Genomic DNA, 115,262 nt, shown 5'->3' on the forward strand with positions numbered 1-115,262 from the left:
ATAATGATTAGTCCAGACTGTGAGTGAGGAGGTGCCTAAGGTTGTCGGAGGATGACACCTAGTGGGTCACTCCAGAACCGCGACCCCCTCCTGTAACAGTAGAATTGCAGAAAAATTGCTTTAAAACTGAAACATTTTCTCTACATCCCATTGCAAAATGTGTAGAATTGCACACCAACTAAAATGTTTTGCTTGCAACAAAATGTCACTTAGGGCCCCCAAAAGGCTGGCTCCGACTGCATTTGTGGGTATGGATGTGTGTACACAGACCCGCGAGCCACTGCAGTCCCTCATGATGAGTTCAGATTTTTTGTGGCACCCACCCTCATCAAAGTTGCCCATCCCTGATCTAAATGGTAACAAGTGTTTAAATAAATGACTTGCTTGTACTGATGGTCCAGTGAGAAGCAGTGGTGTAAAGTACTTAAGTAGTTTACACCACTGTACTTAACTACTTAAGTAGTTTTTTGTGGTATCTGTTCTATATTTTACTATTTATATTTTTGACTGCTTTTACTTTTACTTCACTACATTCCCAAAGAAAATGATGTACTTTTTACTCCATACATTTTCCCTGACACCCAAAAGGAACCCAACAGGAAAATGGTCAAATTCATGCACTTATCAAGATAACATATCTGGTCATCCCTACTGCCTCTGATCTGGCGGATTCATTAAACACACATGCTTCGTTTGTAGATTATGTCTGAATGTTGGAATGTGCCCCTGGCTATCTGTAAATAAAACATTTAAATAAATTATGTCGCCTGGTTTGCTTAATATAAGCAATTTGAAATTATTTATACTTTTACTTTTACTTTTGATACTTAAGTATATTTTAGCAATTACATTTACTTTTGATACAAAAGTATATTTAAAGCCAAATACTTTTAGACTTTTACTCAAATAGTATTTTACTGGGTGACTTTCACATTTACTTGAGTCATTTTCTATTGAGGTACCTTTACTTTTACTCAAGTATGGATACTTTTTCCACCACTGGTGGGAAGAACCTGAAGAGAAAGTCATAGAGTATCTTAATGGAGGTTGTTATCCTCGATCAGCTGGCCCCACTCAGGCATATGAGTAAGCAAGTTGAGTGAGCATATGACCGAGCAAGTTGTGTTGTTCCCTGAGCTGACATTGTTTATACAGTATGGAAGGTCTGACGGATGAGGCAAGAAAGGCAAGAAGGACAGAAATCCCTTGATCTGACTTACTCCAGCAGCTTTCTCCAAGCTCATGTTTGGACCCCTGCCTGCTGGACTCAGGCGTCTATCTCAAGTGCCTGAGCGGAAACACTCTTCAGGCCTCCTGGAAGGGAGACAGAAACTTTAAGCTCTAGCGGTGAGGTAATTTACACAAGATCACTTCTTTTCTGTATCATTATCATACAGAACACATTACAAGGCAGGTTTCCATGGACCCAGGTTTATTCAACAAAAGCAATGTTGCAAAAACAATCATTGTGACATGTGTAATGGAAACGGCAGATATAGGAGAAATGTTCTAAAGAATTGTATCCATTAGATGGATGGTTTTTTCTTTTGTCTAACATTCTTTCAAATTATGATGGAAACTGTGTTTTACGAATAAATGATTACTGCCGAGTACTTTTGAAGGTAAGCGGGCATGTGATGTCAGGTGAGTTCTGTGGCTCTGGCCTCGCAATCTGCTTCGAGACACGGCAGAGGCCGGATCATTCCGGCGATTGTGATAGGGAGTTCGATGCTGAAGCATATATCTGTACCTGGGGCAAAGACTTTGTGTTTTCCTGGGGCAAAAGTTCAGGATATCACCAGGTTGCTTCCCGAGGCTGTGAGTCAGTCACCGGGGGCTGATACTGTCATGGTTCATGTGGGGTCAAATGACATTATGAAGGGCACCTCAGAACAGCTGAAGATGGATTTTAAAGAACTGATTGGGTCTCTACTTGACACCAGCAAACGCCCTATAATATCTGTCACTCTGCCCTCCCTAAATCGTGGCATTGAACGGTTCAGCAGACTTTTAGCCCTCCATAACTGGCTACGAGACTATTGCAGCTCTGTGGGTGTAACATTTATTGACAATTTTGATACATTCTGGAAACAAAACTCATATTACAGTGGGGGAAAAAAGTATTTAGTCAGCCACCAATTGTGCAGGTTCTCCCACTTAAAAAGATGAGAGAGGCCTGTAATTTTCATCATAGGTACACGTCAACTATGACAGACAAATTGAGAAGAAAAAAATCCAGAAAATCACATTGTAGGATTTTTAATGAATTTATTTGCAAATTATGGTGGAAAATAAGTATTTGGTCACCTACAAACAAGCAAGATTTCTGGCTCTCACAGACCTGTAACTTCTTCTTTAAGAGGCTCCTCTGTCCTCCACTCGTTACCTGTATTAATGGCACCTGTTTGAACTTGTTATCAGTATAAAAGACACCTGTCCACAACCTCAAACAGTCACACTCCAAACTCCACTATGGCCAAGACCAAAGAGCTGTCAAAGGACACCAGAAACTAAATTGTAGACCTGCACCAGGCTGGGAAGACTGAATCTGCAATAGGTAAGCAGCTTGGTTTGAAGAAATCAACTGTGGGAGCAATTATTAGGAAATGGAAGACATACAAGACCACTGATAATCTCCCTCGATCTGGGGCTCCATGCAAGATCTCACCCCGTGGGGTCAAAATGATCACAAGAACGGTGAGCAAAAATCCCAGAACCACACGGGGGGGACCTAGTGAATGACCTGCAGAGAGCTGGGACCAAAGTAACAAAGCCTACCATCAGTAACACACTACGCCGCCAGGGACTTAAATCCTGCAGTGCCAGACGTGTCCCCCTGCTTAAGCCAGTACATGTCCAGGCCCGTCTGAAGTTTGCTAGAGTGCATTTGGATGATCCAGAAGAGGATTGGGAGAATGTCATATGGTCAGATGAAACCAAAATAGAACTTTTTGGTAAAAACTCAACTCGTCGTGTTTGGAGGACAAAGAATGCTGAGTTGCATCCAAAGAACACCATACCTACTGTGAAGCATGGGGGTGGAAACATCATGCTTTGGGGCTGTTTTTCTGCAAAGGGACCAGGACGACTGATCCGTGTAAAGGAAAGAATGAATGGGGCCATGTATCGTGAGATTTTGAGTGAAAACCTCCTTCCATCAGCAAGGGCATTGAAGATGAAACGTGGCTGGGTCTTTCAGCATGACAATGATCCCAAACACACCGCCCGGGCAACGAAGGAGTGGCTTCGTAAGAAGCATTTCAAGGTCCTGGAGTGGCCTAGCCAGTCTCCAGATCTCAACCCCATAGAAAATCTTTGGAGGGAGTTGAAAGTCTGTGTTGCCCAGCGACAGCCCCAAAACATCACTGCTCTAGAGGAGATCTGCATGGAGGAATGGACCAAAATACCAGCAACAGTGTGTGAAAACCTTGTGAAGACTTACAGAAAACGTTTGACCTGTGTCATTGCCAACAAAGGGTATATAACAAAGTATTGAGAAACTTTTGTTATTGACCAAATACTTATTTTCCACCATAATTTGCTAATAAATTCATTAAAAATCCTACAATGTGATTTTCTGGATTTATTTTTCTCATTTTGTCTGTCATAGTTGACATGTACCTATGATGAAAATTACAGGCCTCTCTCATCTTTTTAAGTGGGAGAACATGCACAATTGGTGGCTGACTAAATACTTTTTTCCCCCACTGTATAAGGAGTATGGGATCCACCCAAATCATTTGGGTTGCTGGATCCTTTCACAGCATTATAAAGCTGCGTTAAGACAATTACTTATCAATGACCCAAGTCCAGCTAATTTAATCCCTACCATTGTGTCGCTGAGTTGTGATAATGCATCAGCAAATGTACATTATCCTAGGGGCGTTGGAAGACACAATGTAAATAACCTAATTTATGTCCCTCTTACTGCCCGGAATGCCTCTGCTGATCCTACAGCTATTGTATGCAGTAATCATATGCCTATGAACCAGAGTAATACAGTTAGCAGTGAGGTGGTGTGCCCTAGTAGGAGGTCCACTGTGTGCAGCTCACCCTGCACTAATAAAAATAACCAGAGTATGTCTACCTCTGCTAAGTTTCCCATTAAAGCATGAAAAATAATCAAGCATCCCAGAAAAATTGTAAAAATAGCCCACGTGTCACTAAACCGATGTGGATGTGGTGGAGGAGTCAAGCGCAGGAAACAGAGGTTAGTCCAACAAGACTTTAATAGTCTAAATCACACGAGTGGAAAACCCCGACCTCGAAAATACACGAAGTGGCGAGGGAAAATTACGCACACGCGTAAAACACTAAACAAGAAACAAAACGGAATACAAGCACGTAGCATCGACAAAGTGGCAACAAAATAACAACACACAAATACCCTAGAGCAAAACAAGGAACTTATAAGACACATAATCAACACCCAAACAGACACAGGTGTGACAGACAGACAAAAGCAATCAAATACAGAAACATAGAGCGGTGGCAGCTAGTACTCCGGGGACGGCGAACGCCGAAGCCTGCCCGAACCAGGAGGAGGAGCAGCCTCGGCCGAAACCGTGACACCACGTTAACATATGTAGCTTAAGAAACAAGGCTCATGAAATCAATAATTTGCTAGTAACAGATCACATTCATATTCTGACAATCTCTGAAACTCACTTAGATAATACCTTTGATGATACAGTGGTAGCAATACAAGGTTATAACATATCCCGAAAATACAGAAATGCCAACGGGGGCAGTGTTGCGGTCTATATTCAGAACCACATTCCTGTAAAGCTTAGAGAGGATCTCATGTTAAATACTGTTGAAGTAATATGGCTACAGGTTCACCTGCCTCACCTAAAGCCCATTCTGGTGGGAAGTTGCTATAGACCACCAAGTGCTAACAGTCAGTATCTGGATAACATGTGTGAAATGCTTGATAATATATGTGATATCAATAGAGAGGTATACTTTCTGGGTGATTTAAATATTGACTGGTTTTCATCAGGCTGCCCACTCAAGAGAAAGCTTCAACTGTAACTAGTGCCTGCAACCTGGTTCAGGTTATCAATCAACCTACCAGGGTAGTTACAAACAGTACAGGAATGAAATCATCAACATGTATTGATCATATCTTTACTAATGCTGCAGAAATTGGTTTGAAAGCAGTATCCAAATTCATTGGATGTAGTGATCACAATATAGTAGCCATATCTAGGAAAACCAAAGTTCCAAAGGCTGGGCCTAACATTGTGTATAAGAGGCCATACAATAAGTTTTGTAGTGATTCCTATGTTGTTAATGTGAAGAATGTTTGTTGGTCCGTGGTGTGTTATGACAAGCAACCAGACGCTGCACTTGACACACGTCTGAAATTGCTTATCCCAGTTACTAATAAGTATGCACCCATTAAGAAAATTACTGTAAAAACTGTTAAATCCCCGTGGGTTGATGAGGAATTGAAAACCGTTATGGTTGAGAGGGATGAGGCAAAAGAGATGACAAATAGGTCTGGCTGTACAACCGATTGGCAAACATACTGCAAATTGAGAAACCATGTGACTAAACTGAATAAAAAGAAGAAGAAACTACACCATGAAACAAAGATAAATGACATAAAGAATGATAGTAAAAAGCTTTGGAGCACCTTAAATGAAATTCTGGGCAAAAAGGCAAACTCCGCTCCATCATTCATTGAATCAGATGGCTCATTCATCACAAAACCCACTGATATTGCCAACTACTTTAATTATTTTATAATTGGCAAGATTAGCAAACTTAAGTATGACATGCCAGCAACAAACGCTGACACTACACATCCAAGTATATCTGACCAATGAAAGACGAGCATTGTAATTTTGAATTCAGTAAAGTAAGTGTGGAAGAGGTGAAAAAAGTATTATTGTCGGTCAACAATGACAAACCACCGAGGTCTGACAACATGGATGGAAAATTACTGAGGATAATAGCGGACGATATTGCCACATCTTCAATTTAAGCCTACTAGAAAGTGTGTGCCCTCAGGCCTGGAGGGAAGCAAAAGTTATTCCCCTACCTAAGAATAGTAAAGCCTCCTTAACAGGCTCAAATAGCCGACCAATCAGCCTGTTACCAACCCTTAGTAAACTTTAGAAAACATTTGTGTTTGACCAGATAAAATGCTATTTTACAGTAAACAAATTGACAACAGACTTTCAGCACGCTTATAGGGAAGGACATTCAACAAGCACAGCACTTACACAAATGACTGATGATTGGCTGAGAGAAATTTATGATAAAAAGATTGTGGGGGCTGTTTTGTTAGACTTCAGTGCAGCTTTTGACATGATCAATCATAGTCTGTTGCTGGAAAAACGTATGTGTTATGGCTTTACACCCCCTGCTATATTGTGGATAAAGAGTTACCTGTCTAACAGAACAAAGTGGGTGTTCTTTAATGGAAGCCTCTCCAACTAAATCCAGGTAGAATCAGGAATTACCCAGGGCAGCTGTCTAGGCCCTTTACTTCTTTCAGTCTTTACTAACGACATGCCACAGGCTTTGAGTAAAGCCAGTGTGTCTATGTATGCAGATGACTCAACACTATACACGTCAGCTACCACATTGACTGAAATGACAGCAACACTTAACAAAGAGCTGCAGTTAGTTTCAGAATGGGTGGCAAGGAATAAGTTAGTCCTAAATAGTTCAAAAACTAAAAGCATCGTATTTGGGACAAATCATTCACTAAACCCTAAACCTCAACTAAATCTTGTAATGAATAATGTGGAAATTGAGTAAGTTGAGGATACTAAATTGCTTGGAGTAACCCTGGATTGTAAACTGTCATGGTCATAACATATTGATACAACAGTAGCTAGGATGGGGAGAAGTCTGTCTATAATAAAGCGCTGATCTGCATTCTTAACGGCACTATCAACAAGGCAGGTCATACAGGCCCCAGTTTTGTCCCACCTGGACTACTGTTCAGTCGTGTGGTCAGGTGCCACAAAGAGGGACTTAGGAAAATTGCAATTGGCTCAGAACAGGGAAGCACAGCTGGCCCTTGGATGTACACAGAGAGCTAACATTAATATGTCAATCTCTCCTGGCTCAAAGTGGAGGAGAGATTGACTTCATCGCTACTTGTATTTGTGAGAGGTATTGACATGTTGAATGCACCGAGCTGTCTGTTTGACCAATTTGTAAGTCGCTCTGGATAAGAGCGTCTGCTAAATGATGTAAATGTAAAACTACTGGCACACAGCTCGGACACCCATGCATACCCCACAAGAAATGCCACCAGAGGTCTCTTCACAGTCCCCAAGTCAAGAACAGACTATGGGAGATGCACAGTACTACATAGAGCCATGACTACATGGAACTCTGTTCCACATCAAGTAACTCATGCCAGCAGTAAAATTAGATTTAAAAAACAGATAAAAATACACCTTATGGAACAGCGGGGACTGTGAAGTAACAAACATAGACACATGCATACAAACACACGATAACATACACACTATACACACATGTACACATGGATTTCGTGTTATAGATATGTGGTAGTAGAGTAGAGGCCTGATGGCACACACTTAATATGTTGTGAAATCTGTTATGAATGTATTGTAATGTTTTTAAAATGTATAACTGCCTCAATTTTGCTGGATCCCAGGAAGACCTAATGAATACAAATACAAATACGTAACTATAAGCTCCACTCCACCTTTAATTCTAATGCCTACTGCTTGCAAAATCAAAATGTTCAACTATAAAAATGATGTTTCTTTGCAGGACAAGGATTTCACGAATGCCTGAATTGCTTCGCCTTGCTTTTCTGGTTGGCTGGAAAGTTTCACTATCAAATTATTTCAGATCTACGGGAATGCAAGTTTCACAATGGCACGGCCCGTGGCACATGATAATTATTAGAATATGGCAAATATTAGTTAATTATTGCATTCTATCCATGCTGGATTTCGCGGACTACCTGAAACATGAAACAGATAGGTGGGAAGGAATACAGGCTGTCGCCAACTTTATTAATGCACAATTTGCCTAAATGGGTAATGGAAACACTTCAATCACTACATTTGTATTCGACACTGTAGGTTTTTGCAAATAATATGATTTATTTTAGGTGTGACATCATTATGTCCAACTGTTTTTATCGACAAAAGATGGTTAACTGGAAACGCACCCTAGCATGCAATTGTTTTTCTATGCCAACTTTCTAAATATCAACAAAATAATCACTGGACAAGTGAATGGAAACTATAGCTACAGTTTATTTCCTCAGCTTAAAATACACAAAACCACCATCAATGGTTTGAGGACCCTGATGAAGGCTGAGCATAGAATTCAATAGGGTGCACTTGACACAAAGCCTGTTTTTGCATGCACAGCACCGTTGAGGACTTTCACCATTTTAAAGTAGTCAACTGGGCGGGACATCCTGAAGGATCTCAGCAGGAGAAGTCAGACAATACATTGTACTCCTGAGTCCTGAGAAAACATTCCATAACTGCAGGTGGCAGTAAATCAACAACCTTGACTTTGTTGCCTGTTCAGACAACACACTTCAGGTGGTAGTATGCACCCTTCCTTTCAGTTTGTTTACCGACTGTCCATAGACTCGAAGTACAAGAACAAGAAATGGAGTACTTTAAAATTCAGATAGCTCTCAATGGCGCTGCCCATGCTGTCAAAGAAGCCATTATGTCAAAGATGCAAAGATGAGCCCTCTATCCAACTCTATGGGCCTGAGATGTCTGAGGGTGAAATGAGCAGAAACCCTGCAAGGGTTTGTCTGAGAGGCCATCATTGTTAAAAAGTGAGTGTAAGATGCCCATGTACAAAACCTGCTGTACATATACAGCCATCGCCCTGCTCCACTTTCACTAAGCAACTATAGATCAGGTGGGTGACCTGCTAAACCCAACACCACCCTGCTGAGAAACACACACAGATACAATTGAAACAAAGTGGGTGGTGGGGGAACCATTGGAAGATGAAACACTTTGTTTCAAAGCGGATAAAGATACTGATAGTCCCGCCTGTAAAACTTCAATAGACTTGTGGTCTGTCTTAAAATGGAAAATGTGATTGGATGACACTAATAAAACATAATATCTCTATAACACTCTGTGAGCTACTTTAGTGTCATTTGAGGCTTTTGACAGGAGTTGAGGACACAAAGACACTGCTCTCTGTAAGCCTGAAGTTGTAAAATTTTTCTAGTAATGATTCTGTGTCAAACTTGGTCTACACACCCTGAAAGCGTTGTAGCTTTGGCTCGTGCAACTGTGTTCTAATGGGTTGTAATAATATCTTCCCACTGGGCACAGACATCAATTCAACGTCTATTTCACGTTGGTTCAATGCAATTTCATTGAGATTATGTGGAAACTACGTTGATTCAACCGGTGTGTGCCCAGTGGATGATTATTTTCATCATGGTGGAATGATCTCTTCAGCCTGTCTGTTCTGCTAATGCAGTGAATTGTGATGCAGAACAAATCAAAACCTGCCACCACCCTCTAATTAGCAATCAGAGTTGGCAAAATAGTTGACTAGCGTTGTCTAATTTACACAAGACCGGGCTTTGGTTGTGCTCCCTCGTTAGCATGGCATGTTAACATGTTTGGTCCACAATTGCTAGGAAACACCAGTGCCTGTCCAAATCATTCCCCTCCATATGCATCTTCCCCTGTCATTTCAACCACAATAATTAGTTGCCTTTCTATAGTATCTCTATCACTCTATTATCTGACAGCCTATCAGATGGAGTCAGGGCTGTGATGGAACTCATGGTGTCAATGCTATGGCAACAGGCACTCAGGAGAGAAAGGTTCTAAGAGTCCCCTTCTGTTCGATCAAAGGCCTAATTGGCTGTCAGGGATTCCATTTGTCCCAGATCACATTGCATTGTAGAGCACTGACCTGTAACTGCAGAATGAATGGTCATTTGGGACATCTTCCTTTGATATGTTAAGGGTTAGTTACTGAATCAAGTTACTGAGTTATTTACTGTCTAACACTTAGACAGAAGTGGATTCATAAAAATACACAACATAACACCCACTGCAGAATGAGAGTCATGGATTATTGGAAGGGAACAAGTGATAGAATATGAAAACATAAAAGTAGGTAGGTAGTAGACTCTGTAGCTACTGTAAATGGTTGAAGTATTATCAAAATTCTTGTCCAAATGCGTTATCTTTGGGAACAACAGTAAAGGTTGGTTATAGAATGCAAATGAAGGTTATATTATGCATGACTGGCCCAAGCCAGATGAGATGGAAGATGTGTCTCGGTGGAAGTGTAGAAGACAACCTGAGATTTATTATTCACTCTCTATGTTTGTGTAAAGTAATGACTCATTGGTTCAGTAATATGATAAGCAAAGACAAGAGACAAGCTGAAATAAGACTATTTTGGCAACGACAGTTTATCTATTATCTATTGCCCAATCTATCCACCCATGTAGGTGAAAAAAAATAGTTTCATATATGCAAATTGAATGGGGAACTGGTGAAAATAGGATTTCTCAGTAAGTAAGAAAGTGATTATTCAGAAAGATCAACAAGAGTTAGATGACTCAGAATGTTATCAATGGGCAAGTCATCATTCTGACTGTAGTCTAGGCAAGCCAAAACCTCTGTAAGACCTGCATGTTTCAATGCATTCACCTCTACTTCCCATAGGTAATGCTGCAAGTTTGACAATGAACTACTGAACAGGAATATACTGTACGTAAAATTAACATTGAGATTCAACCAGATGGAGAACTATAAGACAGCTAGAGTTAATAATTATATTGTCCCCCTTCAGACCTGGTTATAATCTAGTGACCCACCCAGCTTTGCCAGCGTAGACCTGGGCCCTTGACCTAGATTGGGGACAGATTATGACATCTGGGGGCTTTGACGACCCTGAACCCACCAGGTCAGGTGTTCTTTGACGTGAGAGAGCTTTGGTTTTACGTAACCTTTCCAGGACCACGGTTAACAGCACATCCTAGCTATGGCTGACTCAGCTATTTGGGCACAGGGAGTGGGCTCCCCGGGCCATGTGGGAATAGCCTGTTACATACCACTTCCGCCCAGGGCTGTTGAGAGCATAGCGAAACGCCCTCGGAGCGAAAGCCATCTTCAAAGGAAACACAGTTCCCCAGTTTCTGAGGCCGTGGGGAGTTGGCTTTTCTCTTTCTCTCGTTACTTTTCTGTAAGAGATTGCATCTGTTGGGGTGAAGGTGACCTAAAGGTCACACACACACACACACACACACACACACACACACACAAACACACCCACACTTGTTCTACTATCCTTGTGGTGACCAAACAATTAACTCCCATTCAAAATCCTATTTTCCCTTACCCCTAACCCTTAACCTAACCCTAACCTTAACCCAGACCCCCACAGGCCCCTCCTGTACACCCTGTTCACCCATGACTGCGTGGCCACGCACGTCTCCAACTCAATCATCAAATTTGCCGACTACACAACAGTGGTAGGCCTGATTACCAAAAACAACGAGACAGCCTACAGGGAGGAGGTGAGAGCCATGGTAGAGTGGTGCCAGGAAAATAACCTCTCCCTCAACGTCAACAAAACAAAAGAGCTGATTGTGGAGAGCACGCCCCCATCCACATCGACGGAACCGCAGTGGAGAGGGTCAAAAGCTTCAAATTCCTCTGCGTGCAAATCAGTGACGTCCTGAAATGGTCCCTTCACACAGACAGCACCAGGAGGCTGAGGAAATTCGTCTTGGCCCCTAAAATCCTCATAAACTTCCTCAGATGCACCATTGAGAGCATCCTGTCGGGCTGTATCACCACTTGGTACAACAATTGCATCGTCCGCAACCGCAGGGCTCTCCAGAGGGTGGTGCGGTCAGCCCAACGCATCACCGGTTGCACATTGCCTGCCCTCCAGGACATCTACAGCACCCTGTTTCACACGAAGGCCAAAAAGATCAAGGACCTTAGCCACCCGAGCCGCGGCCTGTTTACCCCGCTACCATCTAGACGGCAGAGACAGTACATGTGCATCAAAGCTGGGACTGAGAGACTGATTAACAGCTTCTATCTCCAGGCCATCAGACTGTTAAACAGTTACCACTAGCCAGCCTCCGCCCAGTACCATGCCCTGAACTTAGTCACTGTTACTAGCCGGCGACCATCCGGTACTCTACCTTGCACCTTAGAGACTGTTGCCCTATGTACATAGTCATTGAACACGGTTCACTTTAATAATGTTACTTAGTGTTTTACCCACTTTATACACTACATGATCAAAAGTATGTGGACACCTGCTCCTCCAACATCTCATTCCAAAACCATGGTATTAATATAGAGTTGGTACCCCCCTTGCTGCTAGACCAGCCTTCACTCTTCTGGGAAGGCTTTCCAGTAGATGTTGGAACATTGCTGTGGGGACTTGCTTCCATTCAGCCACAAGAGCATTAGTGAGGTCGGGCACTGATGTTGGGCGATTAGGCCTGGCTCGCAGTCGGCGTTCCAATTAATCCCAAAGGTATTCGATGGGGTTGAGATCAGGGCTCTGTGCAGGCCAGTCAAGTTCTTCCACACCAATCTCGACAAACCACTTCTGTATGGACCTCGCTTTGTGCACGGGGGCATTGTCATGCTGAAACAGGAAAGGGCCTTCCCCAAACTGTTGCAAAAAAGTTGGAAGCACAGAATCATCTAGAATGTAATTGTATGCTCTAGCATTAAGATTTCCCTTCACTGGAACTAAGGGGGAAAGCCCAAACCATGAAAAACAGCCCCAGACCATTATTCCTCCTCCACCAAACTTTACATTAGGCACTATGCATTAGGGCAGATAGCGTTCTCCTGGCATCCGCCAAACCCAGATTCGTCCGTCGGACTTCCAGATGGTGAAGCGTGATTCATTACTCCAGAGAATGCGTTTCCATTGCTCCTGAGTCCAATGGCGGCGAGCTTTACACCACTCCAGCTGACGCTTGGCATTGCGGATGGTGATCTTAGGCTTGTGTGCGGCTGCTCGGCCATGGAAACCCATTTCATAAAGCTCCAGATGAACAGTTATTGTGCTGACATTGCTTCCAGAGGCAGTTTGGAACTCGGTAGTGAGTGTTGCAACCGAGGACAGACGATTTTCTATGACGTCAACTATTTACATTATGAGGGTATAGTTTTTTCTCTTTGTAATCCTTTCTCAGTGGAGGGGAAAAGACTGAAGAATCTTCAGGAATGAGCCTGTTGTGTTCTTTACAGTGGGGCTTGCTTAGCTGCCTGTGGTTGCTCTATGTGACACCACAGCAATAACATATTTGCCTCTAAAGCTTCAATAAACTAAAGAGCAACAGACAATTAAACAAACAGAAAAAGACATGGATAAACATGGGGTCAGATAGACGGTACGAAGTGAGAAACTAACTCTGTATAAGAAAAATGTATTAATATCCAATATCATCCCATTCTAACTAACTCCAGACATGCATATTGCCTTTCTAACATCCTACTGTAACTTCCTCCCTACCTCTCTCATCAATATATTATTCTCCCAGGCGTCTTTAGCTAACATGTTGAAAGGTCTGTTAGGTCTCCTGTGTGGCTCCTTTGGTGGACAGTTTATTAGCTTGATTGCCTTTGAAGATGTCAAATGAGTCCGAGCTAACGATCAAAGGAGCACATGGTCTGTCTGGTCCTACCATGCAGGGCCTCAATTGAAGATTTGATCATCGCAACATGCTCTGAAAGCAGTAAGAGGAATACATGATGAACCCATTCTACCCCAGAGCCAGTAATATGCCTGCTGTGCTGTATCTCAATAGACATGTCCTCAATGCTCAATATGACAGGCTTTTTCCAGTCATTAATGTAGAGAGGAAATCTAGAGGGCAGAAACTAAACCAAATGAGCTGAGCTCACTGTTGTACTGTTGTCTTAGGTCATCATGCTTCCCCACCAACCATCCATCAATTTCAACGTTCTAAGGAGAGGGAATACATGTTGTATTAGAACAGGGCTGACGTGAACCATATCTATTCATATGAATTAATTGCGCATTAAATTGACCAGCGTATTAAATGAGGTGTTTTGGATCAGAAATCTTAATTTCGTGCCACTTCATGGAGTCACTTACATCTAGGCTTCTGTTTTATACCTCATAAATGTAGAGGTTACATGGGTTTATCCCAAAACATACTCCATTAAATACCAAATTACAATAAAAATAAAAACTTTATTTGGAACCGTATTCTTAAAAACTAAACTGTACTACAGGTTGTTAGGTGCTGGACCACCGACTGCCAACCATGAAGCCACCATGGTAAACCAAGACCAGCCAAAACCATTAGGGGATACACGTTGTAATAATGATGATGCTATTGGCTATACAGTAACTATTTGACATAGCAATGAATACACAGTGCTTATCCTTTAAAACACTATCCAGGGAATACAGAGAAGCAGCCTTTGCCCAGCGATGAAAGACAGGGCTTTGTTTCCTGAGCTGACTCTGTCATCATTTGTCTGTGTGCCACAGTAGAGGAGGTGAAAGTATGGCTTATACACAGCTAAACTACTCATCCCATTAGTTTAGCTTGACTAACACTCTGTTTAGCTTGGGACTGGCTTTATGACAATTAGCCTGTTTCGGATCAGCCTGTCTGATTGCACAATAAATAAATAAAAAAACAAAAAAACAAATATCAATCACTTTCATGATCCCTGAGTGCCAAAGACACAAATATCAAGACATGTTTGACCATTTAGTTAAAGGGTTAGTTGCTCCTGTCAAGATAACTCTATGTATTGTCACAGTGGGGACTGAGACCTGGGAGAGTAACAGAGTGGAATATTTTGTGTTGGCTTTTCCCAGAGTGAATTGAGACTCATGCTTGGTGCCATGTCAGGACAGGTCTGTTGTGATAATGTGTGGTTTTCCCACTAATAGTGTGTGTGTCAGAGGAGGCTGCTGAGGGGATAACGGCTCATAATAATAGCCGTAACAGAGCAAATGGAATGGTATCAAACACCTGGAGACCATGTGTTTGATGTATTTGATACCATTCCACTGATTCCACTCCAGTCATTACCATGAGTCCGTCCTCCCCAAATAAGGTGCCACCAACCTCCTGTGGTGTGTGTGTGTGTGGTGGGGGTGGGGGTGGGTAATGATGTAAAACCAATTATTTGGAAATCCAACTGACACGTTTGACAGGAAATGGCCACTGTTTTTTATTTTCTCTGGTCCTTACCCTTTGGCATCACTGTGGGTAAATTCAGACGAGCCAACTCAAATATATTACCAAGAATCAGGAGAGACTACTTTATTATCAACATGAATGGGTGAACTGTTGTTTTGGGCAACCTACTCTGAGTTTTTCGCCAGGTAGTCTTTTTTGTCAATGGTTATTAATTGAGTCTGAGGATTTAGGCAGATTAAAATGAACAGAGCAATAAATAAATAAATATCTCCACTTTCACAGGCACAAGAGTTGACATTTGCCAAACTGTTTAAGTATTAGCCAAGCTCAATGTTGATAATTCACATCAATGTCTCATCGCAGTCCTGCAATACTAGACTGAATAAACACTGATGACGCCTTCATTTTGTCTTTATCATCAGGACCATCCCTACCCCTACATAATGGCATTGCTGCTACTATCACACAGAGAAAAACAGAAACTAAACGTGACCAGAGTTTACCCTATCCAAACCCTTTCATCTTCAACCAAGACAGCTTGGTCCACCAGCCCAACACTGTCTCTCAGGTCCCATATCAGGCCTCTTTAAGATAGCAGCAGTGATGACTGAGGCCACTACTCCTCAGTGGCTCCTGTATCTGCGTCACGGCCTGATTATCACTGCATTACCGGCAGGCTCTGCTTGATGGGTCATCTTAACCGGAATTTGCCAAAACAGATACGCACCAATATGGGGACTAGTGCATTCCATTGATGGACGCTGCCAGTTAGGCTATCACGGTTCTTGTATGTCGACACTTCTGCCGGTTAAGCTATCACGGTCGACACTTCTGTAACAACTGACAATGGGGAAATAGTGTGGGAAAATGTGTGTGTGTTCTGGACAGGCTGCAGCACAACTAGTGTAGGGGATGATTTTGGGATGACACTGCAGTGCCCTTGTCCTAGTTAAATTAATGATGTGAGCACCACCTCATTGATACAAAGTGAAATGTAGTGTTTTAACTTTTCACAAGTAATTGGTCTCACAGACAAGCTTCAGCGAAGACCAACAGTTCAAAAACAAATTTAGAAAAAGTTTCCTCACCGTTTTAAAGTAGAAGACTAAACAGGAACAGAGCACTACTGCACAAAGAAATGAGAAGTGTCGTCCTGTAACGTTTGTCATCCTCCCCGGAGTGCTACATCCTCAGCAATAGAGTGGTGGAGATGAGTGTGAGGTTATAGCCGATAACAAAAGGGCATCACACTCCCCTCACCGTCTCCCTCAGTCTGGAGAGAATCCAGAGGAGCTCAGATAGGGTATGCACATTATCCTCATATGACCCTACTGTATACATTACAATGGTCATACCATAGTGCATATGAAGGGTTAACTAGGATTGACAGATGCCAAATATGAAAGAAACATAGATGCATGGATCTTAAAGTACTTGACGTATGTAACAAACTGGGCCACTCAGTTTCAAAAAAGATTATTTAATAAATAGAGCCATTACAACACATACAAATAAAATTAAAAGACACTGCTCTGTGAAACTAACGTAGTTAAGACAATCAGCCTTATGACTGCTAGGTGTCATGTTATTTGTTGTGTTAATCATGTTGACTTCCAATAACAACCTCTCAATAATAAAGGAGATATGATAAGACTGTACGAACTTGTTGTAAATGCATTATAAACCCTCGTTCAGGTGTTTACCCGATCGTAATATCATTTTCATGGATAAAGCATAAATATCCTCAAAAAACAACATTCCTCAAATACAAAAACACAGTAAAGTTAGTTTAGTGCCCAATCAAGGCAAAACACAAACCATTGTCTTTCACAATATGTTTGAAATTATATGACCAACCTCTAGCGGATGTTTTGATCCCATGAACAAAGAGAGGGTGAAACTGAGTCATTAAAGCATTTGACTGAGATAGTGGAGGAGACATTGGCCCCACATGACTGAAGTAAACATTACACACACACTGACAAGAGTGGTGAATTTCACACACTCCTTGGGGGGGGGCAACCACTGACTTTACCCCAGACCCCTCGCTCTATCCATTACTATGGTGGAGATCGGTTTCCCATTTCTCCCTATCCAGGTTCTGCTGTGCTTTGTGGATCGTACAGTCCATGTCCTGATGCTTCTTCTCATTTCTCATCCTCCTCGTCCGCTGTGCTACTGTACAAACAGGATACTGAAAGCCATCATGACACAGCAACAAGCCACCCAGGGACTCTTACGTTCACCTGAAAAGAAGAGAGAGCAAGAGAGAGAAAAAAGGTTATAGGACTGTTCGGTCACAATTATCTCTTATATAGCAAATCGATATATTAGCAATCAGCTAAACGTTTTAGAAAAGAGGCTGTACATAGCTTACCTATTCTGGCACACTTCCAGAATATTCCCAAAATTCTGAAAGGAACAACATATTTTATTCTACAGCTTAATAAAAATAGTTATAACTTAATAATTAAACATGGTGGCCAAACCCTACGCAACCCCTCCTCACCCCTTCCCCTAAGCCATATCAAAAAGAAGGACAGAAATACTTGAGTCTGAAGATAGTTCCCAAGTCCCATCACATCCCTGCTACTGTAGGGGGCGTATAGTGGCTGGGACTCCGTTTTTAAGAATAGGCCAGGGGTTGAGGATGAGCTGCTGAGCCAGGAGGTGGCAACCAGGCAGGCCTCTTTCACAGCTCCACTGTGTGTGATAACACAGGAGAGACACTGGACAGGAGCATCAACTCCACAGAGGAGACACAGACAGGCAAGCCAGTTCACATCCGTGCCCATGTAGGGGCTCTCATCGTGGCGGTAGAAGAGGCGGCAATGGCGTCTCCTTTCTGAAGAAGCTCCATGATATTCCCTCTACTCACAGCTGGACCAGACACCTACATTGCCTTCGGAAAGTATTCATACCACTTGACTTATTCCACATTTTGTTGTGTTACAGCCTGAATTCAAAATGGATTCAAACATTTTTTCCCCGTCACCCATCTACACACAATACCCTATAATGACAAAGTGAAAACATGTTTGTAGAAATGTTTGCACATTTATTGAAAATGAAACACAGAAATATCTAAATTTACATTAGTATTCACACCCCGAGTCAATACTTTGTAGAAGCACCTTTGGCAGCAATTACAGCTGTGAGTTTTTTTTGATTAAGTCTCAGAGTTTTCCACACCTGGATTGTGCAACATTTGCCCATTATTATTTTCAAAATTCTTCAAGCTCTGTCAAATTGGTTGCTGATCATTGCTAGACAACCATTTTCTTGCCATAGACCTTTAAGTAGATTTAAGTCAAAACTGTAACTCGGCCACTCAGGAACATTCACTGTCTTCTTGCTAAGCAACTCCAGTGTAGATTTGGCCTTATGTTTTAGGTTATTGTCCTGCTGAAAGGTGAATTCATTATTTTTTATCCTGAAAAACTCTCCAGTCTTTAACAATTACAAGCATACCCATTATATGATGCAGCCACCACTATGCTTGAAAATATGGAGAGTAGTACTCAGTAATGTTTTGTATGAAAAATGTATGCATGCATGTAAGTCGCTCTGGATAAGAGCGTCTGCTAAATGACTAAAATGTAAATGTGTTGGATTTGCCCCAAACATACAGTGGGGAAAAAAAGTATTTAGTCAGCCACCAATTGTGCAAGTTCTCCCACTTAAAAAGATGAGAGAGGCCTGTAATTTTCATCATAGGTACACGTCAACTATGACAGACAAATTGAGAAAAACATTCCAGAAAATCACATTGTAGGATTTTTAATGAATTTATTTGGAAAATGTATGGTGGAAAATAAGTATTTGGTCACCTACAAACAAGCAAGATTTCTGGCTCTCACAGACCTGTAACTTCTTCTTTAAGAGGCTCCTCTGTCCTCCACTCGTTACCTGTATTAATGGCACCTGTTTGAACTTGTTATCAGTATAAAAGACACCTGTCCACAACCTCAAACAGTCACACTCCAAACTCCACTATGGCCAAGACCAAAGAGCTGTCAAAGGACACCAGAAACTAAATTGTAGACCTGCACCAGGCTGGGAAGACTGAATCTGCAATAGGTAAGCAGCTTGGTTTGAAGAAATCAACTGTGGGAGCAATTATTAGGAAATGGAAGACATACAAGACCACTGATAATCTCCCTCGATCTGGGGCTCCACGCAAGATCTCACCCCGTGGGGTCAAAATGATCACAAGAACGGTGAGCAAAAATCCCAGAACCACACGGGGGACCTAGTGAATGACCTGCAGAGAGCTGGGACCAAAGTAACAAAGCCTACCATCAGTAACACACTACGCCGCCAGGGACTCAAATCCTGCAGTGCGAAACGTGTCCCCCTGCTTAAGCCAGTACATGTCCAGGCCCGTCTGAAGTTTGCTAGAGTGCATTTGGATGATCCAGAAGAGGATTGGGAGAATGTCATATGGTCAGATGAAACCAAAATAGAACTTTTTGGTAAAAACTAAACTCGTCGTGTTTGGAGGACAAAGAATGCTGAGTTGCATCCAAAGAACACCATACCTACTGTGAAGCATGGGGGTGGAAACATCATGCTTTGGGGCTGTTTTTCTGCAAAGGGACCAGGACGACTGATCCGTGTAAAGGAAAGAATGAATGGGGCCATGTATCGTGAGATTTTGAATGAAAACCTCCTTCCATCAGCAAGGGCATTGAAGATGAAATGTGGCTGGGTCTTTCAGCATGACAATGATCCCAAACACACCGCCCGGGCAACGAAGGAGTGGCTTCGTAAGAAGCATTTCAAGGTCCTGGAGTGGCCTAGCCAGTCTCCAGATCTCAACCCCATAGAAAATCTTTGGAGGGAGTTGAAAGTCCGGGTTGCCCAGCGACAGCCCCAAAACATCACTGCTCTAGAGGAGATCTGCATGGAGGAATGGGCCAAAATACCAGCAACAGTGTGTGAAAACCTTGTGAAGACTTACAGAAAACGTTTGACCTGTGTCATTGCCAACACAGGGTATATAACAAAGTATTGAGAAACTTTTGTTGTTGACCAAATACTTATTTTCCACCATAATTTGCAAATAAATTCATTAGAAATCCTACAATGTGATTTTCTGGATTTTTTTTCTCTCATTTTGTCTGTCATAGTTGACGTGTACCTATGATGAAAATTACAGGCCTCTCTCATCTTTTTAAGTGGGAGAACTTGCACAATTGGTGGCTGACTAAATATTTTTTTCCCCCACTGTAACACTTTTTATTCAGGACAAAAAGTGAATTGCTTTGCCACATTTTTTGCAGTATTACTTTTGTGCCTTATTACAAACAGGATGCATGTTTTGGAATATTTTTATTCTGCACAGGTTTCCTTATTTTCACTTTGTCAATTAGGCTAGTATTGTGACTACAATGTTGTTGATCCATAAGTAACTACAATGTAGTTGATCCATCCTCAGTTCTCCTGTCACAGCCATTAAACTCTACTGTTTTAAAAAGTCATCATTGACCTCATGGTGAAATCCCTGAGCGGTTTCCTAACTCTCCGGCAACTGAGTTAGGAAGGACGCCTGTATCTTTGTAGTGACTGGGTGTATTGATACACCATGCAAAGTGTAATTAATAACTTCACCATGCTCAAAGGGATATTCCATGTCTGATTTTTTATTTTTACCATCTACCAATAGGTACCCTTCTTTGCGAGGCATTGGAAAAGTTCCCTGGTCTTTGTGGTTGAATCTGTGGTTGAAATTCACTGATTGAGGGACTTCACAGGTAATTGTATGTGTGGGGTACAGAGATTTGGTAGTCATTCAAAAATCACGTTAAACACTATTATTGCACACAGTGAATCCATGCAACTTATGTGACTTGTTAAGCACATTTTTTCTCCTGAACTTATTTAGGCTTGTCATGACAAAAGGGGTTGAATACTTGACTCAAGACATTTCAGCTTTTCAGTTAATTAAAAAACATAATTTCACTTTGTGTGTAGGCCAGTGACAAAATATCTCAATTTAATCAATTTTAAATTCAGGCTGTACAACTAAATGTAGAAAATATCAAGGAGTGTGGATTCTTTCTGAAGGCACTGTAATTCCACAACTGGCATTTTTAAGACTGCCTTTTCATTCACGGATTGAATATTTAGGTTTGTGTGTGGTCGGACAGATTATGCTCCTGTGGTGTGTGCGCGCATGTGATAGTCGGCCAACAGCACCTCTCCATCCCAATCCCTCACTGACCAGAGAAGGCATTCCATTCTAAACTCTTGCCTTATATGGCAAACTGAATGTTTTCCAGTGACTGTTTTCTTTTGCCACTGTAAGAGTGTAGTACAGCAAACAAGTGTTCTTTTAGGTTATCACCAACAATACATCATTTTTAAGGAGATGTAAAGGATATTGGTCAATGTAGCTGTGATGGTAGCCTCAGATATTCAACCAATTGTAACACGCATTGAACCCATGATGAAAGATTTGCTGTGGCACACCACGACCAAAAACACTCCAGTCAACAAACTGCCCATAAAGGGGAAGCTGAACAGTCTCATATTTTGGTTAAAATAAATGAAATTGAGCAATATACCACCATTTTTTAACTAATAAATGTCTTGTTTTAGAAACATTACAAAGCATGGTCATCTGCTTTTAGTTTGTTATTTTATGTATGCATGACAAAAATATATTTTGGCTGGTGACAAATCTGAGTGGCTGCTAGATTTATCATCTACCTGCCACAGAGGCTAGTGGACCAAAAAGTTAATTTCAGGCCCTGGTAGCATCTAACAATTAGATGTAACTATTTATTGGGCACTGCACTGTAAATAATGCCTTTTTAATCAGAAGTTTCTACCGATTACGGACCTTCTGACGTGGAAAACGTGTCGCTAAACAGTACATTCTCAGGTCGGGAATTAAGTTGCACGGTTTGCTAGTGATATGCTCATAGACCTTGTTCATCGATGTCTATAACATGGGCTATCTGGCAAACACCCAGAGTTGCCCTTACATTTCTGAACTGAACTCAAATGGTACCTACCCGGACTTGTTCTTGTCTAGCAGGCTGGGGGCTAGAGCTCTGATGTATGCACATGTACAGATAAGCAGAAGAATCACAGTCAGAAGACTCTGGAAGTTGAAAATGGCAGACTGCAAGAGGAGAGAGTGACAAATGAAAGAAATGCATCAGGCCATTTTCACAAAGAAAAAAGCTATTTTAATGAAAAATATGAACATAAACAAATTCTTAACATCCCAAAAAATGGACATACAATATTTGAAGGAGATATTTAAATAACGTTTTATTTGGTATAGAGGCTCTAAACCTAGCCAAGCCTCTAACATTAGCTAGTTGCTTCTTTTGCTGAGGACAGTCTCCAATTTTTTCAGCAGTTGGGCATCCTCCTACGGGCAACATAACATGCAAACCTCACCGGCCACGTGGCGTGTGTTGCATACATTTTTTTAACTAATATATATATTTATTATTTTACACATACAGTGAGGGAAAAAAGTATTTGATCCCCTGTTGATTTTGTACGTTTGCCCACTGACAAAGACATGATCAGTCTATAATTTTAAATGGTAGGTTTATTTGAACAGTGAGAGACAGAATAACAAAAAAATCCAGAAAAATGAATGTCATAAATGTTATAAATTGATTTGCATTTTAATGAGGGAAATAAGTATTTGACCCCTCTGCAAAACATGACTTAGTACTTGGTGGCAAAACCCTTGTTGGCAATCACAGAGGTCAGACGTTTCTTGTAGTTGGCCACCAGGTTTGCACACATCTCAGGAGGGATTTTGTCCCACTCCTCTTTGCAGATCTTCTCCAAGTCATTAAGGTTTCGAGGCTGACGTGTTTGACGGTGGGGATGGTGTTCTTGGGGTCATAGGCAGCATTCCTCCTCCTCCAAACACGTTGAGTTGATGCCAAAGAGCTCCATTTTGGTCTCATCTGACCACAACACTTTCACCCAGTTCTCCTCTGAATCATTCAGATGTTCATTGGCAAACTTCAGACGGGCCTGTATATGTGCTTTCTTGGGCAGGGGGACCTTGCGGGCGCTGCAGGATTTCAGTCCTTCACGACGTAGTGTGTTACCAATTGTTTTCTTGGTGACTATGGTCCCAGCTGCCTTGAGATCATTGACAAGATCCTCCCGTGTAGTTATGGGCTGATTCCTCACCGTTCTCATGATCATTGCAACTCCACGAGGTGAGATCTTGCATGGAGCCCCAGGCCGAGGGAGATTGACAGTTCTTTTGTGTTTCTTCCATTTGCGAATCATCGCACCAACTGTTGTCACCTTCTCACCAAGCTGCTTGGCGATGGTCTTGTAGCCCATTCCAGCCTTGTGTAGGTCTACAATCTTGTCCCTGACATCCTTGGAGAGCTCTTTGGTCTTGGCCATGGTGGAGAGTTTGGAATCTGATTGATTGATTGCTTCTGTGGACAGGTGTCATTTATACAGGTAACAAACTTAGATTAGGAGCACTCCCTTTAACAGTGTGCTCCTAATCTCAGCTCGTTACCTGTATAAAAAGACACCTGGGAGCCAGAAATCTTTCTGATTGAGAGGGGGTCAAATACTTATTTCCCTCATTAAAATGCAAATCAATTTATATATAACATTTTTGACATGCATTTTTCTGGATTTTTTTGTTGTTATTCTGTCTCTCACTGTTCAAATAAATCTACCATTAAAATTATAGACTGATCATTTCTTTGTCAGTGGGCAAACGTACAAAATCAGCAGGGGATCAAATACTTTTTTCCCCTCACTGTACATGTTATTCAATCATTTCCCCCACACCACTCTTGCGCGTGAACAAGCGTCTGCATAGCCATCGCTAGAATAGAACTTGGTTCTATTTGAGACAATCCACAAGTCCCCTCCTTATTGGATATCAGGAAGATACAAACCCAGGTGGATGCTTGAAAGACAAACAAGAGATGAATTACAGGAAAGACTGGTCATGGCTCACATCAACAGCATAATCCCAGAAACCCTAGACCCACTCCAATTTGCATACCGCCCCAACAGATCCACAGATGATGCAATCTCTATCGCACTCCACACTGCCCTTTCCCACCTGGACAAGAGGAACACCTACGTGAGAATGCTATTCATTGACTACAGCTCAGCATTCAACACCATAGTGCCCTCTAAGCTCATCACTAAGCTAAGGATCCTGGGACTAAACACCTCCCTCTGCAACTGGATCCTGGACTTCCTGACGGGCCGCCCCCAGGTGGTAAGGGTAGGTAACAACACATCTGCCACACTGATCCTCAACACGGGGGCCCCTCAGGGGTGCGTGCTCAGTCCCCTCCTGTACTCTCTGTTCACCCATGACTGCATGGCCAGGCACGACTCCAACACCATCATTAAGTTTGCCGACGACACAACAGTGGTAGGCCTGATCACCGACAACGATGAGACAGCCTATAGGGAGGAGGTCAGAGATCTGGCCGTGTGGTGCCAGGACAACAACCTCTCCCTCAACGTGACCAAGACAAAGGAGATGATTGTGGACTACAGGAAAAAAAAGAGGACTGAGCACGCCCCCATTCTCATCGACGGGGCTGTAGTGGAACAGGTTGAGAGCTTCAAGTTCCTTGGTGTCCACATCACCAACGAACTATCATGGTCCAAACACACCAAGACAGTCGTGAAGAGGGCACGACAAAGCCTATTCCCCCTCAGGAGACTAAAAAGATTTGGCATGGGTCCTCAGATCCTCAAAAATTCTACAGCTGCACCATCGAGAGCATCCTGACTGGTTGCATCACCGCCTGGTATGGCAACTGCTTGGCCTCTGACCGCAAGGCACTACAGAGGGTAGTGCGTACGGCCCAGTACATCACTGGGGCAAAGCTCCCTGCCATCCAGGACCTCTATACCAGGCGGTGTCAGAGGAAGGCCCCTCAAAATTGTCAAAGACTCCAGCCACCCTAGTCATAGACTGTTCTCTCTGCTACCGCACGGCAAGCGGTACCGGAGTGCCAAGTCTAGGTCCAAAAGACTTCTCAACAGCTTCTACCCCCAAGCCATAAGACTCCTGAACAGCTAATCATGGCTACCCGGACTATTTGCACTGCCCCCCACCCCATCCTTTTTACGCTGCTGCTACTCTGTTAAGTATTTATGCATAGTCACTTTAACTCTACCCACATGTACATATTACCTCAACTACCTCAACTAGCCGGTGCCCCCCGCACATTGACTATGCAACGGTACCCCCCTGTATATATAGCCTCCCTACTGTCACTTTATTTTACTGTATATATAGCCTCCCTACTGTCACTTTATTTTACTTCTGCTCTTTTTTTCCTCAACACTTTTTTGTTGTTGTTTTATTCTTACTTTTTTGTTTAAAATAAATGCACTGTTGGTTAAGGGCTGTAAGTAAGCATTTCACTGTAATGTCTGCACCTGTTGTATTCGGCGCATGTGACCAATAAAATTTGATTTGATTTGATTTGAAAAAAATATTTAGATTTTGAGAGTTTATGAGTCACATGCACAGGGTTGCAGATGTTATAGCAGGGTACAATGACATGTTTATGCTCAGAGCTCCAACAGTGCAGGTCAAAGGGAAGTGAATGAAACAATAAAAATAAGCCTAATAATATAATACATCTGTGTATTAAGCGTCGGAGTAGAGAAACACACGATTTGTATGACTCCAGGTCAAAATTCTACAAAGAACCAGCTAAAATGAGGTCCATATGCATGTCAGGTAAAATAACAAAATGTTAATCTCCCAGGAAAAACTGTCTAGCAACAGCTAGCTAGCTAAATGTCAAATAATGTTTAATGTGTGTTTCGACCGGCCCTGAAATTAATATACAGTGGGGAGAACAAGTATTTGATACACTGCCGATTTTGCAGGTTTTTCTACTTACAAAGCATGTAGAGGTCTGTACTTTTTATCATAGGTACACTTCAACTGTGAGAGACGGAATCTAAAACAAAAATCCAGAAAATCACATTGTATGATTTTTAAGTAATTAATTTGCATTTTATTGCATGACATAAGTATTTGATCACCTACCAACCAGTAAGAATTCCGGCTCTCACAGACCTGTTAGTTTTTCTATAAGAAGCCCTACTGTTCTCCACTCATTACCTGTATTAACTGCACCTGTGAACTCGTTACCTGTATAAAAGACACCTGTCCACACACTCAATCAAACAGACTCCAACCTCTCCACAATGGCCAAGACCAGAGAGCTGTGTAAGGACATCAGGGATAAAATTGTAGACCTGCACAAGGCTGGGATGGGCTACAGGACAATAGGCAAGCAGCTTGGTGAGAAGGCAACAACTGTTGGCGCAATTATTAGAAAATGGAAGAAGTTCAAGATGATGGTCAATCACCCTCGGTCTGGAGCTCCATGCAAGATCTCACCTCGTGGGGCATCAATGATCATGAGGAAGGTGAGGGATCAGCCCAGAACTACACAGCAGGACCTGGTCAATGACCTGAAGAGAGCTGGGACCACAGTCTCAAAGAAAACCATTAGTAACACACTACGCCGTCATTGATTAAAATCCTGCAGCGCACGCAAGGTCCCCCTGCTCAAGCCAGCGCATGTCCAGGCCCGTCTGAAGTTTGCCAATGACCATCTGGATGATCCAGAGGAGGAATGGGAGAAGGTCATGTGGTCTGATGAGACAAAAATATAGCTTTTTGGTCTAAACTCCACTCGCTGTGTTTGGAGGAAGAAGAAGGATGAGTACAACCCCAAGAACACCATCCCAACCGTGAAGCATGGAGGTGGAAACATCATTCTTTGGTGATGCTTTTCTGCAAAGGGGACAGGACGACTGCACCGTATTGAGGGGAGGATGGATGGGGACATGTATCGCGAGATCTTGGCCAACAACCTCCTTCCCTCAGTAAGAGCATTGAAGGGTCGTGGCTGGGTCTTCCAGTATGACAATGACCCAAAACACACAGCCATGGCAACTAAGGAGTGGCTCCGTAAGAAGCATCTCAAGGTCCTGGAGTGGCCTAGCCAGTCTCCAGACCTGAACCCAATAGAAAATCTTTGGAGGGAGCTGAAAGTCCGTATTGCCCAGCGACAGCCCCGAAACCTGAAGGATCTGGAGAAGGTCTGTATGGAGGAGTGGGCCAAAATCCCTGCTTCACCTGGTCAAGACCTACAGGAAACGTATGATCTCTGTAATTGCAAACAAAGGTTTTTGTACCAAATATTAAGTTCTGCTTTTCTGATGTATCAAATACTTATGTCATGCAATAAAATGCAAATTAATTACTTAAAAATCATACAATGTGATTTTCTGGATTTTTGTTTTAGATTCCGTCTCTCACAGTTGAAGTGTACCTATGATAAAAATGACAGACCTCTACATGCTTTGTAAGTAGGAAAACCTGCAAAATCGGCAGTGTATCAAATACTTGTTCTCCCCACTGTAATTGATTCACAGTTGATTTGGGTATTTTAACCTGCACGTCATGATCGTGTCTGGTGGGGATAGACAAAATCAACATGAGCGTGGCCGTTGTAGTCAGCATGTCAAGCCTCGTTCACATTACCCATAAGCACTCAGTCACGTTGCGCCGGATGTCATGCATTTCAATGGGGACATCCACAACGGAGTGAAAATGCAATGCCCCCTTGCGGTTTAAGGCTCTTTTGCGAGACTGACGCTGCATACTTTGAAATTTTTCAAACTTTGCATCCTCTTCAATCCAGCCAGAGTCCGTTGAAGAACAGGAAGTTACCAAACCACAGAAGATGAAAATGTGGTTTTCGGTGGAGGCTTTATAGGACACCTAGCAACTTGTAAACAATTACCCATTCCTATAAATGAGTACTATTTTAATAGTAATGTTAAACAATACACATTGGCTCTTAAGACAATTATCCTATATGAATGTTGCCTCCCGTTTAAGTTTAATGTGATGGTAATGACGTTTGTTTTTGATGATAATTATTAGGTGGAGGTCGCTAGCTACAAAGGTATCTTCAACCTAGACTACCTTTTAGCTAGCTAGCTGCTCTACAGTGCAAGCTAGCTTGACTTGCTATATTTAAACAATAAGGCCCAAGGGGGTGTGGTATATGACAAATATACCATGGCTAAGGGCTGTTCTTATGCAACACGGAGTGCCTAGATACAGCTGTGGTATATTGGCCATATACCACAAACCCCTGAGGTGCCTTATTGCGATTATAAACTGGTTATCAATGTAATTAGAACAGTGAAAAGTATTGTTTTGTCAAATGTTCAGCCAATCAGCATTCAGGGCTCGAACCACCCGGTTTATAAATAAAGTTATAGAAACAAGTTGAGGAAAAAGTAACTCACCAAAACATGTTATATTATCACCTGAAACAAAATATGTATCCTGTCTTGAATGAAAAGGTCACATTTTGCTATCTCCCAAAATAAATGCAATCTGAGGAGACAGGCCCTCCTCCATATTGCGTTACAAACACTACACCACCAGGATAGACTCCGTGAAGATGATGTAAGGCGTAATGAAATACGTCACGATGTAAACGGGGAATAATGCCACGTTCACATGCTAGTCAGAACAAGGACACTCGGAAATGTCCGACTTGCAAATTCGTTGCAAGCGGCACGTGGATAAATACAACCGGTTAGAAAGTCGGAAATATCCGAGTTCTGACTAACACGTGAATGCGGCATTAACTAAAGGCAGGCTACATTGGTGGCCCGGAGCCAATAGGCTAATGCCTCGTTCAAAACAACTGGGAACTCGGAAATCTCTGACTTCAGTTTGTTTAAGACAAGTGGGAACTCCGGAAAAAAACGAGTTCCGAATGGGGAAAATCTTTTGAATGGTCATTCAACTCGGAATTACACAAATCAGAAACTCGGGACTCTTTCTAGAGTTCCCACTTTCCAACCTGAAGATCACTGACGTCATGATTTGACTACTTATTTTTCCGAGTTCACAGTTGTCTTCAAAGCACCAGACGTGGCACAATTTCGTAGAGTTTGCGAACTGTTACACTGACTAACGTTATCTACCATGTGGATATCCAATCGAGATCCAAATGCAACATCTAACATATAGGCTATTAAATGAAAAAACTAGCTCAGTACGAAAGCAGAAACTGAGACAACACAGGTCGAGATGTTTTATAATTGATTGCCCTTCTTGTTGGCAAAGCTAGCTACGCATACTGTCTGCAGAAACACTAGCCAGCTACTCATGTCACATAAAGGTAATTGGATGAATTCGATACTATATACAAAAACCTATATCAACCATTGTCACGAATTGATACTGAAAAGTTTAACAAAATCCACTCTTACCATTGTTGTAGCTAATTTCTCAAAGCCACATCACACTTCCTCTTCGTCCTTAGAAATGTACGTAGCTACTAGTGCGTCATTACGTGCTCCTCCCCTCCCTGATTGGCTTACAATTTACTGGCAATTTTTGTGGGTTTGGTTGCTTGGTTATCAATCAAACTTCAAATATCTTTGTTTTCAACACATGCGTTGATTCCTTGAAGCCCTCATGAAAAGATGCACAGTATTTTAAGTCTGTGTACACAAGCTAGCGCAAACTATTAGCTAGGTACTTTAGTTGGTTTCTTTAGTATCGAAAATAAATGCAGTCAGTGCATCATTTATTTCAGTGGTGTACAGTTTAAACGCTAGAGACAGTGGTGACAAGACCTAACTTACTTCTGAAACGCGGAAGTCAAGGTATTACTCTGAGGTGAACTCATTCATAAGAGGCAAGTTTCATGTAAGATTTGTTTCTTATGCGTTATGTAGGCTACATGCGATGTATATTGGAAAATGTTTTTATTCATAATGAATGCGTGCAAAGTTGATTGAGAAATTGCTTGCTTACTTCCTGATGAAGGCGTGGTGGTCAATATAAAATTAGCTACGACATCATACATTTGAATGGAGGAAGAAAAGTGAAAGATACTAGCTAGTTACCAAGAGTTCGATAACACAGTCATAGGTTATATTATGTATAGTAGAGCTCTCAGCGTCCAGTGACAGCTTACAAGCATGTAGGCAGGGGTTCCCAACCTGGGGGTGGGAACCCCTGATGTATGGAGAAGATGAACAATTTGACATTACTAAAATTACTAACGTTACATTGAAGGTTACTGGCAATGATGAACTCTCTTTTTCTCTGACGTTAGACTGAAATGTTTGTGGTCATATCCTCACGTCTCAAGTTTTCACAACATGCCCCCTCCCTCCAACCATACGTAGAAGACATCTTGACATGATTGCATTTTAACCATGTTTTATGATCTCCCCAACGCCTGCATCTTAGACACTCCTAATGTACCATTAATGCAAGAAATGTTTGTAATTGGAAACCACACATTAATCAAATGTGTTTTACAGTAAAATGCAGATGGGAATTTGGTCATGATTTCTTGGAATGGAGACTTGTTAGCTCCAGATGTGTTTAGTTTAATCATATTAGACAGGATTTGGAATGTTTGTTGTAATTCAATCTCGTTTGAATAACACAGTGAACACTAGCATTCTTATTAGCCTTCTTCACCTAGTTGCTATTGATATTTCAAAGACATGTCCTTGATGAAATAATGTAATGTCCTGGTCATGAGTCGACAAGAAAGCAATAATCAAAGTTCCCAGGGGGTTATTCACTAGAAACCAAACGGAACCAAACTGATGCAAACAGAACCAAATGGGTTGGGACCTACTTGAATTTGTCCAATAGAAGCTCTCGTTTTCATTGCAAAATGTTTTCTTTTGCAAAATGTTTCGCTATGGTCCAAAAGTTTTGCTACGGTGTGCGACTAATGAATACTCCCCTGATGTTCCGCTGACTAGGACATTACACAATTAGGCAGGTAGATAAAGTTTTGCAGAGTTGGTACAAATTGTCGTTTCCACAGTGTCGTTTTGACTGTGGTGCCTCATGGTTTATGCATTTAGGTCTACACAATTAAATATTTAAATTTTCCATGTATTAGATATGCAAAAAAGGAAGCTACAAAGTAATATCCATAGTTAATGAGCAAATCTACAACATCGTGCAAGCCATGGACAGGTGGGCCTATATACCATGTAGACACTTCACCAGCCAATGTAATGACCATTTACATGGGTTTCAGCGCCACTTGATATGCCCCGAAGCAGCACTTTTAACGAAAATATTGAGACCCATTCTGTTCAAACTCCCCTGGGCTGATCATGAAGGACAGGAGATGAGAAATGTAGGATTTTCAAAGTTATTGGGACATTAATCTGGCGGGGGAGGGGGTGCGACTTCATGAAATAGGCCTAGTAGCAAAACAAAGTCCTAATATTTCACAGTGCTGTGGTCATGCCTCCAAAGTGCTTTCTCTGATGTTTCCGCCCATAGGCAAATCATCAGTTTTGCAAGTGCAGAGCATGTTGGGAATGTGAGTTAAATCAAATGAAATCAAATGTTATTTGTCACATGCGCCGAATACAACACCTTACAGTGAAATGCTTACTTACAAGCCCTTAACCAACAATGCATTTTTAAGAAAAATAAGTGTTAAGTAAAAAATAAACAAAAAAATTATTATAGAGCAGCAGCAAAATAATCCTGCAGCGCCCGCAAGGTCCCCCTACTCAAGAAAGCACATTTTTTACATTTTAGTCATTTAGCAGACACTCTTATCCAGAGCGACTTACAGTTAGTGCATACATTATTATTTTTTTCATACCCCCTGTGGGAATCGAACCCACAACCCTGGCGTTGCAAACGCCATGCTCTATCAACTGAGCTACATCCCTGCCGGCCATTCCCTCCCCTACCCTGGACGACGCTGGGCCAATTGCTCGCCGCCCCATGGGTCTCCCGGTCGCGGCTGGTGACGACAGAGCACATATACAGGCCCATCTGAAGTTTGCCAATGAACATCTGAATGATTCAGAGGAGAACTGGGTGAAAGTGTTGTGGTCAGATGAGACCAAAATCGAGCTCTTTGGCATCAACTCAACTCACCGTGTTTGGAGGAGGAGGAATGCTGCCTATGACCCCAAGAACACCATCCCCACCGTCAAACATGGAGGTGGAAACATTATGCTTTGGGGGTATTTTTCTGCTAAGGGGACAGGACAACTTCACCGCATCAAAGGGACGATGGACGGGGCCATGTACCATCAAATCTTGGGTGAGAACCTCCTTCCCTCAGCCAGGGCATTGAAAATTGGTCCTGGATGGGTATTCCAGCATGACAATGACCCAAAACACACGGCCAAGGCAACAAAGGAGTGGCTCAAGAAGAAGCACATTAAGGTCCTGGAGTGGCCTAGCCAGTCTCCAGACCTTAATTCCATAGAAAATCTGTGGAGGGAGCTGAAGGTTTGAGTTGCCAAACGTCAGCCTCGAAACCTTAATGACTTGGAGAAGATCTGCAAAGAGGAGTGGAACAAAATCCCTCCTGAGATGTGTGCAAACCTGGTGGCCAACTACAAGAAACGTCTGACCTCTGTGATTGCCAACAAGGGTTTTGCCACCAAGTCATGTTTTGCAGAGGGGTCAAATACTTATTTCCCTCATTAAAATGCAAATCAATTTATAACATTTTTGACATGCGTTTTTCTGGATTTTGTTGTTGTTATTCTGTCTCTCACTGTTCAAATAAACCTACCATTAAAATTATAGACTGATCATGTCTTTGTCAGTGGGCAAACGTACAAAATCTGCAGGGGATCAAATACTTTTTTCCCTCACTGTAGCTGTTCAGGAGTCTTATGGCTTGGGGGTAGAAGCTGTTCAGAAGCCTTTTGGACCTAGACTTGGTGCTCCAGTACCGCTTGCCGTGCAGTAGCAGAGAGAACAGTCTATGACTAGGGTGGCTGGAGTATTTAACCATTTTTAGGGCCTTCCTCTGACACCACCTGGTATAGAGGTCCTGGATGGCAGGAAGCTTGGCCCCAGTGATGTACTGGGCCATATGCACTACCCTCTGTAGTGCCTTGCGGTCTGAGGCCAAGCAGTTGCCATACCAGGCAGTGATGCAACCAGTCAGGAAGTTCTCGATGGTGCAGCTGTATAGCTTTTTGAGGATCTCAGGACCCATGCCAAATCTTTTCAGTCTCCTGAGGGGGAATAGACTTTGTCGTGCCCTCTTCACAACTGTGTTGGTGTGTTTGGAACATGATAGTTTGTTGGTGATGTGGACACCAAGGAACTTGAAGCTCCCACCCTTAAAGGGGAAGCTGAACATTTTGTCTCATATTTTGGTTAAAATAAATGAAATTGAGCAATATACCACATTATGTGGACACCAACGAACTTGAAGCTCTCAACCTGCTCCACTACAGCCCCATTTTTTGAGAATGGGGGCGTGCTCGGTCCTCTTTTTCCTGTAGTCCACAATCATCTGCTTTGTCTTGATCACGTTGAGGGAGAGGTTGTTATCCTGGCACCACATGGTCAGGTCTCTGACATCCTCCCTATATGCTGTCTCATCGTTGTCGGTGATCAGGCATACCACTGTTGTGTCGTCGGCAAACTTAATGATGGTGTTGGAGTCGTGCCTGGCCATGCAGTCATGGGTGAACAGGGAGTACAGGAGGGGAATGAGCACGCACCCCTGAGGGGCCCCCGTGTTGAGGATCAGCTTGTTACCTAACCTTACCACCTGGGGGCGGCCCATCAGGAAGTCCAGGATCCAGTAGCAGAGGGAGGTGTTTAGTCCCAGGGTCCTTAGCATAGTGATGAGCTTTGAGGGCACTATGGTGTTGAATGTTGAGCTGTAGTCAATGAAAATTAGCTTAATGGTCTTAATTCAAGGTTAGGGTTAGGCATAAGGTTAGCAGTGTAGTTAGGTTTAAAATACAAATTTAAGAAGCGAAATTGAAGTAATAGGCAGGGTTTTCTTTGTGGCTGTGGTAACTATTGACGACCCCTACAGTATGGTACTGCACCATTGAGACTTCAACCATTGAGACCCTGTCAAACGTGCTTCAGAAGAGAAAGGTCAGAAAATGACATTGGAAAAGAGGGGAGGAGAGAACAAAGAATTACAGAGTTAGTGAGAGGAGAATAGAGGAGTGAGGTGCTAGAGGTGAAAGGGAGGGAGTTTGTGTCATGATTGAGGGATGCAGGGATGATTGTGTGTAAGGGATATGAGTATGAGATGGCCAGAATTCCAGCATTGGCTTTGAAGCTCTGTGGGCATTGCTCCATTCCTGAGAGACAGCACAGTGTTTATTTAATTGGAGTGTCCTTCTGTCATTACTGCAGGGTCATCGTCTCTTCAGACAGATGTTACAGTAACTAATGAGAAGCTGGGCTTTCTTTATGAGGTTAAAGTTGACCCCACCCCCCTTCCCACCTCTCCCTTTACCCCTCCATCCTGCCTAACCAAACCCTCCTCAGAGCACAAAGGGTCAACTTTAATCTGCTGAGATGGGCGGGTGTGTGTGTGTGTGAGGACAGGTCTCAGCTGTACCACTGATTTTGAATCACCTTGACCTGCTCCTTGGGCTTCTTTGAAAAAATAATAGAAATGTGTGGACACGTCATAACTTATGGCTCCCTCTCCGAAGGGGCCCATTTTCATTTCTTCAAACGTGTCTGAATGGCCAACTGCCAATTAAGCTGTTATTTTCCCTCAGTCTACACACACTTTGCCCTATACTTTGGCAGGCAATACGTCCAACTCACCTCTCACTTCACGTGGAAGCTGTAATCATGCTTTTTGGCATGGACATTCGTAATCAAGTAAACGTTTCCCTGGCTTTGTTTTCAAAACTTTTCTAATTCATCAATGGTTTCTGCAATGGGAGATTTGAAGAAATGTTGCAGGTAGTGGAATCTGAGATTGGCTTGTAATCCTCAGATCATCATTTTTGTGATTGAGGATAAATCCTTGTCTGGCAAAACCTGCGGTGATTCAGCCTAGGCCTAACCTATATGTTTTGATACACAACATTCTAATTGAGTTAGCTGTTAAACAACCAGGATGTTGTTCTCTTTTCTTTTGTTCTGCACTTTGCTGGTGGTCAGAGAGCCAACATCCCAATGTCAGACCCCATGGATATCCCCTGTGGTTTTAATGTTACACATACACCTACAAATACACACACACACATACACATACACACATTCAACCCCCTAAGAGGCCCTTTGTTGAAACACTGTATGGCACTGCCCAATCCCTGAGTGAATTTGCATGGGGGCTTGTATTCACAGTAAACCATGAGCAATAAAACAATGCCCAGCATTGATGCAAACCACTGTTAATAATCCAAATTCATAACAGCAAAAGTTGGTATATCAAGAGTGTTTTATGGATACTATACTCTACCTTGATTAAGCTTGTCCTTGTCTAAAATCTGTCCCTTGGGTCTCCATCTCTGAAGGTCTGGCGCTAGAGGAGGGACTGTATTTGGGAGGCATGAGTGGTACGGTCCGTCAGATCAGTGTGGTGTTAGACCCGAGCACCCCCTATTTCCTGCGGGTTGACTGGGCTGAAGACCTGGGAGCTGGGTACACTCTCGCCCTCAGTGACGGCAGCTCATCCTGGATCGGAGAAGGTAAGGGCTGGATGCGGGGCGCACACACACACACACACACACACAGAGACAGACAGAGACGCACACACACACACGACAGAGGCCCGAATCCTTCACCATCCTCTAGACTGTGTTGTCACCAGGTGTGTTTGGGCTTCTCTTCATAAGGCTTCTTAAGTAGGCACCTGGCCCAACTATGTACCTCGACTCATAGCACTGTGACTGTAGGTCTGTTAGCCAGAAGGACAGTAGTGGCCTTGTTTCATCATCCGTATTCACTCATATGGTGCAGCTTACAGGTGTATTACATTGATGAAGCCTTACAAGGCCTGTCTTTGTGTGTGTGTGTGTGTGTGTGTGTGTGTCTGTGTTTGTGTGTGTGTGTGTTGAGGGGTGTCCAAATGAATGCCACTCTGTGTCTTTTAACTGAGAAGGTAGTTAGTGCACCATTTGTTTTGTGTCATCTAGGAATTGCAACAAATCACTGTTATGTTTGCTTTCATGTACACATGGAACATAGCTACTCTCTTCTCTGGCTGTCCATCTGGGAGATGACAGGCAGTAACGGGATCGTGACAGATATGCACGTGCATGTGTGTGTATGTGTTTGAACCTGTGTTAATTGGGACCCTGGACCCTTGGAGAGCAGCTTTGCACAGCCGCGAGCTTCCCAGTGACACAAGCCTACCAGACGAGCTAAACCACTTCTATGCTTGCTTCGAGGCAAGCAACACTGAAGCATGCATGAGAGCACCAGCTGTTCCGGATGACTATGTGATCACGCTCTCCGTAGCCGATGTGAGTAAGACTTTTAAGCAGGTCAACATTCACAAGGCCGCAGGGCCAGACGGATTACCAGGACGTGTACTCCGAGCATGTGCTGACCAACTGGCAAGTGTCTTCACTGACATTTTCAACATGTCCCTGACTGAGTCTGTAATACCAACATGTTTCAAGCAGACCACCATAGTCCCCGTGCCCAAGGACACTAAGATAACCTGCCTAAATGACTACCGACCCGTAGCACTGACGTCTGTAGCCATGAAGTGCTTTGAAAGGCTGGTCATGGCTCACATCAACACCATTATCCCAGAAACCCTAGACCCACTCCAATTTGCATACCGCTCCAACAGATCCACAGATGATGCAATCTTTATTGCACTCCACACTGCCCTTTCCCACCTGGACAAGAGGAACACCTACGTGAGAATGCTATTCATTGACTACAGCTCAGCATTCAACACCATAGTGCCCTCAAAGCTCATCACTAAGCTAAGGATCCTGGGACTAAACACCTCCCTCTGCAACTGGATCCTGGACTTCCTGACGGGCCACCCCCAGGTGGTAAGGGTAGGTAACAACACATCTGCCACACTGATCCTCAACACGGGGGCCCCTCAGGGGTGCGTGCTCAGTCCCCTCCTGTACTCCCTGTTCACCCATGACTGCATGGCCAGGCACGACTCCAACACCATCATTAAGTTTGCAGACGACACAACAGTGGTAGGCCTGATCACCGACAACGATGAGACAGCCTATAGGGAGGAGGTATAACAACCTCTCCCTCAACGTGACCAAGACAAAGGAGATGATTGTGGACTACAGGAAAAAAAAGAGGACTGAGCACGCCCCCATTCTCATCGACGGGGCTGTAGTGGAACAGGTTGAGAGCTTCAAGTTCCTTGGTGTCCACATCACCAACGAACTATCATGGTCCAAACACACCAAGACAGTCGTGAAGAGGGCACGACAAAGCCTATTCCCCCTCAGGAGACTGAAAAGATTCGGCATGGGTCCTCAGATCCTCAAAAAATTCTACAGCTGCACCATCGAGAGCATCCTGACTGGTTACATCACCGCCTGGTATGGCAACTGCTTGGCCTCCGACTGCAAGGCACTACAGAGGGTAGTGCGTACGGCCCAGTACATCACTGGGGCCAAGCTTCCTGCCATCCAGGACCTCTATACCAGGCGGTGTCAGAGGAAGGCCCTCAAAATTGTCAAAGACTCCAGCCACCCTAGTCATAGACTGTTCTCTCTGCTACCACACGGCAAGCGGTACCGGAGTGCCAAGTCTAGGTCCAAAAGACTTCTCAACAGCTTCTACCCCCAAGCCATAAGACTCCTGAACAGCTAATCATGGCTACCCGGACTATTTGCACTGCCCCCCCACCGCATCTTTTTACGCTGCTGCTACTCTGTTAATTATTTATGCATAGTCACTTTAACTCTACCCACATGTACATATTACTTCAACTACCTCTACTAGCCGGTGCCCCCGCACATTGACTCTGCACCGGTACCCCCCTGTATATATAGCCTCCCTACTGTTATTTTATTTAACTTCTGCTCTTTTTTTCTCAACACTTTTTTGTTGTTTTATTTTACATTTTTATTAAAAATAAATGCACTGTTGGTTAAGGGCTGTAAGTAAGCATTTCACTGTAATGTCTGCACCTGTTGTATTCGGCGCATGTGGCCAATAAAATTTTATTTTATTTGATTCTTCTTGGCTTCCTTGCATGCTTTCCTTAAAGCTGGAATTCTTAATTGGTGAGACTCCACGTCTGTTTGGGATATTACAACAACAAAGAACTTACTGCAAAATGAACACAGTTTTTTCCCCCTCTGACATCATTGCATGCGCGATAGGACAGCAGTGCACAGATGTTTTTTGTTTTTTTTCATGCTGCCGAATGCTCCTCTACTTTGTTTTCATCAACAAAACAAAAACAATAGCAAAGGCGCTGGGGCGAACAGTGGCTCTGTTTTCTCTAATGCAGATTTTCCCATAATCTTTAAGGCTCCTTTACTCATGCATTTACGGTATGCATTGCCACATAATTTATGTTCATGTCCTTCCAGTGAGACTTCGGTATAGTCACATCAGACATTTTATACAACTCCATTCCTGTTTCCTGGCATTAATTGATCAATCAATATCATTGACTGGCCAGTCCACACACCTACATGTAGGTAGCCAAGTAGAAATCAGTCTCTGATTGAAAAGTGAGGAGAAACCTCAATGCCAGAAGAAACCTTGGAGACTAGAGTTGTCTCCTTGTTTTAACCGCTGCTTTGTACTCTTACAGTACCAGAGGAGGAGGTGACGAGGGAAGCCAAGGAGTTGGGAGTGAAAAGGGAGAAATATGTGGAAGATCTTCATCAGGCACTGACCGGAGGAGGAGAAAGTGGAAAAGGAAGTGGAGGAGTGGCAGAAAAGGAGGAGTACCTGTTCCACCTCTCCCCTGACCACGGTTGTCTGTCGTATGAGAAGAAGACCCAGATAGGCGTTTTGGTAAGTGTCAGCCAGGGCTGCTGGAGCATGACACCACACATGCCTCCTTCCCTTTCAGATGTAGATACAGGCTACATCCCAATATCTATGCTAGCATACTACGTAGAATACTAGCCCAATCCACTGCTTGTTTTTACTTATACAGATGTAGGATATTAATTTGGTCACCCTGTTGCAGGAGAACTTTCCTGCAATGCAGGAAATGTAAAACGTATAGTTAATTTCAGGTTTAAAAATACTTCTGAAGTTAGTAATTTCCACTTTGAAATTTCAGACTTGATTTTACCTTATGAAAAATGTATCCACCCCTACAAAAATGTCAATTTATTATAATCCACATAATAATTCAAATTTCCTGTTGCTGCAGAATTATTTTCTTGCTGTAGCAAACTGGTTCAAATTAAGATCCTACATCTGTACTACTCCTGGACCAATGGAGAGTTTCCATTGAACATTCTCTTTAGTCAAGGATTTGAAAGTAGGCTTAAGCTGGGCCTGTCAACATGCCCCCAAATGTTATAAACTGATGCTATGCCTAATGGCTCTCATTGCAAGATCTTCTAGTCTTCTGGTTTCCCATAGGTTTTTCTTATATGTGGCTCAATTTGTTTGACCACACACTTCATTTCCCATGATGCCCCAAGGACGCAGGTCTCTAGCCACACACAAGAAATAGACAGGAAGTCACTAAGAGGCTTTACAAGGGGCTGTTTAAAGATAAGATGTATTGTTTCTCCACAATCCAGGATAAAGAAGGTTATGTTCCCTTGAGGGCCACTTGAGGAGAAACCAAGATAACAATCTGGCAATTTATTACCCGTCTTATCAGAACAGAATGGTTTAGTCCCTGTGCAGTAAATCATGCATTGAAATCAATGGGTGATTTGTGAGAACATTCTTAGTCTTTGCACAGATCTCAAGGTAGGATTTAGTCCATAATGTCCTGTGAGTGGGTGTTTAAAGCCCTGGGGGCCAGGTCACTGGGCGTCCTGGGACCCCTGTTCAGGTAGAGAGAGGGAGGGCTTGGGGCTAAGATGCCCTGTTAGCAGGGGCCCTAAATAACCTGTTTATGAACTAGGGCCGGCTCCATCTAAGACAATGTGAGACAAAAGGTCAGTTACACAGGACTAATACGAACAGTGTGTGTGTGTGTGTGGGATACCTTTATTTAGGATTCCTGGGGTCTGTTAGCATTAAACTTTTAACAACCTAGCTGGTTTAATAGCTGCTTTTTTTTCTTTGCTCTTTTTTTCTCACTCTTTCTTTTTTTAACGTGTCACACACACACACACACACACACACACACACACACACACACAAGTTGAAAAGTGTAACATATCTTCTTTGCAAGATAATTTTAGGGTACAAAAGTGACTAAGATGAGGCAGGTTTCCTTCGGGAGCACAAGAAAAGAGAAGAAAGAGTCCAAACCAGGTGTTGAACTTAACCTGACGTTAATATCTGATGCACTTGACCCTAGAAGTTGTAATGATACACTATATATAATAATAAAAGGTTTTGCCGTTATACTGCTCTTAAGCAGGTGTTTTAAATGACTTACTCTGACATCAAACTCCTAACGGCGCACTTTACTGCCTCGCCGTTGCTGGTGGAAAAGATCAAGCTTTTAAATCCTGGTCCTCTGTAGCTCAGCTGGTAGAGCACGGCGCTTGTAACGCCAAGGTAGTGGGTTCGATCCCCGGGACCACCCATACACAAAAATGTATGCACGCACGACTGTAAGTCGCTTTGGATAAAAGCGTCTGCTAAATGGCTTATTATTATTATTATTATTATTTTTTTAATCGACTTGAAGATTGTGTATTGGCAATGTAGGCTAATGCTTATCTTTTTTTATACTGTTGTTATCATATATCATGCTACAGTATGTTCTTGATATTAACAGTCCATTGCTTGAGTTAAGTCACTGTTGTAAATATAAAGTCACGTTCTTTCCTTACTGTCTGTGTTGGTCGTGCTGAGAGAGAGAGAGCGAGAGGCGTGGTCCCTCTGTCAGGTGGTTAACAGTCTACACCTGTGGCTTCAGAGGTAGCATTGTGGCACCAGGTGATACTCCTCATTTTGGGTTGAATGTCCACAGCAGCTTGCCCAATCATTATGTCAACACAGCGTCCCTTCACACTAGTGATTTATGATATAGCCATGTAAAGTCTGAGTGTGTGCAAAATAAACCACCTGGGTCCTATTGCTATCACATTCACTATTTTCGTAAACTCTGATCTAGGATCAGGAAAGCTGATCACACAATCTATTAATCGATGCATCTCATGGGGAATACTATAGGTTTAACAGATCCAGTTTCAGCTGAATAGGGGACTATATCTCTAAAATGTGTAACATTATAAATATTAAGTCAACAACTGTACTCAGTAGTGTGGTCTAGTTGACAATGAGAACAGTGACAGATAGCCGTAAAGAGTGGTGTGTGGAGTGATGAATCACACTTCACCATCTGGCAGTCAAATCTGTGTTTGGTGGATGCCAGGAGAACGTTACCTGCCGGAATGCATAGTGCCAACTGTAAAGTTTGGTGGAGGATGAATAATGGTCTGGGGCTGTTTTTCATGGTTCGGGCTAGGCCCCTTAGTTCCAGTGAAGGGAAATCTTAACACTACAGTATACAATAACATTCTAAAATGTAAAATGTAGACGATTCTGTGCTTCCAACTTTGGCAACAGTTTGGGGAAGGCCCTTTCCAGTTTCACCATGACAATGCCCCCGTGTACAAAGCGAGGTCCATACAGAAATGGTTTGTCGAGATCATTGTGGAAGAACTTGACTGGCCTGCACAGAGCCCTGACCTCAACCCCATCGGGATGAATTAGAATGCCGACTGCGAGCCAGGCCTTATCGCCAAACATTAGTGCCCAACCTCACTAATGCTCTTGTCGTTGAATGGAAGCAAGTCCCCACAGCAATGTTCCAACATCTAGTGGAAAGCCTTCCCAGAAGAGTGGAGGCTGTTATAGCAGCAAAGGGGGGACCAACTCCATATTAATGCCCATGATTTTGGAATGAGATGTTCGATGAGCAGGTGTCCACATACTTTTGGTCACATAGTGTATGTCCGTATGAGTGCAGATTATACAGAGAAACTACATGCTGCGTTTAATTTTAGATGTCAATAGATTATCACATAGGGTAGAAGGAATGATAAAGGGAGAGGGTACATATTACCTCGACTAACCTGTGCCCCCGCACATTGACTCTTGATCGGTACGCACTGTATATAGCCTCGCTACTGTTATTTTACTGCTGCTCTTTAATTATTTGTTATTTTTCTAATTTTTTTATTTTTACTTATCTACTTTTTACTGAACACTTATTTTTCTTAAAACTGCATTGTTGGTTAAGGGCTTGTAAGTAAGCATTTCACTGTAAGGTCTACACCTGTTGTATTCGGCGCATGTGACAAATAAAATTTCATTTGATTCTTGTAACACTCAGTCAGCTGGGACTTCTGTGACGATGACGCTAACTTTGTGGGTTTTTACATAGCTCCCATGGCCTCATTTCAACAGACACCAAATCATTGTTTTGTACAGTAGCATACTGTATAGCCTAGTTAAACATGGACCTGGTCTGGGATTCCTTTCCTGCTTTATTAACACCTTCAGGACAGTACCAGTTCTGGGGTAGTTTCCTGAAAGTACTAATGCCTTTTTCTGAAGCACATCGATTTAGTGATTTAAGTATTTTGTTCAATTTCCTACTCTCCTTCTTAACCATTGTCACCCAATGATTGGATTGATTTGTTGGGCTTCAGTAAAGGAGTCCTGTGTACTACGGTATGTTGGACTATCCTCTTGTGGAGCCTCCCTACGGTATGAATCACTCTTTCCCCTTCTACACAATGCACTAGCCACTGTCTACTATTTCCCCATTCGCAAAAACTGGGGAAATGGCACCCCCATGTTCAGTATATGGCACACACTCCACACTACGTTCCCCATGACAGGCCTGCCTGAGTTGTCACCGTTCCACACAGACCACAGGCTGATATGTAGCTGATGTTGTTGGCTAGCCTAGTGGAGGGGGGAACACCCTGGCTGTCACTGCTCCTCTTCTTCCCAGAGGACAGGGCAGGTCCAGGATCATCCCATCCCAGGGAATTCACAGCGGACTCCTATGGAGGCTCTCCAATGTTTGGAGGTTTTGCGTGTTGAGTCACTTCTCTCATACCCATGACTTGTGGCAAGGGCATTCTTGCAGCCTCTCAGTAGCATGCACTGCTCGGAGCCATATATTTAGATCAATACCTACAGAGTATGGTCCTGGCACTGCCCATGACATATGTTCAGGTTCTGTTGTTTGGATCTTCAGTTGATTCATTGCTGCTCCTCGGTGAAAGTAATACTTGAGTGAATAGAGATGTGCTAGTTTGATGTTGATGTGTAGAAGTTGGATACTGTCAGGATATTGTCAGCAACATCACCCGTCAGGGGTTCTAGAGAACTATCAGGCTGGGGGATAACTCCTTTAGCATGTCAGACAAAAGTTTTGAGAATGACACAAGTATTGGTCTTCACAAAGTTTGCAGCTTCAGTGTTTTTAGATATTTTTGTCAGATGTTACTATGGTATACTGAAGTATAATTACAAGCATTCCATAACTGTCAAAGGCTTTTATTGACAATTACATTCCGTTTATGCAAAGAGTCATTATTTGCAGTGTTGACGCTTCTTTTTCAAGACTTCTGCAATCCGCCCTGGCATGCTGTCAATTAACTTCTGGGCCATATCCTGACTGATGGCAGCCCATTCTTGCATAATCAATGCTTGGAGTTTGTCAGAATTTGTGGGTTTTTGTTTGTCCACCCGCCTCTTGAGGATTGACCACAAGTTCTCAATGGGATTAAGTTCTGGGGAGTTTCCTGGCCATGGACCCAAAATATCAATGTTTTGTTCCCCAAGCCACTTAGTTATCACTTTTGCCTTATGGCAAGGTGCTCCATCATGCTGGAAAAAACATTGGTTGTCACCAAACTGTTCTTGGATGGTTGGGAGAAGTTGCTCTCAGAGGATGTGTTGGTACCATTCTTTATTCATGGCTGTGTTCTTAGGCAAAATTGTGAGTGAGCCTACTCCCTTGGCCGAGAAGCAACTCCACACATGAATGGTGTCAGGATGATTTACTATTGGCATGACACATGACTGATGGTAGTGCTCACCTTGCCTTCTCCGGACAAGCTTTTTTCCAGATGCCCCAAACAATCGGAAAGGGGATTCATCAGAGAAAATGACTTTACCCCAGTCCTCAGCAGTCCAATCCCTGTACCTTTTGCAGAATATCAGTCTGTCCCTGATGTTTTTCCTGGAGAGAAGTGGCTTCCTCGCTGCCCTTCTTAACACCAGGCCATCCTCCAAAAGTGTTCGCCTCAATGTGCGTGCAGATGCACTCACACCTGCCTGTTGCCATTCCTGAGCAAGCTCTGCACTGGTGGTGCCACGATCCCGCAGCTGAATCAACTTTAGGAGACGGTCCTGGTGCTTGCTGGACTTTCTTGGGCGCCCTGAAGCCTTCTTCACAACATTTGAACCTCTCTCCTTGAAGTTCTTGATGATTTGATGAATTATTTGATAAATGGTTGATTTAGGTGCAATCTTACAAGCAGCAATAACCTAGACCTGCACAAGGCTGGGATGGGCTACAGGACAATAGGCAAGCAGCTTGGTGAGAAGGCAACAACTGTTGGCGCAATTATTAGAAAATGGAAGAAGTTCAAGATGACGGTCAATCACCCTCGGTCTGGGGCTCCATGCAAGATCTCACCTCGTGGGGCATCAATGATCATGAGGAAGGTGAGGGATCAGCCCAGAACTACACGGCAGGACCTGGTCAATGACCTGAAGAGAGCTGGGACCACAGTCTCAAAGAAAACCATTAGTAACACACTACGCCGTCATGTATTAAAATCCTGCAGTGCACGCAAGGTCCCCCTGCTCAAGCCAGCGCATATCCAGGCCCGTCTGAAGTTTGCCAATGACCATCTGGATGATCCAGAGGAGGAATGCGAGAAGGTCATGTGGTCTGATGAGACAAAAATATAGCTTTTTGGTCTAAACTCCACTCGCCGTGTTTGGAGGAAGAAGAAGGATGAGTACAACCCCAAGAACACCATCCCAACCGTGAAGAATCGAGGTGGAAACATCATTCTTTGGGGATGCTTTTCTGCAAAGGGGACAGGACGACTGCACCGTATTGAGGGGAGGATGGATGGGGCCATGTATCGCGAGATCTTGGCCAACAACCTCGTTCCCTCAGTAAGAGCATTGAAGATGGGTCGTGGCTGGGTCTTCCAGCATGACAATGACCCAAAACACACAGCCAGGGCAACTAAGGAGTGGCTCCGTAAGAAGCATCTCAAGGTCCTGGAGTGGCCTAGCCAGTCTCCAGACCTGAACCCAATAGAAAATCTTTGGAGGGAGCTGAAAGTCCGTATTTGCCAGCGACAGCCCCGAAACCTGAAGGATCTGGGGAAGGTCTGTATGGAGGAGTGGGCCAAAATCCCTGCTGCAGTGTGTGCAAACCTGGTCAAGACCTACAGGAAACGTATGATCTCTGTAATTGCAAACAAAGGTTTCTGTACCAAATATTAAGTTCTGCTTTTCTGATGTATCAAATACTTATGTCATGCAATAAAATGCAAATTAATTACTTAATCATACAATGTGATTTTCTGGACTTTTGTTTTAGATTCCGTCTCTCACAGTTGAAGTGTACCTATGATAAAAATTACAGACCTCTACATGCTTTGTAAGTAGGAAAACCTGCAAAATCGGCAGTGTATCAAATACTTGTTCTCCCCACTGTATCTCTGTTACATACATACATACTGTCTGTCTGTCCTCTGTCTCTGTCTCTGTCTCTGTCTCTGTCTACTGGTCTTTCAGTCTGTCTACCTGTCAGTCTGTCTACCGGTCTGTCTGTCTGTCTTTCTACCTGTCTGTCAGTCTGTCTACGAGCTGAGATTAGGAACACACTCTTAAAGGGAGTGCTCCTAATCTCAGCTTGTTACCTGTATAAAAGACACCTGTCCACAGAAGCAATCAATCAATCAGATTCCAAACTCTCCACCATGGCCTTGACCAAAGAGCTCTGCAAGGATGTCAGGGACAAGATTGTAGACCTACACAAGGCTGGAATGGGCTACAAGACCATCGCCAAGCACCTTGGTGAGAAGGTGACAACAGTTGGTGCGATTATTCGCAAATGGAAGAAACACAAAATAACTGTCAATCTCCCTCGGCCTGGGGCTCCATGCAAGATCTCACCTCGTGGAGTTGCAATGATCATGAGAACGGTGAGGAATCAGCCCATAACTACACGGGAGGATCTTGTCAATGATCTCAAGGCAGCTGGGACCATAGTCACCAAGAAAACAATTGGTAACACACTACGCCGTGAAGGACTGAAATCCTGCAGCGCCCACAAGGTCCCCCTGCTCAAGAAAGCACATATACAGGCCCGTCTGAAGTTTGCCAATTAACATCTGAATGATTCAGAGGAGAACTGGGTGAAAGTGTTGTGGTCAGATGAGACCAAAATCGAGCTCTTTGGCATCAACTCAACTCGCCGTGTTTGGAGGAGGAGAAATGCTGCCTATGACCCCAAGAACACCATCCCCACCGTCAAACATGGAGGTGGAAACATTATGCTTTGGGGATGTTTTTCTGCTAATGGGACAGGACAATTTCACCGCATCAAAGGGATGATGGACGGGGCCATGTACCGTCAAATCTTGGGTGAGAACCTCCTTCCCTCAGCCAGGTCATTGAAAATGGGTCGTGGATGGGTATTCCAGCATGACAATGACCCAAAACACACGGCCAAGGCAACAAAGGAGTGGCTCAAGAAGAAGCACATTAAGGTCCTAGAGTGGCCTAGCCAGTCTCCAGACCTTAATCCCATAGAAAATCTGTGGAGGGAGCTGAAGGTTCGAGTTGCCAAACGTCAGCCTCGAAACCTTAATGACTTGGAGAAGATCTGCAAAGAGGAGTGGAACAAAATCCCTCCTGAGATGTGTGCAAACCTGGTGGCCAACTACAAGAAACATCTGACGTCTGTGATTGCCAACAAGGGTTTTGCCACCAAGTACTAAGTCATGTTTTGCAGAGGGGTCAAATACTTATTTCCCTCATTAAAATGCAAATCAATTTATAACATTTTTGACATGCGTTTTTCTGGATTTTGTTGTTGTTATTCTGTCTCTGTGTTCAAATAAACCTACCATTAAAATTATAGACTGATCATTTCTTTGTCAGTGTGCAAACGTACAAAATCAGCAGGGGATCAAATACTTTTTTCCCTCACTCAAAATGTGAGAGAGAGACTTCCTTTCGGGATCTCAGATAATCGTTCTTGATGGGGAAAGCATTATTTATTTTTTGCGTAGTATGATGCTTCCTATAGGATTGATATGGGCTAGGAAAGTTCCCTGTCCTTTTCTCTGTGTTACATTAGCTCACATTAAAGATTGTACTTATCCATATTACGACAATACATGGCCTTTCTCACTGTGTTGCCAGTATCTATGCTACTGTACTACTGTAGGGTGTCTAAAGGTCCATATCCTGTCTAACCTATTCTATACCAATGATACCACTGTCTCATCTAGCTGTCTCTACTGGGCATGGAGCTGCTCCAACTCCTGCTACTGTGGGAGAAAAGAGGAAGAACAGTGAAATAAACTAAAGGGATTGAAATGAAAATGAATTGTCCCCACCCAGCCCAAAACCAAACATAGATAAAGAAGCAGTGAATACCACAGTCACGTCATTGTTGGCAAACAGTCATATAGTGGTGCCCATGTCTAGGGTGCCGTGGCTTTGTTAGGCAGAATGCATTGATAGATACGCTGCGCGACTTGACTGTTGAGCTTGCCAACCGAAATGGACAAGCTCTGATACAGGTAACACTGCAGGGACATTGTCTAGATGTCTGCTTTACTTAAAGAACTGAAGATAATGTCTTATTACGAACATGTTCAGTGTTGGGCAGAACAAGTACTGGTGAATAACGGAATAATTTCACTCCTATGCCAGACCCCTCTTTCGGATACAATAGTGTCCTCACCAAAAAATGATGGCGTCCTGTTTTGTGTTTCCATTTTCCATTTTTGTGTAGTGGTGCGATGACAGTAATTTGTGTTTGGATAAACCGCTAAACCAACAAAAGCAGACTGAGACAGGGGCCAGAGTGACTGAAAAATAGGACAATTAATACAAATCAAATTGTGTATTTGGTTGCAAGTGAAACAAATTACAAAGAAATAGATACGGCCAGTTCTGTCTGACAATAGGAAGAAAACTGAAAATTAAGATTCCACCTGCTCTGTCTGGGTGTCCATCGCTAATCTCTTTATCGGTGTGCACAACTTGCACTTAGGTATTTGTTAGAGAACTGCATTAAGTTTGACACAGTCTTGCTGGAGTCTTTCTGGTACAATCAGAAATGTGACCACCCATTAGTGTCATCATGTTCCCATGGCTAGATCTATTCCTAAGAGAAACATGTATTCTGTGGCTGCTGGCATATTACACTCATAACAGGAGAGACTTGCATGTCCTCCCCCTGTTTAACACACACACACACACACTAAACTGTTTAGGAAGGCTCAAATGATCAGTCTTTATCAGGACACTGCCGCCTCTAACTTCCCTCTCATTATCTTCGCCACAGCCTCACAGGGCAATCTTTCTGCTAGATGCCCACGCTTCCCATAATAAAGACCCCCTCCCACCCCAAAACACACATATAGTGCGATACGATAACACGCACACACACATGTATGCACACACACACACACACACACAAACACAAACAAACAAACAAACACACACATCCTTGTTTTCCAGAGATGCATTCCATTTTGAGCTAGGAAAGGGGGATATGTCTGTGATTTAATGGTTGTGTGGGCTCCAACAATAGTCCTGTCTGTTGTAATAATGTGTACTGTCTACTAAGTCCTGTCTATTGTAATAATGTTTACTGTCTACTAAGTCCTGTCTATTGTAATAATGTTTACTGTCTACTAAGTCCTGTCTGTTGTAGTAATAATAATAATAATAATAATATGCCATTTAGCAGATGCTTTTATCCAAAGCGACTTACAGTCATGTGTGCATAAATTTTTACATATGGGTGGTCCCGGGGATCGAACCCACTACCCTGGCGTTACAAGCGCCATGCTCTACCAATTGAGCTACTGTCTTCTAAATCCTGTCTGTTGTAATAATATATACTGTCTACTAAATCCTGTCTGTTGTAATAATATATACTGTCTACTAAGTCCTGTCTGTTGTAATAATATATACTGTCTACTAAATCCTGTCTGTTGTAATGTGTACTCTATATTAAGCAATCAGTGGGGTCTACCTTGCAGACTCTGCACCACAGGGTCATTTTCCTTCAAGTTAGTTATAGCACAGTATGGATTAATTGATGAAATCGCTTAACTTTTTGAAAACCAAAGGATGTGTAGATTATCAAATAGACTTTGCCTTTAACATTTTAAAGTTAAAAGAGAATGGGATAGGAGTGAGCTCATTGTGTCCCTGCTCCCAGTGTAACCAGGGTGACTTCAGGACATTCACTTGGGAGTTGGATGCTCCCATAAGGAATGCCTTGTTCCCCTCTATGCGATTCCATTTTCACTGGGGTCATGTCCCTTTTCCTTTGTACTCCAGTCCTACATTCCACCTCCCCTCCCTGCTGCTGACCTTATGGTCTGGCCACTGACTGTCTTGACTAGGCAACACACACACACACACACACACACACACACACACACACACGACACACAGGATTCCCCTCTTACACTGATTAGCACTAGTTTATTGCTCTGATTGGAGCAGAGTGGTGTGGGTGTGTACTGTGGGCACCCACACCCAAAGATCTAGATACCGTATAGAAAAAGTAGGTATCCCAACTCCTATCTTCCCCCCTCTACTTCACCAGGCTCCCTGCTCCTTTCCTTAGGCTATCCCCCACCCCCCCATCTGTGCCTCCCATACTGTGATTCCTCACTATGTTATTGATGTGAGGGGGGTTGACAGGAGAAGCTGGTAAAGAAAAGCCAGGGCCAAGTTTTTCTGAAGTTATCTACCTGGATTTCGCCTATCGGATAGGGTGCATAGAAATAGAATGAATAGAAAATAAAAATACTTTTTCACTTGAATGGGGACTCCCGGTCTATTCATTCTATTTATATGCATTTAATCCTCTCCGATAAAACTGGGCCCTGGCGTATTGTCCTAAACGGTGCTCCGCAAGCCTCCGCTGGCATTTATCTCTGTCGGATGTATAAGACAGGGTAATAATGGAAGTGTGTCTGTGTGATGGGCAAATGGGCACTGTATCGTGGATGGGTGTGCATACAGTATGTTGGCAGTTATGCCTGTATTGAGAGAGCACATGGAACATGTTTTCTTTAAGGAGTTTTTTCATAAAGAGTGGGGGGGATATTCTGAGGGTCGAAGATGTGTTAGTAAATGTGGAGATAGCTGGTTGGGGTAATAAGGCTGGGGTCATAACTGTGTGTGTCTACAAATCGAGGAATGTACGGTATGTATAAGTAATCTGTATGTGAATGGATTATGCATATCAAGGTCATGTATCTAATTTAATAGGACTTTTTACAAACATTTACAAATGTGTGTGTGTGTGTGTGTGTGTGTGTGTGTGTGTGTGTGTGTGTGTGTGGTATCCATTAGCTTACTTCTCAAATCCATGGCTTCTGTTCTCCTTTCCCTATTGCTTACACAGTGTAACTGTAACTCTCAACATGAATCTCAAAGTACATTTGGGGATGTCATGTACTTGGACTGTCCAAGATTCGTTGAAAACATACCTGGTGTAAAGTGTTTCCTTACAACAATTCCTCACAGAGATGCATCTCAATTGTCTGAAGGACCTTCCTCCCCTTGACCTTCCTTCCCTTGTCTCCTTGCTTCCTTTCCGTTATGTTCACTTACAGAAGTAACCAGACAGGTGAATGCAAATCTCCCTATTGAATAGCAAGTATCTATGTGCTATGAAGTGTGTTCATCAGCACTCGCAATATGCAAATGCACAATTCATAAGTTAACACATTCCACATGAAAAGAGCAAGATGGATGCGTTTGCTCTGTCTGAAAGGTTGCCTTGAGTTTTTTTCCCAATAGCCCAGCTCTCTGTGAAAGGGTAGCCTATATCGGTCACACAGGATGGCAGTTCTGGTCCTGCCCAGTTATCTGCCCACATCCTGGCAAGGCCTGGCACAGGGCACAGACTTTGACCTTTTAGCTTTATCACTGCGTCTCAGAAGGGGAAAGAAAGAGTAGCAAGCCTTCATCCTGTCTGTCTTTCCACAGAGACTTCCACAGAAAGTATTTTGCTGTTCGTGTCACTGATATAGACAAACATGATGGGATGTTTCATGTATACGGTTCCACATTTTAACTGCGTTTTTGGATCAACCCCCCTCTCTTCTGCACCTCTTCTAGCGTAATACCATGCAGTGATCCTTTGGGGATTTTCTGAGATGGAGAGATCAACAGTTCCTTTGACGAAGTTCTGAAAGAAAGGCTGTGCTGCTCAACAAGTCTGGAATATGTTTTGTTTTTCACAGTGTGCATCACACACACGCATACACACACACACACACACACACACACAAGCACTCGCACACAAACACACACACTGAGTACGTTTACATGCACAGTAATAATTCAATATACAACTGATTATAGCAGGAGGCAGATTATGCAATATTCATGTAAACACCTTACTCTGCTTATCTTAATCGGCGTAAGGTCAAAATCAAAGTAAGCTTACGCCGATTAAAACAGCAGTTTTTCTGGGCAGTCTTTCGAATTATTAGGACATGTAAACACCTTAATGGGCGTGCCAGCAGTGTATTTGATCTGCTCATGTGCTAGCACCAGCCCGGCGAGCCTCCCTCTCTCTAGTGTGAGTGAAGTGAGTTCAGAACAACTGAATGCATGGATCTTAGAAGTAGTTTTCACATACACATTTTATATGTCCCAAAAACAACATGGTCGCTGCTGTAGAATGTTTATTTTGATTGCCGATTTTCGGCATTTATCAGAGGCCAGAGGTGGATGAACGTACTGCCCTCGTTTGGGTGTAGGGTCTGATCAGAGCCTGAAGGTAAGGAGGTGCCGTTCCCTTCACAGCTCCGTAGGCAAGCACCATGGTCTTGTAGTAGATGCAAGCCTGAACTGGAAGCCAGTGGAGTGTGCGGAGGAGCGGGGTGACATGCGAGAACTTGGGAAGGTTGAACACCAGACGGGCTGCAGCGTTCTGGATAAGTTGTAGGGGTTTAATGGCACAGGCAGAGAGCCCAGCCAACAGCGAGTTGCAGTAATCCAGACGGGAGATGACAAGTGCCTGGATTAGGACCTGTGCCGCTGTCTGTGTAAGGTAGGGTCGTACTCTGCGAATGTTGTAGAGCACGAACCTGCAGGATCGGGTCACCGCTTTGATGTTAGCGGAGAACGACAGGGTATTGTCCAGGGTCACGCCAAGGTTCTTTGCACTCTGGGAGGAGGACACAATGGAGTTGTCAACCGTGATGGCAAGATCATGGAGCGGGCAGTCCTTCCCCGGGAGGAAGAGCCGCTCCGTCTTGCCGAGGTTCAGCTTGAGGTGGTGATCTGACATCCACACTGATATGTCTGCCAGACATGCAGAGATGCGATTCGCCACCTGGTTATCAGAAGGGGGAAAGGAGAAAATGAATTGTGTGTCGTCTGCGTAGCAATGATAGGAGAGACCATGTGAGGATATGACAGAGTCAAGTGACTTGATTTATAGAGAGAATAGGAGAGGACCTAGAACTGAGCCCTGGGGGACACCAGTGGTGAGAGCACATGATGCGGAGACAGATTCTCGCCACGCCACCTGGTAGGAGTGTCCTGTCAGGTAGGACGCAATCCAAGAGTGAGCAGCGCTTGAGATGCCCAACTCGGAGAGGGTGGAGACGAGGATCTGATGGTTCACAGTATCAAAGGCAGCGGATAGGTCTAGAAGGATAAGAGCAGAGGAGAGAGAGTTAGCTGTAGCAGTGCGGAGAGCCTCCGTGACACAGAGAAGAGCAGTCTCAGTTGAATGACCAGTCTTGAAACCTGACTGGTTTGGATCAAGAAGGTCATTCTGAGAGAGATAGCAGGAGAGTTGGCTAGAGACGGCACGCTCAAGAGTTTTTGGAGAGAAAAGAAAGAAGGGAAACTGGTCTGTAGTTGTTGACATCGGAGGGATCGAGTGTAGGTTTTTTGAGGAGGAGTGCAACTCTCGCTCTCTTGAAGACGAAAGGGACATGGCTAGTGGTCAAGGATGAGTGAGGTGAGGTAAGGGAGAAGGTCTCCGGAAATGGTCTGGAGAAGAGAGGAGGGAATAGGGTCAAGCGGGCAGGTTGTTGGGTGGCCGGCCGTCACAAGTCGCAAGTTTTCAACTGGAGAGAGAGGGGAGAAAGAAGTCAAAGCATAGGGTAGGGCAGTGTGAGCAGGACCAGCGGTGTCATTTGACTTAATAAATGAGGATTGGATGTCGTCAACCTTCTTTTCAAAATGGTTGACGAAGTCATCCACAGAGAGGGAAGGGGGAGGGGGAGAAGGAGGAGGATTCAGCAGGGAGGAGAAGGGGGCAAAGAGCTTCCTAGGGTTAGAGGCAGAGGCTTGACATTTAGAGTGGTAGAAAGTGGCTTTAGCAGCGGAAACAGAGGAAGAGAATGTAGAGAGGAGGGAGTGAAAAGATGACAGGTCCGCAGGGAGTCTAGTTTTCCTCCATTTCCGCTCGGCTGCCCGGAGCCCTCTTCTGTGAGCTCGCAATGAGTCGTCAAGCCACGGAGCAGGAGAGGAGGACCGAGCCGGCCGGGAGGATAGGGGACATAGAGAGTCAAAAGATGCAGAAAGGAAGGAGAGGAGGGTTGAGGAGGCAGAATCAGGAGATCGGAGGGAGAAGATATGATAGGATGGAAGAGGAGAGAGTAGCGGGAGAGAGAGAGCGAAGGTTGCGACGGCACATTACCATCTGAGTAGGGGCAGAGTGAGTAGTGTTGGAGGAGAGTGAGAGAGAAAAGGATACAAAGTAGTGGTCGGAGACTTGGAGGGGAGTTGCAGTGAGATTAGTAGAAGAACAGCATCTAGTAAAGATGAGGTCAAGCGTATTGCCTGCCTTGTGAGTAGAGGGGGACGGTGAGAGGGTGAGATCAAAAGAGGAAAGGAGTGGAAAGAAGGAGGCAGAGAGAAATGAGTCAAAGGCAGACGTAGGGAGGTTAAAGTCACCCAGAACTGTGAGGGGTGAGCCATCCTCAGGAAAGGAACTTATCAAGGCGTCAAGCTCATTGATGAACTCTCCAAGGGAACCTGGAGGGCGATAAATGACAAGGCTGCTAAGCTTGAATGTGCTAGTGACTTTGACAGCATGGAATTCAAATGAGGAGATAGACAGATGGGTCAGGGGAAAAAGAGAGAATGTCCACTTGGGAGAGATGAGGATTCCTGTTCCACCGCCGCACTGACCAGATGCTCTCGGGTATGCGAGAACACATGGTCAGACGAGGAGAGAGCAGTAGGAGTAGCAGTGTTGTCTGTGGTAATCCATGTTTCCGTCAGCTCCAAGAAGTCGAGGGACTGGAGGGTAGCATAGGCTGAGATGAACTCTGCCTTGTTGGCCCCAGAACAGCAGTTCCAGAGGCTGCCGGAGACCTGGAACTCCACATGGGTCGTGTGCGCACGGACCACCAGATTAGAGTGGCAGCAGACACGCAGTGTGAAGCGTTTGTATGGCCTATGCAGAGAGGAGAGAACAGGGATAGACAGACACAGAGTTGACAGGCTACAGAAAAAGGCTACAATAATGCAAAGGAGATCGGAATGAAATGAACTAAACATCTGGGAAAGCGAGAGAGCGGGGCCTCCCTCACTTATGTGTCACTGAAACACTCAAATATAACTCTCCCAACTTCCACTTTAGAAATTATAATTGTTGTAAACTACAGATGTTCAATGTTTTCTAGGAATAGACTCTAACTTAGTTTATTCAGCTAGCTAACTTGGTACAGTATTCCTCCGTGAAAACCATCCAGGGCACCGAATCCTATGACGCCATAGCCAACTAGCATGCCAGCCTCCAATAACACGGTTTAGCACCAATACTCGATTACAACAAACCACCAGTGTGTTAAAACGCCAAACAGATCATTTGTGTCCGTGTCTAACGTTGTGTAAAGGTTTGGGTTAGTTTTGATAGTTTGAGTGAGTACGTCGTCAACTTATTCAGCCAGTTAGTTAGCTAGAATAGTTAGCATACTAGCTAGCCATTGCTCTCTGCCAACTAACCAACCCCTCCTATCCACAATAATCACATTATGTAACCATACTCATTGTTTGCATTAATCCTGTGTAACTGACCTTTTGTCTCAAATTGTCTTAGATGGAGCAGGCCCTAGTTCATAAATAGGTTATTTATGCCCCTGCTAACAGGGCATCTTAACCCCCCAGCCCTCCCTTTCGCTACCTGGACAGGGGTCCCAGGACGCCCAGTGACCTGGCCCCCAGGGCTTTAAACACCCACTCACAGGACATTATGGACCCAACATAGCCTAAACACATTACGTTGGTTACTGGCAAGAAGGACTTCTGTCAAGGAAACAGTTTGTCATCAGAATTAGATGGAGCAGAGAAACAAATGTGCACATAATGTTCTTCATAATATAATGAGCTGCAAAACCAACTGAAAACAAGAGGCCCAAAACAGAACAGGAGTAGCCAAGCTGCAGTTGACTTCAGGGCTCACTGTGACTTGTCAGCAATGCTCAGTGTGTTAGTGCACACAAGGGTTATAGTTTACCCCATGCTATTATAACCCCTTCTACTACCCTAACCTATCATTATAGTGATAAATTAAACGGCACATCGTACAGGCAGAGTAATGTGAACCAGGGATGAACCATGGGGTCACAGAGATGTACTGAACTGACTGACACAGCCCTGGCACAGGTGGGAAGGGGGAGATTGAGGGAAGAAGTGAAGGGGGTTGGAGTTAAAGTAGTAACAAAGCCTTACAAAAAGTGTGACTCCGAGTGTGACACATCATTACCTGTACACACACACACACACACTTTATAAACCTTTGCTCAGATTCACCTTTGCGCATTCAAACATGTAATGGACAGTCACACAGACCTGTGCTCAAACACCCTGTAGTTAAACAGCTCTCTCATTTGAAACTCTGCACATGACTTTTATCATCTCTTATTAAGCACACCTACAGTTTCATAGACTCTCAGGCCGGGAGGCTCAGCCTGCATAGGATCCCTCAGTAACATCTTAATTTTTGTCTTATTTTTACGAGGTTGGGAAGCTGTCTTTCAATGTAACATGGGTGGTCTCCTCCGAACACTGATGCCATTAGTGCATTGTTAAAGTCTTGATTTACACGGCCATGTCGTAATCAGCCCTTGTTGTTGGGGCTCTTTCACAACCGTTACATCGGCTGTTTGGCAACACCAATGCCGATGGCAGCGCTTAGGTTAGCAATCACACAAAACAAGGACAGGGAGTCTGAGCTGGGTTAATGTGCATTGTAGTGTTTTAGCTTTGTATTGTCATGTTTTTGAGTGTTGAAAGCTATATAGTTAGTGAACAATAACATATTATATTGTATATTGAAAACAGAAGAGCATAACTTTGTTTATTCAGAAATTAACGAGGCAGAGCTGTATAAATGGCCCTATTCTGCAAGCCAAAGTATTGAATGACATATAAACCAAATCAGTGATCTCCAAACACAATGAAATCCTTACAGGAATAAAACATTGATTTTGGTTCCATGAATTACAAACACTGGCGAAAGGAAATGTAAAATATTGCACAACAGTTGCATTAAATCAATATGAAATAAACAATCATTATGTTTTTCTTAAATAAAATGACTAGCAGAAGTCAGAATAAACTAGCAATGTGCAAGTTATTTAAAAACTGTATAAGAGTGAACTAGCATGGCCTAGTCACAGTAAACATGAGGAACACTGTACACATCTAACTTCTCACAAACCTGTGTTCAGGTGTCCTTCATTTTACTGTGACTAGGCCTGAGTCTTTTCTGATTTCTGCTTTCTTCTTCTGCTTTCTTCTTCTGCTTTCTTCTTCTGCTTTCTTCTTCTGCTTTCTTCTTCTGCTTTCTGCTTTCTGCTTTCTGCTTTTTCTGCTTTTTCTGCTTTTTCTGCTTCTTCTGCTTCTTCTGCTTCTTCTGCTTCTTCTGCTTCTTCTGCTTCTTCTGCTTCTTCTGCTTCTTCTGCTTCTTCTGCTTCTTCTGCTTCTTCTGCTTCTTCTGCTTCTTCTGCTTCTTCTTCTTCTTCTTCTTCTTCTTCTTCTTCTTCTTCTTCTTCTTCTTCTTCTTCTTCTTCTTCTTCTTCTTCTTCTTCTTCTTCTTCTTCTTCTTCTTCTTCTTCTTCTTCTTCTTCTTCTTCTTCTTCTTCTTCTTCTTCTTCTTCTTCTTCTTCTTCTTCTTCTTCTTCTTCTTCTTCTTCTTCTTCTTCTTCTTCTTCTTCTTCTTCTTCTTCTTCTTCTTCTTCTTCTTCTTCTTCTTCTTCTTCTTCTTCTTCTTCTTCTTCTTCTTCTTCTTCTTCAGCAGAGAGGGCGGTGATGATGAGGAGCGTCTACTTTGACACGATCAGGTTCACCGTGCCAGGAGAAAACAGCTGTGAGGCCTGCCAGGACAACTCTGGCCCAGACAATAATTACAAGCATTTAATGAGAGTTTTTGAAGACGCAGGCCTTTATTACAGTGGGTCAACGACCCCAACACAGCCCAGCGAAGATTTAGCACCTCACTACCTTCTGGTTTCCCAACTCATCATGAGGCGTTGCATCCTCTTTCTCTATGGGGGGAATTCAGACCCGAGATACGCGTACGTAAAATTAACTTCATTCCTTTTTCACACACTTTCATCTCTGCACGCGTATTCTGACCTTGAACTTAAGCATGGGGAAACGCATGTATTAATTCTCTCATAATTCCACCACCTTTACATGTGAGGAAACCATTAATAAGGTCCAGCAACCTGTTGGTCCCAAGTGGAAAAACATCAACTTTCTTTTTTCTGATAGAAATAACACCAATTTCCATGCACTGTAAATTACAAATTGATAAGAGCTATTGTTAAGAGTTAGGTAAATGAGTAATCCGTTTGGATAAGGGGATTGTAAATATTAATGACAATTGTTCTAGATCTATTTGACCTTATGATCGGTGGAAACAAGGTGCCAGGTGCTTCAGGTTTCGGGGCTGTCGCTGGGCAATACAGACTTTCAGCTCCCTCCAAAGATTTTCTATTGGGTTCAGGTCTGGAGACTGGCTAGGCCACTCCAGGACCTTGAGATGCCTCTTACAGAGCCACTCCTTAGTTGCCCTGGCTGTGTGTTTTGGGTCGTTGTCATGCTGGAAGACCCAGCCACGACCCATCTTCAATGCTCTTACTGAGGGAAGGAGGTTGTTGACCAAGATCTCACGATACATGGCCCCATCCATCCTCCCCGCAATACGGTGCAGTCGTCCTGTCCCCTTTGCAGAAAAGCATCCCCAAAGAATGATGTTTCCACCTCCATGCTTCACGGTTGGGATGGTGTTCTTGGGGTTGTACTCATCCTTCTTCTTCCTCCAAACACGGCGAGTGGAGTTTAGACCAAAAAGCTATATTTTTGTCTCATCAGACCACATGACCTTCTCCCATTCCTCCTCTGGATCATCCAGATGGTCATTGGCAAACTTCAGACGGGCCTGGACATGCGCTGGCTTGAGCAGGGGGACCTTGCGTGCGCTGCAGGATTTTAATCCATGACGGCGTAGTGTGTTACTAATGGTTTTCTTTGAGACTGTGGTCCCAGCTCTCTTCAGGTGATTGACCAGGTCCTGCCGTGTAGTTCTGGGCTGATCCCTCACCTTCCTCATGATCATTGATGCCCCACGAGGTGAGATCTTGCATGGAGCCCCAGACCGAGGGTGATTGACCATAATCTTGAACTTCTTCCATTTTCTAATAATTGCGCCAACAGTTGTTGCCTTCTCACCAAGCTGCTTGCCTATTGTCCTGTAGCCCATCCCAGCCTTGTGCAGGTCTACAATTTTATCCCTGATGTCCTTACACAGCTCTCTGGTCTTGGCCAGTGTGGAGAGGTTGGAGTCTGTTTGATTGAATGTGTGGACAGGTGTCTTTTATACAGGTAACTAGTTCAAACAGGTGCAGTTAATACAGGTAATGAGTGGAGAACACTATCAGGTCTGTGAGAGTTGAAATTCTTACTGGTTGGTAGGTGATCAAATACTTATGTCATGCAATAAAATGCAAATTAATTACTTAAAAATCATACAATGTGATTTTCTGGATTTTTGTTTTAGATTCCGTCTCTCACAGCTGAAGTGTACCTATGATAAAAATTACAGACCTCTACATGCTTTGTAAGTAGGAAAACCTGCAAAATCGGCAGTGTATCAAATACTTGTTCTCCCCACTGTAAATAGAGGCAAATAAATTGATAAAAGTCACTTTGTCTAAGAGAGATTTACATGGTTATCAAAATGTCACGCCAGGGTAAGGATACACAAAACACAGCCCTTATTTTAAGTGTTTCTAAAATTCTCTATGGGAAAAATGAATGGTAGAAAATCGATTGGAACCATTTCCCTGTTTGACCGCTAGGTTTTATGGGTATTATGACACCTCCACTATAGGGCTCTATATCGTAAAAAAATCATGAAAACAAAAATGTGCTTTCTGGTATTCATTTAAGGTTAGGGTTAAGCATAAGGTTAGCAGTGTGGTTAAGGTTAGAGTTAGGTTTCAAATCTGTTTTTAAGAAGATAAATTGTAGAAATAGGCGGGGTTTATGACTTTGTGGCTGTGAGGCCTGAATTTCCGACTTGGAAAGTATCAAAGTCAACCAATAGGAAGCTCTACGCAAGTAACCTAATTTTAACTCAGAGGTTCCGAGTTTCCGACTTGTCATGAATACACCATCTGGCAAGCCAAAATAGTTATTGAGAAAGCACGGTTAACTTGCAAGCACCCCTTTTGAACAAGCTATATCCCAAGATTGACCTCTCTTCTTTTGTCCTCCGAACAGCCTCAATTCATTTGATGTGTTTGATACTGTTCCATTTATTCAATTTTAGCCATTACAATGAGCCCATCCTCCTATAGCTCCTCCCACCAGCCTTCTCTGGTTAGCTAGCTACCAAATGTTATCATGGAACAATGCTAGATAGCTAGCGGAACGTTATGTAAAGCTAGCTACATTTACTAGTGAAATATTGGGAGTCTATCTATCTAGCTAGCTAGCTAATTAAATATTAGCCTGTTAGCTTACGTTAGCTATCTATCGTTAACCGTAACCTCGTCCCTAGGCTCAATTGCTACCGCATCTGGTGGATGCGTCCTTGTTGCATTATTGCTAGCTGACCTTCTAATCTCGTTCACCAGACACTTCCTCGGGATGAGGTTACTAGCTAGCTAGTTAGCAGCTAACCGAGGACAGTTCTACAACTGCAAACATCATCAACAAACGCTTTGCTGTGATTTTATCTGCCTTGACTCCACTTGATGTGACACAACTCCCAGCTTTCCTCCCTTCCTCCCACCAGCATCCCACCCTCCCAGTCTGGGATGTCTACAAAAGTCTTCAAGCAATCAAGGACTGCAAAGCACCTGGCCCAGACCTAATACCCCAGAAACTGTTGAAATATTTTGCCTGTGAGTTCAGTACTCCCCCATGTCACAGTCTCTCCAAATACTCAGAAAAAGCAAGCTGGTCTGCTCATTGGTAGCTACAGTTTTCAGCAAAGCATTAGACAAGGCTAACCACACTACTGTCATCAAAAATATCCTGTCAATGGGGCTGAGGCCTAAAATAGTCTCATGGATTTGTGACTTTATCTCTGTCAGGATACAACGGGTGCGCTATCGTGGTGGCCTATCTGAATGGGAGTCCCTCACATGTGGGGTGGCCCAGGGGACCCTCCTTGACCCTGTCCTTTTCCTTGCCCTCATCAATGATGCTGTTCATGAAGCTGCCAACCATGTGTGGAAATATCTTGATGACATGAATATGCTTGAAACCAAGAAACTGCAGCAACCATCATCAATGCAAAAGCAACTGGACGAGCTCAGCACCTGGACCACTACCAATGACATGCTTCTCAATGAGAAGAAATGTGTAGCGATGCATGTCACCTTCTCTGAAAACCCACCCCCTGCACCACCCCTCTTCATCAACGGTGTCCCCTGTTAGAGACATCAAAGTTCAGGGTGCTGGGTCTCACTGTCAAGCAGGACCTACGCTGGAACAGCCAGGTTGACACCATGACCACAAGCACCAGCAGGAAGCTGTCCCCCCTCAGCGCATTAAGCACTTCTCTATAACCACAGCAGACCTATTGTCCATCTACATCGGCTACGTAAAACCAGTTCTGGAGTAGGCTGTCCCTGGCACCCTGGCCTCACTCAAACCCTGACTGCTCAGCTGGAGCGGGTCCAGACGAGAGCCTGCAGAATATTTTTGGGCGGGTCGTACACCAGCTTCCGGGAAGCCCTCAAAACCCTCGGAATCATGTCCTTGGAGAGCAGACGGGAGCAGATCAGTCTGACATTGGCTAAACTCCCAGTTTGCAGACTGCCTCCCCCCAACCAGACAGCAGATTACTGGACTGAACACTCCTGTGAAACGCACAGGCCGCTATCCGAATTCTTCCATTCTATACTTCACTGAACTGATCAATGCACACACCATATAGCTCAGGGGCCTTAAAGAACTCTAAAGATGTATTTTCTAAAGCTGTCAACCCAAACCTTGTGTTTTGCTAGTTTAGGATATTACTATTTGATCATTATATGTGATTGATTTTATAATTGTAAATATATGTACAATTCAGTCTATGACTGTGAGAATCCCATAAAACCGACTACTAGCCATGGCCTAACTAGCTAGCTAGTTAATTCATCCAGCTAGCGCCATCTGGTATTTAGACCACTTCATAGAGAGGGAAAGAGTGACAGAGCGGGAGGGTGGAGCTGTGTGTTATGTCATTCAGTTAGCTACTCCAGCAACCTTGACCTCAACCACATCACAATCTTTGACAACATATTAGCTAGCATTACCCAATTGATGTGATGGAGTTACTCCTGTAGCTACAATTCCACTTTGTTACAGCTACATGCACTAGTAAGGACCATCACAGGTCACTTTGCCATAAATATTTTAAAGGTAATTGTTTGGATGCTTATAGGCTTGTAGCTATGACCCAGACAAGTGCCCATTCGTAGGAGAGTGAACGACGGGAGATGGCTAGCCAGGAGCGGAGACGGCCCCCCTCAAGCTGACAGGTTTATAAGGAACACTCACTGTACCACCAGTCTGTCTCCTTCAGGAAAGAACAGCGGGCTACCTCATTACCTGAGAGAGTGAAGTTTAGAAGCGGGGAGTGTGTTCAGCATGTTACAGAAAGAGAGGGAAATGCAGTAAACCAACTCCCACCCTGTCTCTGTCTGATGACCTCACCTTGGCACAATTTGATGACTTATTTTCCTATCCTTGTTGAAAGGACATGCCCTATATTTGGCAACTCCCTGTCTATGTGCTTAGATCAATGGATGTTCACTGTGTGCATGTACAGACATTCCTGTTTTTGTGTTATTGTTAGTGTATAAAAACAGAGTGATGATTATGGGACGCCTCATTATGACACGTCAGTCAAGAGCCTCTAGGAGGTACAGTACTGTAGCTAGATGTGTGGATGTGTCTGCACCAATGAATTAGGTTGAATGTTATACCTTTTTTACAAGGAGTGGGGATGGTGAGGGGGACAAGAGAGGAGACGAGAAAAAGCTTGGAACATTTATTTTCCCTCTTCAATCTCATCTCCTCCTTGCCTTTCGCTTCCCTTTCCCTACATCAGTCCCTCTCGCCAAGGAGGAAGTGAGAAGAAGAGAGAGAGAGGGAGCTTTGGAACTTTAAGTCTTGTCTTCAAGCCACCGAGGCCTAGATCCTCAAAGTCTAGTATCTCCTCTAAACCCCCTCCGTTCTGATAAACAACTGAGTTCCTCTTGGGGCTGAGAGGCTGCTTCCTTGCTGCTGAATGCCTGTCTGGGTGGGTAGAGAGCTGGGTACTTGTTCTGTAGTGGGCACTAAAGCGATAGTAGTGAATCCCACACTGATATCGTTTCCTCACACACACCACACACACACTAACACTTTGTACAAACACACAGGCACACACTCAAGAAGAGAACTTCACTTAGTCTTGTTCCCCTCTTTCTTTCTGTCTGTTTCTCTCTCTCTCCCTCTACTTTCCCAAACATCTCTCTGTCTGTTGTATGTTTCTATGTGTAGGTGAGCGTGGGTGCGGTGGAGCTGCACCCTGCCCCTGACCCTGTGGAGCTCAACAGGGAGATGATAGGCCACACTCTGGAGCACAGCGCTGACCTGGAGGCAGAGAACAGACGGTTGCAGGAGAAGAACCAGACACTCCGGCAGGAGCAGCAGCACATCCTTGCAGAGTAAGGACTGTGTGCGTGTATGTCTGCACGTGTGCATGTGTATGTTTAGAGTGAGGGCACAAAAAAAGGAAGTCACTTTCTACTTTTACGATGCAGTCCACTTGTCTGTGAGTTGTTGTGCATGTGCTCCTCATCTTAGGTCTACTCCCTATCCCTCTCCAGCGGCTCTTTCCCCTGAGACTCAACAATGACATCATCACTCAATGACATCATCACTAGCCACCCAAGTGAGAGGAGAGAATTTCCCACGTCCAGGCCACAAAGATGACTGGGGATTTCTGGGAATTGAGTTCAATAAATTAATTAATTATTTTTTCCCCCTTTTCTTTTCTTTTTTTCCCCTCCCTGATCCCTTGAGTAGCTGAAAAAGCCAGACAGTAGAGTGGCTCATGTCTGGCCAGGGTAGGGCACATCATCATCCCAACAACACCAACCCAAAGTTATTTCACTTTCAATTCAATTCAAAATGGCTTTAAAGCAAGTTAAATAAACTATTCACAAAAGTGAGAAGAAACAAAACATTTTAAAAAATAGAAAGAAATGTACAGTAAACATTGCACTCATAAAGGTTTCAAAGGGATAAAGACCTTTCAAATGTATTATTACATTATTGCACATAGCCTTTCTTCTCTCGAGAGCCAGGTATGCCTATGGCGGCCTCTCTCACGGAGTCTGTACATAGTCTGTACATAGTCAAGGTGATGCTGTAGGCCAGGGTTCCCCAACTGGCGGCCCATGGGCCGCATTTGGCCCGAGGGTGATTTTATTTAGCCCCCCAATGCATAATAGAGAGATGTGATCATATACATATGTAAGCAAGGTTTGAAATGATTATGTTTTAGTAAAATATATCTGTTTTGGGCTTCTTGCGGTCAATTTCTATTCTACAAATTATTTCTAATTATGTTCCTGCCCCCTGACCATCCGCTCAAGAAAAAGCTTGGCCCCCTCGGCTGAATCTAGTTGATGATCCCTGCTTTAGGCCCTCGTTGGTTGGGGACAGAAGCAGATGATCTGCAAACAGTAAACATTTGAGTCTAGTAAGGTCAGGCCGGGTGCTGCAGACTGTTTTAGTGCCCTCGCCAATTCATTGATATATGCATTACCAGTCAAAAGTTTGGACACACGTACTCATTCAAGGGCTTTTCTTTATTTTTGCTGTTTTCTACATTGTAGAATAATAGTGAAGATATCAAAACTATGAAATAACACATGGAATCATGTAGTAACCAAAAAAGTGTTAAACAAATCAAAATGTATTTTATATTTGAGATTCTTCAAAGTAGCCACCCTTTGCCTTGATGACAGCTTTGCACACTCTTGGCATTCTCTCAACCAGCTTCACCTGGAATGCTTTTCCAACCGTCTTGAAGGAGTTCCCACATATGCTGAGCACTTGTTGGCTGCTTTTCCTTCACTCTGCAGTCCAACTCATCCCAAACCATCTCAATTGGGTTGATGTTGGGTGATTGTGGAGGCCAGGTCATCTGATGCAGCACTCCATCACTCTACTTCTTGGTCAAATAGCCCTTACACAGCCTGGAGGTGTGTTGGGTCGTTTTCCTGTTGAAAAACAAATGATAGTCCCACTAAGCGCAAACCAGATGGGATGGCATATCGCTGCAGAGTGCTGTGGTAGCCATGCTTGTTATGTGTGCCTTGAATTCTAAATAAATCACTCAGTGTCACCAGCAAAGCACCCCCACACCATCACACCTCCTCCTTCATGGTGGGAACCACACATGCGGAGATCATCCGTTCACCTACTCTGCGTCTCACAAAGACTCAGAGGTTGGAACCAAAAATCTCAAATGTGGACTCATCAGACGAAAGGACAGATTTCCACCGGTCTAATGTCCATTGCTCGTGTTTCTTGGGCCAAGCAAGTCTCTTCTTCTTATTGGTGTCCTTTAGTAGTGGTTTCTTTGCAGCAATTCGACCATGTAGGCCTGATTCATGCAGTCTCCTCTGAACAGTTGATGTTGAGATGTAAAGCATTTATTTGGGCTGCAATCTGAGGTGCAGTTAACTCTAATGAACTTATCCTCTGCAGCAGAGGTAACTCTGGGTCTTCCTTTCCTGTGGCGGTCCTCATGAGAGTCAGTTTCATTGTAGTGCTTGATGGTTTTTGCGACTGCACTTGAAGAAACGTTCAAAGTTCTTGAAATTTTCTGGACTGACTGACCTACATGTCTTAAAGTAATGATGGACAGTCGTTTCTTTTTGCTTATTTGAGCTGTTTTTGCCTTAATATGGACTTGGTCTTTTACCAAATAGGGCTATCTTCTGTATACCTACCTTGTCACAACACAACTGATTGGCTCAAACGCATTAAGAATTAACTTTTAAGAAGGCAAACCTGTTAATTTAAATGCATTCCAGGTGACTACCTCATGAAGGTGGTTGAGAGAATGCCAAGACTGTGCAAAGCTGTCATCAAGGCAAAGGGTGGCTACTTTGAAAAATCTCAAATCTCAAATATATTTTGATTTGTTTAACACTTTTGTGGTTACTACATGATTCCATATGTGTTGTTTCATAGTTTTGATGTCTTCACTATTATTCTACAATGTAGAAAATAGTATAAATAAAGAAAAACCGTTGAATGAGTAGGTGTGTCCAAACTTTTGACTGGTACTGTATGTTGAAAAGGGTGGGGCTCAAGCTGCGTCCCTGTCTCACCCCACGGCCCTGAGGAAAGAAATATGTGTGTTTATTGCCAATTTTGACTTGTTTGTGTACATTATTTTTTTATATTGTATGTTTTCCACTCAACACCGCTTTCCAACAATTTGTATAGCAGACCCTCATGCCAAATTGAGTCAAATGCTTTTTTGAAATCAACAAAGCATGAGAAGAATTTGCTTTTGTTTTGGTTTGTTTGTCAATTAGGGTGTGCACAGTGTATAAAGTGCCTTCAGAAAGTATTCATACCCCTTGACTTTTGTTGTGTTACAGCCTGAATTCAAAATGGATTAAATATTTAAATAAATTCACTCATCTACACTCAATACCCCATAATGGCAAAGTGAAAACATGTTTTTAGAAATCTTTGCAATAAACCACTTCTCCAACCTTTTTGTCCATATAACAAAGAACCAAGCGCAAACCCATATACAGTACATGATCATTTGCCAAACCCAATTATATTGGATGAGCTACAGGAGAAAATACAGACCCTCCAACCCAAAAAGGCCTGTGGTGTTGATGGTATACTTAACTAAATAATAAAATATACAGACCACAAATTCAAATTGGCTATTCTTAAAGTCTTCAACATTATTCTCAGCTCTGGCAACTTCCCCAGAACCAAGGTCTGATCATCCAAATTCACAAAAGTAGAGCCAAATTTGACCACAGTAACTACCGTGGAATCTGCGTCAACAGTAACTTCTGAAAAATCCTCTGCAGTATCCTCAACAGCAGACTCCAACATTTCCTCAGTGAAAATAATGTCCTGAGCAAATGTCAAATTGATTTCTTACCTACAGTAAATATCGTACGACAGACCACATATAGTGCCTTCAGAAAGTATTCATACCCCTTAGCTGTGTTCGAATACCCATACTAACATACTGTATACTACATACTTAATGAGCATATACTATATACTATTAGTTCATTTTAGTATACTGTAGGTGAACGGTATCCTTTCAGTTGAGCATACTAGCGCTACGCCTGTCTACCGGAAGTTGATGCTGTTGTTACGCAACCTCTTGCTAGCTTGTTAGCATAACAAATTACTAGCTAGACATTTTACGTCTTTGGGTGTGTTCGTAAATTCAATCTGGAGTGCCAGAGTGCACTCCTGCCGTTTGTAAATTCAGAGCGTTGTCAGATTGTCTGTTCGTAAATTCAGAGCGTTTCCCTCTCGGAGCGTTCAGAGCGCACACTGGACGATCTGGCCGAGGAGTAGGGTTGATCCGAGCGTTCTGACTATCACAACGGCAGGCAAGCACACAAGCTAACTGGCTAGCTACTTCCAGACACAAATGAGAGAACACCTCACTCTGACCATTTTACTCGCCCTAGCAAAGCTGGTTAGGCTGTTTTCATGTTATCCAGAGCGTTGATGACTGTAACTGTGCTGCTGGCAACAATTTAATTAAGCTTTTTTGCCTACGTTTACTGACACCGGCCATATTCAATGGGTGTTGAGCATTCGTAAATTCATCAGTTATTCTGCGCTCTGGCACACTCAGATGAGAGTGCCCTGAAATTGGAGTAGATAGCCAGAGCGAATTTATGTCCATTTGAGAACGAACAACGACGATACAACTTAGCTAAGAATAACGTGAATAATCAAGTCAATAAACGTTGGGTAGTTAGTTAGATATCATATAGTTAATATACTGGCAAGTTTGATGTATTAAGTAGCCAACTAACATTAGGTAGCTAGCTAACATACCAGTACCTAGTACTGCTGTAATGATATGCTATGCGGTTCGTAAGGATAGCATAGCCAAGAAATTGTCAGCCACCATAACGTGTAGCGTAACTTATTTGAAAAGTCATTACTTTATTACATTGCTCAACATTTTCTTAACATTTGTCATAATTAGTTAAAGCAATGAATTTGTATTCGCTCTCGTCGGACTTCGGCTGCATATTTTCCACCATTTTCTTCAAATCTGAAAACGTTGTGAAGCAACTCCCATTTTCTGAAGAATTGCATTATGGGCCTTAAAGGCACGGAAATAGTGTCCACTGCTTGTATACTTTGTATTTTGTCTAATGTAGTACGACTTCCGGGAACTTTCGGCATACTAACTCTATCCATACAATGACAAATAAGCATACTACATACTCAATTTACGTCTCAAATAGTATGGTTAGTACGGTTAGTATGAGTATTCGAACACAGCTCTTGACTTATTCCACATTTTGTTGTGTTACTGAATTCAAAATGAATTACACACAATATCCCATAATGACATTTTTACAAATGTATTGAATACAGAAATAACTATTTTACTTAAGTATTCACAACCCTTTGCTATGACACCCCAAATTGAGCTCAGGTGCATCCAATTTCCATTGATCATCCTTGTAATTTACCCTGCCCCCACCCCCCAATGGACGTCTATCATTGTTACAGTTGTAAATATGTGTATCATTCTTTATTTTTATACTTTTTTTGGGGCGAGGGGTTGCATTTATTTCTCACACAGAATAGAATAGGTCAACTTTTGTACTATGGGGGATAGTAGATTGACATAGGCTAGTGCTTTTGCTGTTCGTTAGGGCTACGCATCTTTTGGCTGACAAAAAGTAAATGTAGACAGTTCTTCCGATATCTTCAATATGCACCTCGGAATTGGATAAGGACTCGCACGGTTGCGTCCCTGATGTGTCTGTCTTCACTTGTAGCCTGTGAGAAAGACCCGATAACATGATTGAGAGCCCATGTGAGTGAGAGGTGCTTTGGAGCGCGCAGCACTCAGGGAGAAGGGCACAACTCAGCACTCCGGGCCAAGGGCACAACGGCCACTGGCCTCAAAAGGCATTCATTTTTTTAGGGTGCATTACGGCCACACAAAGGGGATGCCGCCGTGAAATACGAGGCATTATCAAGTACTTGTCAAATTGTGAATGAGAGACAGCCTGTGCAAGTGTGTACAGCCTGTCCAAAAAACAAAGCAGGGCTCATGCCTTTCAAGCGACTTTTTTCAAATCATCATTAGAGTTGCATCATGCAGCCTTATAATGTATTAAAAATCGAAACATACAGCCCAGCGTTTGTAGAACAACTAAAGTTACATAAATAACTCTAAATTAAGCATGAAGGAGTACCTATTCCTTTGTAACCGCTCAACACAGAATAGCCGCATGTGCGCACTCCCTCAAATCGTTTGGAGAAAATATCCTTTCTATTTTATTCAGCTTTGTTCAATTGTATTCTTCATACTATAAAATAATAACGGAATTCTAAGAAAATCTTGTTTGCTAAATGAACTAGTGTTGCCCAGAGCCATTTGGCATAGCCACATCAGGGCTAACATAAGGACAACTTAGAGTATGCTATTCTGTTCTTCTGAAATAGACTACATTTTCTTCATATCATGCTTCTTTAGACCTGTCTAAAATAAATATTGGATTTGTTGTGACGGCGTAGGCTAGATTACATGGATTTATTAGACTTTGTAAAATGTAGATGTTCCAAAGGTCTGCATCAGTGGCTTGTAGGCTATGTGTAGAAGCTAGGAGATGCTAAATGTGTTTATGTTAATGACGGTACATTTCTGTGAGACCAATAGTTATTTGCTTGACAATCACCGGCTGACAACATTTTGTGACCGCCACAGCCCTATCCCTGGGTCTGGAAATGATTGATCTCCCCCTCTAGGATGGAGAAGTTGTCTTGATTAAAGTATGGGGATTCTAGTGGGGGGATATAGGTACAGTAGCACACAAGGACATTTTTCTATTTTGAGATTATTTCCTCTTTCATTTCTAGCCAAATGTAAAAGGTTACTGTTTTGATTAATTTAATGGAGTTAGTGAAGTCTGATCTATACCAAATAAGCATACCCCTGAGTCCCTTCCCTGTTTCACACCTGGTCATTTGGTGGATGGGACTACCAGCTCTCTGTAACCTAGAGGGCAACCAGTGGGTCCATCTCTTCTATACCATGCTTCTTGCAGGATGACAATGTCTGTATTTCTGATTTCTTTGGTGAAGTCTTGGTTCCTGCTCTTTAGGCCTCTCTCTCTCTCTCTCTCTCTCTGTCTCTCTGTCTCTCTCTCTCTCTCTCTCTCTCTCTCTCTCTCTCTTTACTTATGACATTTTGGCATTAATAGTGTGCATACACACACACACACACACACACCACTAATGTGATGATACCACCTGTGATCCCCAGTCTGGAGCAGCATGTCCAGGACATAGAGACGATGGAGGGAGACCTGTTCTCTCGTTTCATCATGGTGCTCAACGAGAAGAAGGCCAAGATCAGGGCCCTGCAGGACACCATCAGACACTTCCAACAGCAGCTGGACCAGGGTGTGGAAGAGCAGGAGAACCACCGGTTGGACAACAATTGCATATTCCAACACACCGTCGGGTTCTGTGTTTTGTCTTTATGTCCCCTGGCCCCCCTGTCTCTTTACCAGCTTGTCAGTCTCTGACATAGGCCGCCGCATGATGATTGTCCTACAAAAAGAAACAGACAATCGGTGTGTCTTTTGACGGACTAACTTGTCTGAAAGTAATTGACTTGAGTTGTACTTTTGACGGACAAAAACAGACAATGATGTACGTCATATATGATTTCATCATGCGTTTGAGTGTGGCTGTAGCCATAGTCAGCCCAAGGTGGAAAGACAGCCACCCTACTGTTGAAGTTAGTTAGAGGCCCAAGTGACACATTTATTGAGCAGGCCAGCCCAGAGCTGTGTATGGGACTGTGTGTTTGTCTCTCTCTCTCTCTCTCTCTCTGTGTGTGTGTGTAACTGAGCAGACAGTGGCTAATATTTTTTATATCTCCCTTCAGTCCAGTAAGTCCAGTCCACATTACAACGAAAGCTCTACATGGGATACTGTCGGAATAGTTTACCCCATTTAGCTGCTCGAGCTTTGCTCTCTTGCTGTCCCTCATGGTCTTGGATTGAATTTTACTCAATTTAGTTTGACTTTTCCTTTCTTGTGTAAACAGGAAAATCTGTTGAGATTTTAAATGAAATTTGAATTGATTGCTAATGTCAGAAAAAGATAAACAGATGTCAAAAAAATATCTCATTATTGAGAGAGATGTCAATGATGGCCCCAAATAAAGTGTGATGCCTCAGTGAGAAATCCCTCCCTCTCTTTGTCCCTTCTCCCTCACTCTGTCTCTCTGTAGGGTAACTGGGGTAACTGTCAAATCCAAGGCTGGTGACAGTATTAAAAAGGACCAGAAGGAGGAGGACGACCTGCCTCAGAGCTTCCACCCGTCTCAGGCACCCACCGTGCTCATCAGAGGTGTGTGTGTTTGTTTGTGTTTGTGTGTGTTTGTATTATGATATTCAATTTTTTTCCATCAATACAGCAGCCAAATACTGAAACTCATTGTAATTTGGACACAATGACAAGGCTTGACTAATGAATTTGCTTAAAACACACAGTTTATGTTGATTCTGTGGCTCTCTGTTATTACATTAGCGTTTTGTCATAGGTGTTCTTCCATTGGTTCCCTCTCAGATGCTTTCCAGATGCAGCATGGCACATACCCATTCCCAAATAAATGCACTTGTTTTTTATTTGAAAGGGTTTAATAGGTGTAAAAAATATGGTGAAATCTCACCTAGCCTATCAGAAGGCAAGGAGATGCTTTTGCCATATTCAATGCACCTATCCTATCCTTTCAGATCTCCACAAGGGTATATGGGATTGGGTCTAGGAGTCCATTTGGAATTAGGAGTATGACTATAAAAGGGCATTGTGTGTCAATCAATCAAGCACCCATTGGTCTGTGGAAGTGTCATTTTGCCTTAGCCAATGCCCACAGAGAGGTGCCAAGAAGCATCCTTAACCACAGGGTTCACCTATAGCTTTCTAGATCACTGTCCAGTTCTGGAACACTGACACAGCAGTTTCTCCCTGTGGTAGAATCTGATTCATGTGTGCTCTATTAAGTTACAGTAGTGTGACCAGCAGTCTATTGGTCCACTCCAGCACCACGAGCTCAAGCAACATTTTGGGTGGGATGTTTAAATGGGTTTCATTTTTTGCCCATTCCCTTTACTGCTCATGATGCCATAGGTTGTGATATGAATCACCATGACGACATATAGGTCAGGCTTTCCCAGTCCATGTCTGCGAGCTCCCAAGTTTATACATGTTCATTTTTACTGCGCCATAAACTCCACATAGCAACAGAACTGATGCTAGAACAGAGGTTTAGAGTGAAACTCCATCGCCTGGGGTATTGGAGGTCTGGAAAGCTCTCACCAGTGAGTCATGAACCCACCGTGTGAAGTCCTCTCTGCTTCCAAGGGGTTCAGCACGCCCGCCTGCGAGGTGGTCCCCCTCTGCGTCAGTGAGAGCCAGTGTGATGTCACACAGGGTGTGAGTCCTAGCCCTAGCCACTCTACTCTACGGGAGGAACCAGGGCCTCCTTTCTCAACGCCTCCTTCTGTCTGGTCCAAACCCAGCAGAGGGAGGAACCAGGGCCTCCTTTCTCAACGCCTCCTTGTGTCTGGTCCAAACCCAGCAGAGGGAGGAACCAGGGCCTCCTTTCTCAACGCCTCCTTGTGTCTGGTCCAAACCCAGCAGAGGGAGGAACCAGGGCCTCCTTTCTCAACGCCTCCTTGTGTCTGGTCCAAACCCAGCAGAGGGAGGGAGCAGGCGGTTTTGAAACGCAACACAGTCATGGTTCTCTCATCTGTACTGTAGAATCGGGCTTAGTTGTGGTGGCTCTGTCCAATGGGTCGGTCTATTCTGCCTATTCTGCACTGTTCAATATTCTCAAACTGACTATATATTCTCAGACGGGCTCATGCAGTGTGTGTTTATAACCGCGTTTTCATGCGAGTAAAGTCATACAGGTAATTTGTTCATTCAGCATGGTGGGATCTTTTTGTGTCGGTAAAGTGTATTATGCGAGAAATGGCGGTGGAAATGCCTTTATGCGCAAATACTGATATAATATCCATCCCACTACAACTCGGGAAACCATGCAGTTTATTAGGCTACAGATGAAATAAAGCTATGAGTTTGATGGTTCTTTCCAATACATAACGAGGGTCTTATTTTGGTGACATGATGATTGATGCTTGACTGCAGTTTGAAAAATTCTAATATTCTCGCTCTTATCCATAATAATCTCATCATGTAGAATAGCCTACCCACACAGCCTACCCGCACTGTATCTGGGAGCTGTTGGCTAGAGCGCACGTGCCAAGACCAGAGTAGGCACATTTGCTATTTAACGCAACAGCTTTTGGGACAAAACATACCAAACAATCTGTAAAGTTGAAAATGCGATGGAAACATATTGAACTTTAGATTTTTATTCGGCACATAAAAAATTAAGTGAAAAATTATATTTTGTGTGCACTACGTCATCACGCATTGATTTTTCTCAGCGACAAGTCCGTTTGGTGGAAACACCATTGGAAGGAAACTGTCTATTTTCTTTTTGCCATTTTAGAATATTCGCATGAAAATCAGTCGCCATGGAAACCTAGTTTATGTGTGCGTGCCAGCTTCTTCTGTGTTTTTGTGTTTGTCTGTGAACAGGACCAGACCAGAGTAAGCCTATGTGACTGTTTTGACATACTTGACCCTAGTTAACCCATGTCCCTCTGTGAGTGTCCGGGTTTGTGTTTTCTTCTTGATTATGGCCTGATAAGAGAGAGTAGGATGACAGACAGAAGTGTTAGGGAAAAATGAAATCTAGCCTGTAATCTTCCTGTCGTTTTTCTGTGCTCTGTAATCGTCTACATGTGACTCCCTGACACACTCTTACAGGAAGTACATTTAGTACCCAAAGACCTATGGAGATGAAACGAAGGAGAGAGTGTCAGGGCTGAGTGAGAGAAGGGTAAGGAGGGTTAGTTGTGTGAGATTGTCTGAAAGGCATTGGAAGGTAGAGAGAGAAGTGGGGATGATGAGGGGTCGTCCTTTAGACTATGACAGAACTCTAAACCTACGGCTTCCCCAGATTACCCCCTGTGTATTCTATAATGTATGTAGGCTACATTAAATTGGGCACTACAGCATCACCCCTGCTCTGCTAAGGCAAAAGACTGGTTTCTTCTGTCCAGAGAGATAGATGAGAGGGAAAGGGATTAAAGGTGGAAACAGTGTTGTTACAACCTGGGGAGGTTTTCAGCATCTCAGTTCATCAACTGTGGCCAGTCACTCTCCTTGAGATCAGCTGACTTAAATAATTTCTGACCATCACTCATCACGACACTGGCAGTTCCCTGTCTCAGCATGAAACCGTAAAAAAAGGGTTCGAGGGCTAGGGCTAGGTGTGTGTCTGTGTGTTTTTCTTCAATGTGTTGGTTTATGGTTTATCAGTGTATGCGTGGGCTTGTGTGGAATGTGAGCTCTTTAGTCCAGATCTGAGTCAGTGGATGGCTGTAGAGGTCACCAGGGGTCAAGAGGTTATCTGAGGTCATCCTCCCAAAAATGTCCTCCAATTACTCTACAAAGGAGACAGTAGGACAAGCATGTGAATTGGGATTAGGACCTGGGTTGGAGTAAAGAGTTAGGGTTAGGATAATAGGACCTAAGACACAGTCATCTGATACATGTGAATTCAACCTCAAGGGGCAGTTGCATACGTAGGTGTAATCTGGTTCCGTACAATCACCTTTTTATAGACCTTTCATAGACCTTTTCATAACCTTGGTGTGTTTTCTGCCATTATGAATGAATGAGCTCATGACAGAATGTAGCCTTGAATGGCCCTTCTACCAAATGACCTCTTAATGCCCCCCTTAATCACTTTACAGCCAAACTGACTTCAAGTAAATACATCACCTCTGACTACTGACACCACCAACAGCTTTGAGAGGGTGTCTTGCATGTAATTTGTATGTGTGTGTGTTTATGTGTGTGTGTGTGTTTGTCACCCAGACGTTTCAAGCCAGACGAGCTCTATGGAGGTAACTGTGAGTGACAGCAAAGATGTGTTGCCCAGCTGCAAGCATGGGCTCTGTTATCCCCAGAGCCCAGAGTCAAAGGTCAAGAAGCCCTCTCCAGACCAGAAGTAAACTCACAGGTTAGTGCAGCAGCCAATGAAGCCCTAGTATGGTAGTTGTCAAGATCAGAATGATCATATTCATTACCTTTGACCTCCCTACCACCATTATTATTGTCAAAATGTCATATGTCAACATTAAATTGAATTAATATTATTATGATTTTGGCATCATTGACATCATACATTTATCAATATGTATGATACTTAGGTAAGTGAGTGCCCAGTGTTATTTAGCAGTTGAATACCAGGTATCCATGACAAAAAGTTATAGTATAAAATCAGGTCTATACAATCACCCCTGAACACTCATACAAATATCATGCATATAAAGCCTGAATGAATATCTATTTGAGGCATTAAATGATAGCCTACGTCAAAACTAGCAGCTTGGTCATCTCAATAATTTTACTGAACCTTGTAGTAAAAAAATGTGATTTTCCTGTGTTTTATATTTCCACACTATGAGGTTAGAATAATACTGTGAATTGTGAAAATGATGATAATGCCCTTTTTAGTATAAGAGTTGTTTGAAATTTCAGACTGTTGTGGTGGGATGGAGTTTTGGCCTGCCTGGTGACATCAGCCGTCGGTAAATGAGTTAATTAACCAATAAGAAAGAGTTCCAAACCTCTCTGCCAATAACAGCTAGTTTTCAGTTTTCCCCTCCCTACTCAGACCACTCCCAGACAGTCCTAGCAATATTCTTGCTTGAGAAATTGCTCTTTTTGCTAAGAAGCCATTTTTGTTTATTTTTGACCATTTTAATTGACAACAATCACAGTAAGGTACTTAATTGTTACCCTGAAATGATTTGATATTGAGATAAAAACGGCTGTATTGGAACTTTAACCTTTCTTCAGACCCCTTCACCTGTCCTCTTGCCCCCTATCTTACTTATTGCACCTTTGTGACCCCTTGTGGTGTTCAAAACTATTTTCAGCCTTCACATTTTCCTACAACGTTCACTAATACAATTTACGGTATGCAAACATCCATAAATAGTGCAAATTAACCATTAAACTGATTTGATGCCTACATCAAACAAAGAGTACCTTTTTGTGTGTCAATCAGGCTTTAAAGTTATTTCGGCATGAACTTGATATTGCTATTTATGTAATTAATAATAATAATAATAATAATAATAATAATACATTATCACTGAAGGGTCTTTCAAGGTTGAGATAAAAAAAAAAAAAAGACATACAATAGAAAATTTGATTTAGGCCCTAATCCTAAAACGTTTCATGGTTGTTTGTGTAACCTGGTCCATATGTGCCTAAAGCTAAGCTATGCATCTTTCAAATACTAAACATGTTAGGTTTATACAAACATTAAAAAACATTCTCTCAGAGCAGGAGAAGTCTTTCTAGGTCTGCTTCTGTGCATTCATTCACTGGTTTTCAATACTGACTCCTATAGTGGGTCATTCTGGCATCTGAACCGATCCAGACCCCTTGTGTTGTAATCCTTCTACACTCTACACTTACCTACATTCACCCATACTGAGTCATTTCTACAGAATACGCTTGATCTTGTTAATCTTTTCACATCCTCTAAAATTGTTAGGAGCATCCAGTGGGCGGCGAGGCCACTCCTCCACATACACAAAGAGGCATTGGGAGAACAATTTCACCAGTAGAACTAATGGCACATAATATCAACAGTAATTAATTAATTCAAATTGAACGAAATCCAAATGCCCCCAAAAAGTGTATTCAGACTCCAGAGTGCTATATACTCCCCAATTTGGGGTTAAAACGATCTGGAAATGAAGTAATTTGGGGTTTTCTGAGTGGACAGTTTCATGCAAAGAAAATGAGTGGTCTGTTGGTTTGTTGGTGGGTGGATACTTGCAAATCATTGCTCTCTGTCAAAGTGCACTGTCGTAATGGGCTTGGACATGGTCCTTGGCTAATGGCAGAGGGCCAATCACACTTTCTGAATGTAAATGTGATTTTATGATTTGGTGTTTGCATTTTGTTACATTTGAGCCTGTTCGAGTTTAAACTTAGTATTGGTTCTTCCTCTGTAGACGAGTCTGTGATAATTACTCAACTCTAAAGCTTTTAGTGTATTTTTTGTTTGTTTTTCTTCTAAGCTTGCTGCCTCCAATTCTCAAATGAATTTGCATCACATCACTTCCTCTCGCCTTGTTTTTGAGAACTCCATCACTTCTTCCTCAAGGTGTCAGCAAATAAACAGCCACCCAAAAGACTGCAGCTGAACACAATGACGCAGCATGTACAACAAGGCGTTAACAGCTGCAGCTCATTATCTCCAGTATAAACATGCAGTTCTCTCATTTGCACCCTGGCCAGTTCAAACGGCCGTAGTTAATTTGTTGTTACCCTCTTTTTCTCAAACAAATATCACGGTTGCCCGGAGTGGAATACTCAGTGTAATTTAGCCCTGGCCCATGCACTGCAATGGAAAAGAAAACCGATCTGCGATAGTGAGCAGTGCTCGTGGACATGTCTCTCTTTCTCTCTTTCTTCCTTTCCATCCATTGCTCCCTCTTTCTTTCAAACACTGCCCCTTTCTCTATCTCCTCCTCCCCCCACCCTCTCTGTATGGATGGACTTCAGCCAGAGCTCCCAACCAGCCTGATTAGAACCTTCCTTAGTGCTGTGGATGACTCCCTGTAGACCATGACACCTCTCCAGCCAGGAGACCGGTCACTGTTGACAAGTGAACCCTCACACCAAAACCCACAACAACGACAACTATGCAGCTGTCTTATGGAGTTGCGTCACCATTTGATCACATTATTTTTCATTCATATTGAGTGACATGTCATCTGGTCACATTTGTAACTGTTAGATCTTTGTTGCTTGTAGAAAATGTACACAACATTTTCAGTAGAATTTTATCTGGCACTGGTCTCTTGACAAGTTGCATCTTGTCCTCCTGTAATTTGTACATCTTGATCCAATCAAAAAGGTTACAAGGTTGACTTGACTTGCCTGGCTACCCAGACTCCTTGCTCCGGCCAAACGCTACGAAATGTCCACGGACGTGAGTTTCTTCACCGCAATGAGTCTGAGTACCTCCCCGACCCTTCACCAAATGCAAACACATTCGTGGCCGTCTGATTGGTCCAGAAACCGATGGGTTGGGCCATAGCCAGAACACATATGGGTAAAGCGTCAGTTTGAAAATCCGTCATTGGCTTTGATACTCTGATTGGTTAGAGACGATCCAATCGCTAGTGACATTGTTTTGTACACAAAAACGACTTCAATGATGTCAGGCTCTGACTAAAGTATGTGGTGAATGACAGAGCAGCGGAAAAATGTAGTGCGAGTCGTCAGGCTATGATTTGACAGCTCTTTGGTCTTGGCCATAGTGGAGTTTGGAGTGTGACTGTTTGAGGTTGTGGACAGGTGTCTTTTATACTGATAACAAGTTCAAACAGGTGCCATTAATACAGGTGACGCAGTGGAGGACAGAGGAGCCTCTTAAAGAAGAAGTTACAGGTCTGTGAGAGCCAGAAATCTTGCTTGTTTGTAGGTGACCAAATACTTATTTTCCACCATAATTTGCAAATAAATTCATTAAAAATCCTACAATGTGATTTTTCTGGATTTTTTCATTTTGTCTGTCATAGTTGACGTGTACCTATGATGAAAATTACAGGCCTCTCTCATCTTTTTAAGTGGGAGAACTTGCACAATTGGTGGCTGACTAAATACTTTTTTCCCCCACTGTATATACTGTATTCTATAATATCGTAATAATGTTTACATATCTTCCATTACCCATCTCATGTGTATATACTGTATTCTATACTATCTATTGCATCTTAGCCTGTGCCGCTCTGACAATGACATTGCTCATCCATATATCCATTCCTTTACTTAGATTTGTGTGTATTAGATATTTGTTGTGGAACTGTTAGATATTTCTTGCTAAATATTACTGCACTGTCGGAACTAGCACAAGCATTTTGCACAAGCAGTTTGCAACACTCGCAATAACATCTGCTAACCATGTGTATGTGACCAATACATTTGATTTTATTTTATTTTATTTAAATGCCTCCGGTGGTATTCTCCACGCAGTGCTGCGGCAAAAACACACTACAGACATTTGTGATTTTGTGACAACAGTGACTTACCCTTCTCCAGTGCTTCACGGGAAATGGCGTTGGGAGTTAATCACTTGGAAGACGCTGTCGCAATTCGAAGCCAAAGATATGGAAGCAATTTCTCAAGAGCTTGACTTCACCCCAGAGCTGGAGCTGCCAACTTCCAGGGCTGAGTTTTGAGTCAGACCATGCAGAGGCACACCACGGGGGAATGTCAGAGACGTGGAGACCACTCCCTTCACAAGGTGTCTAGTCTAGTCTGATAACACTAAGACCTGCCACCACAGTTCTAAAAAATAAAAATAAAAGTGTTTTATTGTCACATACACTGGATATGTGCAGTGAAATGTGTGTTACAGGGTGGCAGGCGCCTCTGGAGCAAACTAGGGTTGTGTGTTCCCAGTGGTAAGGCTGATTAGGTAGCATCAATCAGGCTTGGGGAAAGGTCTGAATTTGTTGCTTGTGTGGTTTCTTAATTCCCTTTTGATGAATTGTTACAATACTAATTGCAGATTGATATGGCACCATTATGTCGTGATAACCTCAACTTGCACATATTTAGCGTGGAATGGTAGCGTAAAGGTTCAGAGTTTTACTATGACTTGACTTCGGCTGCTGTCGTAATCTATTGTATCATGGTCTGTTTTAACAGAATTGCTATTTTTATAAAGGCATTATGAGCACCTATACCTGAACTGTTGTTAAAGGCCCAGTGCAGTCAAAAACATGATTTTCCTGTGTTTTATATATATTTCCACACTATGAGGTTGGAATAATACTGTGAAATTGTGAGAATTATGATAATGCCCATTTAGTGTAAAAGCTGTTTGAAAAGACCGCCTGAAATTTCAGCCTCTTTGGGTGGGATGTAGTTTTGGCCTGCCTGGTGAAATCACCAGGCAGTAAATTAGGTAATAGACCAATAAGAAAGAGAGTTCCAAACCTCTTTGTCAATAATGACTCGTTTTCAGTTTCCCCCAGACCACTCCCAGACAGTCCTACATAAATTATTGCTTGAGAAATTGCTCTTTGCTGAGAAGCTATTTTTGTTTATTTTTGACCATTTTTATTGAAAACAACCACAGTAAGGTACTTAATTGATACCCAGAAATGATCAGATATTGAGATAAGAACTGCTGTATTGCACCTGAAAGAGAAGCTGCTAATCTCTCACTCTTTAAAAGAATGACCCATAAAGGATCCACAGTAAACCTGACACACACGAGACAGAGAGAAACCATGAATGAATAGTACATAAACTAGACATGTTTACTGGGAGTCCTGAGACTTGGCCGTTAAAATAGAACAGCATAATTTTCGGACAAATGTGGCCCAGATTGTGGTTATTTCCATAGACAATTGTTTTGCTTATTTTAATGGCTGAGGGTGTGTAGGAACGTGCACAGTTTTGATTTGGAAATATTGATACATCCCAAAAGAACTAGTGATATATTGTTCCAGCAGCATGTGGTTTGTCTTTTAGTGACCTGCCCTACTGAATGTCATAGTTTTTATTTATCTTGTCCACTGACAAGTTCTTGACGAGACTGCCATGATGTGGTAAACCTTTTAACTGATGGTAGTGTGGAGCATCCAATCCCCCTCTATTTCTCTCCATGGTGCCTCTGTGGCCTGGTCTACCCCGGAGGCGTCTAGCAGAGGACTGGGTCAGCATGCCCAAGATGGAGTCTGTCTGAGTGCTCCACTCCTCCCAGAGGCAGGTCAGGGGTCAGCGCAAGGTTTTTTACACAAGTGGTAATGAAGCTCTGTGTCAGTCTGAACTTGTATCCCTCGCCCCCCTGCAGACTAGGATGATGATGCCCCCTAGGCACTGATCAAATCAAATCAAATGTTATTTGTCACATGTGCCGAATACAACAGGTGTAGACCTTACTGTGAAATGCTTACTTACAAGCCCTTAACCAACAATGCAGTTTTAAGAAAATAGTTACTAAATAAACTAAAGTAAAAAATTAGAAAAAAGTAACACAATAAAATAACAATAACGAGGCTACCGGTACCGAGTCAATGTGCGGGGGTACAGGTTAGTCAAGGTAAAAGGGGTAAAGTGACTATGTATAGATAATAAACAGCAAATACAGTGGGGAGAACAAGTATTTGATACACTGCCGATTTTGCAGGTTTTCCTACTTACAAAGCATGTAGAGGTCTGTAATAGGTACACTTCAACCGTGAGAGACGGAATCTAAAATCCAGAAAAATCATTTTAACAAAAAAGTAATTAATTTGCATTTTATTGCATGACATAAGTATTTGATCACCTACCAACCAGTAAGAATTCCGGCTCTCACAGACCTGTTAGTTTTTCTTTACGAAGCCCTCCTGTTCTCCACTCATTACCTGTATTAACTGCACATGTTTGAACTTGTTACCTGTATAAATGACACCTGTCCACACACTCAATCAAACAGACTCCAACCTCTCCACAATGGCCAAGACCAGAGAGCTGTGTAAGGACATCAGGGATAAAATTGTAGACCTGCACAAGGCTGGGATGGGCTACAGGACAATAGGCAAGCAGCTTGGTGAGAAGGCAACAACTGTTGGCGCAATTATTAGAAAATGGAAGAAGTTCAAGATGACGGTCAATCACCCTCGGTCTGGGGCTCCATGCAAGATCTCACCTCGTGGGGCATCAATGATCATGAGGAAGGTGAGGGATCAGCCCAGAACTACACGGCAGGACCTGGTCAATGACCTGAAGAGAGCTGGGACCACAGTCTCAAAGAAAACCATTAGTAACACACTACGCCGTCATGGATTAAAAGATGGCAAAGATGGCAAAATAAGAAAAAGAGGCTTGCCTGGGCCATGAAGCACCGCCAGTGGACTACTGAAGACTGGAAGAAGGTCTTATGGTCCGATGAATTAAATCTTCGGTTCATCACGCAGGGTTTTTGTATGCCGTCGAGTAGGCGAAAGGATGGTTCCTCAGTGTGTAACACCAACTGTCAAACATGGAGGAGGAAGCGTGGTGTCGGCGACTTGCACAGAGTGAGTGGCACCCCATCGAGCTGGTTTGGGATGAACTGGGCAGAAGGGTGAAAGCAAAGCAACTTACAAGTGCAACACATTTGTGGGAACTTCCGCAACATTGCTGGGAAGAACTTTCCGAACAATATTTGAATTCCATTGTAAAAAGAGTGATACGACTGTGTTCGGCTGTTATGTCTGCAAAAGGTGGCTAACTTGATGAGTCAAAAATATAGATTATGTTTTGTTAAACAAACGATTCCATGACTTATTTTTTGTCTCTAATTGTTTATTTCAATTGTAAAGTCCATGGAGAATAAGAGCACCTCCTCCCAGCTGCCCACTGCACTGAGGCTAGGAAACACTGTCACCACCGATAAATCTACGATAATCGAGAATTTCAACAAGCATTTTGTTACGGCTGGCCATGCTTTCCACCTGGCTACCCCTACCCCAGCCACCAGCTCTGCACCCTCCACTACTCTTGGTGGGTTTGACTTAGAATATGTGGACAACTACAAATACCTAGGTGTCTGGTTAGACTGTAAACTCTCCATTCAGACTCACATAAAGCATCTCCAATCCAAAGTTAAATCTAGAATCGGCTTCCTATTTCGCAACAAGCCTCCTTCACTCATGCTGCCAAACATGCCCTCGTAAAACTGACTATCCTACCGATCCTTGACTTTGGCGATGTCATTTACAAAATAGCCTCCAACACTCTACTCAGCAAATTGGATGTAGTGTATCACAGTGCCATCCGTTTTGTCACCAAAGCCCCATATACTACCCACCATTGTGACCTGTACGCTCTCGTTGGCTGGCCCTCACTACATATTCGTCGCCAAACCCACTGGCTCCAGGTCATCTATAAATCACTGCTAGGCAAATCCCCGCCTTATCTTAGCTCATTGGTCACCATTGCAACACCCACCCGTAGTATGCTCTCCAGCAGGTATATCTCACTGGTCATCCCCAAAGCCAACACCTCCTTTGGCTGCCATTCCTTCCAGTTCTCCGCTGCCAATGACTGGAACGAACTGCAAAAATCTCTGAAGCTGGAGACTCTTATCTCCCTCACTAACTTTAAGCATCAGAGCAGCTTACCGATCACTGCACCTGTACACAGCCCATCTGTAATTAGCCCACCCAACTACCTCATCCCCATATTGCACCCCAGTATCTCTATTTGCACATCATCTATCATTCCAGTGTTAATACTATGGGCGTGTCTGAGGAACCAGTCTGACCTCTGACCCCTGTGTGTTATGACCTGATGATGCTGTTAATGACAGAACATTTACATTTTAGTCATTTAGCAGACGCTCTTATCCAGAGCGACATACAGTTAGTGAGTGCATACATTTTCATACTTTTTTTCATACTGGCCCCCCATGGGGATCGAACCCACAACCCTGGCGTTGCAAACGCCATGCTCTACCAACTGAGCTAAAGAGGGCCAGTAGGTGGCCATGCTGCTGCTAATCCCTCCACGAACACTAATCCACACTGGAATGTCCCACTCTGCCTCCCTCATAGAGTAGCTACTACTGTACATTATGTATATAGAGAACTTGAACTTGATTTCCTCAATCTGCAGAGACTCTAAACTTCCATGGAATACCATATTATGGCTTACATGTGTCAAAGCCAGAGTATCCCTGGCAGCTGAAAAGGTTAAGACTGGTAGTGAGAGAGCGTTGATTGCTATGCCAGCCTCAAATTAAGCTTCCAATGACCTGCTTATCATCTTAATTCACTTAAGTGTGCACCTGCACCCTTCTCTCAGTCCTGGTGAATGACAGTACTCTTCCTGCTCTGCTCCTTGTCCTGCCATGTTGGAGGAGTGAGACAGAGTGCTCCTTGTCTGGGGGATAGGTGTGTGGTGTTCGGACTGCTCACTGTGCTGATACTGTAATGTCTGAGACGGCTCCTGCAGTCAACAAGCAATATTTAGATAATGTTGTGTTCCCTGTACAACTTCTGCTCAGTGTCTTTAATGCGAGACCCAAACTAGTAGTAAATACAAGATTTCTAGACATTTCTACCAATAAGTCGGAGTTGGGGGTCTTACAATATTCTGACACTGAAACAATTGTACTGAATAAACTGGTTCCTTTTACTTTATTATTGGAATGATCTTGCTTGAAAAAAATATATATATATTTTTTTGTCTTTGTTGGGAAATGTTTTGAAAAGTCTTGGCACATACAAAGGTTCAGTTTGCTCCCAGAATGTGGCATCATGGGTTATGTTTGGCTCTGAATCTGATTTGAATCAATGGGACTTGAAAAGCTATTTTTTATAGAGCCTGTCCCGATTTGATGCTGCATGCAAGGGTGCAACCATAGAATTACGAATTAGAACACTAGAGCGGGCATTAACCTTCTTATGATGTTCCAAAGGTCAGCCTTGTTGGTCAGGGAGTTGGTCAACCATGGTTTGCCAGTGCTGTGAAAATATATTGTGTAAAACAATGAATTTGAAGAATGTATCTGCACTGTATGTGTGTTAGCTAGCTAGCTAGCCAGTTTTCGAGGAATGATTCTATAAATCTGTACAGGATAATCAATGGAAGGTGTATTCCATGATGCACTAGCGGAGTGGAACTAATCGTCCACGGAGTTGCGTATTTTTCCAGAGAACGCGTAGAGCCCCGAGTTGATTATACCTTTTATACCATGGCTATAATTTAACACATTAGCCACTAGAAATGTGTTCATTTGAAGGTAGAAATGTGTTCAATATCCACTGAAGTAGCTAGCAAGTTTACTACATAACTACAGTAGTTGCCTTGGTAACCAAACAGACTAAACTAAACCATTAGTCCTAGCTTGCTATTATGAACATCTACAGTGGCTTGCGAAATAATTCACCCCCCTTGGCATTTTTCCTATTTTGTTGCCTTACAACCTGGAATTAAAATTGATTTTTGGAGGGTTTGTATCATTTGATTTACACGACATGCCTACCACTTTGAAGATGCAAAATATATTTTTTTGTGAAACAAACAAGAAATAAGACAAAAAAACAGAACTTGAGCGTGCGTAACTATTCGTTTTAATTCAGAAAGTATTCACACCCCTTGACGTTTCCAAATTTTGTTGCGTTACAAAATGGGATAAAATTGATATAATTGTCATTTTTTTCAACGATCTATACAAAATACTCTGTAATGTCAAAGTGGAAGAAAAATTATAGCATTTGTAAAAATAAAAAAACCACTAATAAATCTTGATTATGTAAGTATTCAACCCTCTGAGTCAATACATGTTAGAATCACCTTTGGCAGCGATTACAGCTGTGAGTCTTTCTAAGTCTCTCTAAGAGCTTTCCACACCTGAATTGTGCAACATTTGCCCATTATTATTTTCAAAACTCTACAAGCTCTGTCAAATTGGTTGTTGATCATTGCTAGACAATTTTCAGGTATTTTCAAGCAGATTTAATTCAAAACTGTATCTCGGCGACTCAGGAACATTAATGTGTTGTATTTGATTAGTCCCTAACATAACACTTTGTACTCAATGTCAGAATTGCTTTGCCACATTTTTTCCAGTATTACTTTATTGCCCTGTTGCAAACAGGATGCATGTTTTGGAATATTTGTATTATGTACAGGCTTCCTTCTTTTCACTCTGTCAATTAGGTTAGTATTATGGAGTAACTACAATGTTGTTGATTCATCCTCAGTTTTCTCCTATCACAGCCATTAAACTCTAACTGTTTTAAAGTCACCATTGGCCTCATGGTGAAATCGCTGAGCGGTTTCCTTCCTCTTTGGCAACTGAGTTAGGAAGGACGCCTGTATCTTTGTAGTGACTGGATGTATTGAGACACCATCCAAAGTGTAATTAATAACTAAATAAGCACAGCTTAAGTAAAAGCAGGAAATGCATCACCTATGCCTCTACTGCCATTCATTCCAGTTAGACTGGTTTTGGATTTCTCCCTGACCAAGATGGCTGCCATTTTGTCCCATTCTGGAACTTTGAGGGATTATGACATAGCCCCTCGAGTCATTTAATAGTATCTCTATTGATGGAAGTGCTTTGAATGTGTGATTTGAAAAGTAGATCAGAACACAAGTGCATTTGGGGATCAGTGATTTAACATTTTGTCTGTCGCGGGTAGAAGCATACCTTTACCTCTAATTATGTCCTGTTTAACCTGAAGCAGGCATTATGGGGTTACCTTCCTTGCTGGTAATCAGGAACTACTTATTTATGGCATGTTGCAGGTCAAATGTATGGGCCAACATCATTGAATGGACTAACATGAAAAGAGTCATTGGTTAACTAGCCGGTCAGCTACTAGTTTCATTTACATTAGTTAGTGTACTTGTATTCATTTTGCAGATCTTTTCCAGTGTCAGTTGTTGGCTATGTGTTCCTATCCCTCCTATATTCGACCTCATCTGACCCTTAATCACCCAGCATGCATTGTGAGTGTCTGAGTGTGCATGTACAGTATAACCAGATGAGCCCAGTGTTTCCCAGACTAATTTATGTGTGTGTGTGTTCTAAGACGGTTAGCTTCTTCTCCTGTATTATCAGGATTCTATGTTCACTTGGCTACGTATTGAATGGGACCCTAATTGTGCTAATAAAAACCTTGCAGAACTATATATGTGCTCTGTGATTCTCACACACCAACTGACTGAACATTTTCAATGAGACTGAGACAAAAGCACGGCAAGATCTTTATTGTCCCTATCATACATTCACACCTCAGGCTGTTACAATGGGTGGTCCAAGTCTGTTAGTATTGGGCTTTGTTCAAATAAAATGCTTAGAAAATCCTAAATTGATTTGATTAAAAGTAATTGTCTTAGTTGTTCTCATCAGCAATCTGGGATATTATGTTGTTATCATGCCTCTTGGTCAGACTAGGCAATCGTCAAGCTTCCCACCCGTCATGCCTTCTCCCATGTAATTGCAACCTGGCTAGACTGCTGACTGTAAAGCGTTTCACTCACTTAGCTCTTTTCATTCAACTGTGGTCGATCTACAGCAAGAATCAATGTTTTCATTGTGAGTTGCAATTTGAAACCAATGAATTAACGCACAGTCGGCTGAAATCTAGCCGACGTGACGTTTCTCATACCGTGTTCGGTTGCAGAAACTGGAGCTTTTCCCCACAAATATGTGATTCCGAATCCCCTATGAAGAAGTATGCACTGATTAACTTATTTACAGCAAGGGGGTAGGGAATTCAATGGATCCCACACTTCTGCAATCTATTTACTGTAATTGACCCAAGTCTATGACTCAGCAAACAGTCTGTTTCTTGTTATCAAACTCACTTTTTCTCAGAGGGAAATGTCAAAGGTTGGGTAGGTTGTAGGTGGATGAAATTAGTAATTCACTCAATCTCATTTCATTGCTGGGAATTACTAGGATTCACTGGCAGAGGTGTATTTGCAAATTGTGTGGGACTGTGTGCAGGTATGCAGGTTTGGTGGTTAGTCTTCCCATTGGGATTACTGTTCTGTGCCCGGTTTCCCGATAACGATGGAACTTATGTGTTTTATCAATGCATTATTCCTATAATGGCCGAACAACTCACATGCGTTTCCAAAAACACTACGTAGGAAGATCTTCCACTAAGTGCTTAGTTGGAGCATGTGTCAATACTGATAGGATGGAAAGAAAGAAAGGCAGTGCTGCTTTTGGATCAGCTTTCTCCATTCAAATCTTACCTTAACATTAGTATTATTCTACAATACTTGTCACGATCGTCTAAGGAGGAGGACCAAGGCGCAGCGTTGAAGGTGAACATATTTAATTAGAGAATGATCAAAACAACAGACGATAACGTGATGTCTACGGTTTAACACAAACCAAATAAGAACAAGAAACCACAATGAATGAGTGCCAAACGGCTACCTAAGTATGACTCCCAATCAGAGACAACGAGCTACAGCCGTCTCTGATTGGGAGCCACCCTGGCCAACATAGAAAAGCTAAACTAGACCTACAACACAAAACATAGAAACTAACACCCTGGCTCAACATACGAGAGTCCCCCGAGCCAGGGTGTGACAGTACCCCCCCCCTAAAGGCGCGGACTCCGACCGCGCCAACCAAACACAACAGGGGAGGGACCGGGTGGGCACTCCGCCTAGGCGGCGGATCCGGCTCCGGGCATGATCCCCACTCGCTCTCTAACCCCCCAAAGTACCCCTGGTCTGGTCTGGCCCTGCTGACCGGAGCTGGACTGCACACTGGTGGAGCGGATTGCTCTAGCTCCGGCGTGAAGCAGCTGATCCGTGCCGAACCAGGCACCAGTGGAACAGGCACGGGCTGTGCCGGACTGACGACGCACACCACTGGCCTGGTGTGGGGAGCAGGGACGGCCCGAGCCGGGCTGACGAAACGCACCCCTGACTTGGTGCGGGGGGCAGGAACGGGCCGAGCCGGGCTGACGAAACGCACCACTGACTTGGTGCGGGGAGCAGGAACGGGCCGAGCTGGGCTGACGAAACGCACCACTGACTTGGTGCGGGGAGCAGGAATGGGCCGGACCGGGCTGACGACGCGCACCACTGACTTGGTGCGGGGAGCAGGAACGGGCCGCGCCGGGCTGACGAAACGCACCACTGACTTGGTGCGGGGAGCAGGGGCGGGCCGGACCGGGCTGACGAAGCGCACCACTGACTTGGTGCGGGGAGCAGGAACGAGCCGTGCCGGGCTGACGAAGCGCACCACTGACTTGGTGCGAAGTGGCAGAACAGGCCGGACCGTACTGGGAACACACACCACTGGCCCTACGTGGGGATCAGGAACAGGCCGGACCGGACTGGCAACACACGCCAGTACCTCTCGCCGTGCCTCTACATCCTCCCTCCCCCTGGTGACCAGTGACTCCCGTAACCTGGCGGCCTCCTGCTGCCCCGTCGTCCACGGCGTTAGCCCCCCCCTAAAAAATGTATGGGCTTCACTCCTACCCGTGGCCAAGGCCTCCATGTCCCTCGCCAGCCGTTCGCCCTTCTGCCACAATGTCAAGCCCCTCTCCTCCTCATCCGGCTTGACCCAGTCGAGGAGGCGAAGGAGATCTGTTAGAGATCTCCCTGGCGATGGCTCCTGGACACGCTGCTTGGTCACATCTTGGTGGTTTCTTCTGTCACGATCATCTAAGGAGGAGGACCAAGGCGCAGCGTTGAAGGTGAACATATTTAATTAGAGAATTATCAAAACAACAGACGATAACGTGATGTCTACGGTTTAACACAAACCAAATAAGAACAAGAAACCACAATGAATGAGTGCCAAACGGCTACCTAAGTATGACTCCCAATCAGAGACAACGAGCTACAGCCGTCTCTGATTGGGAGCCACCCTGGCCAACATAGAAAAGCAAAACTAGACCCACAACCTACAACACAAAACATAGAAACTAACACCCTGGCTCAACATACGAGAGTCCCCCGAGCCAGGGCGTGACAATACTGATGATGGATCAGCTCTTAGAGAAATATTATCACCTTTGAGGCACATTGCGACTTATTCTAATGCTTATCCTATAAATCAAATCAAAGTTTATTGGTCACATACACAGTTTAGCAGGTGTTAGAGCGGGTGCAGCGAAATGCTTATCTTACTAGCTCCTAACAATGCAGTAAAATGTAAAATAATTCAAATGTAAGGGGAAAAAACTATACATAAATGTATGTATTCTAGGAACATTTACACAAGATCAACTAAGAATGATATGTACAGCAGTAGATATATTACAATAAGCTATGTCAAGAATCCAGTCTATAAATAAATATGCGGTGTGTATGAACAAAACTGAAATGGTAGAAATATTATGATGAGCTACGTCAGGGATACAATATTTAAATACACAGTGTGAAACGGAAGTGACCAGTGGTTCAGTGTCTCTATAAAAGGCTAATGCACTAAATCACAGATTTGGCACATCATTGTGCACGTTGTTACACATCATGAAATATACTGAACAAAAATATAAACGCAACATGCAATGATTTTACTGAGTTACAGTTCATATAAGGAAATCAGTCAACTGAAATAAATAAATTAGGCCCTAATCTATGGATTTCACATGACTGGGCAGGGGCGCAGCCATGGGTGGGCCTGGGAGGGCATAGGCAGCCAATCAGAATGAGTTTTTCCACACAAAGGGGATTTATTACAAACAGAAATACTCCTCAGTTTCATCAACAGACGATCCCGCAGGTGTAGAAGCCAGATGTGGAGGTCCTGGGCTGGCGTGGTTACACGTGGTCTGCGGTTGTGAGACGGGTTGGACGTACTGCCAAATTCTCTAAAACAACATTGGAGGCGGCTTATGATAGATAAATTAACATTAAATTATCTGGCAACAGCTCTGGTGGACGTTCCTGTTGTTAGCATGCCAATTGCATTCTGCCTCTCAACTTGAGACATCTGTGGCATTGTGTTGTGTGACAAAACTGCACATTTTAGAGTAGTCTTTTATTGTCCCCAACAATGTGCACCTGTGTAATGATCATGCTGTTTAATCATCTTATTGATATGCCACACCTGTCAGGTGGATGGATTATCTTGGCAAAGGTAAAATGCTCACTAACAGGGTTTTAAACAAATGTGTGCACAATATTGGAGAGAAATAAGCTTTCTGTGCGTATGGAAAATTTCTGGGATCTTTTATTTCACCTCATGGAACATGGGACCAACTCTTTACATGTTGCATTTATATTTTTGTTCAGTATATGTTGCGGAAGAAATTAGACAGCAGCATACAATTAGCTAAATAGATTGATTTGAAATAAATAAATAATAAAAAAAAATGTTTAGTCATTTAGCAGACGCTCTTATCCAGAGCGACTTACAGTTAGTGAATACAATTTTTTTTATACTGGCCCCCCGTGGGAAACAAACCCACAACCCTGGCGTTGCAAACGCCATGCTCTATCAACTGAGCTACATCCCTGCCGGCCATTCCCTCACCTACCCTGGACGACGCTGGGCCAATTGTGCGCCGCCCATGAGTCTCCCGGTCGCGGCCGGCTGCGACAGAGCCTGGATTCGAACCAGGATCTCTAGTGGCACAGTTAGCACTGCGATGCAGTGCCTTAGACCACTGCGCCACTCAATATGTAGCCTATACTGTATTAATATTTTAATGAAGTCATCTGGTTTTAATTTTTTTATCCTTTGCTTGTTTGTAGCAATTGCAAAAACATTGGCAACTTTGTATTTGTAGTCAACTACTTCTGAAGTTATCGGCGACAATGGAGACATCTTGATTCTATGTTTAGCGGAGTTCTTCTGTGTATAAAGTGGCGCGGAAGGGCTAAAAAGCATCTAACTATGCACTTAGCTGTTCGAGTGGTCTGAGAGAGCAACTTTTAGTAATAATGGTTTTGGGAAAGAGCTCTGAGATTTAACAATGCTCCTACCAAGGTTCTAACGATTAACTTAGCCTTAAGATGCTTTCGGTAAACCGGGCCCAGGAACTGTTCCGACATGTATTGTATTTAGCAATCATAGGATTTCATGATCTCTTTAGGGGATGGAGTAATTCTGAAGAAAATTAAGCTTCCTTGGTAAATTCCTTTGTATGTTTCATGTTCTATAGCTGTGTGACTCAGGACATGTTAATCTGACTCACAGACCAATGAAGGATCCAGCATGTGTCTGAACATGAAGTCCACTAACCTAAAGCAGCTGTCTGATGAAGGCCCTCTTATCTCCCTCCCCTTTTACAACTCTCCCTGGTGGGATACAACCCACTGTCTCTCTCTCTCTTTAGGGGCGAGGGAAGAGAGGGGCCCCCCTTGTAAAATCCATGTGAGCCCCCGTCTAGTCATGTGGTGTGTTGACTGGAGGATGCCATGGTGAGCAGATTAGTAGCGTGGACAAGGTCAATGGCAAACTCCCTTTAAGCAAGGTGGTCTGGGTTGAAGTTACCCTTAGGCACAGATCTAGGATCAGCTTATCTTCCCAAATCCTAACCTTGTTGGTAGTGATCATTCACTAATCTAAGTTTTCCAGATGTTTCAGACCTCAGAAGTCCATGCCCCATGCCATTGGTCTCTGCAACTCTGTGTTACTCCTGATGACTGACTGGCTGTCCAAAGGTGATTGACACCTATCCTAAGATTCAAATCAAATCAAAGTTAATTGGTTGTGTACACAGGTGTTATAGCAGGTGCAGCGAAATGCTTATGTTACTAGCTCCAACAGTGCAGTAGAAAGTCTTGCAAATACAAAAACACAAATAATTGAAAAATTGAAACAAGAAATCAAAAAATGACAGAACGAGTCATATTAACAATCCAGGGTTAGATATATTAGAGTGAGCCTGTGTCAGAATCCAGAATATAAATACGTGGTATATAATTAGGAAATTATTATATTTGATTGACACCTATTCTATGATTGACACCTGGTAAGGACACAAGGCAGTTGTGCCTCGCTCCCCTCATCCTCTGACTGCCTGTGTGCACCTTTCCTTTCTCCCTGCTTTTAATGATTTTTAAGCTCTCTGGAAGTGGCAGAAACGAGTGGGTGTGGTGGGCTTGGGGGAGTGGCGCTCGGTTGCTTTCTAACTCTGTTCTATCCATCCCACCATTAGGGCTATCCCATTAACACCCAGCTCTTAGTCTGATATAACATTGTCCATCAATGACCATTTCAAGCCTGATTGAGTTCAAGAGGATGTTTACGTGTCTGTGTGACATCTTGCTTGGGCATCAATGAATGAGCCTGGTACTTTTTATCAAATTCTTGGTCGTCACATTGGCACAACCTCAGAACCTCATTTATTTACACAGAAACGTAGCCTGTGTTAATTTGAAGTACTGAACATCAATGAATGATGTGGATAAATGGGGAATACAGTATGTTAGAAAATCTAACCGTTATGTCCCGACCTCTTTATGAGTGAGGACTATGGTTAATATCAGCTCCAGAGCAGCTAGCTTGACCCACTTTGCCTCAGGGTAAAGCTAAGGGACGAAGCCATGGTGGCCTGAACCTCAATCTCAGGCTTCAGAGGATCACGGTTCATCGAGGGGCAACACTACTTTCCAAAATGTTCTGGTTGAGTCTTGGAAGATAATGCTTCACAGCCAGTAAGTCTTACAAATTCCCCTGCACCTTCGGGAAACATATGGGACAGTTTTATTGTCAGTGTAAGCCATTGTTTATTGGTCGTTTTGAATTCAACAGTGTAAGCCATTGTTTGACACTTGTCAATTGTACACTTTGATGGTGTTTTATGCCAAAGCAGAAAAGTGATTGTGTTGTGTGGTTTTGTGCCTGTTTTGGTTTTGTTTCTTTGTTTTGTTGTTGTGTCAATTTCATTTTCACCACCACATCAGTTTTGGCCCTAATATGCTGGGAACGTTGAATGTTAATATTTGATATTAGGATATTCTGATGTAGGCCTAGCTCATTGTAGCTATTTTCAACTCAGCTGGAGCCGTGCTTTCGGTCTGAGGTAGGCACTTAGCTTAAACATTATATTTGGGGTACCAATAACCTTGTAACGTTAATACCCATTCATGTTTTCTTCAACAATGTTTGGACATGATCATGTAATAAAATAGCTAGCTACACTATATATACAAACGTTTATGGAGACCCCTTCAAATTAGTGGATTCGGCTATTTCAGCCACACCCGTCGCTGACAGGTGTATCAATTCGAGCATGCAGCCATGCAATCTCCATAAACAAACATTGGCAGTAGAATGGCGTTACTGAAGTGACTTTCAACGTGGCACCGTCATAGGATGCCACCTTTCCAACAAGTCATTCGCCAAATTTCTGCCAGGCATAATTGCCCAACATCGAGTTGTGCAGTGGTCTAAGGCACTGCATCGCAGTGCTAGCTGTGCCACTAGAGATCCTGGTTCGAATCCAGGCTCTGTCGTAGCCTGCCGCGACCGGGAGACCCATGGGGCGGCGCACAATTGGCCCAGCGTTGTCCATGGTAGGGGAGGGAATGGCCGGCAGGGATGTAGCTCACTTGGTAGAGCATGGCGTTTGCAACGCCAGGGTTGTGGGTTCGGTACCCACGGGGGGCCAGTATGAAAAAATAAATAAAATAATGTATGCACTCTGAAGAGCGTCTGCTAAATGACTAAAAATTTTAAATGTAAATCATTGCCCGACCTCACTAATGCTGTTGTCGCTGAATGGAATCAAGTCCCTGCAGCAATGTTCCAACATCTAGTGGAAAGCCTTCCCAGAAGAATGGAGGCTGATATAGCAGCAAAGGGGGGACCAACTCCATGTTAATGCCCATGATTTTGGAATGAGATCTTCGACGAGCAGGTGTCCACATACTTTTGGTCATGCAGTGTACGTGATTGTATTTGCACGTTTGAGATACTTCTCGTATGTATTATGGCAGGTGTAGTCTAGCTAGTTCTAGTCCTAGATTTATTTTGCTCCTATTGTCACGATCGTTATAAGAAGCGGACCAAGGCGCAGCGTGATAAGCGTACATACTTTATTAGTACTTAACTGAACAAAACAACAAACCAAAACGATACGTGAAGTCCTAGGTTAATAACACAAACCTTACGGAACAAGATCCCAACACCTAACTGGTGCCAAAAGGCTGCCTAAGTATGGTCCCCAATCAGAGACAACGAGCTACAGCTGTCTCTGATTGGGAACCACCCTGGCCAACATAGATATAAATGATCTAGAACAAAACATAGAAAACTATAACATAGAACCTACACACCCTGGCTCTTTCTCTATTTCTATCTCTCACTGTCACACATGGTGCCGGAGGAGATGGCTGCCGTTTTACGGGCTCCTAACCAATTGTGTGTGTTTTTTCGCGTTATTTGTAACTTATTTTGTACATAATGTTTCTGCCACTGTCTCTTATGACCGAAAAGAGCTTCTGGATATCAGAACAGCGATTACTCACCTCGTACTGGGCGAATATTTTTTTCTTCAACGAGTTGGACTCAAAGGATTTACTTCAGACACCCGACAAGGCCCAAAGATATCAGGGACGTAGGTCGGGGTGCCTTGTAAGGATCCGACAGCGAGTGGGTAATCTGTGTCTTCCGTCAGTCCTATTAGCCAACGTACAATCATTGGATAGCAAAATTGATGAAATACAATCACGAATATCCTACCAACGAGTCGTGACTGAACGACGACATGGATAACATACAGCTGGCGGGGTTTACGCTGCATCGACCCGTAGCACTGACGTCTGTAGCCATGAAGTGCTGTGAAAGGCTGGTCATGGCTCACATCAACACCATTATCCCAGAAACCCTAGACCCACTCCAATTTGCATACCGCCCAAACAGATCCACAGATGATGCAATCTCTATTGCACTCCACACTGCCCTTTCCCACCTGGACAAAAGGAGCACCTACGTGAGAATGCTATTCATTGACTACAGCTCAGTGTTCAACACCATAGTGCCCTCAAATCTCATCACTAAGCTAAGGACCCTGGGACTAAACACCTCCCTCTGCAACTGGATCCTGGACTTCCTGACGGGCCGCCCCCCAGGTGGTAAGGGTAGGTAACAACACATCTGCCACGCTGATCCTCAACACGGTGGCCCCTCAGGATTGCATGCTCAGTCCCCTCCTGTACTTCCTGTTCACCCATGACTGCATGGCCAGGCACGACTCCAACACCATTATCGACAACGATGAGACACTCTATAGGGAGGAGGTCAGAGACCTGGCTGTGTGGTGCCAGGATAGCAACCTCTCCCTCAACATGATCAAGACAAAGGAGATTATTGTGGACTACAGGAAAAGGAGGACCGAGCACGCCCCCATTCTCATCGACGGGGCTGTAGAGGAGCAGGTTGAGAGCTTCAAGTTCCTTGGTGTCCACATCACCAACAAACTATCATGGTCCAAACACACCAAGACAGGCGTGAAGAGGGCACGTCAAAGCCTATTCCCCCTGAAGGAGACTGAAAATATTTGGTATGGATCCTCTCTGATCCTCAAAAGGTTCTACAGCTACACCATTGAGAGCATCCTGACTGGTTGCATCACTGCCTGGCAGGGGGCGGCCTGTTCAATAGGGCGATATGGGCGACGACTGCCAAACGGGAAAAGGAAGGGATTTTTTTCTAATCAATTATATCACGGCAACAGTAGTTATCAGTGTTGTAATCTATACGTCTGATCTGCCACAGTGCCACACTGCCACTAAATGTCGAATCAGGCTAAAGTCGTGCTTCAAATGGCTCCACCCCCTTTTGGGGCGATTTCAGTCAGATTGAAAATCGCCCAGAACTTCTGTCATAGACTCCCATGTAAAATCTATTTTTTTCAAATTTCAGAGCCTTCAATACAATCTCAATGGGTGTCTGTGGGCTTGCACTTACGCGCTTTCGTCACATGAACGTAACTAAGAAAAGAGAGGGTAGCAGCGTCAATCAATTCACTACTACTATCAACATGGCTAGGCTTCAGTGCAACTCGATTGTGTCTTTGAAAGAATTTCCTTTTGTCGGCGAACAAATGAAGATAAATTGGCAACGAAACAATTAGGACCTCCCAGACCAAATTTAATAATTCAACAGGTTTCTACTAAAGGGGGAAGTCCTACACCCGAGGATTTTCCAAAAAATGGTACGAACGAAAAAATAACATTGCCACTCAACTGGATGAGGGATACAGGCTAGCTGTCCGCCGCCACAACGATGAGGTTAGTGTTGATAATCACAAGTTTACTGGAGAACTGAGACCAAGTAGAGACTTTGGACAGGGTGGATATGGTTATATTGCGATATTGTCAATACAGTATATCGTAAAGTATCACTATGTAACTCGATTTCTTTCACCCCAATCCCTCAAATTAACGGTAAATAACTGAATTGTTTGCCCCACATTTAGCTAAGATGATTAGCTAGCCAGCTAAAATGTTTTATTTAGTTAGGCAGTCGCATCTACAATAGTTTACTGTCAATAACATGTCTCCAAAATGACGTGGTGTCTCCAATTGTGTTGACATTTTACAATTACGATGCGCATCCATGAGTATCCACTTTCTGTAGCTCAGCTGGTAGAGCACGGGCGCTTGTAACGCCAAGGTAGTGGGTTCGATCCCGGGACCACCCATACACAAAAATGTATGCACGCATGACTGTAAGTCGCTTTGGATAAAAGCGTCTGCTAAATGGCATATTATTATTATTATTATTATTATTATTCCAGCCTTGTGTAGGTCTCCAATTTTGTCCCTGACATCCTTGGAGAGCTCTTTGGTCTTGGCCATGGTGGAGAGTTTGGAATCTGATTGATTGATTGCTTCTGTGGACAGGTGTCTTTTATACAGGTAACAAGCTGAGATTAGGAGCACTCCTGAGATCAGTCAATAAATGATTCTGGTATTGATTTATATGCTGCCCCCTGTCTTCATGTTGTTGCTGGACATATCTTTTTAAAAATGTGTGTAGGTCACCTAAATCATCAGAAAAATTGCCCCTCCTGAGAATTTTTTCAGGAGCCGCCACTGCTGCCTGGTATGGCAACTGCTCGGCCTCCGACCGCAAGGCACTACAGAGGGTAGTGCGTACGGCCCAGTACATCACTGGGGCCAAGCTTCCTGCCATCCAGGACCTCTATACCAGGCAGTGTCAGAGGAAGGCCCTAAAAATTGTCAAAGACTCCAGCTACCCTAGTAATAGACTGTTCTCTCTGCTACCGCACGGCAATCGGTACTGGAGCTAGGTCCAAAAGGCTTCTTAACAGCTTCTATCCCCAAGCCATAATACATTTACATTTTTTACATTTTAGTCATTTAGCAGACGCTCTTATCCAGAGCGACTTACAGTTAGTGAGTGCATACATTTTCATACTGGCCCCCCGTGGGAAACGAACCCACAACCCTGGCGTTTCAAGCACCATGCTTTACCAACTGAGCTACAGGGGACTATAATACTCCTGAACAGCTAATCAAATGGCTACCCAGACTATTTGCATTGTCCCCACCCCCTCTTTTACGCTGCTGCTACTCTCTTTTTATTATCTATGCATAGTCACTTTAACTATTCCTACATGTACACTACCGTTCAAAAGTTTAAGGTCACTTAGAAATGTCCTTGTTTTCGAAAGAATAGCACTTTTTTTGTCCATTAAAACAACACAAACTGATCAGAAATACAGTGTAGACATTGTTAATGTTGTAAATGGCTATTGTAGCTGGAAACGGCTGATTTTTAATGGAATATCTACATAGGCGTACAGAGGCCCATTATCAGCAACCATCAGTCCTGTGTGCCAATGGCACGTTGTGTTTGCTAATCCAAGTTTATAATTTTAAAAGGCTAATTGATCATTAGAAAACCCTTTTGAAATTATGTTAGCACAGCTGAAAACTGTTGTGCTGATTAAAGAAGCAATAAAACTGGCCTTCTTGAGACTAGTTGAGTATCTGGAGCATCAGCAATTGTGGGTTCGATTACAGGCTCAAAATGGCCAGAAACATTTTTTTATTTTTTTTATTTTTTTATTTCACCTTTATTTAACCAGGTAAGCCAGTTGAGAACAAGTTCTCATTTACAACTGCGACCTGGCCAAGATAAAGCAAAGCAGTGCGATAAAAACAACACAGAGTTACATATGGGGTAAAAAACATAAAGTCAAAAATACAACAGAAAATATATATACAGTGTGTGCAAATGTAGCAAGTTATGGAGGTAAGGCAATAAATAGGCTATAGTGCAAAATAATTACAATAGTATTAACACTGGAATGCTAGATGTGCAAGAGATTATGTGCAAATAGAGATAATGGGGTGCAAAAGAGCAAAATAAATAACAATATAGGGATGAGGTAGTTGGGTGGGCTAATTTCAGATGGGCTGTGTACAGGTGCTCTGACAACTGATGCTTAAAGTTAGTGAGGGAGATAAGAGTCTCCAGCTTCAGAGATTTTTGCAATTCGTTCCAGTCATTGGCAGCAGAGAACTGGAAGGAATGGCGGCCAAAGGAGGTGTTGGCTTTGGGAATGACCAGTGAGATATACCTGCTGGAGCGCAGACTACGGGTGGGTGCTGCTATGGTGACCAATGAGCTAAGATAAGGCGGGGATTTACCTAGCAGTGATTTATAGATGGCCTGGAGCCAGTGGGTTTGACGACGAACATGTAGTGAGGACCAGCCAACAAGAGCGTACAGGTCACAGTGGTGGGTAGCGATGGGGCTTTGGAGACAAAACGGATGGCACTGTGATAGACTACATCCAATTTGCTGAGTAGAGTGTTGGAGGCTATTTTGTAAATGACATCGCGAAGTCAAGGATCGGTAGGATAGTCAGTTTTACGAGGGCATGTTTGGCAGCATGAGTGAAGGAGGCTTTGTTGCGAAATAGGGAAGCCGATTCTAGATTTAACTTTGGATTGGAGATTCTTTATGTGAGTCTGGAAGGAGAGTTTACAGTCTAACCAGACACCTAGGTATTTGTAGTTGTCCACATACTCTAGGTCAGACCCGTCAAGAGTGGTGATTCTAGTCGTGTGGGCGGGTGCCAGCAGCGTTCGATTGAAAAGCATGCATTTAGTTTTACTAGTGTTTAAGAGCAGTTGGAGGCTACTGAAGGAGTGTTGTATGGCATTGAAGCTCATTTGGAGGTTTGTTAACACAGTGTCCAATGCAGGGCGGATCTGAGAGTCACCAGCAGCAAGAGCGACATCATTGATATACACGGAGAAAAGTGTCGGCCCAAGAATTGAACCCTGTGGCACCCCCATAGAGACTGCCATAGGTCCAGACAACAGGCCCTCCGATTTGACACACTGAACTCTATCTGAGAAGTAGTTGGTGAACCAGGCGAGGCAGTCATTTGAGAAACCAAGGCTATTTAGTCTGCCAATAAGAATGCGGTGGTTGACAGAGTCGAAAGCCTTGGCCAGGTCGATGAAGACGGCTGCACAGTACTGTCTATTATCAATTGCGGTTATAATATCGTTTAGGACCTTGAGTGTGGCTGAAGTGCACCCATGACCAGCTCGGAAACCGGATTGCATAGCGGAGAAGGTACGGTGGTATTCGAAATGGTCGGTGATCTGTTTGTTAACTTGGCTTTCAAATACTTTCTAAAGGCAGGGCAGGATGGATATAGGTCTGTAGCAGTTTGGATCTAGAGTGTCACCCCCTTTGAAGAGGGTGATGACCGCGGCAGCTTTCCAATCTCTGGGGATCTCAGACGTTATGAAAGAGAGGTTGAACAGACTAGTAATAGGGGTTGCGACAATTTCGGCAGCTAGTTTTAGAAAGAAAGGGTCCAGATTGTCTAGCCCAGCTGATTTTTTAGGGGTCCAGATTTTGCAGCTCTTTCAAAACGTCAGCTGTCTGAATTTGTGTGAAGGAGAAGCGGGGGGGGGCATGGGCAAGTTTCAGCGGAGGGTGCAGAGTTGGTGGCCGGGGTAGTGGTAGCCAGATGGAAAGCATGGCCAGCTGTAGCAAAATGCTTGTTGAAATTCTCGATTATTGTAGATTTATCGGTGGTGATAGTGTTTCCTAGCCTCAGTGCAGTGGGCAACTGGGAGGAAGTGCTCTTATTCTCCATGGACTTTACAGTGTCCCAAAACTTTTTGGAGTTAGTGCTACAGGATGCAAATTTCTGTTTGAAAAAGTTTGCCTTTGTTTCCTGACTGCTTGTGTATATTGGTTCCTAACTTCCCTGAAAAGTTGCATATCGCGGGGGCTATTTGATGCTAATGCAGTACGCCACAGGATGTTTTTGTGCTGGTCAAGGGCAGTCAAGTCTGAGGAGAACCAGGGGCTATATCGGTTCTTAGTTCTGTATTTTTGAATGGGGCATGTTTATTTAAGATTGAGAGGAAATTACTTTTAAGGAACAACCAGGCATCCTCTACTGACGGAATGAGATCTATATCCATCCAGGATACCTGGGCCAGGTCAATTAGGAAGGCCTGCTCGCTAAAGTGTTTTAGGGAGCGTTTGAAAATGATGAGGGGTGGTCGTTTGACCGCGGACCCGTCACGGACGCAGGCAATAAGGCAGTGATCGCTGAGATCCTGGTTGAAGACAGCTGAGGTGTATTTAGAGGGTATGTTAGTCAGGATGATATCTATGAGGGTACCCACGTTTACGGATTTAGGGTTGTACCTGGTAGGTTCGTTGATAATTTGCGTGAGGTTGAGGGCATCTAGTTTGGATTGTAGGATGGCCGGGGTATTAAGCATATCCCAATTTAGGTCACCAAGCAGTACGAACTCTGAGGATAAATGGGGGGCAATCAATTCACATATGGTGTCCAGGGCACATCTGGGGGCTGAGGGGGTCTGTAGCAAGCGGCAACAGTGAGAGACTTATTTCTGGAAAGGTGGATTTTTAGAAGTAGAAGCTCAAACTGTTTGGGCACAGACCTGGATAGTATGATAGAGCTCTGCAGGCTATCTCTACAGTAGATTGCAACTCCACCCCCTTTGGCAGTTCTATCTAGACGGAAAATGTTATAGTTGGGGATGGAAATTTCAGAATTTTTGGTGGCCTTCCTGAGCCAGGATTCAGACACTGCTAGAACATCAGGGTTGGCGGAGTGTGCTAACGCAGTGAATAACTCAAACTTAGGAAGTAGACTTCTGATGTTTACGTGCAAGAAACCAAGACTTTTGCGATTACAGAAGTCAGCAAATGATAGTGCCTGGGGAGTAGGAGTGATACTGAGGGCTGCAGGGCCTGGGTTAGCCTCTACATCACCAGAGGAACAGAGGAGGACTCAAATAAGGATACGGCTAAAGGCTTTAAGAACTGGTCTTCTAGTGCATTGGGTACATAGAATAAAAGGGGCAGATTTCCGGGTGTTGTAGAAAAGATTCAGGGCATTATGTACAGACAAGGATATGGAAGGATATGAGTAAAGTGGGGGTAAACCTAAGCGTTGGGTAACAATGAAAGAGATAGTATCACTAGAGGCACCAATTGAGTCGGTCTCTGCGTGTATAGGGGGTGGGACAAAGGAGCTATCTAAGACAGGTTTAGCTGGGCTGGGGGATCTACAGTGAAATAGTACAATTAGAAATAACCGAAACAACAATAAGCTAACCATGTTTGGGCTGAGGCTAAACATAAACAGGATGTAGTACCGTAAAAAGGAATAGTCCTGCAGACATCAGCGTTATAGCTGAGTTATCATAAGGTCCGGTGAACAGCAATAGGATAGTTCGGAGGCTGCTAAAGCACTAGCAGGTAAGAGGCCACGGCTAGCGTGTGCTAGCGGGCCGGGGCTAGCAGATGGAATCTTCGTGGTCGACGTCGTCTAACCACATCAGACGATTTCGTCAGCAGACCAGTCGTGTAGGATCGGCGGGGCTCCGTGTCAACACTAGGTGGTCCCGTCCGGTTGACAGAGAGGTAGATAGCCTGGAGATGGGCCTAGCTCAGGATGATTAGCCAGACCACAGCGTCCATTTAGTTGAAGCTAGCTGGTAGCGATGAATCCGGAGTTCAAGGTCCAGTGATTCAAATAACTTTCTTCTGAAACTCGTCAGTCTATTCTTGTTCTGAGAAATGAAGGCTATTCCATGCGAGAAATTGCCAAGAAACTGAAGATGTTGTACAACGCTGTGTACTACTCCCTTCACAGAACAGCGCAAACTGGCTCTAACCAGAATAGAAAGAGGAGTGGGAGGCCCCAGTGCACAACTGAGCAAGAGGACAAATACATTAGAGTGTCTAGTTTGAGAAACAGGCACCTCACAGGTCCTCAACTGGCAGCTTCATTAAATAGTACCCGCAAAACACCAGTCTCAACGTCAACAGTGAAGAGGCGACTACGGGATGCTGACCTTCTAGGCAGAGTTGCAAAGAAAAAGCCATATCTCAGACTGGCCAATAAAAATAAAAGATTAAGATGGGCAAAAGAGCACAGACACTTGACAGAGGAAGATTGGAAAAAAGTGTTATGGACAGACGAATCGAAGTTTGAGGTGTTTGGATCACAAAGAAGAACATTTGTGAGACGCAGACCAAATGATGGTGGAGGCAATGTGATGGTCTGGGGGTGCTTTGGTGGTGGTAAAGTGGGAGATTTGTACAGGGTAAAAGGGATCTTGAAGAAGGAAGGCTATCACTCCATTTTGCAACACCATTGATTGGAGCCAATTTCCTCCTACAACAGGACAATGACCCAAAGCACAGCTCCAAACTATGCAATAGCTATTTAGGGACGAAGCAGTCAGCTGGTATTTTGTCTATAATGGAGTGACCAGCACAGTCACTGGATCACAACCCTATTGAGCTGTTGTGGGAGCAGCTTCACCGTATGGTACGTAAGAAGTGCCCTTCAGGAAGCTTGGGGTGAAATCTCTTCATATTACCTTAACAAATTGACACCTAGAATGCTAAAGGTCTGCAAGGCTGTAATTGCTGCAAATGGAGGATTATTTGACGAAAGCAAAGGACACAATTATTATTTATATTAAAAATCATTATTTCTAACCTTGTCAATGACTACATTTCATATGCATTTTGCTATATTTCCTATTCAAATTAATTTAATGTATGTTTTCATGGAAAACAAGGACATTTCTAAGTGACCCCAAACTTTTGAACGGTAGTGTACATATTACCTCAATTACCTTGACTAACCGGTGGCCCCGCTCAATGACTCTGTACCGGTACCCCCTGTATATAGCCTCGCTGCTGTTATTTTTACTGTTATTTTAATGCTTTTATGTTTTACTTATCTATTGTTTACTTAACACTTATTTTTCTTAAAACTGCATTGTTGGTTAAGGGCTTGTAAGTAAGCATTTCACTGTAAGGTCTACACCTGTTGTATTTGGCACGTGACAAATACAATGTTATTTTATTTGATCAAGCCTGAGTCGAGAGTCATTGCTGTGTAAAAGTATCCTATATGTAACTGAGGACATCTTGCCTGTTGACTACCCATAAATACATTTGTAATAGAGTGAATCAAAGGGTTCTTGGTCGTTGTGATGTGCGTTGGGCCCCAGGATGACCCACAAATCTCATGGCCAATAAAGGTATTCCTCCCTCCCCAATGACACCTCAGACAGCATTTAAAAGGTGTAAAATCTCTTCAACAAACGTCTGGGACCAGGGGCTGTTCAAATTACACACGGCTTTGTCTGATTAGGCCCTACATGTTACCCATAGGTAAGTCTATAACGATGTTGGGTTCAGGTGGTAAATTCCTGCAGATTCAAATTAGGTCAGGGAGTCAGTGAAGAGATCTATGAAGTTCTGTTCAGATCCAATGGTTCCTCACTGAATAAAATGTATCGCGAGCAAGACTCCCCTAGTCCAGAAACCTATAGGATTCCAATAAAAATAATCCTATTAGAATCCCCCCCAAAATCTTAATTGAACCCATTAACTTATAGTTTGTTGTCATTCGTTCAGGTACAATAAAACAACATTAATTACAACATGTTCTTTAATCGGAAACAACAGTTCTATATTCATTTCAGTTTTATTTACCACCACAATATGGGATTGATTCAAGGCTGCAAGTTCATTTGCAGTATGACCACCAGTACAGTACACCTTTTTAAACAAAACACTTATTCATGTTACTTCTTGTCTTTTAATTAAACATTACAATATGACATACAATACTATATACAATTTTAAAAAAACACAAGCTTTTGGGGGGAATTCCCCTTAGAATGCACATCATCTTTACATTGCTTATTTGCAAATAATAAGTAGAAGGAAAGTACATCTTTAGGTACAGTAACATAAAGAAACAAAAGTATTATTTTTTCTTAATTTAATATATAATTGTCAATTATGCATACAAAAAAAAAGAGAGAATGTCCCCTTTACCCTCTTTATGTTGGGATAGGAAGTGGAAAAGATAATGTTCCCTTTACCCTCTTTATGTTGGGATAGGAAGTGGAAAAGATAATGTTCCCTTTACCCTCTTTATGTTGGGATAGGAAGTGGAAAAGATAATGTTCCCTTTACCCTCTTTATGTTGGGATAGGAAGTGGAAAAGATAATGTTCCCTTTACCCTCTTTATGTTGGGATAGGGAGAGGGAACTAACAACCTAATGAGACCCCCCCAACTCCTTCCCTCCCAGGGTTGTACCATCCCCTCTCCCTCCCTACCTGCCTCCCTAACTCCCCTCCATCCCTCCCGCCATCCTTTCCTCCCTCCCAGGGTTATACTCCCTTCCCTGCCTCCCTTCCCCCAGAGCTGTCCCCCCCACCCTCCCTCCATCCCTAGAAGGTGCTCCCTCTCTATCTTCTCCATCTTCCTCTTGGATGTAAATACCAGTGCCCATCTAGTGATCTCTTGGCACAGCTGATCCAGGTATTGTAAAAAATGAAAACATGACCTGTGTCATTAAGATTAAATCAAATGGTTAATCTAGCTCTATGCTGTTTGGCTGTAATACCACATGGCACACCTTTTTGACACAAATGTAGCCAACCTTGCGGACAATCTCAGTAGGGTTCACAGCTATTGTTGTTGCAGTTGGCGCAATCACTTTAATGTGTGACGCAGATGCACCAGATGCAAATGTTTACTGATGTTGTGTCCCTTGGACCTTGGGGGGCTGGGGCTGCACGAGATAGCTACTGGGCCAGCGGTTTCAAGTGGCAAGGGTGGCAGTTCAATATTGGTTTCTTATGATGTTATTATAGTTCCACTGTCCACCTTCATAGGTAATTGTCTAAGAAGTTTGGAGGGTGGGTGCTCCATATGTTAAGCAGCCAAGTTAACTATAGTGTATAACCAAGTTTTGAGGGTAAATCCCTTATTCCCGTCGACAAAATTGATAGAAATCTTAAAGGAGAAAAAAAACATTGAAATCCTATAGGATCCAATAGTATTCCAATACAAGGATCCATTTAGAATCCTATTAGAATCCAATAGAAAAATCATATCAGTATTTGGAACCAGTCCTTTTGGACTCCTATGGGATTCTAACCTATATGGTTTTATCTTTATCTTCTTGGCAAGATTAAGATTCAAATCCAATAATCTAATAAATTAGAAAATCAGTGTGCTGGAGTCTGTGTAGCAGTCCAGACCACATATGCCCTCTCAGCGACACGGGTCGAGCCCCAGCTCGGCCGACTGTCTGTGCCATTAACCACTTTCTGTATCTATATGTGTCTCCCTATCTGTACTATAAAATAACTATAAAATAACTCTGATCTCCACATTTTACCCTAGTCAAAAATCCTATAGGGTAGGTTCCAAAATCTGATAGGATTTTCTTTTGGATTGTAATACATGTTATTATTGGAATCCTATAGGATGTTTTGATGAGGGTACCCTACTCTCGTTTCCCGTTTCACCAGTCTAGGCCAGCCAGCTGTCCGGAGTGGGTATAGTAGGTACCTGGTGGTCAGCCCGGGGATGATTACAGTGCAGACAGGCATGGAGAAGACACCTAACACTTTTTTACAAGGGCCCCCAGGGGGCCAGGACCATCTTCCCTAAAAACAGGCTGATCACCTCTGCTCCAGCTCTCATCTGGTCTGAGGAGTCACTGAGACAATGCAGGCTGCACCGCTAGACCAGACCTGCTTGTCAGCTTTGATTCACAGAGCCCGTTGTCAATGACTACTATTAAGGGCAGTCATTAGTGTTGTTATTAGAGCCTACATTTGCTTAAGGAAACTAAACGACATGCAACTTTCATATTTTCAGGAAGGACCCACCAATGTGAGCTGAGTGGATAACCATTCAGGATGCCGTTTCGAGGTTTTTCTCAGCATCACAGCCAAGCTAAAGGAAAACAGACTTTCAATGACTCACCACTGTCAATGCAGTGCGTTGATTTTAAGAAAGGTTCTACAAAACCATTTGATTTAATTGTATGTATTGTTTGTTGTCAAGGGAATACCACTGTACAATGTGGAAGAGGAAGTTAATATTAGTGAAATGTTCACCCCCTAAGAAATGTTCGCCATACACATTTTATTTTGTTTTGGGACATTGTTCTTAGTTTATTATAATATGGATCAAACTCTTTTTGTTTTTCATGTCTTATATACACTACCGTTCAAAAGATTGGGGTCACTTAGAAATGTCCTTGTTTTCAAAAGAAAAGCAAATTTTTTGTCCATTAAAATAACATAAAATTGATCAGAAATACAGTGTAGACATTGTTAATGTTGTAAATGGCTATTGTAGCTGGAAACGGCTGATTTTTAATGGAATATCTACATAGGCGTACAGAGGCCCATTTATCAGCAACCATCAGTCCTATGTACCAATGGCACGTTGTGTTTGATAATCCAAATGTATCATTTTAAAAGGCTAATTGATCATTAGAAAACCCTTTTGCAATTATGTTAGCACAGCTGAAAACTGTTGTGCTGATTTAAATAAGCAATACAACTGGCCTACTTGAGTCTACAGTTGTGGTCAAAGGTTTTGAGAATGACACAAATACTCATTTTCACAAAGTCTGCTGCCTCAGTTTTGATGATGGCAATTTGCATATACTCCAGAATGTCATGAAGAGTGATCAGATGAATTGCAATTAATTGCAAAGTCCCTCTTTGCTATAAAAATGAACGTAATCCCCCAAAAAACATTTCCACTGCATTTCAGCCCTGCCACAAATGGACCAGCTGCCATCATGTCAGTGATTATCTCATTAACACAGGTGAGAGTGTTGATGAGGACAAGGCTGGAGATCACTCTGTCATGCTGAATGAGTTAGAATAACAGACTGGAAGCTTTAAAAGGAGGGTGGTGCTTGAAATCATTGTTCTTCCTCTGTTAACCATGGTTACCTGCAAGGAAACACGTGCCGTCATCATTGCTTTGCACGAAAAGGGCTTCACAGGCAAGGATATTGCTGCTAGTAAGATTGCACCTAAATCAACCATTTATCGGATCATCAAGAACTTCAAGGAGAGAGGTTCAATTGTTGTGAAGAAGGCATCAGGGCGCCCAAGAAAGCCCAGCAAGCGCCAGGACAGTCTCCTAAAGTTGATTCAGCTGCAGGATCGGGGCACCACCAGTGCAGAGCTTGCTCAGGAATGGCAGCAGGCAGGTGTGAGTGCATCTGCACGCACAGTGAGGCGAAGGCTTTTGGAGGATGGCCTGGTGTCAAGAAGGGCAGCAAAGAAGCCACTTCTCTCCAGGAAAAACATATATATTCTGCAAAAGGTACAGGGATTGGACTGCTGAGGACTGGGGTAAAGTCATTTTCTCTGATGAATCCCCTTTCCGATTGTTTGGGGCATCCGGAAAACACCTTGTCCGGAGAAGACAAGGTGAACGCTACCATCAGTCCTGTGTCATGCCAACAGTAAAGCATCCTGAGACCATTCATGTGTGGGGTTGCTTCTCAGCCAAGGGAGTGGGCTCACTCACAATTTTGCCTAAGAACACAGCCGTGAATAAAGAATGGTACCAACACATCCTCTGAGAGCAACTTCTCCCAACCATCCAAGAACAGTTTAGTGACGACCAGTGCCTTTTCCAGCATGATGGAGCACCTTGCCATAAGGCAAAAGTGATAACTAAGTGGCTTGGGGAACAAAACATCGACATTTTGGGTCCATGGCCAGGAAACTCCCCAGACCTTAATCCCATTGAGAATTTGTGGTCGATCCTCAAGAGGCGGGTGGACAAACAAAAATCCACAAATTCTGACAAACTCCAAGCATTGATTATGCAAGAATGGGCTGCCATCAGTCAGGATGTGGCCCAGAAGTTAATTGACAGCATGCCAGGGCGGATTGCAGAGGTCTTGAAAAAGAAGGGTCAACACTGCAAATATTGACTCTTTGCATAAACTTTATGTAATTGTCAATAAAAGCCTTTAACACTTATGGAATGCTTCTAATTATACTTCAGTATACCATAGTAACATCTGAAAAAAATATCGCATAACACTGAAGCAGCGAACTTTGTGAAGACCAATATTTGTGTCATTCTCAAAACTTTTGACCACTACTGTAGTTGAGTATCTGGCGCATCAGCAATTGTAGGTTCTATTACATGCTCAAAATGGCCAGGAACAAATAACTTTCTTCTGAAACTCGTCAGTCTATTCTTGTTCTGAGAAATGAAGGCTATTCCATGCGAGGAATTGCCAAGAAACTGAAGACCTTCTAGGCAGAGTTGTAAAGAAAAAGACATATCTCAGACTGGCCAATAAAAAGAAAAGATTAAGATGGGCAGTCTGAGATATGGCTTTTTCTTTGCAACTCTGCCTAGAAGGTCAGCATCCCGTAGTCGCCTCTTCACTGTTGACATTGAGACTGGTGTTTTGCGGGTACTATTTAATGAAGCTGCCAGTTGAAGACCTGTGAGGCACCTGTTTCTCAAACTAGACACTCTAATGTATTTGTCCTCTTGCTCAGTTGTGCACTGGGGCCTCCCACTAATCTTTCTATTCTGGTTAGAGCCAGTTTGCGCTGTTCTGTGAAGGGAGTAGTACACAGCGTTGTACAACATCTTCAGTTTCTTGGCAATTTCTCACATGGAATAGCCTTCATTTCTCAGAACAAGAATAGACTGACGAGTTTCAGAAGAAAGTTCTTTGTTTCTGGCCATTTTGAGCCGTAATCAAACCCACAATTGCTGATGCTCCAGATACTCAACTAGTCTCAAGAATACCCGTTTTATTGCTTCTTTAATCAGCACAACAGTTTTCAGCTGTGCTAACATAATTGCAAAAGGGTTTTCTAATGATCAATTAGCCTTTTTTAAATGATAAACTTGGATTAGCAAACACAACGTGCCATTGGCACACAGGACTGATTGTTGCTGATAATGGGCCTTTGTACGCCTATGTAGATATTCCATTAAAAATCAGCCGTTTCCAGCTACAATAACCATTTACAACATTAACAATGTCTACACTGTATTTCTGATCAATTTGATGTTATTTTAATGGACAAAAAAATTGCTTTTCTTTCGAAAACAAGGACATTTCTAAGTGACCCCAAACGTTTGAATGGTGGTGTATGTATTGCTGTAATAAAGGTTGTAAGAAATTTACTATGATGTTTATGTTGTCTATTTTTGACTTCCTGATTTTATTTAACCTGAGGTCACAGAGGGAGTCTCAGGCCTCACACATCACATGCAGTGTCAAAGGTTTAGAGAAAGATCAGCTTGTTTGAGAAGTCATGCGAGAGGAAATCAGCATTCCAATGCCAGATGGATGTATCCTTGCATGTTCGAACATCGGTCAGCACACTAGAACTGACTAGGCAAATACAGTGCAAAAGTAGGCTACGTACTTTACAGAGAGGGAACACACACATTCCCACTGTGTGGATCCACTGTAATGATAATGGAGTGCCATGATGTCAGTTTTATGTGATCAATGATCATAGACTGTATTCAAGTCTAATAACACATCCAAGCACATAACAGGTGTGGAGGTCCCCATTATCCTGTGTAAATGTCACAAATGGAGCTGTTAGCTCTCTCCACTATCCAAATGGTAAGACTTAAATCACCTGTTAGGCATGTAGGGGCTGAATTATGTTGGATTGGACATCCCTGTGTAAACAGTTGACGGGATAGTCTGGATAAAGTGTCTATTGGGAATAGTTATTTTAACCCTTAACCTATGGAACATGTAGAACTCACAATTCCATAACACATATCATGATAACATTGTTTAATGACAAATTTGTGAAGACATATTATTGACCAACATGTCATGTAAAAGTAGGGGAAAAATTCTAACATATATTATCTTAAATCACCTTTAAATTACATTCATTTGTCCAAAAACAATAACTATTTTTAAAAACATTTTCCTATGCCTGGCCAAGCATGATTTTCATGATGAATTGTTTTATGGAGAGGTGGAGTATTAGACCTAAGAATACTGTAAGTAGCTCTGGTTAAGAGTGTCTACTAAATGACAAAAGTGTAAAATGTTAATATATTATTTCTCCCAAACAAACATGTACATTCTAAAATTACAGTACACCTACTGTATCAAGAACTAGGAGAAGTTAAATTGATGATAGGCTACATGAGAAGGACTGCATGTGCAATCCACGATGGATTTAACAATGAACAAGCTCCTCTGACAACGATTTCGGAATGGAATCCCTTTTTAACAGTGTTGGTCACACACACACACCTCCCCCAGAGGTTCATCCAGCCTCCGTATCATGACATTAACCAATGAACGTTATTATCAGCCAGGAGGTAGAGCGGTCGGTCCGACCTCTCCCCCGTGTGGAAAGGTCAGGCAAAAGGGGCTTCACTGTCAGATCACTGGCTCTCAGGCTCAGGCTCTGTCGGGTCATGTCAGTGGTCTCCGTTACCAGACCAATTTAGAGCCGTGAAGAAGCCTTGTTCTTAGATCACCGTAAGATACACGCTAGCATATGTAAGTTGCCCATGCTGAACTTAATGAAATGCCTGCAACAAATGAAGTGAACTTACCAACTTCTTATACAGTAGGCTACATTAGATTACATTTCATTTAATTATAACCAATTTGCCTGTGTTTTATCTCCGGACAGCAGGGTTGGCAGGAATAGGCTTTTGCGCGGAAGTGTATGTTTACGCACCATTTGTAGCCTATTGGTTCAATTGGGCTGTATAGAAATGTTGTCAAAAGAAGTGGGCGACCTCATCCCTCTACAGTTCTGAGTGTGTTTTCCAACCTGTTAGCACAAGGAACTTTATACCGTTTTTCAATCTGCACAGCTGCTCCTATAACGCGCTCTGTTTCATTACGCGCACCCTTGTGTAGGAGCGCTCTCCACCTAGCATAATTTTGGACACCCATTTATTCCAAAGGAATTAGTTGATCATTTTCAGTATTTTCTTAAATCAAGGTGTGGACAAAAAATGATGGCTCTGACTAGTGATTTGAATATTGAACAGAAACATAATTATTTTGTATTGATTAAATTGACGCATGGGTACATCTGGTGTCCAAATGGAACGTTAAATGGTTTCATTGAGAACGGTCTGACCAGTGCAAGTGAATTGTGTGGTGTAGCAACAACGTTATTGGATAATGATGTTCGTGTTAGACAAAGGGTCTAATTATGTTTTTTTTCTCCCTCCCAAAGGTGTCCACTCACTTTTTGGGCAGTGGGCCCCTCCTCTTCAACAGTGACGAAATAACAGTGGGTGTAAAGCGAATTTGAACTTGCAGCCGGCTATCACTTCTTGGTTGCTCTTGCCCGGATCAGAACAAGCAACATACTGGAGTGGGACACCGCACCACAGGAGCAGTGATTGGAGAGGAACTGCGCACCCGGAAAATAAGTGATTAGCGCCCGATTTTCGGATAAAATATTTTTGGGCACTTTTTACGCATGACTATACTGGGAGTAACTGGAATTTTAAGGATATAAACTGATTTTAATTCTATATTTCATGGAATTAAAACCTTGTTTAAGGTAAAGTTTATTGTTATTATTTTATTAGGCTATAATGGTAAACCTTTACTTAAAGCATCCAGGTATAATGCTTTATAACTTGTTTTAAGCATGTATGAGCCTTTATAATGTCTTATAAAAAGGCTTATCATATTTGATGTCTCTATTGGCCTATATATTTTCTTGGAGCAGGGATACAATAATTACTTAGAGCGACTTTTTTACTTTTTATTTGAGCATCCTTTGCGGATGATGGCCTCATTGGACAAACAGTTCAGTGCGTGCATAGTTTTAGGCTACGTTGTATTGTCCTATTCCCACGGGGGGCCAGTATAAAAAAATATGTATTCACTAACTGTAAGTCGCTCTGGATAAGAGCGTCTGCTAAATAACTAAAATGTAATGTAAATGTAATGTAAATGTCCTTAAATACCCGGTCTGTGTAACCCACAGTTCACATTTGGTCCACACTTGTTGGACACCAAATGTTTTTTCTTCTTCTGTAGACGACGGTTGAGGTTTGTAGCCTGACAGGTGAACCCGTTTCACTCAGTTATGCACCACCTTTCTCAAAGTTTATATTTTAAGGATATGGGTCCTGATTAAAGGTATGTGACATTTACACCCGTAGAGTGATGCTGACGCGATGATCTTCATCGATCACCGGGCGTGACTGCATTTAATTTCCCAAAACACTACGAAACTGCTTGAGGATTTAAATAATTGTATAGTCTACATTTCTGGCTATGCGCTTTTATGGAAAACTCGAGAACGCATTACAAACACTAGGCTATTGTAAGCCTATTTGTGTGCCATTGGTTATCGATGTTAGCCTAACCAGTGGTATAGGGCAGGCTAGCCAAATTGAGTTTGAGGCGCGTTAGACACTTACTGGTCGATGAGAGAGTAATCTCGTGCACCCAGCCGGCTCTCTAGCAATTGAGCCTGGAAACGAGGTTAATGAGAGAGAAAGATATGACAGAACGCGGGACAGTGCATCAAACAGACAGGTTACAGATTAATATATGGGCAATGTGAATTGGAAACTCATCGACTACCCCCTCCCCTCAACAAAAAAAAAAAAGAGGGAGAAAAAGTAACCGGCCGCCAGAGGTTCGTTTTTCTTTGAATTACTGTTCTCAGGGTGGAGTGCATTGAATCAGGACAGCCAGCCAGCCAACCCAGCCCCTCTAGCCCCTGTAGACCCTGTAGACTTGTATTACGATATAACATGTCACACAGCCTACCCGCCCTGAACTCTCTCCTACAATCAACGCAAATAACCGAGTGCTATCAGATACATTTGTTACCTTTTAATTTGACGTCGGGAAGCGTGGCCAGCCGACCGAGGGGCTATAATGTAACAGTTTCAACTGATTTACCTGTCACTCGTGTTTACATAGCCGCGGTGCAAATTAAATGAGGCCACTCACAGCCAGTCTGTTGAGCGTCCCCCCTTTTCCCCACACATTTGTGACTTGACCCCACAGGAGGCTACCTCCATGGGGTCCTCAATCCCACCACCCACATTCGGAGGAAGTGACCAGATGGACAAATTGTCCTTAGTGACCACCGGGGCATGATACTAAGCAACAGAGAGCCGCTGGACACTCGTTCTGGGCTGTAGAATGACACCTCAGAAACACCCAAATTAACCGCTATCGGGATTATATTATTTTATCGTACTGTTAGAGTTCGCCAGTAACAATAACCTAATTTTATTGGTCCACCACTATCGCTCACTTTTGAACGTGCTGTCATGTCACGCATCACTGGAATGAATGAGGAATGTGTATCTTGCTAGACCTCATAACAGAAGGCTGGTGTGTCTCATAACAATCAGTTAATTCATTGTGTTTCCCTTCCACCTTTAGGTTCAAGATGATACTGAATGTAAAACATATCCTGTGGTTATACTGCCTGTGTCAAAGTGCATCTGGGTTTGGTAAGTGTTGCCTACTACCACTCCTACTACTCCTACTACTACTACTACTACTACTACTACTACTACTACTACTACTACTACCTAATTTTAATATTCTGCCATAAAGCGCACATGTTCAACTTCATAAAAAACAAATTTTCCCATCTCAAGAGGTTAAATGAAACAAATGACTATAGTAAGTGCCTATTAAGTGCCAAATAAGGTAACAGAGTTGACTGTAACAGGGTTGACCATTTCTTCTTAAATCAACCACTTCTGAAAGGGGGAATGAAAGCTTGTTGTGTCCAACAGAGAGTGGCAATTGAATGCAAGCTTCACAAAAAAAATGAAGTTGTTATTGACTATTTGATGTTCAATGTTTCTTTTGAAAAAACATATTTAAAAAGGAATAGTTTCACCATATTAAAGTGAGAGTTCAGTTCACGCAACATGGTTGACCTTAAAATGAGGGACAGGCGTAAATGAATCACTAATCACATTAAATAAATAATAATCTTCAGAAATGACATTGTCAAAGCAACAAAATAACCAGGGCTTCACAGTGATAGTGAAACGGAGAAATGTAGGAATTAAGTGGGTTAAAATCTTCCTAGAAGTGACACAGGTTTTGACAGAGGGACATGTCAAACTGCTGAATTTTAGCACTTTAGCAAACCTTTATTGAATTTTCCATGTGTTCTATATTAAAGG

General features: G+C 43.1%; 2 protein-coding genes and 1 non-coding gene across 4 annotated transcripts; 1 reads left to right on the forward strand and 2 right to left on the reverse strand.

The window, feature by feature from the left end:
• Nucleotides 1-16,642: 16,642 nt before the first annotated feature.
• On the reverse strand, nt 16,643-29,582 carry LOC121584454 (protein kish-A). The gene is made up of 4 exons (XM_041900337.2): nt 29,489-29,582; nt 22,201-22,310; nt 17,556-17,590; nt 16,643-17,424 (listed from the first exon to the last, which is right to left on the reverse strand). Exons 1-4 carry the CDS (start codon nt 29,489-29,491, stop codon nt 17,354-17,356), a joined length of 219 nt encoding a protein of 72 aa, XP_041756271.1. The 5' UTR covers nt 29,492-29,582; the 3' UTR covers nt 16,643-17,353.
• Nucleotides 29,583-29,647: 65 nt separating this feature from the next.
• On the forward strand, nt 29,648-112,583 carry LOC121584452 (DNA repair protein XRCC4). 2 transcript variants are annotated; one of them, XM_041900336.1, is made up of 8 exons: nt 29,648-29,919; nt 35,528-35,701; nt 38,773-38,978; nt 63,390-63,556; nt 70,420-70,584; nt 71,398-71,516; nt 75,123-75,267; nt 112,316-112,583. In XM_041900336.1, the coding sequence occupies exons 2-7, from the start codon at nt 35,563-35,565 to the stop codon at nt 75,257-75,259; spliced, it is 933 nt and encodes a 310-aa protein (XP_041756270.1). In that variant the 5' UTR covers nt 29,648-29,919; nt 35,528-35,562; the 3' UTR covers nt 75,260-75,267; nt 112,316-112,583. The 2 variants fall into 2 exon arrangements, with proteins under 2 accessions (XP_041756270.1, XP_041756269.1); XM_041900335.1 differs by lacking the exon at nt 112,316-112,583 and adding an exon at nt 106,950-107,312.
• trnas-uga lies at nt 98,145-98,219 on the reverse strand. Its single transcript has one exon. It is a non-coding gene; the product is annotated as a tRNA-Ser (tRNA).
• Nucleotides 112,584-115,262: the final 2,679 nt, after the last annotated feature.

The sequence above is a fragment of the Coregonus clupeaformis genome, chromosome 16 (genome assembly GCF_020615455.1).
Source record: "Coregonus clupeaformis isolate EN_2021a chromosome 16, ASM2061545v1, whole genome shotgun sequence".
Taxonomy (NCBI): Eukaryota; Metazoa; Chordata; class Actinopteri; order Salmoniformes; family Salmonidae; genus Coregonus; species Coregonus clupeaformis.

Bases quoted from the DNA above. Each gene is read 5' to 3' on its own strand.
- LOC121584454 (XM_041900337.2), bottom strand. The intron at 17,591-22,200 runs GTAGGTACCATT...TGTTCCTTTCAG, and splicing joins CTAGACAAGAACAAGTCCGG to AATTTTGGGAATATTCTGGA. The intron at 17,425-17,555 runs GTAAGCTATGTA...TCTTCTTTTCAG, and splicing joins CTGGAAGTGTGCCAGAATAG to GTGAACGTAAGAGTCCCTGG.
- LOC121584452 (XM_041900336.1), top strand. From the start codon at position 35,563: ATGAGTGGTACGGTCCGTCAGATCAGTGTGGTGTTAGACCCGAGCACC. The intron at 38,979-63,389 runs GTAAGTGTCAGC...TTCTATGTGTAG, and splicing joins AGACCCAGATAGGCGTTTTG to GTGAGCGTGGGTGCGGTGGA. The intron at 63,557-70,419 runs GTAAGGACTGTG...TGTGATCCCCAG, and splicing joins CAGCAGCACATCCTTGCAGA to TCTGGAGCAGCATGTCCAGG.